At 39.0% G+C, this 123,414-nt stretch overlaps 8 protein-coding genes, 2 long non-coding RNA genes and 1 pseudogene across 16 annotated transcripts in view; 4 read left to right on the plus strand and 7 right to left on the minus strand.

Moving 5' to 3' along the window:
- The window catches only part of LOC148846929 (nucleosome assembly protein 1;2-like), a 5,620-nt gene extending 1,489 nt beyond the window's left edge, over positions 1–4,131 (plus strand). The window contains exons 4-12 of one of the 4 annotated variants that reach the window (XM_088948887.1): positions 1,285–1,377; positions 1,919–2,006; positions 2,104–2,165; positions 2,435–2,619; positions 2,711–2,888; positions 2,977–3,020; positions 3,346–3,556; positions 3,672–3,689; positions 3,799–4,131. In XM_088948887.1, the coding sequence (XP_088805013.1) occupies positions 1,285–1,377; positions 1,919–2,006; positions 2,104–2,165; positions 2,435–2,619; positions 2,711–2,888; positions 2,977–3,020; positions 3,346–3,556; positions 3,672–3,689; positions 3,799–3,867 (948 nt within the window). In that variant the 3' untranslated portion in view covers positions 3,868–4,131. The remainder of the gene's footprint in view (positions 1–1,284; positions 1,378–1,918; positions 2,007–2,103; positions 2,166–2,434; positions 2,620–2,710; positions 2,889–2,976; positions 3,021–3,345; positions 3,557–3,671; positions 3,690–3,798) is intronic. The other 3 variants (XM_088948889.1, XM_088948890.1, XM_088948891.1) reach the window with 3 other exon arrangements.
- Positions 4,132–5,245: 1,114 nt separating this feature from the next.
- Positions 5,246–7,496, minus strand: LOC148846930 (ADP/ATP translocase At5g56450-like). The gene is made up of 2 exons (XM_088951604.1): positions 6,825–7,496; positions 5,246–6,348 (listed from the first exon to the last, which is right to left on the minus strand). Exons 1-2 carry the CDS (start codon positions 7,149–7,151, stop codon positions 5,710–5,712), a joined length of 966 nt encoding a protein of 321 aa, XP_088807730.1. The 5' UTR covers positions 7,152–7,496; the 3' UTR covers positions 5,246–5,709.
- Positions 7,497–30,050: 22,554 nt separating this feature from the next.
- On the plus strand, positions 30,051–33,192 carry LOC148846931 (protein indeterminate-domain 11-like). 2 transcript variants are annotated; one of them, XM_088949928.1, is made up of 4 exons: positions 30,051–30,913; positions 31,050–31,446; positions 31,881–32,401; positions 32,561–33,192. In XM_088949928.1, exons 1-4 carry the CDS (start codon positions 30,718–30,720, stop codon positions 32,911–32,913), a joined length of 1,467 nt encoding a protein of 488 aa, XP_088806054.1. In that variant the 5' UTR covers positions 30,051–30,717; the 3' UTR covers positions 32,914–33,192. The 2 variants fall into 2 exon arrangements, with proteins under 2 accessions (XP_088806054.1, XP_088806053.1); XM_088949927.1 differs by having other exon boundaries at positions 31,881–33,192.
- A 2,490-nt stretch (positions 33,193–35,682) lies between these two features.
- Positions 35,683–48,200, plus strand: LOC148846932 (uncharacterized). 2 transcript variants are annotated; one of them, XR_016100792.1, is made up of 5 exons: positions 35,683–35,930; positions 38,328–38,408; positions 46,493–47,010; positions 47,144–47,195; positions 47,297–48,200. It is a non-coding gene; the product is annotated as an uncharacterized LOC148846932 (long non-coding RNA). The 2 variants fall into 2 exon arrangements; XR_016100793.1 differs by having other exon boundaries at positions 47,306–48,200.
- Positions 41,301–45,297, minus strand: LOC148846933 (uncharacterized). The gene is made up of 2 exons (XR_016100794.1): positions 44,778–45,297; positions 41,301–41,738 (listed from the first exon to the last, which is right to left on the minus strand). It is a non-coding gene; the product is annotated as an uncharacterized LOC148846933 (long non-coding RNA).
- LOC148846934 (ATP-dependent zinc metalloprotease FTSH 4, mitochondrial pseudogene) lies at positions 42,918–44,262 on the plus strand (annotated as a pseudogene).
- Positions 48,201–49,130: 930 nt separating the features above from the next.
- On the minus strand, positions 49,131–52,378 carry LOC148846935 (putative transcription factor bHLH041). Its single transcript, XM_088949465.1, has 8 exons — positions 52,263–52,378; positions 52,065–52,187; positions 51,863–51,968; positions 51,716–51,730; positions 51,554–51,616; positions 50,782–51,471; positions 50,297–50,677; positions 49,131–49,199 (listed from the first exon to the last, which is right to left on the minus strand). Exons 1-8 carry the CDS (start codon positions 52,376–52,378, stop codon positions 49,131–49,133), a joined length of 1,563 nt encoding a protein of 520 aa, XP_088805591.1.
- A 3,377-nt stretch (positions 52,379–55,755) lies between these two features.
- On the minus strand, positions 55,756–71,984 carry LOC148846936 (CRS1 / YhbY (CRM) domain-containing protein). Of its 2 annotated transcripts, XR_016100814.1 has the most exons (10): positions 70,657–71,984; positions 69,804–70,281; positions 69,596–69,726; positions 68,302–68,652; positions 68,022–68,178; positions 67,613–67,905; positions 67,440–67,499; positions 67,210–67,296; positions 65,727–66,061; positions 55,756–55,938 (listed from the first exon to the last, which is right to left on the minus strand). XR_016100814.1 is itself a non-coding variant. In XM_088950026.1 (9 exons), the coding sequence occupies exons 1-9, from the start codon at positions 71,857–71,859 to the stop codon at positions 65,987–65,989; spliced, it is 2,835 nt and encodes a 944-aa protein (XP_088806152.1). In that variant the 5' UTR covers positions 71,860–71,984; the 3' UTR covers positions 65,677–65,986. The 2 variants fall into 2 exon arrangements, 1 of the variants encoding a protein (XP_088806152.1); XM_088950026.1 differs by lacking the exon at positions 55,756–55,938 and having other exon boundaries at positions 65,677–66,061.
- Positions 71,985–75,079: 3,095 nt separating this feature from the next.
- LOC148846937 (cytokinin dehydrogenase 3-like) lies at positions 75,080–77,709 on the minus strand. The gene is made up of 5 exons (XM_088951756.1): positions 76,942–77,709; positions 76,647–76,774; positions 76,274–76,540; positions 75,879–76,147; positions 75,080–75,770 (listed from the first exon to the last, which is right to left on the minus strand). The coding sequence occupies exons 1-5, from the start codon at positions 77,570–77,572 to the stop codon at positions 75,476–75,478; spliced, it is 1,590 nt and encodes a 529-aa protein (XP_088807882.1). The 5' UTR covers positions 77,573–77,709; the 3' UTR covers positions 75,080–75,475.
- Positions 77,710–84,160: 6,451 nt separating this feature from the next.
- Positions 84,161–105,330, minus strand: LOC148846938 (translation machinery-associated protein 22-like). Its single transcript, XM_088952381.1, has 7 exons — positions 104,885–105,330; positions 104,687–104,785; positions 89,661–89,725; positions 85,535–85,616; positions 85,342–85,409; positions 85,167–85,250; positions 84,161–84,425 (listed from the first exon to the last, which is right to left on the minus strand). Exons 1-7 carry the CDS (start codon positions 105,030–105,032, stop codon positions 84,369–84,371), a joined length of 603 nt encoding a protein of 200 aa, XP_088808507.1. The 5' UTR covers positions 105,033–105,330; the 3' UTR covers positions 84,161–84,368.
- Positions 105,331–107,065: 1,735 nt separating this feature from the next.
- On the minus strand, positions 107,066–112,995 carry LOC148846939 (UDP-rhamnose/UDP-galactose transporter 6). The gene is made up of 6 exons (XM_088952382.1): positions 112,638–112,995; positions 112,184–112,435; positions 109,375–109,559; positions 109,080–109,280; positions 108,459–108,620; positions 107,066–107,607 (listed from the first exon to the last, which is right to left on the minus strand). The coding sequence occupies exons 2-6, from the start codon at positions 112,311–112,313 to the stop codon at positions 107,278–107,280; spliced, it is 1,008 nt and encodes a 335-aa protein (XP_088808508.1). The 5' UTR covers positions 112,314–112,435; positions 112,638–112,995; the 3' UTR covers positions 107,066–107,277.
- Positions 112,996–123,414: the final 10,419 nt, after the last annotated feature.

The raw sequence follows: 123,414 nt of genomic DNA on the forward strand, positions 1-123,414 counted from the left end.
CCCCTGGCTGAGACCTTGACTAGTCTATGCGGGGACACGTCCTATTAGACCAGTAATGTTCTGAAGCTCATGGATATGTTCAATCCCAACAAAGACAACAAGTATGCAATGAAACACATGGTACTGGATATGAAGTTCAAGGATATGTTCACTAGCCATTTCTGCTCCCTGGTTGAGACCTTGATGTCTGTGCAGGGACATGTCCTAGTAGACCAGTAATGATCTGAAGCTCAAGGATATGTTCAATCCTAACAAAGACAACAAGTATGCAATGAAACGCATGGTACTGGATATGAAACTTTACTACAACCACGGTAGCATAGGTTTTCCATGCCAAACTGATAATTAGCCTCAAGGATCAAAACTTTGCAACATGTCGGCCCATATGTATTGTATTGGTGATCCACTGATACACCGTTATATGGATTCTTTCGGGGTTTGACCTGTTACAGGTTGTAGACAAGCCTTATACCGCCCTCCCCCTGAACAGGATTGAATATTGATCTGTATCAACATTTAGAACCTTGATTAGCCTTTAGGATTCAGTAACTAGTTGATCTGTTTTTTTAACACTTTCACTTTTCTGCATCTAGATAGAATATCTATTTGAATAAGGTTCACTGTCTCTTGCCCCTTTCTGTTAGTGATTGCAAGCTCCCAGCTTGTAAAATCTAGTTGTTCTCCAAAAATTTCCAACCAGGTTGTTTTGGAGCCAAACTTAAAGCTACTACATTTCCTCTTTTTGTAATTTATTTCTTTCTTTTTCAACATAGGGATAATTCTCTTTTGCAGTTGGCAAGAGTGGGGAATAGTGAAGTTCAATGTGTGTTCTCCATCCTTATTCTATTTGTGTTTTTGCCCTGCATTGATACATCAAATTTCCTTGGTATCCTTCATATGAAAGTTATTGTGTTGTTTGCAAATATGATTTCATGAATATATGTTTATGCCTTATGTACTTCTGTTCTTAGTGGTTCTCAATTATCATTCGGATTTTGTTTCTTTTCATGATCCAATGTAGTGAAAGATTCCTTTTGGTTTCCATCCATTCACATTATATTTTTTATTATTGGTTTCATTAGGTTGAATAATGTGAATCACTGTTGATATTTCAAAAGGCTTTAATGTCAAGAACATTTTTTGTTCTCTACCCTCTTGCTTGGCTGTTGGCTTGTTCTTGCATGACCTTTTGCAGTCAAGCAATACAATGAAGCAAGTGGCCTTTTTTTCCCCTGCAGTTAAGTTTTTAGTTGTGCATCCTTCAAATGCCTTCCCTAATTGCAGGGTCAACATGATGAAATGGAGGCAAAATTCTTCGAGGAGAGAGCAGCACTTGAAGCTAAATATCAGAAACTATATGAGCCACTTTACAACAAGGTAGAGTTCCCAGTTTTTCTTTTCTGTTTTAATAAATTCAAGAGGAAGAAGAGTATACAGATATTGCGTATGTCAGACAACTATTGGCATGGCTCTGATACATCCAATCTTGTATAAAGATACATTCTACCATAGAAAGCTAGCATGTGTTATCCATGCATTTTCTGTATAATGGGTCAGAAATGGATTACACTAAAACTTGTCTATGTTACCCGGATACAGCAATGACATGGCTGGATATGCCATTAGATACAAAATTTGCAGTAGTAACCTACATGATATGACACCTTTGTACAAATATCCAGGTATCTTAGTTTGGAGCTTTTGACATGGACATGATATCTATTTTGAAGTATGTAAAGGGTAATAAAGGTGTTAGCAGAACATCACAGCTTGTTCTTGTAGGAGGGCACTACCACCCCTTTCTTGAGATGATTTGCGATAAATCTTCTGTTTTCATCTATAATATGCTCAGGGTTAGTACCATTGGGCTGCTTGTGTCGATGGTAACATTGACTTTCTATTTTTTGTCACATTACAGCGATATGACATTGTCAATGGTGTGGTTGAAGTAGAAGGTGTTACAAATGAAGCTGCAGCAGATCAAGAAGAGGACAAAGGTGCAGAAGGTGCCTGATGAGAGCAAATCTGGTTGCTTTTATTAGTTTTTAAATTTGTTTGATTTTTGTCTGCCATGTCTGATCATTCACTTGTGCACTCGAGCAGAGAAGGGAGTTCCTAATTTCTGGCTCACTGCCATGAAGACCAATGAAATTCTGGCAGAGGAGGTAAGGGAACATTGTTTACAAATTTTCCTTGGTGATGGGATCTTCTCCTCACAAATGGGCACCTCACAGGCACATCCATCATACATTGGGAACATCTCCCGTGAATGATAACCAATAAGTATGGGAGATGTTCCCAATGCATGATAGGATGTACGTGTGAGGCGCCTGTGAGGCGCCAGGTGTGAGGAGCAGATCCGGTCTGTTTTCCTTGTTGGTTGTTTCTGAAGTGATTGACTTTTTTTTTTTTTTTGCATTTTTTGGGAGTTCAGATTTCAGAGCGTGATGAAGGGGCACTCAAGTATCTCAAAGACATCAAGTGGTGTAGGATTGATAATCCAAAGGGGTTCAAGCTGGAATTCTTTTTTGATACTAATCCTTATTTCAAAAACTCTGTTTTGACAAAAACTTATCATATGATTGAGGAGGATGAGCCTATCCTAGAGAAAGCAATTGGGTAAAATTGCCTTTTACTGTACCTTTTTTTGGTGGTTATTGTGTCAGTTCTTTAATTGCAGCTCTTGCCAACATATATAACTTTTTTGTAGCACGGAGATTGAATGGTATCCAGGGAAAAGCTTGACCCAAAAGCTCTTGAAGAAGAAGCCAAAAAAGGGATCAAAGAACGCAAAGCCTATCACAAAGACTGAAAAGTGTGAAAGTTTCTTCAATTTCTTTGATCCACCACAAGTTCCTGAGAATGATGATGATATAGATGAAGATACTGTAAGTTCAACTACATTACATCTTATGAGCATTGTAGATGTGTTATCTGAACTGTTATTCTTTGTTTTTTTTTTTAATGTTTTGGCAGGCTGAAGAACTTCAGAGTCAAATGGAACAAGATTATGATATTGGGTAGGTTAATGTAATATTTTCTTGCATTAAATTATAGGAACAGCTTCACTTTTTCCAACTTGAATTTTTCCTGATTTAGTTATGCAGAGGGATCTGAGAATCAAATGTCATATACTTTCCTTGTTAAAGTAAAATTAGGCCTAATAGAATGTTACTTGATAGGCACTTCTATGAACTTTTATCGTGATAGTTGTGCATCTTGTGTACCTTATTGGTTCTGGTTGATTAGACATCTCAGCCAGAGAAGGGGGATGTTCCATCAAAATTCCATAAAGATCCTGTACATTTACTTGAAAAAATGAGCTGAAGCTTGGATCCTTTTTAGATCTACAATTCGAGATAAAATTATCCCACATGCTGTTTCGTGGTTTACGGGAGAGGCTGTTCAGGGGGATGAGTTTGAAGATGACATAGAAGGAGATGATGAGTATGAGGATGAAGATGGTGAAGAAGATGAAGACGAAGATGATGATGAGGATGATGAAGATGATGACGAGGATGACGATGATGAAGATGAAGGGAAGGGCAGGAAGAAGGTATGGACAGGACAAACCTTGTGTTACTAGTTTCTATTGTGCTTTTTTCCCTGCATTTTCAGATTGTTAATCTTACAAAATTCTGATCCCTTTCCATTTTGAACTGTTGCTTTAGGCGTCTGCTGGATCCAAGGTAAGATGGTGTTTTGGATGCATACAACTATATAAATATTTGATTTGTCCAATTTGCTAGTTAGGTTTTGGCTATATCTTATCGTCCACTTCAATGCTCTGAACTGCAGAAAAGCGGAAGGGCCCAAACTGGGGAAGGGCAGCAGGGTGAACGGCCTCCAGAGTGTAAGCAGCAATAGGTGTTTGATTGCCAGACAAGAGCACATGTAAACTGTCTCTGGGTCGTTTAAACGAGTGAGAGTGGGGAAGGAAAGTTTTGGGGTGTTGATTTTCTGTTTTTTTTTTTTTTTTTTACAATTATTATTTTTAGCGTCCTTTTTTTTTAAGTAGGGTTGGGGATGTGGTCGTGGTTATAATTTGTTTATGCCTTGCGGGTTTCTTCTGGTTGCCCTGCCTTGTGGACTTTACATGAACTAATTTTAGTAGATTTATGTTTTGATCAAGTGCTTTGACATAATATCTTCCCCAAGCTTTCTTTCATATTCTTTTTGTTCGTCGGAAAGTTGTTTTGTTTTTCCAATGAGAACTAACTTGACTGAGGGTTTTGGTGGTTCTACAAATCTGAGTAGTTGACCCTGATATATGGACGGCTAATTAGATAACAGGAAAAATGAAGAAGGGCTTAATCATGTTGGTAGTTATTGAAGAGCTTCACTTTCATTAATGCGTTTTGACATACGCATTCAAGTACTTTGTAAAAGATTTCTGTCATTCCAAAGTGCTAGTTGTGGGCATTTTTTAAGTTGGCAAGTATCAAGTTTGCTATTGTGGAAAGCTTTGGATGCGCCAGTTTTTTATCATACATCTCAAAAAATTAATCACTAAACTAGATTACGCGTCTTATGGATGCTGGTGGTCGCACTTTTAATGGTTACAACTAAAAGTGTTAAGCTAAACCTTACTAAAAAAAGACTTGTGAGTTGGGAGACACGGGGGTTTATGAAAATGTACGAGTACAAAAGACCTTGCAACCAGAAAAAAAGAAATAAAAAATCGTTAATTAGAATAGCCAGGATCAGGTGTAGATAAAGGGCAGTCATAAATCATAACTCAGATCCTGATTTCATTGGTAACTTTGGAAACAATATAAAATTGCCAAGTCCCAACAATGCAGACACAGACTAGACGCTATTTTGCACCAGAAGTCTCAAGGTTAGGTACCGATGTTTGTGCATCCAATTGAAAATGTCCATTTTTATGACCCCAAAAGAAAGCATGTTGTCGGTATATTCTTCGCACAGCATACTCGAGATCAATCACCCGAACGGAATCATTGTTATTTGGCAGGGGAAAAACTCCACGCACAATTTAACATGGCAGGCATTCGAATTTCATATATAAATGAGTCCTCTTTAGTCTAAAATTACAGGAAAAATAGCTTATTGGATGCATCCAGCCTGTGTTCTGTGTGAACTCAGAAGCTGTAAGAGTGGGTCGTGGGGTGGTAGTATACAGACTGTTCATCTGTCATTCTGAGAATGTTTATGGACTTGACAGACTATTTCACTAGATCCACATCCACCATTTACCTAATGTTTATTTTGCGTACCAGGCAACATGGAATTCAAGTAGAAAAGAGCACTACAAATCCAACATTTTTGGTCCCTTTTCTGGACCTGAAAAAACTGTTTCCCTAAAACTTCTGAATAATGAATATCTAACATACAGTGCTGAAATTGCTATAAGAAGTTATCTGCTATCGACTTCGTACATGCTTTACATTCTTCAATGATGATTATGGAAAACAAATTTCACATGGACCAACTCCTCAAACAACTATCCTGCTCTTTCATTTCATTTGGTTCAAAAGGGCATTATGAAGAAATCGCCATGGAGCTTGAAAACGAAACCTTCTCAATCTCAACTATTTTGCATCCCCTCTCTTATATCTAATTTAGTTTAGCAAACCTTTTGGAATGTGGAATGGGCCGTGTCTATATTTATTTTATGGATAGTCATAGTGCTGCTAGCTTCGAAGATATACATAATACAATCAAGGATCTTCTTCTTCTTCTTCTTCTTCATGTGTTATATAACCTGCCGTAATTCATGAATTTCTTGATCTCATCGTATAAAACCAGGACTGCAGCAGCACCAGTGCTCCTAAACATGTTTGAGAGTGCACCGCGGTAGAAGGAAGCTAACCCTTCTGCCCTGTAAATCTTTCTCCAGCAGTCCAGGGTACTATGGTACGTTGGCTGCTCCAAACCAGACTGGATCATCATCCGCCTCCGTACAGTATCAAATGGGTAAGACACTAAGCCTGCCGAGGTTGTAACCGCTTGTGCTACCAACCACCGTTTCCACAGTGCGACTTGTTTTGATTCTTCTGACATGATCTCCTTCAATGTATCAAACCCCCCAAAGTAAAGGCCACGGTGGACAATCATCCCATGTAGAGAAGCAGGGAGGCCTCTGTAGATTCCCCTGATACCATTTTTCCTGCGAATGGTACCCAGTAAGTCGATGATGCCCCTGAATTGACGAGCCTCTGTTGTCCCAATATCTGCTGCCAGGCGTGTGTGAGCGATTTCAAGTGGGTAGATGATAACCAATGTTGTACAACCAGCTGCAGCTCCTGCTATGAAGTTGTCAAGGGCACCGGAAATGAATGGGCTTTCTTGAGATCTGCGGCACCTCAACATGTTTCTGTACAGATCCTGAACAGGACGATGCTTGGTTAAGATTTAAGAATGTTTCTTATGTTAACATACAATGTTTTTCTTTTCATGAATTGCCTTCATCACCAGGCATCTCAGTTTCCTGGCAATGGCACATCATTCTTTTTTGTTATCAGAAGTATGGAAACTTAAATATCAATAGCATTAATTCCTTGACAGAAGAATAAACCCATATAAAAGCTGGGATCCAGCTAGCAGAACAAAAGGATACCACAATTCTCAATTCAATCATGGCGAATGTGCAGCAAGAGAACAGATATGAACGTCTTATTAAAACTACAATGCAGTGCAGGAGCAGGAGGTTCTCCATATTGGGGTATGCATGAAATGAATACAGAGACGATGGCCATTGATTTAACATATATACGAAGAAAAACAGGACCCAGTACGTGCGACGGTGAAATAATCCATAGAGAAGGCAAATAATAAAGGAGAAAGAAGAAATGAGAGTGAACCTTGAGGGAGAAATTGAGAGCAAGAGAAGGGTAGTGGCGGAGGACACTAGTGGCATTTCCCCTCCAGAGAGAAAGAACACCCTCCTCTCGGATGGTACGAAGGATAAAATCCAACATTCCATTGAACCTGCGGCGGCCGCCACCACCGACGATAGCTAAGTTGCTTTCCTGAGTCTGTAGCAACAGCTTGGCTCTCTCGATGGGGGCCACAATTGTGTGGGCAACTCCCCCAATCACTGCTCCCGCCATCAGATCCCTGTGGAAGTTAACCAGCCATATCCACGATCTTGGTCGTGTTCTATTCTCTTCATCATATTCTCCCCACATTCTTTCTGTTGCCCCCGCGCCCCACCAGTTGCAGAATTGCTCTCTCTCTCTCTCTCCCTCCCTCCCTCCCTCTGATTGTCTGGTGACGGATTAATCGGTTAATTATGAGCTACAAATTCATTATTTGTTTTTTCCCTTTCAATTCATGCACGGTTTCGTAATTGGGAGAAAGAAAGAAGCAAAGAAGGAAAGAGAAATGAACGCCATTTCATCTGTTTGATTTGTTTATCTTCCATTTTTATTCGTTGTCTTCTTTCTTCTTTCTGCTCTCCTTTTCTTGCTCCCTGGCGCCTTCATTTCGTCTTTCGTTTTTTAATGAGAAGCGCTTCATTTCATCATTGTATGCATGGAAAAAGGAATATTATTAATAAACAACTCCTTTAACGCAACTCTTGTTTTCTGCGCCCCACGAACTACGGAAAGACATTATTCAACCTTTTAAAGGATTTGACCATGTGAACAGAGAACTCAAGAATTCTATTGACGTTGTATTCCGCAAATGATTGACGTTTGACAAAGAAAATGTAATCGCCATATGCTCCCTGAAAATTAGATTTCTCTAAATTCCAATATTTTATTCTACCATTAAAAGTAATGGCCATATTTCTCTAAATATCCCTCTTTTTAATTTTAATTTGCTCCCTCTCTCATCATAATATAATTTAAAGTTTTAAACCATTAATTTTCTCTCATTAATTCTTTTATAATTAAGATATTAATTCCCATCATTTTTCATTGAATTTTATCATTGATTACAGATTTAAAATATTCTTAATTTTGAATTTGGCCCTAAGAGTAAAAAATGTAATATTAACTATTACTTTTCAACTCATTAAGTTTTATATTTAAGGTATTTAATCCCATTTCTCTCTCATTGAATCTTATATTCAAGTTATTTTTAAATTCTATCAATTAGATCTTATCCAATACTTTTAACAATATAAAACTCATGTCTTTTAATTGATCCAAAAACAAAATCATTCTTCCATCTTGGTGGCAGACTGGCCTACAAGCAATTCAACCTTCCATATCAAATGGTATTGACCTTTTATATCATATTTAAATAACAAAATTTTTAAAATAGAAATAAATATAAAAAATTATAAAATTTAAATAATTAAAGTAAAATTGGCATATTTCCAATATTTTATACTAATCATATTAAAGAAAAAACAAGTACACTAAATAATGATTGTTTTTATTGATGTTAGAAATGAAATACAAAATTTAAAACCAGCCCAAAAATGAAATTATTTTCCTATTTCATGGTGAGTCAAGTCAATAGTTCAACCTTTTTGGGCCAAACATGTCAACCATTGATGTTAGATAATAATAGAATTTAAAAAATAAAAACAAAAAAAAATGACAAGATATAGAAATTAACTAATATTTTTATATTAATCGTATTAAAGAAAAACAAGTATGATAAAAAAATGTTTTTCATTGATAATGTAAATGAAATGCAAAATTGAAAACTAATTAACCCAAAAGTGAAATTGTATTCCTATGGTGGTAGGTCAATAGTTCAACATTTTATCTTAAATGTGTTAATTTTGGACGTCATAGTTAAATAAGTGTAATAAATAAGAATTGTTTTTATAGTTGATAGAAATAAAATATAAAAATTAAAATCAACCCAAAAATGAAATTGTTTTCCTATTTGGTGGTGTGTCAATAGTTCATCCTTTTATGTTAATTGTGTCAACCCTTGATGTCATAATTAAATAATAAAAATAAAAAAGAAAAAACATAAAAAATATAATAAAATATAGAAAACATTTGATCACATATCTAATATCATATATTTATCATATCGAACAAAAATAAATATAATAAATAAAAATTATTTTTATATACATGAAAATATAAAAAATGCAAAAAATTTTGAAAACATATTATTATTATTATTTTATTTATTTATTTATTTTTTACTGTATGCTATAATCTAAAACTATCTTGTGTGAAGCACACACATTGAGTTAGTAGTTTCGACTATGAGATGCGAGTAATCCCATGCTGTTTGGCCAACTGTAAAGCATGCTTGGTGGTACAAAACTCAACTGAAGCTATGCCTTTATGCCAATGGACTTCCGTATCTGCCTCTCCTAGCCTACCAATGCATGTTCTTCTTGTATTATTTTATATACTAATGTAAAGGCATATATAAATAAAAGGTAAAGATATAAGTTATGATTATATTATCAAATTTAATTTTTTATGAGTTGTACTAAAATCAAGACAAGTATCTGCTTTATAAAGTATATATACTTATAAATTCCTAATGTGTCCCTTTACTTTAGGGTGAATGACGATTCAGTACAGGATCAGAATTTTTAGGCTCAAAGTATAATTGGGGTGGGTGGCAGATCAGAATTGATGCCAATTCACAGGCGGCATTGCTGTATAGAGTAGGTGTTTTTGACATTTTAAATGTTTGTAGCTCTACAGTGAAAATCAGAAATCTGTATTGGGCCTGTCCATACTTATCCATTAGTTTGATCTATCCATACATAGTGGATTCTATACGAAAAGTGAAAAGTGAGATGATAGGGTTGTTTGTCACTGTCATGTCACGATGTGATTACTCCCACTTGGTGGACCAAATTGGCTCAAAGCATTCATTCAAAGATTTTCACAAAACCGTTTGTTTGATAAGTTCTTCTATTTCTTCAATTCGAAAATATAAATTAATTGGGTAGATTTTTAATAGTACCTTAAGTACTTCTCTGGAGTTTCAGTGAAATATTAAGATTTAAGATTTAAGACCTGTCCTTCCCTTCTAGTTGAGTGTAAATCTGCTGCAACCCTCCAATGAAGCTTGAATATGCAGGTAGTGGAGATAAATTCAAAAGATATGTAGATTTTTTCTTCACAAAATTGGTTCTCACACTGAAATACTTGCGGTTTTGGATTGGGAATGTCTCTGTATTTATATATTTTCATTCATAGCAGCTTCAAGTAGTTTATTTGGAGGGGATTGCAACTCACAAGTAGTGATGCAAGTTGGGCTCGAATAGGTTCAGGTTAATCATAACTCAAGCCAAACTATTGAACTCAGGTTGGCCCAATTTCTGCCAAATGTTTCCTAGACTCAAGAAGATTGAGGTGAATTCACTTTTTAAACAAACATTATTATGTTTTAAAAAATTACTTTAATGTATATACATACATAACTATATACATAAATACATAAAAACATGCATTTATTATTACAGAAAAGTACAGATAGGCCTAATGCAGATATCTGAATTCCATTGCAGAACCATAAACATTCAAAATGTCAAAAATTCATATTCTATACACTAATGCCCGCCCGTAAATTAACATCAATTCCGAGCTGACACCCACCCCAGACCCTGGGCTGAACCGTAATTCTCCCTTATATTTATTCATACATTTAATGTATGTGAAGTGGGACCTATGATATTAGTATGGATTGGCTGTTGGTTGTTTTTTGTTGGATTTCCTTGTGCCTCGATGGTCTCTTTGTGTCATTATGTTGTTTTTTAATATCTGTCTCAAACATAAATTAATAAATAGATGTTTATATAATATTCTGTATGCATTCATACAATGTAAGTTACATCAAGTATGGATTGGGCGGTTGGGTTGGGTTGCCCCCGGTCTCATCCGTAATCCAACCTTAAATTAAGTCAAATTGGTACTTTCAATCCTAATCCTAAGCTGAACTTCAATCATATGGTACGGTTCGACCCAAATCAGCCTGTGAACTTTGGTTGTTGGGGACCAATAGTTGGTGAGAGTGTTTTAGGCTGGAATTCACGTTCATGTCTATGTTTATGGTTAAAAAGAAGGGTAAGTTTTTTAAATTACCATTATGGTTTAGCTAATTGATTAAGTGTATTCTTATTGTTTGAAAATTGACTAACACTACCCCTACTGTTTATGACAATTGACTAATTCTACCCTTACTGTTATTATCCGTTACACGTTACATGTGATATCATGCAAGTAATATATTTATGAAAAATTCCAAAAATACCCTTTCCACCTCCATTCTTAAAAATACCACATATGTTCCTAAAATACTATCCCTAAAACCTCTCCGTCACAAACGGTAGAGATAGTGGTTTGTGACAGTGGTCGTAGTGTGAGTTTCGCCCAAAACCAAGACAACAATGGAGAGATACCCCACGTCCTTGGTTTTGAGAATCAACATCCCATGTTTTCCCATCCCATCTCATCCCAACCAACAATGACGTGAAAATGGGAATTTAATGGAAATATTCTCATTTTTCCATCTCAATCGCAGCAACCAAACGTACCATTTTAGAAAAGAATAGACCTGACAAAAAATTGACTCAACTCGCCAACTCGACCCAACCCAATCCGAAAGAACAAGGTTATGGTCTCATATTTAGTTATCTGAATGTGAAAATGACTTGACCCGACCCAACCCAAAAAAACTGGGTTGGGTTGGGTTGGGTTGGGTCATGGGTCAATCCATTGATCTGATTGTCAAGTCTAATTGAGATTATTTATGCATTATTAGAAGTTTTTACTCTTTAAATTTTTTTATTTAGTCTTTTTATTGTTTACTCTTTAAATTGTTAAATGCTTAATTTTTTTATTTTATATTTGGAATTTTAAAGTTAGTTCTTTTAATTTTGATAGTTTTCATGTAATTTTTCTTTATTTTTTTTAAATTTTAATTACTTTTTGGGATGACCCGAATTGACCCATGGGTCAACCTAACCCAAACATTTAAGGTTAGGGTCTAGCATTTGACAACCCAATCCGAAATTGAACTCGACCCAAAATCAACCCGAAGTAGGTTGACCCAACCCAGGTCTAGAAAAGAAGTTATTTATCGTATGAGCCTTACAGTGAGCCTAATGTATAATATCAATTCGCGGTTGGAAAATTCCAGTCCAACAGTGGTGATCCTCTAATGACCACAATGGCTGTCCTCCGGCACCATCTCATCACTGCTCAAGGTGGCCTGACTTACCATTCACCCGCAACCTTCCGCCGCGAGCGCCCAGCGGTTGTACTCTCGGAGAGAAAAAGGTTCACGTTTTTCGACTCAATGGTTGTTGTATTTCTGTGGGCCGCTCACCGCTGCCCCTCGTTACCCATTTTCCCGTTCCAAACTCGAAGCTTCTCTCTGTAACACTGCAATCTCATTTTCGAGGCGCTGGTCCTGTCAATTTCAACTACTCCTCCAAGCTTTCCTCCAATGCCCTCGCTACACAGTCTTCATGTTTTCTTTTATCTGTCTTTCTCTCATTTGGGTTCTTCATTTTGGACCTTTTTTTCATGGATGTCACGTTGGTATATTCGATTTTAGGCCTGTTGGTTGTTGTTGTGTAGTAACAAGTTATATATGCATATTTGGGTTTGAAGATATTCCATGCATCGCCAAGACCCGTATCCTATATACTCAGAATTCAAAACCTTATTAACGTTATTAGTTCCCTGAAAGATAATGTAAGAGCGACTAATTCTGCTAATTAGTTCTACAACATATGCTACACAATACAATCGCGCAACTTACAACACATACATTGCATGGTATTATGGAAATGCATCTCATAAATTGGATGATTTTGATTTTCCTTTGATGAGTTGTACATGCAATAAGCTATACACAAAGTGTAGATTAGTTTTCTTTTCCCGGTTGTTGTTGGTGATTAAGACATCATCCTCTATAGGTTTAGATGCAGTTGGATAAGTGGCAGCCTGCACAAGCAACAGAACATAAGAAAATATGAAATTGAAAAGAAAACTTATAGAGGAGCATGGAAGGGATAAAATGAAAGGAAGGGACTCGACGGGAATGTTTTATTTGTTACCAATAGGAAAATCAAGTTGTAAGAAGAAAGAGGAAATAGGAACAGAAAAGCTTCTCAAAAGGCCAAACTCCAAGGTTCCATACTTTTTCAGTTGCAACTGTTTAATTCAACCCCAGGAGGATGAAATTTTGCATCCTTCAGGGGTGACTTCATGACTCTGCTCATATAAATATAGTAAACGATTAAGGGGAAAGAAGAAGCTGCTGCTGGTTCCTGTTGTTCATTGCAGACAACAGCATGGTGGACTGGCAACACAGAAAAGAGTAGCCTTAGACATTGTGGCCACTTCACCAATGATTGGGGGAAAAATCCACAAGAGAGCAAAAGGAAAGCATGCATCTCTTTTCTCATGTGCTGCTGCTGTTCTTCATAGCCAGCATTATAGTTACAACACCAGCACATGTAGAAGATGACATGCTTACCTGTTAACCTTGGTTGATTCTTTTTAGTTGCTTTCAACATATATTCCTGATGCCCCTCTTGCCTGATGCATATCCAGGCTCATTTTTTTTTTTAATTGCACTGGTCTTTCCTTATTATTAGCATCATAACAAGAGCCAATCTGGATTCTGGAAGAGCATTGTTGTCTTTTTACAAAGGAAGTGCCCTGTTTATGAGAATAAGGTCTGCACTGTATCACTACCATGCTATAATGCTCAGATACCGATGTGGGAATTGATACAGATATGTAAATGGGAACATGATTCTCTGTTTTCTAAAATCCTGGAGGACCTGGACATGGATACAGGTACAGGTATCCCATTTACTATGATTATATCATGCATCTATGATCTATATCTACTTATTGAAGCTAAATGTCATTTATTGACATTGTCTTGCCAAATTTAATTAAATTTCTAACGTGTGATGATATTTTTGTAGTATAATTTGTTAAAGTATACCACTTTACATATTTCGAAAGTGTTAATGCATAGTGTACATCTAGAAGTATGCGAGGCATGTACAGGTATCTGGATATCATAGCTACCGTGTTTATAAGTAGTTAATTGTAAATGCTTTCTTCAGGATGCACTATGGCCAGATTGTTCATCTTCCATATAAAAGAATTGAGTTATTCTTTGGCAAAAGATTATCCAATTGATTTTTGAACTTACATTTCATGACAATATTTCTTGTCAGGCTTTGGAGGAAGCTACAAAGTTCCAACCAAAGAGAACACTTTTCACTGGTATATTCTACATGTTATTTTAGATTGCTGGCTTGGATGTTAAATATGTAGCATATGTTTTCAATTTTGAATCCTAATTACACCTAGATGATGGATCATGTCACTGTCTATACTAACTAACCCTAAAGAAGGAAGTTCAACATATGGTTTTCAATATCAACCAATGATCATTTTATAGTTAGTACAAGTCCATAGCATCAGGCTCTGGACTGTAGCTTGAGAGGGTTCTATATTATTCTTTCTTTTACCAAAAACATTATCTTTTCTAAGAACCAAAGCTTATAGTAAACCAAAGCTGATAATAAAATTACATCCTATTGATAAAAAAATAATAAAATTACATCCTATTGATAAAAAAAATAATAAAATAACATCCATCCTCATATGATATGAGAAAGAGATAAGCTATGGAAACAAAATAAAAGAGAAAAACTGAGAAATAAAATAAATGCTATCTTGGAATGTCTCACCATCCCTTAGTCAGCCTATTTTGTCAATGAACTAATGGGCCTTGGTATCCATCTGAACGATATATCTGTTCTGGAAGCCAAGTCTCTCATCTCCTTGATCAGATGATTCATAATGCAAGGGTTGTCAGACCTGTTTCACATCTCTCAAAATCACAACTTGGAAACTGCCCTCCTCAACTCATTCAAACAATATAAGCCATTGAAGCAATGTTATATTCTTTTCTGTAATGTAATCCCCTTTTTCAATTGGACTTGAATATGCTATAAGGATTCACTTGGCACCACTAAAGGGACTCCTTACACTTAATGGCTCTGTATTCCTAAGCAAACAATCACCAATGTGGAGCTTAATAGGTCTCAAAGCTTTCTTTGTTGGAGAGGGGGTGGAGGGACCACTTCTAAAGCATAGTTTGCATCCTAGTAGATGAAGACATTACTCCTAATTAAGAAGCACATAGTTCAATTCCCAAATTCATCTCTCATCAATATCCATAAGCCATTTTGTAGTACTAGATCAATGATTTTCTGCTCAGGAGTCTAGAAATGAAACCATCCAGAACAAGCTTGGGGTGTCAACTGAGGGATTCCAACTAGTGCTGAATGGAGGGAAGACTTGCTTTGTGGTGTATGTGAGTTGTCTAAATCAACTGCCCATTCACCTTGCAAATTATGCGGACATGAGGACATAGTTTAGAAATCCTGTCTGCATTGAAGCATCTCACAAGTATTAGCCTTCATATGAACCGCTTCAGAATAAGTCTCTGGTTTTTTATGTGGTAACCAAACAACTTTTTTGATCACAAATACCTATGGATTAGGTGCATTCTCATTGATGAGCGCAAAGAATCAAGAGCAAGACAGGTTTTTTTTTTTTTTTTTAATTATTCAGGCTCCACAAACAGGAATGGAATCCAAACTTTCATGTTCTTGTGGTTCTCTTCCAAATTTGAAATCCAATGATAGAACAGGCTGGAACAGAAAAAAAAAAACTGTGAAAAAGAGACGAAAGTTCCAGATCCTTACACTTGAGGCAGAGAGAAATCTAGGAAATCTATTTTGACAAAGAGTTCTCCACACCATATGTCATCCTAAAGTTTGATACCAATCCTCTTAGGTAAAGTAGGGATTCTCCATTTATCCCTTTCACTAAAAGGGTGGAAGTTCCTTGCCAAGGGAACAGGGTGGATTAGGGGGAGTTCTTTGTTCTGATGAACTAGTGCTACCAGCCAGAGAGGACAAGGGGTTCAAGAGGGTTCCTTTCCCCTCAGACACCAAAAGGAAAAAAAAATCACATCATACCTCAGAGAATGAGAGAAAATTGGTACCAAGGAAATAAAATATGATTCTTATCTCCAGGACCAGTATCCATTCATTTTCTTAAGGACCACACCGGAATTAATGACCCAATTAAATATGCTGTTTTTCTCCCTAAAAGATGTTTGCAATCACTGGTGTAGGAGAGGGAGGTCCTACAATTTCTGTGAGCACTTCATGAGCATGAAATAAAGGGATAGATGTTAAAACTAAAAGTAAGAGAAAATCGTAGAAAACAAAGTTGTCAAGTAAAGAACTGGTTAAGTAAATTAATATTGGATGGAGGGAATTGGTTTAGGGAGAGTTTCAAAAAGGTTAGTTCCACAGCTGCAATTTGAATAGAAGATGGTTTTAAGGGTAAAATTCCTGAAAGTTACAGGACTCAGAAATCTCCAGGGCTTATTAGGGAGACTTGTGATATCTTGGAGAATATGAGTAATTAACCAAAGCAAGTCAAGGGCACTAGAATAGATAGATCAAAAGAAAAAGGGGGACCTGTATACTGGGAAAATTAGGGTCAGAAAGAGGGGAAACTAACAAAAATACAGTTGGACCTTAAAGTAGTTTTATTCAATATTCTCTCACCCCAAAGACCTGTATACTGGGAATGTACAAACTATAAACCCCATATTAGACAAAAAGATTGCTTCTAACCCCAAAAAAATCGCATGGCTTCCCTTTGAAAATGCTATGTACACCAACCCGAGAAAGAATTCTTTTTTTGGTAATCCCAAGAAAGAATTCTAGCCATAAGATTAGATACCAGCCTGCCTATCTTCAGACTCAGATTTCTGAAAAAAAAAATTCTCTGCCCAAGTCTTTGCCCACAATAGCATGTTTGCTAGTTGGTTCATATAGTGGGCTTCCCTAAACAACGAAGGGTTTCTTAGACCTGTGACAAATCAGTTAGGAGCTGAAAAATAGTCTGAGTTCCTCTCCTCACCCTCTCCGTTCATGGGAAAAAAACAGACCACTTTGCCACATGTGCAAAACAAGCCTACTTTTATATGCAAGTTTTATATTAGAAAAATTAAAATTTGAACAGCTAATATTAGTTCTGGAAATCATCAATATTAGCTGGGTTAAATGCATGTTCTGGATTGTGAAACTGAACATATGGCTAATTTAGTGGGTCTCTATCTGATGGATGTTCTGGATTGGCCATAAATCCCCCAGTGTTACAGATATCAAATATGTGGGTTCTTATAGGGAACCTCCCTACTTGACCTAACTAGTAAACCTTTTGCATTAAGACAGAAAATTAATGGGGGTAATGATGGTTTCTGTCTGTTCTGCTATACTTGGATGGAATTGCCTGCTTTGTTCTTGCAGTTTGTTCATAATTGATTACCTCTTTTTCCTCTGACCATAAGTAGTTCAATCAAAAGAGATTCTGAGTCAGTGTCAAACAGAAAGAACACTCCAAAAATTTTTAGTGAACTGAAACTGTTCTTTTTCTAGCCTGTTTTACTTAGTTGGCTGTGTTCTTGGCTAAATCTCAGCATCCATTAAACAGCACCATACTCTGGCACCAGTCTTTTCTATCCTTTTCATTTCGTGAAAATGGAAGTCCTTCCAGTACCAGAGCTACACTACCTAGAAGGACAATCATAGCTAAAGGAGGAATGCTAATCATACTTGGTCAGGTAGGATTAGAGATCTGCCCTCATTTCCTCACCTATTGCTTTTTCCCTGTCCATTAAGGTGTTTGTGCCTTATCACATGGGGGCATGTTGTCAATTAAACCACGTCTCTCTCTCTCTCTCTCAAACACACACCAATTGAAGGAAAACCACTCTTCATTTTGTTCTTTCATCTAGTTTTCTGTTATTATTTAGGCCATGGTAATGTCCTATGTTTTGGGAATTGGAGGATACATATGACCCATGTTAGGGGTTTTGACATGCTTCATATTGTATGTGTATGCCAATGGAACATGGTAAGGTGGTGGTGGTGGTCTGACTCCAAACGTCTGGAGGATATTGGCATTGGAGAGGTTGGTAGTTCTAGTATTGGTGACTTTCAGATAATCAGAGAGGGAAAGAGAGAAGGGAGAGAGAAGATGTGGGTTTCTCCTCTCCTCATAATGGGTTTAATGGGTGGATTGCTAATTGGGGCCCTATTTATACTATTTTTGACATCAATTTTCTAGAATCTTCTTATATTTTCCTTTTGCCTATTTTCCCTTTAATTAATGTACATGCCTTTAATTGCTATTCTAAGATGTTCTTAAATGTTATTATTTTATAAAGTTATTGTAAATAATTTTGCTTAAGTGGATAATCGGCTTTAACTGGTCTGGTCTGGTTCAGATTTATGTTGGGTTGGCTGGGTTAATGTACTTATAAAAATCCACTGTCTTACAATATGAACGCGAATTGATTATTTATCAAGGTTTATGCGACTACAAAGCAAAATCCCACAACTATGCTTAGTCATCGTAGTTGTGTGGGCTGCTTCACTTGGCCAATCCACTGGTAAATATTATACAGTGGTGATTCATGTATACACTAACATTGACTTAGGTGGAGAAAGCATCCGGCAGCTGTCCTTGGTAGTAATTCTTTATCAAACAGATGAAAGAGAGGAAAGAATGAATGGGTAAAGGAAAAGCATAGGGGCTCCAGGCTCGGTTGTGCTGCAACTTCATGAATTCAAGAGCTATCATCCACGGGAAGAAAGGAAAGCAAGGTAACATCGTTGAGCAATGAGATAGATCTAAAAGTAGTTCACCCAAGGCTTTTGCTCAGCAAGCAAAACTCTCATTGAATCCTATATTATATGGTCCACCTCATCGAAATTGCAGTATTGGGCCAATCAGTGCCTGCCATACAAGTAAAACTCTGTCGTGAAGATGGAAGGGAACTGACACAACCGCTAGCCTTCACCTCATATAACACTGTCATAGTGGTAGTGTATTGTGATTGGTTTAGACTTTAGTGCTGTGAGTGGAAACTGAAGGCGATTCAGATTCTCATTGATATGACTCAAGTGAGAGCCTATATATTATGCATTCCTTAGTGAGTGAGCATTGGTCTGTGTCTGTGATGGTGACAAAGGCTAAAGTTTTATGGTGAGAGAATTATCAAAAGGGTGGTTGGTTGGTTTAGTCACTAGTGAGCTCAAGAATGAAGACAACTGTGATGCTTCAACCCAAAAAGGTGGTAGGGCTTTTCGGGTTTTTATCTTTTTACCGTCCCAGTTGAATGATTTAGCAGTGCAGGTTGGTTAGCATTTTAGCAGAAACAGGCAAGAATCATGTTTGTTGATGCCCGTTTGTCCAAAAAACGGCAACACAATGCATGTGGCTAGAATTTTCGTGCAGGGTAATTATTATTCAATTACTATTTTGGCGTTTTTAACTCTCTTATATAATGAGGGTCTGAATGATGATATGGTGTTTGGCACATTAAAATGTGAACAACATTTTTTTTTTTTTGTTTGAATCTTATATATACTTAATACACGTGTGGAGTTTGGGGCATGTGAAACCAGTATCTTATTTACCATTAAAAGTTGCCTTTGAATAAAACAAAAAAGCAATTTCTCATTTTCCTCTTTCATATTTGATGCTAAACATTTAACTATTTACATTTATGTCACTAAACTTCTACATCTTTCATATTTACTAAGAATTGCCTTTTCCTCTCATTTTATTTCTTCGGGTTTGATTGAACCTAGTCAGTTGAACCGTTCGAATCGTCACCCATTCAAGATTTTGGGCCTAGTTTGAGTAAAACCCAGAGGAAGATAAAAATCGTTGATTTGGTCAAAATTGTCCAACCTAGATGATTGGATCGTTGACTTGTTCGACCCAATAGTCTTTTTATCTCATTTTATTTCTTTGTATTCTGATGTCCGATTGAGGTGTTCTGTTTTTATTTATTTATTTTATTTTGGGTAGCTTTTTGAGATCTATGCATCCCATGGAGCCATAAGTGACTTGCCTTGTTATTTTTGCCAAAAAATCCATTTTTTTGCCTTAAATTTCAATTTTTAACATTTTTACAAATAAAAAATTTAAAACTAAACTAAATAAATGTTTAGGATTGTCAACGGGTTGGGTTTGGTTGAACTCGACCAGTTGAACCACTTGAACCATCGCCTAGTCAAGAATTTGAGTTTGGTTTGAGTAACTCGAAGGGAGGTAAAAAATTGTTGACTTAGTAAAAAACTATCCGACTTAGATGATTTGATCATTGACCCGTTTGACCCAATGTGCATGCAAATTTTAAATTTTTAATATTTTTTTACAAATGAAAATTTAAAACTGAATTAAAAATATTTAGGGTTATCAACAGGTTAGGTTTGGTCCAATCAATTAAACCGCTCGAACCATCACTTAGTCAAGCTTTTGGGTCCGGTTTAAGTAAAACCCAATGGGAGGTAAAAATCGTTGACTTTGTCAAAAATCGTCCGACTCGAACGGTTGGAGCATTGCCCCCTTTGACCTAGTGGCCAGGTCACGGGTTGCACAATAAATGTGTATGCAAACTTTGGAAGGCCATAATTTTGTACTTAAATGTTTGATTGAGTTTTTTTTTTCAATTTTGGGTAATTATTTTTGCCAAAACCCATTTTTGCCTTCAAATTCTAGTTTTTAATATTTTTTACAAATAAAAAACTTAAAACTAAATTTAAAAATATTTAGGGTTTCCAATGGGTTTGGTTGAACCCAACCGGTTGCATTACTCGAACTATCGCCTAGTCAAGATTTTATGTTTGGTTTGAGTAAAACCTGAAGGGAGACAAAAAATCATTGACTTCGTCAAAAAATGTCTAACCTGAATGGTTGGAATGGTGATCGGGTTATGGGTTACACACTAAATGGTATGCAAACTTTAGGAGGCCATAACTTTGCACTCCAATGTTCGATTGGGGTGATTTTTTTTTTTTTGATAACTTTTTGAGATCTATGCATCCCAAGGAGCCATAGGCGTCTTGACTCTCTATTTTCTCAAAAAAACCTTTTCTTGGCCTCAAATTGTAGTTCTTAATATTGTTTTACAAAAAAAAAAAATTGATATAAAATAATACATATATTACATGTAAAACATAATTATATATTATTTATTAAAAAATACATGTTTATACATACCCCCCCCCCACACACACACATATATATATACATATATATATATATATATATATATATTTGAATTTTCATATGTTTGAGGTGGCATGACCTAACCTGTTTGACTTGGGTGGTTGAACTGGTGACTCATGACCTAGAGGAAAAACGGTTTGGCCTCTGATTTGGTTTTTATAACATTGGCTTGGACCAATTCCTATAAAGTTGGACTTGGTGTTTTGGGCCCGAGTTTGAGCCTAGAGGCCTAAAATCTTATCTAAGCTCAACAATTCGTTGACAGCTCAAGCTCGGAAAAAAGTCGAGCTTGGTGTTTTGGGTTTAAGCCCGAGCCCAGAGGCCTAAATTCTTATCCATGGCCGACCAAGATTGGGTCGGGTAGCCCGATAGCTTGTTGACAATTCTGGCTTGAAAAAAAGTTGGGCTTGAGCTTGCAAAGCCTAAATTCTAGTCCAAGCCCAATCAAGAGCGGGCCGAATAACCCAAATACTCGGTCTAGCCCATTGGCAACCTTTAATTAATTAATTAATTAATTAATTTAATAAAATAAGTAAATAAATAAATAAAAGTTTATTTATTATTGGGATGAGATTGGTGTAGGCTATCTCAAACCATACTCAACTTGTTGACGGTCCTACATATTGGGCTTAGGAGAGAAAGAGAGAGAAATAATTTGTTAGTAAATAAATTATTATTTAATTTAATAAATTAGTAAATTCAATAAATAAAAATTGATGAATAATAATTTACTTAATTTATTAAAATAAATAAATGAATGATTTAATTTGTTAAAAGAAATAAGTACAAGCTATACCAACTAGACTTTTCATGGGCTAGGTAGTCGGATAGTTCAACCTGACCCATTAATAGTGTTAAATTAATTAATTAAATAGTTCGGGACAGCCTTTACCAATCTTGTGTTGATAATATATAAAATTTTATTTATTTATTTACTTATTTTACTAAATTATTTAATTAGTTAATAATTTCATAATCTAATAAATTATTATTACTAGCAAAGTAAGACCTAGAACTGTGTATATATTTATAATATATTTACTCTCTCCTCTCTCGCTTGATTGTTTATCTATCTCATTTATTTTACTAAATTTGTTTATTATGTCACTATATAATTATTTAACTATTTACAATTATGCCACTATATAAAACAAAAATAGAGTGACAAAAGTCATCTCTCCCTCTTTCACTTTATTGCCTGATGAGCCTAATCATTTATTTATTGTTTTATTTTAGTAAATTAAATATATTATTATTTATTTTAAATAGATATTTTTTTCAACAAACTTTTAATTAAAAATTTACCTTTCACACATTATTTTCTATACAATAATTTACCTTTGACAAGTCACTTACCAGGGCCCTTGTAAAAGGAGACAGAATTGACTTATACTTTTAAAAGCTTAAATGCCGCCACATCACATCAGTATTGTGTCCACCAAACACATTTATAGTACAAAAGCTGAGACACTGCCTTATTTCCATATCATATGTAGTGTAGATGGAGGGAAAGGGATGAGGATTCAACGTGTGTAAACTGTAGTGAGTGAGTTACGATGGCATATTTTATTGGGTTTTCTGCTCGCTATGTTTAATGTTTAGGTTTAGTTTTGAAAGAGTACAAAAACAATTGTGTACAGAGTGAATGAATATATACAAAATAATACAAAATCTTGTATTCTACATATTTACAATATTTGTATTCTTTCCAAATTGAGTTATTATTTCAATTTCAATTGGCGGAGCTGCGGCTGCCTCAGTCCTCCACTCCGGATCTCTTGTTTATGAGAGCTCTGTTCACATACACTACTCCGGTGAATGGAAACATCTCCTTCTCCATGTGTGATTGTGATAAACGTGGGCAGGAGATCCCGATTCTCAATCCAGTCCTCACCCCCGCCATTCTGCATATTGGCATTTGGCTCTGGCAGGTGCTGCCTCCAGGTTCCGTCATAGGAGGCCGCGGTGAAGTCCGATCTGCTGTGCTGACCACAATCAATACATTGCTGGTTAAGCTCATTCAGCCGCACAGATAGAAATCGATTGTATTATTATCATGATATTCTAAACGTTGGGTTGGATGAGCGTGGCCAGCAATACATATTACGATCAACAGATCCGATTTTGGCCACAGTGGGCCCATCAGATTCACCGCCTCCCATGAGGTATGATGGTGCTTGGGGAACACCGGCCCACACAGAATTTCGATCAATTGATCTTACGGCACGAGAGGTGGTGGGGGCGCCCTCCCTTGACTCTCTCTTCTCAGTTGTCTTCTCTAGGCTCTCTTTAGTCTCTATACACTACACACGATACAGTGGCGGGTGGGGGGCGTCAATCGTCATTCGTCAATGTCGCGTGGGTCCACATGAAGTGCTTTATTAAGATGAGAAGACAGGTGTCAAAAGGAATTTTGGCACTTCTTTCTGACAATAAACTCAAGAGAGACGGAGAGACAGAGCGCGCTGCCTGCCCGCACCCAGTTCATGCACTGGCTGTTCTGGATGGAATAGGAACTCTAACCAATAATGGAACAACACGTGTATATTTTTTTGGAGGAAACAGAGTCTCGGACTAGTCTTTTTCGTGGGGTTGGAGGCTTGGAGCTTTGCAAGTCGACAAAAGAAACGGCCCGGAACCAGAAGGGAAGCCAAACAGCAAACTCTCTCCTTAGTCCTCTTTCTCGTTTCCTCTCAACTCTCAACTCTCAATTTTATCCAGCATGCAAAAGAAAGGGAAGGACGGAGAGTAACCGAGTCTTCTTGCTTCTTGTTAAAGTTATCATTGTTAATAGTGGGTTTTGATTGGTCAAAATTCTTCCTTTTTTTTTTTTTAATTTCCCATTTTCAAAATCTTTAAAAGAAGTCTATATAAGTATTTAGATATTTTAAATGATCAAAATACCCCTGAATGGTCAATTGAGCTTATTAAAATATATATTTTAAATATACGGGTTGGGCCTAAATTAAAGGTAATTTTTAATAAGGATAACTGACCATTCAAAATGCTCACACGAATAACATTTTTTAATGATCGCACCATGCATAATCTAATAGAAATCGTTAATTTTGCTTCTTCTTTTTTTTCATCCAATGCTTATCATCAAAATGCCCACTTCTTATACAACATTATTGGCCTCCCATGCTATGCAATGAAATAATGGTCCCACCATCCCAGGATAAAAGGGAAGGTAAGATACAGCTTTCAAGGTTTATGGTCTTATGGATGTAACTTACCATTCACCAATGTAGGAAAAAATAAAAGCACTAAGGGTCTGTTTGGTTTTGTATTTAGAATCAGAATCAATTTTTTTTTGGAATGGGAATCAGAATAGTTCATTCCCATAATCTCTTTGATTTAGACAAGAATAGAAATGGGAATTAAAATCAGTAAGAGTGGGATTTCATTCCCATTCCCTCAAATGAGAAAAGATCATTCCAGCAGGCATGAAAATAAGCTTCCAAACTTCTGATTTTATTCAACCAAACAATTGAAATTGAAATAATCCATTCTAATTCCGATTTCAGACCCCTGTTACTACGGACCAAACAAGCCCTAAGAAGGGAAAAGGGGTGTAGAGATGTTTGAATTCGTGGGTATTCTGATAAAACAATCGTTTAGATTTAGTGTGGGACCTACGTGAGTTTCCCTATACCTGCTCGTGAACTCTCAGTGCCCCATACACGACAAAGGATTATTCTCTCTTCCTCTTTCCTCTTTCCTCTTTCCTAGCAAATTGCATCTCGTCCCGTCCCAAAATCCCATCTCTCTCTGTCAGTATCCAGTAAAACTGTTTTTGAGTCTTTTGACCTTACTACCACTGCTACTACCGTGACAGCTTTTTGTATTGTTTTCCTAAGTTTTTCTTGCCACGTGGTGCTGCTTTGTCCATATAGAAAGGTTATCTGGTATGGGGATGATCTGGATTGGCCATGTAGACTCTTCTCTCCTCCACCTCAGCCTCATAAATTCCTTTCTTTCTCCTTCTCGGGGCCCCAACTTTACTTCATTTGCTGGAGTTTTCCAATGCGAGCAACAGCAGCCATTGGACCTTTCCCTTTCCCTTTCCCTTTCCCCTCTCTCCCTTCTGACAGAACACAGAAGCAAAGTGAATACATACGAAACATAATTTTAAGTTTTTAACCTTTTGTCGAGTAAACAAAATTTCCATTAACTATGGTGACTGCAAAATTTGTATGACCTAACCAAAGCCTTACTTGACTTTGTGGTTTGGCCGTTTGGGGATGGACTACCCCCTTGTGTAGCAAAATTTATTCAAAAATAAAAGAAGACTTCCTTTAGCATATTCTTTTCTTTGCTTTGAAGTGTGGAAAAAATAAAATCTACGGAAGTCCGAATTTTTATGTTTTTAGGTTTATATGAAATCATTTCAACACTCTTTCAACATGGTTATCCCATCATAAAAATGGGACCCACCATATATGGGGACGGGATCTATTCCTCACACTTGGGCACCTCACATGCACATCCACCGTGCATTGGTAACATGTGAGAAGCCCTCTATGAGGAGCAGATCCGGTCTCCCATATATGAGATATTTTCTCCAATGATGCTACTAGGTGGGGTCAACCTGTCCAATCATCCAGGCTGTTGATTCATTCAAATTTCAAAGAAAAACAATGTGAAAAAATAATGGGACAAAAGTATTATTTTAAAAAATTTAATTTCAATTTGGGACAAGAATGTTATGCATTCCTTAAATAGCATAAATCTGATCCACTGCAACTTTTTTCCTCCACTTTTGTTCAGTTTGACAAATGTGCAATTATGTACAATTATTTACACACGTGTAATGAGACGCCTTGGCACCCCTTTTCTATATATTCTTTTGAAATCTTACTGCAGAAATAATTGGAATTTAAAAGTTGGTAATTTTATTGCATATTTAGTGGAATTAGATTAAAAGAGAGTAAATTTTATGCCCAATATTGTATATCTAACTATCTACGTTACGCTGATAGAAGTAGTAAAAATGATTTAAATATTTATAATTAGCCAGAAAAGCATGGCTTTTGATAAATATAAAACATAACGATGGGATAGGGTTCATACAGTCAATCCCCAATAGTTGAGATTTAAAGCTGAGATAAGTTGAGATGAGAAGCTAGATCAATACAAATCTAAATAAATATTATTGAATTAAGTTTTCTGATTGCTTGTTTAGTGAGCTTCTCTAACCAACTCGAGAATCTACATGACAAAGTAATTTGGGCTTAAAAGGTGTTTCCAAAGGCCTCTACCGACCCTCTTTCAAGGGGAACTTTTTTTTACCTAAAAGACCTTTCCATGTTTGCATAATAAGCCCTAATTTATAGGGCATGCTTTATATTAAAATATATATATAAGGCTAATATTAGTACAAGGTGGGGCATATGACTGATATGGACTTTGTGGTTGAACACATAACCAACCCAATGGGTCTCTATGTGGATTGTGGGCAATCTGGATAGGCCACAGGATCAGTTCTTTGTGGCAGAAACAGGTGAAGGAAGCCACTAGTGTGGTTATTAATGCAGAGAGAAACAGTGATTCTAAAACCCAGTATTGGGACTCATTGTGGGTTGAGTACTGATCAATCCTGGTCTATGTGCAGAGTATGAGCAATAATTTTAATGTTTTATCATAAAAGAGGCAGAAAATATACCAGCCATTTTATAGACAAAACTTTGTTTTGAACCCATTTACATGAACATAAATGCAGCTAGATTTGGATATCTCCAAAAAATCTGTAAAACAAACTTGAGAATGACAATGGGGTCATAATCTTAATAGTAAAACCCATTATCTCATCCAACACTCCAAGTAAAATGATTTACTTTCAAAAACAAAAAGGGCAGAAGTCACTTAATTAACCGCCTTTTAAGTTTTAACTTGACTTTTGGATAGTGTTTTTCTTCCATTACTAACAATTTCATACTAGAAAATTGATATATATTTTTTTTCCTAATAACAGAACCATTTTGAAACATATTTTATTTTATTTTTTTCCATTGTTGTATTAAAATAACACCACTAATCCCTCTTTTCCCTCAATTTTCTGTTCTGAAAACATTTTAGCATCAGCAATATATTTAAAACTCAAACCAGCTATATATTTCAATCTCTTTTCCTTCCAGTTCTAGGGTCACCTTTTACCAACTAACAGTTGTTGGAGAGGAGGCTGAAAGCTTCTAACTTCACCCTAGGCTGCAGGGCAATTATCGGGAATTGGCATGGCATCAGCGTCAACAATTAATTTCAACACTTAAGGCTATGTTTGGAAGGAGTATAAACATAAATTTGTAGAGTACAAAACCTTGCATTTTGTATTATTTTGTATAAATTTCCACTGTACATATTTCTATTTCTACTCTTTCCAAACTGAGCCTAAAGAGTCACAGCTTGGGAACGTCCCCCTAGGACTAGGGTATATAACATAGCCTCCAGATAGCAAATGGCACTCTGAAGATCAGATTGTAAGCGATGGTAGGACTCACTTGTCCAATGCTTAAGATCAATGTTGACTCACGTCAGATTACCCCATTGAATCATTCCCTCTTTCCATAAATAAATGAAAGAATGGATAGAATAGTGAAGAGGAATTTTTCTGCTCAAGAATCAAGATGAATACAATTAATGGTCCTATTTGAATGACTGAATACCAAGGTCAAGGTATGCATAGAATTAACATTTGACAGTATTAGAGGTAGAGGACAATTATCAGAATATCGAGAATGATTTGTCCCTTCTCTAATTGCTGAAATGTGAAATCTCTTTCCCACAACGAACCGGAAAGAAAGAACATAGGTCAAGACTAAGTAAAAATTTTGGGGGGCTAAACGAAAAATAATAGGATCTATAAAAGGTACAAGGAGGAATATTGCGTGGGGTACCTTTTGTTTGAATAAATTAACAATATGTAATCTACACCTTTTCTTATTTTATTTATTTTATCAACATACTATTAATTAATGATAATCAAACATGTTGTGATGAGCTGGGAACGCATATTGGTAGACCTAGAAACCATTTGAAAAATAAATTTTGGAAGAATAAAACAAGAAAATGACAAAAACAATTGATTTTTTATTTTGATTTTTTACTCTTTAATTGTTCCGTGAGGGGAACACAAACTAATCGAAAACATAAATACCGGGAAGACAGTGTAGCTCCACACCAACTCAGATTTGTTTATTTATTTCATAACTTCGTTTGTTCTGTGATCCTTCCTTTCTTTGTTAATTTGGACAAAAAAAAAAAAAGTCTTAGATGTTATGTAATAAATAGGAATTATAAGAGTAACCCATTTGACTACATCCATGCAACTTGTGAATTCGGATCTCATTGAGCCATTTAAATGTCTAAACTGATTTTTTTTTTTTTTAAATTTGTGGGTGGGGACTGGGGAGGCTTATAATAATATTAGTAAATCACAGTATATGACCATGCGGATTAAGATGAATTGTACCAATTCTGTTAAAAGGGCTGTTTTAACTGCTCAAAAATGTTGATGACAATTGCAGCCAAAAAAAAATGTTGATGACAATGTGATAAATTAAGGTTGTGTTTGGTACTATTTCCGTTTCTTCTTGAAATGTCTGGGGTTGATCAATAGAAATTAGTGAAAATGTGAGTTAATACATCACATAAGGGAGTCATTTCAACTTAAATAATTGATGCATAGGGGGCTGACCATTGCCCTTTAGAGTTGAAACATCAAATTTGACAACTCAAATGGTAATGGTACCAAATACAACCTAAAACTTATGCCTTTCAAGCATAAAAACTTTGCTTCTTGTCTAATTAAAATAATGAATGTTCTTTGGAGGGAGAATCCCCTAAAAAATCAGGTTTTCTGGGGATAAATTTGGATTTTGACATCATCTATTTGGTTCCGGACAAGGTCCATGTTTAGGGTTGGTTTTGGATTGGACCCTAACCCGACCGAACCCATCTAATTTATACTTAACCAAAAGCGGTTATTCAAAGGAGTTTATGAATCGATATTGATTTATGAATAATTTTATCATAAAGAATAATGATATATTTTAACAGTGAAAATTAAGACATAAAAGGGTTTTATCAGAAAGAATAATCACAGGTATGCAAGAGAAATGATAGGAGTTCATCAGTGTGAGCGTTAAGGTGAGAGGATTCTTGGCTATGGAACTCAGTGCATAGCTGATGATGAACTATATGGGTCATCACTTTTTTTTTCTCAAATTTATATCATTACAAGATCTGGACAAGGGATATAAGAAGGTTGAAGAGGCCGAGAAACTGAGCTTGAGAGGCTGGCTGGGTTCAGATTTTGGTGGACGTCGTACATGAAATGGTCCTCTTATGTTCAACCTGCTGAGGTGATTTAACGTCGGCGGAGCGGACAATATGTATATGCAGATCACCCCTACTATACAAGTTGGGCTTGTTTCAATGTCTTCCTATTCTAGCTCGTCCAGGCGATCAGTTCAGTTGGCAACCTTCCCTTCCAATTGTAAACTGTTTTTCTAGTTTATATGGCCGTATTAATTTGACCCGTTATCTAGCTAATTACAAGAAGAGATAGATCAGCTTGCAAGGTGTAAAAACTTGGTGGGCTGGCCTTAACTTTGGATCATAGAAATCGGGCTGAATTGATGATGAGTTGAGTTCTACGAAATAATCCGGTGAGGGTGGTTTTAACTTTTAACTAGTTTTATGAATGGTCATGGTTATAATCTTGTAACAGTAATACAAGGAGCTATAAAATGAAGAAAAGAAAGAACGAAATTGAAAGATGATAACTGTTTTCTATGAGGATGTCTTCCGGGTTCAATAAAAAAACCAATCATGTTGGTGTAAATGCAGAAAGTTGAGAAGGATTGCTTTAACTCTACTGCCCATAATGTGAAAATGTATACATATATATATATATATATATATAAATTAGCCAGACTTCTCTCTCCCCTCTTTATGCAAATCATACCATCTTTTTAGTTGATTGCTTTTATTCTACTTTTGAAGAGAAGGGAAAGGCGGTGTGATTATTAAAGAAAAAATGATTAAAAAATATACTGAGAAAAGTGGAATATAAGATAAAAAAAAGGGAGATTATTCAAGGTTTGAGAAGGAAACAAAAGAAAAGACAGAAAGTGGGACGTCAGTATAAGCCTATTGGTTTGTGTTGGGTTGTGGTTTTGGGTGTGAGGGGGGTATGGTGTTTGAGAGGGTGGAGGATTGCAGAGGGTTCCCTTCTCATCCACATCCTCTCTCTCTCTCTTGTTGGTATTGACAAGGAAGGTCGCTGTTAAGACATGGAGAAGATGAGCTGCCTGAAGGTCTGGTGCAGTTTTACTTAGCTCCCTACAACTGTTTTCTTCACATCTTCTTCTTCTTCTTGGAAAAGAATTATTGTCTCTTGCTTGTCAAGAAAAGTATACAAGGAAGCATCAACAAGCGACGGAAGATAGATGGGTTTTAAAGGAGAATATCTGAAATTTTAAAACCATCCTTTACCTACTTTTATCTTTCATTTTATTGGTTAGCTTTTTCAAAGATCAGGCTTGCTTTTAGATCTAAGAAAATGCTACATATTTGTGATTCAAGAAAGATCTGTGGATCATAAAGAAACCTTAGAGTTACAGTCATCGTTACCCACGAAACCCTCGAATTAATTACATACAGGGAGAAGATGATGAAGGGCTTGATAACCCAGCAACATCCAGCTGTGGAGGAGAACATGTCTAATTTGACTTCTGCATCTGGTGAAGCAAGTGTTTCTTCAGGCAACAGAGCAGAAACAGGCACCCTATACCCTCAACAATCCTTTGCTTCACCAAATCAAACTCAAGTGGTGAAGAAAAAGAGAAACCTTCCAGGCAATCCAGGTCCTAATTTAACGACTATTAATTCTTTGTGATCATTTATGTTTTTGCACTATTTTCAGTTAACTGATTAACTCCATATTCATATTTTTGCTTATTCCTTCTATTGTTTTTCCATTTTTCTTTGGTCTGGGACCAGACCCGGATGCAGAAGTAATAGCTTTATCTCCTAGGACTCTCATGGCAACAAATAGATTCATCTGTGAGATTTGCAACAAAGGATTTCAGAGAGACCAGAACCTACAGCTTCACAGGAGAGGGCATAATCTACCATGGAAGCTCAAGCAAAGAACAAGCAAAGAGGTAAGAAAGAAAGTTTATGTGTGCCCAGAACCTACATGTGTGCACCACGACCCATCAAGGGCTCTTGGGGACCTCACAGGGATCAAGAAGCACTTTTGCAGAAAGCATGGGGAGAAGAAGTGGAAATGTGACAAGTGTTCAAAGCGTTACGCAGTTCAATCGGATTGGAAAGCTCACTCCAAGACTTGTGGCACAAGAGAGTATAGATGTGACTGTGGAACCCTTTTCTCAAGGTAAGAATGGAAACAAGGAAACCAACACAGATCATCATTATTAATTAAGACTAAAAAGTTGAAGAACTATACCTGAGTTTTGTTAATCTTCATTATGATCATAAGAGAGAAAGAGGAACAAAAAAAGGAATGATATTCCAAATTTAAGAACACACAGTCGATTAAGTTACCCATATCAAGCTATCAGTTCTGTGCGCGCACGCGTGAGAGAGAGAGAGAGAGAGAGAGAGAGAGAGAGAGAGAGAGAGAGACAGAGAGAGCTCTAATGGTAAAATCTGCTATGGCGGTTTTTTGTGTTTAATCCATTGACAAGAAAAAAAGCATGGGAATAGAAAGAGATAGGAACAAAACATAGATAGAATGCTTTTACACTGTTTTAGTCATTTGTGACGGTTCGCTCTTTTTGGTATTTTGTGTTTGTTGTTTGGTTGCAGGAGGGATAGTTTCATCACTCACAGAGCTTTCTGTGATGCATTAGCAGAAGAGAGTGCAAGAGCAGCGAACACACTGCTCTCGACTCAGCCTGGCCCTTCAACATCACATATAAACTTACAACCCCAATTTAACAGCCATGATCTTCAGGCACTTTCCCTAAAAAGAGAGCAGCAGCAACAACAACTGCATTTCAATCAAAGGTCAGAAGTACCACCTTGGTTAGCTTGTTCATCAGTCGTCCTAGGAGCTGGGCCGGGTCCACCACCTATTGATCTCTCTTCATCAATCTTTTCTACGAGGTTGGATCAAGAATTCTCACGGACACAACCTTCAACACACCAAGAAAACTTTAATCCTAGTCCTACTCCTTCCCTTCCGCCTTACCATCCTTCGGCATCCCCACATATGTCTGCAACTGCATTACTGCAAAAGGCAGCTCAAATGGGTGCAACGATGAGCAAACCTTCATCGTCAGCAACGCTCAGACCCCACCAAGCTCACATGCTTGGAGCTAATACTGGTAACGCTACTAAATCTGTTCCTACAACTACAACTGGTTTTGGTCTTGGTTTGTCTTCACGTGAAGAGATGGAAAGCGGATTTGTTCATGTCATGGATGCTTTTGCCAATAAAGCTGGTTTTGCTTCTAGCCTTATTGACAGCGTATGTGCGACTGCAGGATCTGGAGGTCCTTCTCTACTTCAGGATATGATGAATTCTTTTTCTTCTACAACCGGATTTGATGGATCTTCCTTCCAAGATGCCTTTGGGATGTTGAGTTCCAAGAGAAACGGAAATCTGAATGAAGCTCTAATGAAAACAACGTCATCAACAACCCATATTGGCAGAAATGAAGGTGGTGGCAGCCATGGCGGAGGTGTAGCAGGTGGGAATGATGGCTTGACAAGAGATTTCTTGGGACTTAGAGCCTTCTCTCATAGAGATATTCTCAACATCACGGGGTTTGATCATTGCATGACTTCTTCTCCATATGATCAGACGATTCAGAATCAAAAACCTTGGCAAGGTTAGCTTTCCAGGAACGGAACTAATTACTTCAATCGTTCTTACTTTTTATCCTTTTTCTATCTGTATTAAATTATACCAAAGGTGGGTTTTCCTCCTTCTCCGGCCCACTTGTTTCTTCTCTCTTTAATTCTCCGATAGTCCGATATTCCTCCCAAAGGGAGCTAGCTCTCTTCTCATCATAAACCTAATATTTCCGTGTAGCCATGCATCTTAATATATTAATTTGTATTTCTTATCTGCGTTTCTATATACTAATAATAAACAAAAGCTTGCAAAAGAAAACTCTAGCATTTGCTTTCTTGTGTAACTCAGCAATACTTAATCCTGTGTAGAAAAAGAAAAAATAAATTTATTAAACACCTCAGCTGCAATGCTTAGCCATTTTTGCACTACCGTCAAGCCAATAATAGAGACGTACGTCGTGGGTTGTTTTTATTTTTATCTGAGTAGTGAGTGCACTTATATATAGGAAATGAGGTTCACGCGTTTAGTGGACCACCTATTTGGATTTGGAAATGGTCCAATATCCATTTTAGTCAGATCATATGGTACTATATATTCTTATGCAATGGGTCCTTAACTTACAATTAAATGCCCAGTTAAAATGGAAAATAGATCGGGGAAAAGAGAATCTAGCTAATCTATTAATTCATCAACAATTAGATTATTTGTCTTATTTATCATTGTTTTCCTCCTCCTTCTTCTCATTTGTTTGCTTCTTGGTGGACTGTCGGTGCATCAGAGCCCGCCCATTTTCTGGTTTAGGTGAACCCCAGCCCAGCTTATAAATTGGGGCCAGTTTAATTTCTAGTTATATAGTAACTGTTCAGCTAAACCGGTCCATATCTACTTCCAAAAAGGCTATAAGCACATAGACAATATTTTTGTACTCTTGCTCAAGTTCCATTTGCAAAATAGAGAGTTGGGTTGGGCACAACCCTTATTCCACTCTAGTCTCCTATCAAACTTCTGAGCTCAGATCTCTTAATCACAAATTCTGCTCACATCTCCCTACCACAAGACACTATATATCGGTGGGCATGCAATGGGAATATCTCCCTTGTCATTCATGGGACAGCGGTAGTGTGTTGTGTGGTGGGTAGGGGGATGCGGGAAAAGTTTGTGGATATGAGATCCAGCTAGAGTGCAAACTTTTCTCACATTATATTGCACCCACAAGACACTACCACGGTGTATTGGGAACATCTCCTGCCCATGAATGACAAGGGAGATATTCCCAATGCACGTGTGTAGTATATCGTACGTGGGTAGGGATGTGGGAAGAATTTGTGGTGGGAGCTCCCCCAATTTATCTATTCATTGATGCTTGTCTACTGCTAATCTTATGTTGACCAACTTAAATTAATCGGATGCCATTAACCTCACCATGTCTTCTACTGTTTCTCTCTCTCTTTTTGTTTGTCCTTGTTGGGCCCTGTGTTTCCAAGTAGAGATGGGATAAAACAGCCTTTGGTTTCCACCATAACAGTTTGGCAAAAAGTGAAAATTTAATGAGGTGTACTACCCAACGATATTAGATATATGAAATGTAAAGTTGTAAAGACTGAATACTACTCACCCGCCATTAAAGTTGTGAATATACGATGGTTGGGCATTCAAGCAAAAGGTTTATCAGATGCTGTCATGAGAGATTCTTGAATTGTCATATATATATTATATATGTGGTCACCTTTGCATGGTTCCAGCAAATGTTGTTTACTTGCAAAACCAAAAAGAAAAGAGTTGCTGTTTGATACCGTATGTGGGCTCAGATGGGGATTCAATCCCGAGGAGGGTTGATTAAGCTTATAGGGGTTTTGGTTAATTTGCTTGTTGTTGATCGAGAGAGAGAGAGAGAGAACTTGTATGATCCTTGGTTAATTTGCTTCTTCTCTAACTAGTTGGGGTGGAGTTTGGTAACAAAGGAGTTGATGCACCTGCTTCCTACTCCTCCTCCTCCTGCGAGGTGCCCAACCAACTCCAACTCTAGGTTTTGAGCTTTGACCAATCAATTCAGCTGTAGACAAAGGGCTAGAAATGAGGAGTGAAGGACGACGACAGTGACTTTTTTTTGGTTGTTTTCAAATTGAAATAACAAAACAAGAGATTCCTCTGCACTCTGAACTTATTTGATATTTTGTTTGTGTTCATCACTTTATGTAGCTAACATGAAAATCTTTATATTGTCAACATCCATCCAATTGTTGCAGGTGTGCCTCAGTGCCTGAGCTGAGAGAGAGAGAGAGTAAAAAGCAAATTAAATATGTACAAAATTACCAAAGTGACATTCTAGCCTGCTTTTCCTGCTTTCCATACTTTGATGTCCCTCCCTCTCCCTTTCTCAAGTCTCAACCGGCCCAGTGGTAGGTACGCGGTGAGTAATATACAAATAAAGCATATTATGAGTTATGAGATGGGCTTGGGACTTGGGAGGTGGAGACAGCTGCTAGCTGACTCCCAATGGCGAGGTTGGCGGGCAAAATACACGCATCCCAAACCCTAAAACCTAATGTCCCAACCCGTCCTTTTGAGCCTTTGATGCTTTTTGTCTCGTCCATTTACAAACAAAAGATGGTGACTTCTCTCTCTCTCATGACTCATGAGGGTGAAATTTAAAGGCTGAAGACCAGTTGACCTACTACGTTGATGCTTTTACTGAGCTTCTTATAATAATGCTGCCTTTATCTATCGTCTTTGACTTAGAGGTTAGAGCGCTCTCTCTCTCTCTCTGAGCAGACTGAGCTTACCGCGTTGTAATGCACATGCAGATGTTTCTCTTAATTGGGTCCCACTCCCACCTAGGCCAGGAAGATAGACAAACCAGCAGTGAAATAATCATCCACCACTGTTACCGCCGGTTGTCAAATTTTCTTTCGATGATGGATGGATTACAATGTACAAACAAAAGCCGATCGAGGTGGATGAGGTGTGAGGAGGAATTGTCTTCTCCAGCCGGTCCCTGTACGTACTAACTATGAGTACTGGAACTGGATCCGTGCTCCTTCATGGCATCATTGTTGGTATTTTCCTTCCTCTTTCGCCCATCCTTGGTTGTCCATTACTGTGTTAATTCTCAACTGTTGGGCCTCAGCCACCAGCTTAGCTCAACCCCACCATCACTCACTGGTTATCAAGATCAACAACTGTAATATTTATAAGTAGGGGTGTCAATCGGTTGGTTTTGGGTTGGATTCAATCCGGTCTAAATCTTATCGGTTTATATAATTATTGGATTGGGTCAATCTAAAATAAATTAATTCCTATTCTTATTGGTCTGAATTGAATCTAAACCAAATTTTCAATAATCTAATCATGAGATCAATCCCCTGTCCAATTTAAAATCGATCAAAATTGAAGCCGGCATAAAATCACTTTTATGAAAGTACTTTTACGAAAACACTTTTAGAAAAGTAAAATTGTGAAAAAATACATTTACGAAAGCACTTTACAAAAAATACTTTTACGAAATCACTTTTATAGAAGCAGTTTCATAAAAGCACATCTACGAAAGCAATTTGACAAAAGTACTTTTACACGAAAGCACTTTTAAAAAAGAACTTTTACGGAAGTACTTTTATAAAAACACTTTTATGGAAGTGCACTTTTATAAAAGCATTTTTATGAAAGTAATTTTACAAAAGCACTTTTATGAACGAACTTTTACGGAAGCATTTTTACAAAAGCACTTATGTAAAGGTACTTTTATAAAAGCACTTCTATAGAAGTACTTTTACGAAAGCACTTTCATGAAAGTACTTTTACAAAAGCACTTTTGAAAAAGTGCTTTTTCAATGCCAAAAGGGTTTATTTTTGTAATTTTCAAATTTCTTTATTTTAATACATTTTTGTAATTCTTATATGTTCTGTTTTTTTATATATAATTTTTTATATTTCATTCGGTTTGGATTAGATCCAATCCAGTCCATTTACATTTTAATGGATTGGATTGGATTTGATTTGGACTAGATTAGGTCCAATCAATTTGTAAGTAAAATCATATTGGATTCAATCGGGTTGGACCAAATCCAATCCAATTGACACCTTGAGTGAATGAGAGTAAGAGATCTTTTTGCTGCAACTAAGAAGCGATCTCCCTATATCAAATTCGTCGATGAGATAGATGCAAAAGAGGGAGTCGTAACCCCAACCCAAGGACCAACAGTACCTGAAGATGACTTTGAATCAGTTGCTTGTTGATAACTGGACGGGATTAAGCAAAACGAAGGGATTAATATTGTGATTGCTGCAACCAACTTCCCAGAATCACCCGACAAAGCACTAGTGAGACCTGGACTGTTTGATCGCCACATTGTTGTTCTAAATCCAGATGTAGAAGTGCAAAGGCAGATCATGGAATAATCCCACATGTACAAAGCACTAAGATGATAAAATTTTATGTATAACAAAAGATCCTGAGGACTGTGCATCAAATAGAAAACTTGTAAATATTTTTGAAAGGTGGGACCCAATATTCTATGGGTCCACATTAGGTGGTATACTGCACAAAAGCAGAATGCATGCATGTTAGGATGATGACAGCCATTTTGCTGATGCAATATTGTGTGTATTTGACTCGGTGATTTTCCCTTGTGCCCAACCTGGTTTTGTATCTTTTTGTGCTTCGATCAGTCTGCATCTTGGATCCACATATCAAATTCAACCTGATTTGTGATTTGTAACTGTTAAATATGAGCCTTTCCATTTACCGCATCGACCTGCCAGAAAAGTGGGAACAGTGCTTTTTTATTCATGGGGGCTGCATGCACCTGGTTGCCAAGTGAAACATGAAATTAGGGCAACCAAATCTGACAATTATGAATCATCCATCAGGCTATGTTTTATTCTGTGGGTTCAAGGGATGGGCCATGCAACTTTGGGATTGGTATCTATGTTGGTTAATGTGGCACCAAATTAAATTTCCCTTCTGAGTGGATTTCCAGAGAGGGCTATTCCTAGGGTTGTGGTTTAAATTTCACTTTTGAGGGCTTGTATATATGTTGTATTGAAGGTATAACATGATTTTCTAGCTCTGTGCTCATTGTCTTGGGATTTTCAAGATTTACTCTTTCTTCTTTTTCTTTTTCTTTTTTTATTTTTTTACACCTACCAATTTTCTTACTCCAATAAAATCTCTTATTTGTTACTGAGTAAAAGGAAGAAATGTGGCACCAGATGGTGTCATGGAAAAGGAATACTCTCGCCATGTTAATGATGATCATTTAATCAGGTCGATGTCTGTCATCCCTACTGCATGTTCAACAAGTTGAAAGATTTCATCCCTCTGCATTTTGAATGTTTTTTTCCACCTTTTAGGATCTATAATGTAATATATTATACTCCAGCTTTTCATTTCTTACCTGAATTACAAAGAAAATAGAGTTGAGGTTGACTTCTAAGTATCACTGGAAATTTTGCAGGTTCTTAAGGAAGATGATGTCGATTTGATGATCATTGCTAGAGGAACACCTGGGTTTTCAGGTGCTGATCTTGCAAACCTGGTAAGTATTGCTGCTCTCAAAGCAGCAATGGATGGGGCGAAAGCCGATCTAGAGTATGCAAAGGACAAAATCATGATGGGAAGTGAGCGCAAATCAGCTGTGATATATCTGACGAGTCACGAAGGTTCACAGCATTCCATGAGGGTGGTAGTTAAAGTAAAGAGAAGAGTATTCTTCAAATAATGGGTCGAATTTCACTTAATTGAATTATTGTATAAGACTGAATATATATACAAAAATAATAAAGAATTAATTGAAAACAATTACAAGAATAGAAACATAGAAACAAGAAAAAGAGCTTCAGTAACAAATTTCTTAAGATGAGAGTTTCCTTTTTGTTTTGATTGATCTCTCTATAGTAGGAATCCTTTGTATGGTAGTTGGTCCTTCTTTAGCAAAAAGATTAGAGCCTTCTTTGGTAGGAGATCTAGATTTCTCTTTGGTAAGAGTTTTAGAGCTCTCTTTAACAAGAAGGCTAGAGCTCTCTTTGGTAAAAGGGGAAGAGATAAGGTTGGTCGACCTAGGGTTGGTCAACTCCTCAATACACCCCCTCAAGCGAAAGTGGGCTACAAGCACACGAAGATTGGACCGAACCCACTCGACCCAGTGAGCGGATAGTGGCTTAGTGAAAATATCAACAAGTTGATCCAGTGTGGGAAGGAACCGCACGATCAAAGATTTCTTAACAATAAGATCTCAAAGGTAATGAAAATTGACCAGTGGAGACAGGATTTTGACCCCCATATCGGAGAGAAGAGAATTGAGCCATAAGAGCTCTGTGGTTGCATTAGATAGAGCTCAAAATTCAGCCTTAATACTAGATCGAGCAATAGTTGGTTGTTTCTTAGCACTCCACAAGATCAAGTGAGAGCCAAGAAATATGCCATATCCGTCAGTAGATCGTCTGCCATCAGGGCAGCTGACCCAAGCAACATCTAAGTAAGTAGTCAATGTCTCCGATGTGCAAGCCGAGAAAAAAAGCCACTGTCGGTGGTGCATTTTAGATACCGCAGAATACGTTTAACTATACCCTGGTACTCAATAGTAGGAGCATGTAAAAATTGACTGACTTTATTAAAATGCACCAACAATGCTCTAGTACTGAGTGGGATCAGAGAGTAATTCGCCATCAAACTGAGAGAGACGAGAAGAGGTAGCCAATGGGCTGGAAACCGGTTAGCTACAACAAGATTAGTCTTTAGTAAGAGATCCAATATGTACTTGCGCTGAGAGAGAAACAACCCTGTGGCATCACGGTGAGACTCAACACCAAGAAAGTAGTGCAACGACCCCAAATCTTTCATGGCAAAAGTTTGAGACAAACTACTAATAAGCTAAGAAACATGAAGAGAAGAAGAACCAGTAATGATAATATCACCAACATAAACAAGGATATAAGTGATGATTTGATCTTGACTGTAGATAAACGAAGAAGGGTCACATTGGGAGCCATGAAAACCAAGATCATATAATCTATTACTTAAACGAAAAAACCAAGCCTGGGGGGCCTATTTGAGGCCAAAGAGGGCTTTATGGAGTTTGCAAATATGATGGGGATAATTGCTATCCTCAAACCCTTTGGCTGACGCATATAGATAGTTTTAGTAATAAACCCATTAAGAAAGGCATTATGTACGTCCAATTGGCGGACGTACCATCCACAAGAAATTGCTAGTGAAAGAATAGTGCGCACAGTTGCTGGTTTGACCACAGGACTGAAAGTCTTAGTGAAGTCAACTCCTGGAACTTGAGTGAAACCTTGAGCGACAAGACGAGCCTTGTAACGGTCAATGGAGTCATCAGGGTGTCGTTTGATCTTGAAAACCCACTTGGACCCAACTACGTTCATAGAGATATTATAAGGAACCAATTCCCAAGTACCATTCTAAAGTAATGCATGGAATTTGGTAGCCATAGCAGAACGCCAATGAGGGGACTTAGAAGCCTGTCCGTAGGAAGAGGGCTTGTCTTCATGAGTAGTAACATCATGAAGTAGAGCAGCTGGAAGAGGATAACGAGTAGCTAATAAAGCTTGAGCCGATTTAAATTCCATTGATCTTGTTGTCATAGAATGAGTGCGAGTAGGGGGCCCCACAACAAGGGTTGTATCAAGTAGTTCCTGAACAGGTCTGGTGCGCCGATGGTAAGGGATTATCAGTGATGGAAGCTTCCTATTCTGGTTCAAAGGAAGAAGTAGCAGATTCCTCATTAGTAACAGACATAGATGGCAAGGAAGCAGGAGATACCTCAGGAACAGGAGCAGTAGGAGCTGGACGCGTGTCAACTTTAATGATACCTAGAGAAGGAAGAGTAACACCAGCGGGAGCAACAGGGATGGAAGGGGGTGACGACTACACAAGTCTAGGAAAGGAATGTACATAAAAAACAACATGTCAAGCAATGATCTCCTTGCCGGTATCCTTTATGACTATTGTTGTAGCCAATAAAGATACAAGGAGCAGATCAAAAATCCATCTTGTGCAAATTATAAGGTCGAAGAAGAGGAAAACATTTGCAGCCAAATACTTTTAACATAGAGTAATCAGGAGGTTTGCCAAATAACTTCTCATAAGGAGAGAAATTACCAAGACCCAGAGTCGGTAATCGATAAGACAACAATTTCAACAGCATCCGCCCGGAAGGACTAAGGGAAAGAAGAGGACGTTAGTAGAGATAACGTGGACTCAATAATGTGCCGATTTGTGTTCAATATTGCCATTCTTTTCATGCATATGAGGACAACTGAGATGGTGAGTAATACCGGCATTGTCAAGATAGCGAGAAAGAGCGTGAAATTCTCCACCCAAATTACTCTAAAACATCTTGATTTTTGTCGAAAACATATTCTCAACATGATTCTTGAATATAAGAAACATATTAAACACATATGACTTTCTCTCAAGAGGAAAAATCTATGAAACTTTTGATTATGCATCTATAAATAAAACATAATATCGGAACTCTTTATTAGATAAAATTGGGGTAGGTCCCCATACATCAGAAAATACTAATTCAAGAAGAGAAGAAAAAATGTATTTGAAGATGATAAACTCAAACGATGGGCTTTTCCCATCTGACAAGCTTCACACAGAAAATGATGACTAAAAGATCTAGAATAAGGTAAACCAGATATAAAAATAATGTTTTTCACAACTCTTAAGGAGGCATGACCAAGTCGTTGATGCCATTCCGCCAAGGAGGTTTTCTTGCCAATAAAAGCTTCCAAGTTTTCTGTCATGTGCTTAACTGCTCCAGGAAACTGATAGAGTCCATCTCTATTGGGTCCTCTGAGTAAAATTCTCCCCGTATAGTCTTTCAAGACAAAGAAATCTGGATGAAATTCAAAAATTAGATTGTTGTCATTCGTAAATTTACTTACAGAGAATAAATTCTTAGCAAGAGAAGGAACATGGGCAAACTGATTATCATTGCAAACTAATGAAGTTGACCCTGTATTATTTATAGTCAAACCTATGCCTTTACCAATCTTGACTTGATCAAAACCTTGGTATTCGGATCAAACTTGTAGGTTGTCAGCATCCAGTGTCATATGATGAGTGGTGCTACTGTCCGTTTACCAGATTGGATCAAATCCAAATCCAAACGTAGAGCCATTGTGAGGTACACCACTATGAAAAGCTGCAGGATCTATTGGATGCGAGCTGCTTTCTCCTTGATATGACAAATTAAACTATTTGTAACACTTTAGTGCACCATGGCCTAGTTTGTTACACACTTGACAGATAATACTATTTCCTTTTCTAGGGCCTAAGGGATGGCCTCCACGCCCCCTGCATCTACCACGATTGTTGCCACCCTTGTTTTGATTATTTGAGAGGTCTGAAAATTGGTAGTAACTTTTTTATTATTAATGGCAACATTTGCATTAGGATTTTCACTGGAAAAATTATGTTGCAAAAGCCAGGATTCATGACTCAAAAGTAACCCAAGGACATCACTAATATTGAGCTGATCTGCATCAATTCGATTTGTGATGGTTGTAATAAGAGATTCATACACACTTCCCAAACCAGATAAAATGTATAGAACCAGATCCTCTTTTGCTACTAGTTCAAAACTGCAAAAAGGTTATCTGCGATGGTTTTGGCTTTTTTGACATAATCACTGATGGAGAGATTTCCTTTCTTCAGGTTTTGAAATTGGCACCTAAGTTGTAGCACCCTAGATCGAGAATGAGAGGATAATGATCTTTGCAAAGCACTCCAGACTTCGATAGCTGTAGAAAGACCAACAACTTGTGCCAAGACTCCCTTAGTTAGAGAGGCAACAAGCCAGCTAAGGACCAGCTGATCTAACTGAGCCCAAGTAGTGAAGTCTGGATTCAAAATCCATCCACTGTTGTCAATGGGATCTGGAATTTGTTATGGAGGAGGCTTGGCTGATCCATCGATCAGCCCCATTAGCTTATGAGCTTGAAGTAGTAGAAGCAACTGAGCTTTCCAGAGAAGAAAATTATCACCATTAAGTTTGATGGTCAGATAATGAGAAATGTTGGAAATTGAGTTGATGCTCGTGGGTAGAGAAGTGGTTTGGGAAAAGGTTGAGTTCGAGCTCATTGCTTTAGAAGCAATGGAGGTATTGTAGGCCATAGGCTATGATACCAAGTTAAAGTAAAAAGTAGAGTAGTCTTCAAAGAATGGGTCAAATTTCACTTAATTGAATGATTGTACAAGATTGAATATATATACAAAAATAATAAAGAATAGATTGGAAACAATTACAAGAATAGAAACAGAGAAATAAGGAAAAGAGCTTCAATAGGAAACTTCCTAAGAGGAGAGTTTCCTTTTTGCTTTGATTGATATCTCTATAGTAGGAATCCTTTGTATGGTAGTTGGTTCTTCTTTTGCAATAAGATTAGAGCCTTCTTTGGTAGGAGATCTAAAGCTCTCTTTGGTAAGAATTCTAGAGCTCTCTTTAGCAGGAAGGCTAGAGCTCTCTTTGGTCATGCCCTTGTGGCCATCCATACTGATGGGTCTCTTCCTGTTCACAAGGCTACAATTGTTCCATGAGGGGTATCTCTTGGAATGGTTGTTCAGTTACCAAACAAGGATGAGACAAGCATATCTCACAAGCAGATGCTTACTTGGTTGGATGTGTGCATGGAAGGGTGGGTTGCAAAGGAGCTCATCTTTGGAGAAAATTAAGTTATACGTCTGGTGCATCTTCAGATATTCAGCAGGCAACATCTCTGGCAAGAGCAATGGTTGCAAAATATGGGATGAGCATGGAGGTTGGGCTGGTTTCTCATGACTATGATATAATAGTAAGAGCATGAGCAATGAGGCAAGACTTCTCATTGGGAAGGAGGTCAAGCAATTTGTGGAAAGGGCCTACAATAATGCAAAATCTATTTTGACAACCCATAGCAAGGAGCTCCATGTACTGGCCAATGCCCTACTTGAGCAAGGACACTCACGGGGAGTCAGATCAAGGCTCTGCTTGACCAGGTAAACTCTCAACAACAGTAGCAACTGCAACAGCAACCTGTATCCCAGGGTAGCTCACAGTCTGCACCTGTCCTGCACCCAATACAGCAGCTTCAGCAGCTGCTACTGCTGCTGCTGCAAAGGCCAAAGGCCTTGCTCCTGTGGGATCCTAGTATAAGTGGGTAAGACTTTGGTTAACACATTGCTATATATTGGGTTAAATGTGCATATGGCAATTTAACATACAGGTTTCTTTGAGGGAGACTAATGCAAATCAATGGCAGTAACAGACTTTATAACATGTTGAATGTAACATTTTTTAGTGACTTGCCGAAAGATTTGCTGCAAGTCTTAGGGGAAGCCCATTGTCATCTAGCTAATCCAGCCAAACCCATTGTAATTCTAACCTCTTAAGCCCACAACCAGAGCCAGAGCAAGATGGGGTTCTATATGGTGGCCGACTGTTGTATTGGTTTTGATAAAACCAGAGCCAGATGTTTTAATTTTTTGATCAAAGGACGAAAGCCTATCGGTATCTTCAAAATAGGCTCCCCCTCCCTCTTCTTTTTGTTTTGTCATTGTTGTATATTTGTTCTCTCTGAAAAGATTCGGCACAAGATTCATGTAACTGAAGAAGTATATTGATGTTATGAGGCTATTGATGATTATGGTGGTGGTGACCGGTGATATTAATTGTAGAAGGTAGATATGTTGAGACTTGAGAGGGGGCTTGGGTGTTGTTCAATTCCTTGTAAATATGATGGAATACTTGAAATCCCATAGGCAAATTCATTCAACTATCAATCTGATCAGTTACGTTACATCTTTGATCAGAAGAGAAGAGATAAAATCTGGCGCTAAAGATCAGGTTTCTACCGAGTTACAAGAAACGACAAATTTAGCTAGATGATGTGCTTACCTGATTGCCTGATCTAGGAGTGAATGCAACTGAGGAACCATCCAGGTGAGTTAGAAGACTCTTGCAGCTGGCTATTAGAGTATATAAAGATACTCCAATGCGGATTAGAGTTTTCCTCCAACAAGGTCTTGACAATAACTTCATTGTCACCTTCAAAGATGGTGTGGGAGATTCCCAAAGAGAAGGCAAATTTGATACTCCCCAAAAGTGCAGTGGCTTCAAATACTAGCATGGAATAACTCGAGCATAGACGAAAGAGCCCTCATGATCTCTGACTATAAAGCCCACACCAGATTTGTGAGGAGAATTTGCCCCATCAAAATTGATTTTCAGATAACCGTTTGGAGGTTTTGCATGTCCATCTGATAGAGATAGATGAACTAACAATTAATTAATGCACTATCCAACTTTCTGGTCTGGCCATGCATTAATTATTATTGGATAACCAAATTTGTAGCACTCTGAATAATTGAATGAGGATTCCAAGGACAGTTCTTGAAAACATCATTTCTTGCAAGCCATGTATGCCATAGCACTGAAAAGATGTTTAATTAGTAGATCAAAATTATGGATGGCACTTGATTTATATTGAGTCAGCCAAAAGGTGAGCCACTCAGAAATACAGTTCTGTGAGATTATTAATTTCAGCGCGGATGGCAATGTCTAAACCAAACCAGACCTGTTTTACTAAGGGGCAAGAAGTGACTAGATGCTCCAGGGATTCTTCGGCAAGATCATAGACCACTTCGAGTCTTTTCTTCACAGGGAGGACATCATGCATAATTCTCCGGATACAAGTCTGAATTTTAGGAGGAATAAAATTTAAACTCCACAAGTAATGCATGACATTCCATCACCAAAAAATTGAGCAGAGGAATTTAGGGGTTTGTCTGCCAATAGGATTTTGTACCTCGAAGCTGTTGTGTAATTTCCATGTGGTGTGGGGGTCCAAACTAAAGTGTCCTCCATCCCTGAATTTGGAGTTGGGAGGGTTGGATTATAGTTTTTTGGTAGCAGTGGCTGTGTCAAATAAGTGATTCACCACCCTCTTGGCACCAAGTCGTTGTAGTATGTATGATCAATTAGATTTGCAACCTTTGTAGGCATCTTTAAGAGAAGGGTAGGATTTGCTTGAATTTCAGTTGGCAACCACGGGTCCATGGTAACATTGACATTCCATCCATTTTCCACTAACCACCAACAACCCTTTTGTAAAATTGATCTGCTTTTTAAGGATTCCTCTCCAAATATACGAGGAGTTGTTATTATTCTTGGCTCTCAAGAAATTGAAGTTTTTAATGTATTTAGCATTTGAGAATTTTGAGCCACAAGGAGTTAGGGGTTCAAAAACGCCAGTCCAACTTAGCAACTGAAGCTTCATTTTGGAGCTTGGAATTGAAAAGTTTAGATAAAATTTCCATACAAAGGATGAAGAGATAAGGAGATAATGGGCAACCCTGTCTTAGCCCTCTGCTTGGGTGAAAAGTACATCTTGGTTTACCATTTACAAGCACAGAAAAATGTCTAGTGGAAACACATTGATGAATGAGGTTACAAGTCGCTTTAGAGAAACCAAACTGATGGAGAACAAATTTCATGCTTTCGAAAGATCAAGCTTAAGTAGAAAGCTTCCAAATCTACATTTTTTGCTTTTTCATGCTATGAAGAATCTCCTGTGTGATTGATTATAGTATTATCTGATATGATTTTGCCAGGGGTAAAAGCACTTTGGAATGGTGAAATCAGCTTTGGGAGAATGGACTTTAATCTGTTGGTGATGACCTTGGCTACAGTTTTATATGGCACATAGCTTGAGTCAATAGGTTTGAAATCCTTAATTAGCTCCTTCTGCTTTCTCAACTTTTGGGATCAAACAGAGGTATGCATAATTGACAAATTTAATATCTTCTGGATTCCTGAAAATATGTTGCACCCATGAAGTTATGTCTGCACCCACAGTGGTCCATTGATTCTGAAGAATTCCAGCATGCATATGCATTCCATCTGGACCCGGTGATTTCCAAGGTCCCAAACTAAATAGAGCCTCCTTCACTTCTTGAATGGTGGGACTGTGACAAAGTTCATTTTCTGTAGGAGAAATATAACCACATAAGTTGGGACCTGAATACTTGATAAATCTGGACTAGTGGAGATGAATAGATTTTTAAAATAGGACACAAGAGTGTGAGAAATTTCTTCTTCATTGCTGGTCCACTTTCCTTCAGAATTTAAGGTAATAAATCCCTGGTTTCTTATTCTATTGGTAGCAGCATCATCTATCTCCCTGCAATGTCCAATCAACATTTGCACGTTGTTTCTAGTAAAGTTCTTCCCGATTGAGCCAAGTTTCGGTATCCTTTTTGCAGCTTTGAGATGTTCTGTAATCTTTCTGGCTGGAGTAGCTGGGAGGGATTGAAGGTACAACAGCTCATCCTCAAAACCTTTGATATTTTGTCTCATATTGCCATGCAAACGATTACTCCACCTTTTTAAATCAGTAAGGACTGACTGAAATTTAGATTGAACAGGATTTGGATTGGGAGTTGGCAGATGTTTGTGAAAACATCACTAAAGTCTTGTTCATGGATCCATATCTGTTCAGATCGTGAATTGGAATGTTGGGTCCTCCAAGATTTTTTAGTATGCAAAAGGATTGGGTGATAGTCGCTAAAAATCGATCCAGACGTTGGCATATGAGCTCACCATGATCCCTTTTATTTGACTACTACATAAAACGAGGTCCTGAAAAGCCAAGATGGATCAATAAGATTACATTAATCAATAGCCACAGAAGGAAAATAATTATTTTCATTAGGTAACACAGCATGGCCGTCAACTTTTTCATTTGGTGAATTAATTAGATTTAAATCTCCACACAAGAGCCATGGGCGAGAAGTAGAAGCATGAAAAGCTCTTAGATCATCCAAAAAATTCTTTCGAGCATTGAAATGAGGTATGTTCTTAATGGTGCAATAGATTGCTGTGTTAGTGATTTTCATCAGATAAACAATGAGATTTGAATTCCAACCGAGCCATATTAATCCTCCTCATCTTCCAATAGAAGGAAAAATCTCAATTTGATAGCCAACAGAGTAATGTTTTAATAGCCTATTGGATTTTGCCAAGCCACTCTTTTGTTTGTGAAATGAAGAAAATATCCGGCTTATGTAGAGCAAGGAGCATTGTGAGACGGGACACTGTCAGTGTTTCCTACATGATATCTTCATGGCGACAGGTGTGGCAGATTAGTTTCTTTTTTAAAAGTTAAAACAAAAATAACTGCTGCATTAGCCAAACAAAAAATGCTCTTGAAATAATTTGATATTGGAGAGAGAAAGATGAAGAAAATGTAAAATTTCAACTATACATTGAATTAATTCATTAATTACAATTGTATCGTAATGGGGCATCCAATGGAGTTGGGTAGCCAAAGCCTAAGCAGTTGACTATCTATCTTTTAGCTGTCGATGTCGATGATTTCTTCTTCTTTCTTTGGGCAAATGCACCAACCACCCATGGATATCTGGATGGATACATAGAACGTGCCATATAGAGAATGCATGTCTCCAAGTTTGGAAGGAGTATAAATACAAATATATACATATAAAATACAAAATTTTGCATTCTACATATTTATATTTATACCCCTCCCGTCCAAACTGAGCATATTTCTATTTGTATTTATACTCTGTGGATTGTGGTGTAAGATGGATACTCAAGGCCTAAAAATATGGTTGGTATTATTCATTTTCATAAAGCTTAAAGAATTTGATCTATGTAGGTACAGATGATCTAGTATCGGAAACATGCATAAATTTCAATGGAGGAAAACTGCCTCTGGCCTCTGGGTTACTTTTCCAAAAAGGAATGGAGGAAAAAAGAAATGACAGCTCCATCAAGATGACTGGGCCGCCAATCAGATCCAATATTTTTAAGTAATCAAATTAAGCCCTTTTCGAGAGAGGGTCAATTGGTCACCACACCAGTCATGGTCTGTGATCTGGGTAGGTATGTAATAACCAATCCCTAAATTAAATATAGAAATACAGAATTTGGACGTTTATGAATTGATGACCTTCTCTTTTTCTCCTTTTCGAAGCGTCGGTGTCATTGAATACTAGAATTCTTTTAAAAGTCGAGAAATATGGACACCCCCTCCCTCTCCCTCTGTGTCTCTGTCCCTACCCAACCCTTCCAAACAAGTCCAGTCAATAGTCAAAATGGGCGACATATTTGTATATTATCAATAAGACGATAAATGATTCATCGCTAGTTGTTCTATTATATGCAAGCTGAAGATTGGTACTTCAGAAGACTCCAAAGGAAAAAGCAGACCAAAGACAGTTCCATTTTTCATGTTGGCAGGTTAGCAACAACCCTGGCTATGCTTTCCCGGAAGGTAGCCTCGTCCCATTCACTCCCCTGCAATTAACAACATGACAATTACTAAATTGATCAACGTCACATTGTTATCTCCAACATAATTTCTAAGAATAAATCATTTATCAATTATTATCAGGGGGGAGGGTGAATATGGATCGGTACAGTTTGGTTTCAATGTAGAACCTGAAACCGATTCCTATCATGTCAATATCAGTTCAAGGGTTGGTTCTAGTCTTTACAGTTCTAGGGTTTATCTGTGAAATTCAAAACTTTGTATTTTGTATGTATTTGTATTATATATATTTGTATAATAATAATAATAATAATAATTTCAAAACTTAAGGCTTTGATCTTTGTATCTCTGAGTGATTGGGTTCAAATATTCACATCTTCAAGTCGGGTAAACCCCTATAGGAACCAGACTAGGGGTGATCATGGGTCAGGCCTAGGCATTGCCTTCATAACAATGGGCTTAGGCTAAGCCCAGGCCTGACCCTACATGGCTCTAGGTCAGGCCAGGCCAAGATTCCAGGCTTAATTATTATATTGCAGTTCCAAAATTTAACAATTATACTTTTTTTTTTCACTTATTGTCGTGGAGACTATAATAACCTGTAAGAAACTTTAAACTTAATATCAAGATAAAAGCTTCTAACATAAAAGAAATTAAATAATTATACATTGTAATTTATAAGTTTCAATTGGTGGTTCTGTGAAATTGGTGAGAGAGAGAGAGCCAAGAACAGGAAGATTAGGGTTTAGTAATTTCTATATTTCATTAAATACTAAATTAAAATTTGGTAAGACTTTGGACCCTAGGATTAAAATCTTTAATTTCCTACAAATCTCTATTTAATATATATAACATTAATTATCAAATATTTTTAAATAATATATATATATATAAAGATATATATTATTTATAAATATCCGGGCTGGGCCTAAAAAATTAGGCCCAAGCCGGAATTTTCCGGGCTGGGCAGAAATGATCACCCCTAAAACAGACCCTACCTCATAACCAATTGGGTAGGGTGGTTCAAGGCCAGTAATGTTCGAGGTCGATTACAATGGTTCCGGGTAGAACCTATCCAATCCATATGCTCACCCCCCTAGAGTTTATATCTTAACATCCTTACCTTAATATTTAATTTCAAGGTTAGTCGTTTAAATGAGCCCATTTGCTGCATCTGGGTGTTGGCTTCCATTGAAACTAAGCTAGCGACCCTAGTTTGTTTAATAAATTCGAGTAGGCGGATACCCAGCTCCAACAAATCACAGTCTTGAATAACAGTCACTCGCACTTCAACTTGGCGCTCTTCCGATGTTGATTCTGCGGCATGGACAACTCGTATATCTATTCTTTCATTTGGAGAAGCGTTATCTTCTTCACTAGCTTCTCTTGCTGCAGACACAAGTCGCCCCTCCGGTAATCTGTTCTGTTGCTGGAGCTGAAGAACTTGAGCCTTCAAAGCGATCAAGTATTCCCTAGTGCTGGAAAGCACCGACAAATTGTTTTTCTATCAAAGCAAAAATCAAATGAAATAAGGTCAGCCTTGGACACAGATTTTTTTTTTTTTCTTTTTCCCAAGAGAACCATATATATTTTGAATTCGATACAGACCTTGGACCCTGGAGGAAGTAGTGAACTCAATGCACGAAAGCTTTCGTTAAGCTTCGCTCGACGCTTACGCTCTGATATGATATGATATGACAGATTGCTTGTTTGGCGGGTTGCTTGCATTTCTTCTTCGTTCCTCTTTAAATACAAGCTTTTAATGAAGGCAATTGCGCGCTTCTGCATATTATTTCTGCGTATATTGGCTGTTATTGGAACGTTAACGATGGGTGCAAGAGCGGAGATGTAATCCTTGAAAGCGCTCTTATGTTGGCTCAGTTTGTAACCGTGGGACTGCAACTGGTGATGATGAGATGATGAGGACGTCGAAGGAGAAGAAATAACCGCGAGCATGGCTCTTGTCATTGCCGCATCGTCGCTCTCCCAACTTGGAAAACGAATGCTACTAAGACGTTGGAAAGGTTGCGTGGTTTGCTGCTGGACTACTGGCATAGTTTCGGTCGGCGCTGGAAGGATTGCTTTCTTAATGGGTGCTTCCTTCAGGGTTTTAGGCATGCTACAAGTACTCGGGATACTGAATACAAGCGATGAGTACTCCGGGCTACTCACGGACATTGAACTCGGTGATGATGAAGAACGGTTCTGATCCTGTTGGTGATGAAGTTGTTCTCTAAATTGAAGCTGTTGATTCAAGTCTTCGGGAAAGAACTTCCTGATCTCCATTTCCATGTTGATCTGTTCAACAAAGGCCAATATAATTCTGAGAGAAGTTCATGAAAAACATATCAGTACACACTATAGAATGTGGGTTCGATACCTGAGTTGGATTCATCGTTCCTATCTCAATCTCTCCACTTTTGCAGCCCATGAATGCTGCAGCCTGTTGGAAATTAAATTAACAAAAAAAAATTGATGATAATATTGTTCAACATATCTTCAATCTGGAGAAGCAAAGAGAAGTTGTGTTCGTCGGACGAACCTTGATCCTAGCTTCCTGTTACAATCACAAAAAAAGGAAAAAAACACACACACACACACACAACACGATCATCAAAACTGTTTATTCATTCTCAACTTAACAAAAGGCACTCTGTCCCTCCATGTGATGTCGTCCTTCATTTCTTACCCGATAGAATCGACGTTGGGTTTCAGTTGAAGCTCGACTTTGAAGCTCCAATTCATTAAGCTCCATATAGGGAATACCTTCCTTGAAAGCTAATCCTGGTACACAGCTGAAGCAGTGAAAATTAAATATTGAATACATTACCAAAACATAACCGATAAAAAATGGAGCTAGTAACCATATACGGCGACAGTACCCAGCTTACCTATTATCGATGTTGCAGAGTGATAACCTGTAATCTTCAAAGAGCCTTCGGGCAAGACTTCCAGAGGAGGAGCTGGGCTGGTTGCTTTCATCATGGTACCAACAGTCCCAAGAGATTAAACAGCTGGTGATCAAAATTAATTACGCACGATATAAACCAGAGAGAGAGAGAGAGAGAGAGAGATGGATTGTTTCTTACTTAAATGGATGGGGATAATAAAACCACAAACAACAATAAGAGCAGCCAACAGATTGAGCTATGGTCCGAAGAAAGCTGGTACGGTCCTCTTGTCCAAGGAAGAAGACAGAGTCCATGGAGGCGCACAGACTCCTACTCCTGCCTTCCTGAAAATCCTTGATTAGTTGTTGGGACTTGGGGTATTTAATTTTATGTTATTTTGTTCCTACTCTCCTTGTCTCTTTTATATATATGGAAAGAGTAAGCATTGACAACCATGGCATGCAGAAAATAGCAATAGAAAATTAGAAAGCAAGTGGATAATAGCAATGGGAGATTTTTCTTTCTTTTTTTTTTTCTCTTTTGGTAAGAAAAAGGAGAATGGGTGGGTGAATAAATAATTAAGCAACCCACAAAAGTTTGGGAAGAAAGTAATGGGTCAAAGCGTCAAAGGTTTGAGTTTTGAAAGACGTCAAAGGAGCCAGCCAAATGGAATTTGTCAAATTAATTATGGAATGCCTCAATCCCATTCTCTCCTCTTCTTATGGTTTTATTCAATTTTTATTGACTTTCTAAATGCATTGTTGCAAACCCCCATATATGTTAAAATATCTTACTTGTGCTGTGATAAATACTTTCTTCCATATTAATATTTATGAGATGAAAGAATCTATAAAAATCCACTCTGTTATATCTTAAGGTCCGTCTGGTTCATGGGAAAACTGTAATGCTCCATTTAATTATAAACCATTTGGTTGGACAGAATGGGATTCGGATTCTCATTTTTGGCAAAATGGTATTCCCTTATTTGAGGAAAAGGTCAGTCTGCCTTTCTTCTTGGAAATGAGAATCTAATTTCGGCCAAAAATATAAATAAAAAGACAAATGACTTAAAACCCCCTAAATCTTATCTCTTTACCTGATGTCAATCCCCTTATAAATCGTACATATCATAAGGAATTTAATTCCAATTCTTGTTCTGACCGTCAGCCAAACAAACCCTAAATATTCCATTTGTTCTGGGCCCTGTTTTTTTTTTTTTCTTTTCCTTTTTTCCGAAATGTATCTACCACCACCGCCAAAGACCATTCTTCGGACCGTTGGAAGTATGAAGACCGAAGACATTGTCAATTTGTGATGGATTAGTCCCATCCTCGTGTCGTGTGAACGTCCAAACCAACTATTATAACTTGAAAAATTCAAGTATTTGTGTGTATGCCTTTCATCTAATTATTTGACCCAATTCAGGGCTTACATCATATGCACATGCCACATGGTAATGGTAGCATTCCTGTGAATTAATTAATTTGACTTTCAATCAAAGAAAGGTCTACCCATTCAATTGTCAAGATCATCTCATATATCGGGTCAGCTTGTTCTCACTTTGGGTTCTAGAAGATTATACATTAATTTTCAGACCACAAGTCCCAGTAGTCCCTGTCTATTATATTAAAAAAAGAAAAATTCCGTTTCGAGAGGCAACAACAAAACAATTGGCCATGCATATTCAGCCTTTGATACTGTGGGTTCTGATGCATCTGGAAAACAATTTAGGTACAACGGTGATACTTGTGCGGGTCCAACCCCAGCCCAGACAGATCCAGCCTGCATTTCTATATGGGCTGGTTCAGACTATAATATTCAACTGGTGGCCAATCCAAAGCATCCTCTACCAAATGGGCATCTAGGGTTGGCCATATCATCATGCAATAGGGTAGAAATAGAAGTGATCTCATTGGCTCCTGACTCAACGCCCCACGAGGCCACAATACATTCCAACCGTGCATTGAGAATATCTCTCCATGGCAAGTATAGGAGACACTGTTCTCAAAACTAGACTGGACCGGACAGTCGAACCGTTCAAACCGTTCTGAACGTTTTCCAAATTTTTAAAATTTTTTATTTTTTTTGTCAGAGTGGGCCAGCCATTCGGGTTGGACGGTCAGACTGTTCAAACCGATAACTGAACCCCTGACCGGTTCGGTCACCGGTTCGTTTTTAAAATCCATGATAGGAGATGTTCCCAATGTAAGTTGAGATGGGCAGTGGGGCGTGTGTAGGGTGAAAACTGGGGAGCCAATGCAGACTCAGAAATAGGATGTTTCCTGTAGTTGGTTTGACCTCCTGACTAGGGAACTATGAATTCCTCCTGATCATATCTTCTGGTACCAGTGGAAAAATAGAAACGAAAAAATTTTCAATAACAGAAATCTATCCCTCAGAAGCCTGGTCTTATGCTAAAGAGTTTATGGAGGCAAACAAAGACTTAACAAGGACAAGATAAAAGGAGGAGAAATTTTGGCTGCCTAATGAGAAACTATAGAGGAGAAATTTTACGTGCAAAAATGGGTAAAATTGGCTGCACAAACATTGCAGTAGCAGAAACATGAGCCGCTCTTGAGGCCATAAACTAGCTTTGTAGGTAAGAGCAGGGTCATCCATCATTATAAAAGGCGATTCTCTGCTGGCCATCACTCATCAAGATGCTTCAAGGCTGCTCAAAGATCCCCAACCACTGATAGAAGATTGCTGTCAGATTGCCAACCAGATTTAAGCAAGATTAGTCTACAGCCACACGAGAAGGGCAAGGGAATTGCGGGCAGACTGAGTACTAGCTAATGAAGGTCAAGAAAGGAGTGATTTCTGCAGGATATTTTTAGATGCTGCTGGTAGTACTCGCCCTCGCTGGTGTTGATTTGTCTTTCAATCTATCAAATAAAAAAAATCGTTTTACTGTCAGCTAACATCGTCTTTTCTTAAGGGAAGACAACCCCAGCCAGCCCAGGCAACTTTGGACAATAAATGCTACACAATCAATTATATATATATATGCAAATAATGTGAAATGTATAGGAAAATTGTCTGTAAGCAATTTATTTGATTTTGCCTCCTCAACATCGTCCAAAGAGCAGTTGCACAACTATTTATGTAATGTAGATAGAAACCTAAAAACAAACCAAAAAAGCTACTTGCAAAATGTAAACAGAAAAGATTAATGCCTTAAAGCAGGGACTTAATTTTTTTCCCCGCACAGGGCTTTTATGGTTTATGCGGACCTCTTCTTTCAAGAGATAGGAGTTAAGAAAGAAGTTGGATTTGGTCCCCAGAAGAGAGAGAGAGAGAGAGAGAGAGAGAGAGAGAGGTGGATCTCCATTAGAGAAATGCAACAAGGTGGGGAATAATTCATGAAAGTATAAAACCAAACCTGGATGGGTGGGAGCTCATCACTGACGTGGTCTTAGTGGCGATTTTATCTGCCACTGTAGCATAGAAAATGCATATCCTGCTGCAATAACAACTTTTTAACAACAAATATTTAATAAATAGCTTTATAGCAGGGGTTATATCCGCCGGAAATTACAACTGCTAAAGGTTTATAACTGCCACTCAATGTCATTTTAACAGAAATATTAATAGCAATCAATTATTAAAACGCATCCACAAGGTTTTTAATTTGTATAACCTGTAATGCTTAAGCAAAAGACCATCTATTGTATTTTTACATCAAAATTATGAGTAACTATTCAATAATGACACAATATATATTTCCAAATTGAGTTTTCATACATCCATTGTGATGTATTACAAGTGGCTGTCTTGTTACATATTTAAACAAAAAAAGACATGTAAAAAAATGAGAATTGGACTTCCAATCATCCATCCACATGTCTATTAATGTCCCTAATATATGTTCAACCTGAAAAAAAAATAAAAAAAGTTAAATTTTATTGTCACATAGACAAGTTATATATGAAAGGTTATTTAAAAGTCATTTAAATAAAATAGCACTTGCACAAATTGATGAAGCGATACTTCAACTGCATCTTCAATTGTTTTATAAGGGCATCATTATTGGAGATGGATTGGTGCTATCCTTATACTGGGTAAGATATTCCTACATTGCTGATTTTATATGTTGTACACTTAATTTTGAAATAGGAACCTGTAATGTCAAATAATTAGTTGATATTCCATCTTTTGGGTGGGTGGGGGTTATTCTTGTAGATTGATAGAAACGGGAACTTGATTTATTTAATTTCAGCCGTTAATAAGGCACCTTGTCATGTTTTAGCTTTCTATGGACAGGTCTTTTTAGTTTTGCATAGACGCTTTTGTTGTGTTATGGAATCTGTTAAGTGTACCATAAGGTCCTTTGGTGTATTTTGAGACAGGATAGATCTTCTCTTGAATGGTCAGAAAAACTAGTCATTTATGCAAACTTCAAAAGAAAAGGGAAAACTTTTCATATCTAAAACTTACATTCATCAGGTGACTGTTAGTAACTTAACAGAACTTGCCAGAGATCTTTTTTTTCTTTTTTTGATAAATGAAAATAATTTATTAAAACAGAATACAAGGCAATACAGGAAACCCATGAAGAGGCACGAGCTGTTACCTCTTCTAACAAAGTAATACATCAGTTAAGAACCGGATAAACAGAAATAAAATTCCATAGCAGCCCAAAATAAATGATCCCTTGAAACCCCTTGCTTAGCTAGTCCATCTGCTAAGGAATTTGCTGATCTTTCTACCCAAAGAGAGGTAACTGTCATATTTCTTGTGAGCCAATCGACTTTCCTCAATAAATCTCTATAATGTCACATAGCTGAAGCTGGCTTTGTCAGCCATCCCATGACAATTTTAGAGTCTCCTTCAACTATCAAGTGTTGAACTCCTAACTGTTCAGCAATCTGGATGCCTTGTACAGCCGCTAAGATCTCTGCTCTATTTGAGTCTCCTATTCCCACAGGGCCTGAAAACAAAGCTAGGATGTTGCTCTCTTTATCTCTCAGCACCCCTCCAATCCCCAAAGGGCCTGGGTTTCCTTGGCTACTACCATCAAAATCCAGCTTTGCCCAACCTTCAGGCGGAGGCTTCCACACTGCAGCTGCCTTGTCCTTCCTTGTATGACTAGTGGCTACCGCCTTCCAGTTACCCCAGATGTCATAAAAGGAAAACGTATGAAAGAAGTCCAAAGTTCTTAGCCAATGAATGGCTCTGGTCAATATACAATCCTCAACAGTTTGTAAGCTTCTTTCCTTTTCTTTGAACACCCTGCCATTCCTTTCTTCCCAAATTGTCGACAAGGCTGCTGCTCTAATACATCTCCACATCGTTTTTCCTTTTTTTGTAGGCCACACAAAACAAGAAGGATCGAACAGCTGACTTAATTCTGAGGACAGATTCCACCTGCATCCAAACAAAGAAAAGATCTAACTCCAAATAGCACTAGAAAAAGAACAAGATACAAATAAGTGGGAGCAATCCTCACCACTAGCCCTGCAAAGTACACACCAGTTAGGGGGCAAGCCCATGAAAGGTCTTTTCTTCTACAAGCAATCTAGAGTATTGATCTTTCTACAAAACACCTCACAGCAGAATATTATAATTTTAGGAGGAACAGGTCTGAACCAAATCTCCTTAGCAGGGAAAGCCAACTGTCCCATGGAAGGGCAAAGGGACTTAAAAAAGGAAGCACAAGTGAAAAAACCTTTTGGATGAGGGGACCAAAGCCTCACATCTGAGCGAAGAGGGTCTAGAAAGACATTGCCAAGAAGAGACAACAATTCTGAAGCACTACTAAGTTCAACATCCCTCAAACCTCTCCTAAAACCAAAGTCCCAGCTTTAAGGAAGAGGGTGAAATAATAGAAGGAAGAAAATGAGAAACAATTTTTTCCTTGTAAAGGGAAAGAGAATAGAGAGCCAGGAATTTGTCCTTAAGGACAACGGTACCCACCCAAGTATCTTCCCAAAATAAAATAGAGTCACCAGAGTTGACATCATACCTGACCAAGTTGAGAAACTGAGGGAGGACACTCTGAATTGCTTTCCAAGGAGATGCCAACGTAGCTTGACATGATACACCCGCATCCCAACCATTTTCCTACAAACTATTTCCCAATTGATTAGATGATCTTTCTTTTCCTCCCCAGGCTCCCACAGAAAATATCTCATTATCCTCTCCAACTTCTTAGCTTCCCTAATAGGAGTCCTAAAGATAGAGAGAAAATAAACCGGTAAATTTGCTAGGGTAGCTCTCAATAAAGTCACTCGACCCCCTATGGAAATGTAGTTCTTTTTCCAAGAAGCTAATCTCCTCTCAAACTTTTCCAAAATTGGGGTCCAAAATCTACTCTCCTTTGGGTTAGCCCCTAGAGGGAGATACTGCAAGGGCCAAGAAGAAATGGGGCAACCTAAACAATCCGCCAGAGACTGCAAAGTCCTCTCATTCAGATTAACCCCTACCACACAACTCTTATCCAGGTTTATCTTCAAATTGGAGACATTCTCAAAGTGTTGTAACAATGCTTTGAGATTTCTCACTTCCCGCCTGTCACCCCCTTCACAAAAAATCATTTGTTCCTTCCTCCAGCCTCTAACTTCCTCTTCCCTATCTGCTTTAGAGATTAATCTACTAAAGAATCTGCAACTAGGGTAAAAAGAAAAGGAGAGAGAGGGTCACATTGTCTAAGGCCTCTACAAGCTGGGAAAAAGTCTTTCACCACCCCATTAACCAAAACGGAGTAATGGAAAGAACTAATACAGCCCTTTACCCAATTGCACCATCTAGCTCCAAACCCACAGCACCCTAGGACCTCTAGTAAAAAACTCCAATCCACAAGATCATAGGCCTTCTCCAAATCTAGTTTACAAACGAAACCTTGGGTTCCTGACTTTCTCATGTCCTCCACGCACTCATTTGCTATTAGGGTCTGATCCGTTATTTGCCTTCCCTACATGAAAGCACCTTGTTCTTGACTGATGATGGAAGGTAGTACTACTCGAATTCGCAATGACAATACTTTAGCCAAGATTTTGTAGATTCTTGTCACTAGACTGATTGTCCTATAGTCCTTAGGAAGGTAGCATTGACTCCAGAACTCACCATTTTTTTTATCTACAAATTCCTGAAACACCCCAACAAGGTCTTCTTTGAACACATCCCAACAATACTGATATAAAGCCATTGTAAAGCCATCTGGACTAGGTGCTTTGGATCTATCCATTGAAAACACCACCTGTCTGATCTCTTCACTAAAGTCCCTTTTTAACCAGTTTGCTTGTTCTTCAAGCAATCTAGTCCACTCCAAGTCTTCCAAGGTTGGCCTATTATTCAACGGTTTCCTATAGATTGATTTGAGATGATCCACAAAACATCTAGCTATCTCATCTTGATTTGTAAGTTCCTCCCTATTCACCTCTAACTTAGCCACAATTTTTTTTCTCCTCCCATTAACCAATGCATGGAAAAATTTAGTGTTTCCATCCCCTTCCTTAATCCATTTATGTCGCAACTTTTGCCTCCACGAGATTTCCTCTCTGAAAAGGACCTCTTCCAGGTCCTTCTTTAGATTTCCTCTCAAAACCCGTTCTTGCTCACTCATCATCCTTTGAGCTTCCTTGGAATCAAGTTCCTCAATCCTAGACATCAAGTCAATTTTTTGCTCCTCTATCCTTCCAAAGTGTTCCCTACTCCACTCATTAATTTTGGATCTCAACCTTTTCAACTTTTTTGTGGAATCTTACTCCCTTCCAATTCACTCCTCTTAATTCTTCTCTCCACCATTCCCCAATCAAGTGCACAAAATATGGATGAGTTAACCACATACTCTCAAATCTAAAAGGTCGAGGACCAGAAGTTAAGGTTTCAGGACTTAGCTGGATAGGGCAGTGATCAGAGGTGACTCTGGGTAAGGCTCTAGCCATCAAGTTCGTCCAATGGTTCTCCCACTCTTCAATAAAGAGGAATTTGTCTAATTTTAAGCAAAGGGGGTTTTCTTGGAAATTCGACCATGTAAAATTGGCTTGTAAGAGGGGTAACTCCTTTACACCACAGTTAATGAAATCATTGAACTTCCTCATGCTGGTTGTAATTGTCCTTTGGGGGTTATTAGATTCGGTACAAAACCTAATTACATTAAAGTCCCCCCCAAGACACCAAGGACCCTCCCACAGACCTCGTATGGCATACAACTCTTCCCACATCTCATTCCTCTCTCTATACAAGTTTGGCCAATAGACATTGGTTAAAACCCAAGTGAAGCCATCCCCCACATTCCTAACATTTAAGGACACAGAAAATCTTCCTATTAGCTCCTCCACTGATTCTACAACATCCTCCCTCCATAAGGTTACTAGACCTCTAGATGCTCCATAGGACGGCACCGAACTCCAACAAACTCCTCTTGATCTCCATACACTTCTGATCCATCTTCTATCCAATTCTGTCAGCTTGATCTCCATATTTTATCTTCACTCAAAAAAACAAAGAAAAAGAAAAAGAAAAACTTAACAGAAGTTGTCCACCTAAGTCATTTATTGTCTTTAAATGACTCTAATTATGTTTACTTGATTGGGTTAACTTACAATAGTCGTAGAGACTTGAGAGTTAATAAAAAAAAGGACAAGATTTCAATACACATATGTTAGTCAAGCCACACGTGCATGTCAATGATAAAAGACTGCTGTAATAAGCACACAAGGCAAGGAGACGCATGCTTGCACAAATTTCTCATCAAGTAAATATTCACATCTACCAAAAAGAAAAAGAAAAATGTCATTCTATTTGTAACTCTTAATAATCCCATGCTGAAGGCATGCCTTTTCTTATCAAGATCAATACGTGCATGTCAATGTTAAAAGACTGCTGTAATAAGCACACGAGGCAAGGAGAAGCATGCTTGCACAAATTTCTTATCAAGTGAATATTCACATCTACCAAAAAGAAAGAGAAGAATCATTCTATTTGTAACTCTTAATAATCCCATGCTGAAGGCATGCTTTTTGAATGCTGAGTTTTTTTTTTGAGAAAAGTTAATATATATTCATTGATAAAAAAACAACATACATGAGGAGGTGTACAAAGCAGGGGGAGAACCCCTACAATTTACAAAGGAGGAAGTTTGTCACTGTGTAGATGCTTTAAGAGCGCACCACATTTAGCTAAGCCATCTGCTGTATGGTTGTATTCCCTAGGAATCCAAACTAACTTTACATTTAGGCATTCCAAAGATTCCCTGGCCTCCTCTAAATAGTGACTTAATCTCCATGGCCCCCCTTCTTTGTCTCTTAACCATTTTATTGTATTTGCTGATGAATGCTGAAATTTAACCAGCTAAACAGTCAACAAGTGATTACATGGTCGTGGTATAGACTTGCACTTTAGTGGAAGTGGATAAGTGGCATCACTGGCAGTATTTGTGAATATCAAGAGTAGGCTGCACCAGGTACAGAATGTATGGGAGGTACAACCATGTTATTTTATTGAAGCCATGGTTTAAAATGTCCCTAATTTCCCTAATATTTTCACAACATATTTCCATTTCCATGGGTAGCGACACGAAATTTTACTGGAATCAACATTTCCCCAATGAACACTACCAGACCTATGTGGAGCACAAGAAATAATATCCACAACATATTTCCATTTTCACTTCCATGTTACAAGAGATAGTATTATAACATAAGTTGGTGACGATATTGTAGATATGTGAAGTAACAAGTTATTGTCCACCTAACTTACAAGATTACAACTTTGAGCTAGCTCAATATTGATTTCAAACATGGAGTTAAATAATAGTTTTTGTTTCTATGGTAGATTATTTGGTTGATCTATTGCAACCATTTACATTTTCTATGAGTTTAAATTCTGCTTTAACTAATTCTATCATGAAGTTCTAAATTTTAAGGTTTACAGGGAAACTTCAAAACATATTCTTTTGTCTATAACCTTAGTTTCTTAGTTTTGTTTTATAATTTGGAACAAGATAATAATTTAAAAAGGTGTGCCTATGCTTCTTTTGTCATTTCATAAAATATCATTCTATATTTTGCATATTTTACAATGTTTCCACCATGTCTATAATTTTTACAATATTTCCATACAATATTTCCGACATATTTCTTATACTTGGATGACCGACATTTCCACCAACATAGACATTTTAAACCTTGATTGAAGCAAATCCCAGACAGATTGTGCAATCCTTCCCTATCTTGTTTCTTTGTAACTGCTTTGAGCATTGGCACTAGCAGGTTAATTTAATTGATCTTGGGTTGTTGTCAGTAAACTGGTTTCCTGGGTTGCTGTCAATCCAGCTTTCAATCATATGAATGTATTCCGGTATCTAAGGACTCAGCCTTTTTGGCGTCTGTTGTTGAGTTCTGGTCTATCCATTTTTTGACAGACTTCTGTTGTATCTTCTTTCAATTTTCAATAAAATTACCTTACCTTTTCAAAAATATAAAATAAATTGATCTTAATATAGTTCTACTTTATTGAATTTTTCAAGGGTCATTGAGGTTCTACTTTATTTGAGTTCTCTTTTGTAGTACTGGCTTCTTGTTTTTTTTTTTTTTTTTTTGATAGTTGAAATTGAGTTCATTAATCAATCAGAATAAAACTTTACAAGCATCCCTTGGGGAGGCACGAGATGCAGCCTCCCCAACTGAGTCTGGATTTCACAACCAGCCCACAATCACCTTAGAATCCCCTTTAATTAATAGGTTCTCCACTCCTAGTTGATTCACAATCTGAATTCCTTATACTGCAGCCAACAACTCAGCTCCTGTGGAATCCCCTATTCCCACCGGACCTGAGAATAAGGATATAATATTGCCATTCTCATTCCTCAGGATTCCTATGCCAGATGGTACAAAGCATTCAAATTGTTGTTGTGGTTGTTGCTACTGCTATTGTTGTTGTTTCTAGGGTGCATCGTGTGGAAAGTGGTGAAGAAAGCTCAGAGATGGAATCGGTATATTCATTTGAATGCCGCATTTTGCAGAAGGTCAACCATTTACATGAGGATCTAAAGAATGTAAGAATTAATTTTTTCCTCTACTCAAAATGCTTTCTATTTAGAACTAGTCAAGAAGACAAACCTTTCTTACCATTCAATAATTTGCAATGCAATGAATATGAAAATTGCTTACCTTTTCTTTTCCTGCACTTTTGTCATGGCTGGGCTCACTACCTAAGGAAAGAAAGAGCAAGTTTGAAGGAGAATATATAATGTAATATGTGGGTGGAAAATAGAAAAAAGAAAAATGCGATGGTTGCATAAAAATAAGGATGTTGCAAGTCTGGGAGAACTAAAAACACCCGACACCAGAACCAGTAAGTAGAAAGGGCCATCGCCCAAAGTGGCAGCTCACAAGATGCAAACCCGTGCTCGCAGTCACACTTGTCAGCCTAATAATTTAAGGTTTTACCACTGCAACAAGCAAGCCCCTAAGATTGCCAAAGGAGATCAGAATTTCAAATTTTCATCTTTATGTGCTTTCATTTTCTTCAGGAAATCCTGCCAATGCAAGCATTAGCAGTGTGAGAATCATGAAGAAATGGCACCAATCTGAGGACTCGAACCCTCCTTCGTGAACTTGCAGATGTCATCTAAAAAAATCCTGAGCAGAGATCTTCAGCCAAGAAGGGGAAATCCTCTTCTATGACAGAGCCGATGAAGAGGTACCCTTACTGCAACTAAGAATACAACCCATGGTGGCAGTGTAGGCGTTACAGCTGTCTCTTTTCCCCCTTACCCATTTTGCTTTAACTTCTGCGATGAGCCAGAAACCTTGCTGTTTGAGGCCTTGAGTTGTGCTTTCATGAGTAGGGTTAAATGTGTCTGTGAGAGATGCCAATGTTCCTTCTTTTTTGTTTTCATTCAAGTTAAATTTGAATTGTTGATTATGGCTCAATCTGAACTCTTAAAATAAAATATTTCTATTTTAATCTGACTGCCAATTGTCTACAGTGAAAGTTATGATAAAGCAATGCTAAAAGAGGTATACAGTGGCAGTTTCATAACCACCGTTATATCATTTGCTGCTATATTATACCTATAGCAGAGGAATGCATGGTGAAGTCTCATTGCAGCTAAGTATGGTGTGGAATGGGGTGATTGGAGATCTAAGGAGCCTAATCTTAATGGGGGAAGATCCTTCTGGGCAGGTATCTTGAAGAACACTCCTCTCTTCCTGGACGGGATCAGATTTAAAGCTAGTAAGGGGGATAGAATCAAATTTTGGAAGGACCCCTGGTGTTTAGTGGGTCCACTGGCTGATGTTTTTCCCCTTCTTTTCCAAATTTCTGTGAATCAAGATTCTTCTGTTCCTGAAAATTTTAGCATTTCTGGTGATTCTATCATTTGGACTCCTCTTTGTAGGAGAAATTTGTTTGACTGGGAGGTGGAAGAGTATCGGGAGTTGTTGGGGCTGCTCCAAAATCAGATGATTGATTCAAATTCAGAGGATGAACGGGTTTGGAAGTGAAATGCAGATGGTAGTTTTTCAGTCAAATCCCTATTTCTGAAGTTGTGTGGTTCAGGTCATGAGAATTTCCCTGTTAGACAGGTTTGGAATCCAACTAGTCCCTCAAAGATCAATTTTCTGGTCTGGACTATGGCCCTTGATAAATGTCTGACCAAGACTAATGTGGAGAGACGAGGTTTTCAGATCCTGGATCTCTCTTGTGGTTTGTGTGGAAAGAGTGCAGAAACTACAGAGCACTTGTGCATCCACTGTCCAGTTTCGTCTGTGATCTGGGGGCATTTTCTTAAGGTTTTGGAGATTAGCTGGACCATGCCAAAATCTGTGAAGGAGCTGCTGATGCGATGGAGAGTTGAGGTCTCGTCAAGAAAGGAAAGATTGTTTGGAGTTCCATCCCAGAAGCTGTGTTTTGGTCCATTTGGACTGAAAGGAATAGCAGAATTTTCTGTGGTAAATTTAAAAGCCCGGATGAAATTGTGCAGAGAGCCGTGGGGAAGCTATGCTCCTGGGTGTCGGTGAATGAGGAATTTTAAAACCAGAGGTCGAGAATGTACCCCTGTTGTTTTGCTCTAAGTCTTGTATGAGCTTGTAATGTGTATTGTGCCCAGGCAGATTTAGTAGTCTGGGTCTTGTATCTCTCTTCAATATGATGAATAAAGTACTTTACCTTTTTCCAAAAAAAAATATTATACCTATAGCGGTGCTTTTGTATAACCACTGCAAAAAAAACGGATCTATACTGGCGGTTATATTTACTCAACTATAAAATTCACTGTTATAGTCCAATATATTGTACTGACTCATACCTCTTTAGGAAAAGGCCCATATTGGATTCACAGGCAAAAACCAAAGTAGGTATGACTGCTTTACAAGGAGAACCAACTTGGGTTGTTAAAACCAACTAATGTTATACTTGCCCATGAACCTAAATACATACTCTAAAACCTGAAAACAGGTGAACTGGAGCTCAAACAAGATTCTCCTAAAGCTGAGGATAGGAACATGATGCGCCAGGGAGCGGGGGTGTCCCATAACTAGAACATAGTGAGGGTGTAAAATATGTTTAATATTGCAATATAGCATCTATTATACTCCTCCAGATCATTAACCACTTGTCCAGAAACCAACCATTATAAATTTGGAATGAAATATAAGATCTTACCTTCTAGAAGAATATGAGCATCATAAAATTATAAATAACAAAGATCCACACCTCACTGTTGCACTCATACAGTCTCCATGTACAGTTGTCGAATGTAAGAAAGAAGCTGACTATAAGAGCTCAAGTTGTGTAGGTTAATCTATTACAATTCTCTTCTTATCCCTCTTGCAGGTACTTGTAAAACTTTGAGGAACCACATTGGAAGCTTAAAATACAGTTCTAAATGCATTTCTCCTTTGGAATATCCTTTTACCGATGAAGTCAAAAGAAGTCTCCAGTTAGTCTACTTAGTCATGAAATTGATTATTCTCCTAATTAGAGGAGTTACTATCATCATTGTCATCACCATCGTCATATGTTTCGAGATATGCCTCTTCACCTTCATCCTGGTAGAAGAAATGCAATGTCGGTTGATGAAACTAACAAAAAATAATAAATAAGGTGGAAATACACGTGTAAAACAAAAGGAAACTCCTCATAGATGTTTTGTCTCATTACAAGGGGTAAAGATGGCGTTTTGATCCCACAAATATTGAATGAGAAAGCAGTAAGTAGACATTTATGTTGCACAATACATAAAAGGCATAATTTGAAAAATATCTTTCTTCTTTTCTGAAAGCTATAATTAGAAAATTCAATTGAACAACTCAGGAATCCCTTAATATAGGAAATTCAATTGAAGGAAAGCCGTGGAGGTGGTTGTAAGTTTAAGCATCAATTTCCATAAATTTACTATTCTTAATAAAATTTGAATTACTTTAATTCCCATAATCTACATTTATAGTAAAATTACAAATTGCTTAATAATTTCTGGTTTCTTCAGATCAAGTTGGTTCCTAATTTCTTTAAAGAGGGGTTAGAATTTATTGGTCATCTAACATTTGAGTTTTTCAAGGCAGCCTAGGATTAGCCTACCTAGAGCTTACAAATATATTGCAAGTTTTCACTTAGGCTATGTTTGGTTTAAAGGAAAAGGTAGGGAAAGGAAGGGAAAGACAGGGAAACCGATACAAGGTTTGTAAAGGTTTCCCTACCTTTCTCTTCCTTTCCCTACATTTTCCTTCAAACCAAACATAGCCTTAAGGAATAGAATAAATATGAAATGACTTGAAGCTGTGTTTGTTTGTTGTGCCTTTTGAGGTATTTTATCTCCCACCCCTTTCTCTTCTTGTTTGTTGTGACCACAAGTACATTGTGCCTCTCATTGATGTATCTCATAGATTATAAAGCTATTATTCTAGGCTGAACATTGTGCTGTTAAAGGTTGTGCCTATAACTATTTTTTCTCCCTTACACAAATATCTTCAAAACTCTGTTTTTTAGTCATCCTAAACCCACCAATATCTTCTCTAAACACATTATATCTACCTAATTCGCTTACATGTTTACCACAGTAGGCCTTTTCTCCTTTTCATTCTACACTAACCTTCATATAAAACCATTGTTTCACAATATCCATTTAATAAAGCCGCTACTTAGACACAATTTAAAATGAAACCATCAGTAATTTAGACAAGACTACTGATTTGCTTACCTCCATGTCATCATCAGAAGAATAAGCACCATCCAGCCTTAAGTACAGAGATTCATCTCCTGTCTCCTGAACAGCCTCCAATTGATTCTGTGAAAAAGAGAAATAAGGGAGAAGGGAAATGTCCATTAGAATATAGGAATAATTCATGGAAACTTGTCAGAAATCAGTGACAATAGGTGTCATTAGATATTACATAAACACATCATTTGTGAAATTGAAGGTAACCATACTAGTTCAGATTTGAGATTCTCAATTCTTTGGCGCAGTCTTGAGATGTGATGGTTCAGAGCCTGAAAATATTTTAATGGGGTGTAACCAAAAGTGTACCCTCAAAAAAGAATTCATTACAAATTTACAATATCAGCTCAAGACAAACAACAATAAATGCAACTCATGTTCATACCTCACGTCTCTGAAGCTCGATTGATCGCATCAATGCTTGTTTCCTTGTTAACAGATTCTGCGGCCTCAATGCATGTGGGCGCTGATAATTCTTTCCACGATAGATGATTATGGCAAAGCCTTTGGTTGTTTTATCTACTGAAATTAGCAATCCACCACTCTCCGCCTCAAGGGAAATTGCAATATGCTTAATTTGTGCAAAACTTTTCCTCTTGACAATTATCTTGACTAGTTCCCTATATTTCCAATGTAAATGCATGTTTTCCACAGTACCATCAAAAACACCTCGCCTCCCTAAAACGAAAATCAAAAATATATTTTGTGTTTCATTAACTAGTTATTAGGTACTGAACCCATTAAGAGCATAATTGGAATGGAATTCTTTGGAGGTGCTTGGAGGACAAAATTACCTAAAAGCAAAAAGGGTTTCATGCTAAGACCCATTTTACGAAACAAATATCTTTCCTCATCAGTTAGGGTCTCTAAATCAGTTGGGAGCTCTGTTGGCTTCAGAAACTCTTGCACTTTTCTTAAAGTCTTCTCCGCCTTTTTGACCTTCTCTTGTGCCTATACAATGCAGAAACCAAACCCAAAAAAAAAAAATGAAAAACAAGAAATAGGAGGTGGGGAGTGGCAAGGATGAGTAGGTTAAATGGTTGGGTGGGTATTTAGTGCAGTCACAACACTTACTTGAGTTAGCTTCTTCTCAAGGTATCTGACTAGGGAAGCATGTCTAGATAAAGCTGCATCTTTCATCATTTTCTGCATATCTTTACTGCTTGGTTGCTTTGCCCAACGAGAGTTTGCTGCAACAGTTTCAGCAAGAGTACCAGCAACCAATGGACCTTTAGTAGCTTTGGCATTTGAAATAATTAAAGCCAAAGCCCTCTGACGTGCTTGTTCTTCCTCATCCTGTCGCAACTCTGCTAATTTCTTCCTTTCTACTAGTGCTTCCGTCATAACAGGTGACAAGAAGTCATTACCCCTGTAAAAAACGATATAATCCTTGTTTCTAGAGAGAAGTGTCCCCCCTGTTAATCTCTGCACCAACAAACTAGTTTTAGGTAAAAAGAAACTATGAAGCTCAAACATATGATATTGGACTTTAAGATGTTACTAAAAATGGATGTGCAGCCCCAAACATTCAAATATGCATATTGAATCATCAAGAAGTACAGATGAATATATTTTCTTGTTTATATCCTATGTATTTCCTTGTGACTAGATAGTTTAAAATGTATCACCATCCTATTTCCCAATGCTATGTGTGTATGTGCATGCATGTGTTTTGTTCCTTTGGTAGACTTTGCAGACCTGTCAAGCGATTAAATCATTTTTACCCATACACAGCAGAATAACAGAAGTTAACATGATTTGAATCCACAAAATAATACCATCTTAATGTATTGGATTATCCTCTACTAACATCCCTAACACATGATAAAAATTGAAAAGGTCCCCAGTGAAAGAGTACAGCTTTCAACTTGGATGAAAACTCAGTGGACAAGCAATAGAAAAGCACATGGCTTTACCTATGAAGGAGAATACTTGATCTTAATTTTGTACACAAATTATAAGATCACATATTACCATGTAGACCATGCATATTAACATTTCACATGATATTCTGAGATTACAAGTTGTAGCATCAAAGCCAGGGTTACCATGAGAATTATCAAACCCCACTACACATTGGAGAAATGTCCCATTTACAGAGGATCATATCCTACCAGTGAAAGTATCCCCACATCAAAAATCACATAAGCCAAGAATCATGTTTGACATTGCATTGTGATTTTTTGGCACATGGAGTCTCCTTGATGGAATACATTTAATGGGAGGTCCAAATCCAATTCTCCAAAATTGGACATATCTGTGTTTCACCACTGTGCAAACCCTTTTGGCATTCTTACAATAAGTATAGTCCATAGTTGAACACAGAAAATTTTGTAAATTCCATACTCAAGAAGCTATGATATCTCACCTTGAGTTCTTCTGCCATTCTCTCATTACAGGTATTTTGCACACCACGTTTGATGGCTATCTTAGCAATTTCACTTCTTTCCCACAACTTCACCATAGCCCTAGCAAGGCCTTGTAGTTGTCTGTTTCTTCCTACAACAATTAAGTCCTATCAAAATCATAGTACAGATGCAAATGTGATAATTTGGCAGATGTCATCACTGACATACCCAATGCAAAATGAGGGAGCATTGATCTTGCAAGCCTACGGAAAGATGTCATCTCCTTATTTTTCAGGCAATGTCTTATCCCATAAGGCAGAAGTCTAAACGGAGGTTTGTAGCCAGGAACCACACAAGGAAGTAAGTCTGCATCAACAGGCTTTGGTTCACAGCCTGACCAATCTCTGAATCGCGGACCCAACTCATCCAACAAATTGTTGAGATCAGTCATATCCATGAGTTCTCTGGACAGATCCTTATCATATGTCATAGTCCCAGTACTAGATGACTCCGTAGTCTGAATTGCATCAGTTACGCAAATATTCCCACTAAAATCAATCTTTGACTCTTTCGAATGAGACGCAATATCTGGATTAGCTTGATTGACTTTTATATATGATTCCACACAAGGAAATTTGTACGACATTCCCCTGTACAGCACAACTGAACTGCCAGACCTCCAGATAACCAAGCCTCTAGTTTTACTCTGATAGAAACAGAACATAAAAAAGTAAAAATATTAAAACCAATCTACATTAATGACCAATTCTGAACTGTCCGTTCAACATACAAAGAAAAAGAAAAAGAAAACGAGTTCAAAGAAAAAAGGATGCATTTGCAAGAAATAGAAAACGAGTTCAAGAACTCCACAATTACACATTGTAAAAAATTTGTATTACGTGACCAATTTCAGTTAATGGAAGCTCCAACAACACCAAATTGATATCTCTTACTAAGTTGGCATTTGATTGGAAGCATATATACTGAAAATGACTTCAAGGAGACTGGAAAGAATCAGAAGATGTTTTCATATGGGATTGGAGCCGTGGGGGAACTAGGAATAATACGTAAACATACTAACCTCTAAGGCTTCATGGGTCCTCTTCATGTTAAGGGCAGGTGGCCCTTCAAATTTTAATTTCACCACTTCATCTTCCTTCCACTTTTCAATAATGGAGTCCACCAAATCCTGTGTAATGCCTGCAGCTCCAACTTTTATCCTTTCCTTCATTCTCAAAGCAACATTTCTAAGCCTCCGCAACTCAGGTTCAGGAACTTTCTTCGCCGCCAGCTCCGTGGTGCTCCTCCTCCACCTACCTCGATCCACAGACTCCAAAAATTTCTCCTTTTCCCAAGGTAATCTAACCGAATCACCATTACCAGTTGACTGCTCTCCAGAAAACCCAGTTAGGGGGGGTCCAATCTTAATACTGTCATCCCGAATATAATCACTTCCTTGTTCTTCTTTCAAGTTTCCACTATGATTAACTACACTATCTTCACTAATCTTAGGAATGCTACTCTTTTCAGAAAAGTAATGAACTTCAGCAAATTTTCCGCCGTTGTTTAAACTATTTTGGACAATTTCGGTTGTAGAGTCGAAATGGGGTTTTCTGGGTTTGTCGCCGTGACTCCAAGGAGCCGAAACTGAGCGATTTCCTAGAGCGAAACTCGCCAAGTCATCGAATGACGGGTTCCCGCCATCTCCCTCTGAGGAATTAGGAGCAGAAGAAGATTGATCATTTCCTGTCTCTTCTTGCCCTTGTGATTCTTGCTCTTGCCATGGCAGTCTTTCTCTTGGAGAGCCAAGCTTGAGAGACCATCGATCACGAATTTGGTCGTAGAAACTTGGTTTGAGCTTTCTCTTCTTTTTGGTCTTGCGAGCAACTTCTGTATGGGGTCCCTTAGTTTCAATTTCGACAGAGGAACAAAACCTTTCGAGTTTGAGAGTTCTGAGGCCGGCTGAAGACGGCCTATTGCGTTGGAAAATGAGATTGGAAAGAGGAGGAGAAGCAGGTATGGAAAAAGAAAATGGAAAGATGTTGAATGAACACGACAGGGAGAACGCCATGGAGGATGAGAGGGTCGGGACCTGGTGGAACTTCTCTAACTTGTCCAGCACCTCAGGGCTCAGGTTCTGGACTGAGATCGAATCAGCCCCTACAAGATTGCCCCCACAACGTCCACAGCACATTTCTGCCGTATATTGAAACATCTTCCAATGATATATCATCCATCCATCATCATAAAAAATTAAGACCGGCTTCACTAAGGGCAAATTCATGCCTAGAGATATTCTTAAAGGCTGTCCAAACAGAATTTGCTGCGACTAAAGCCAAACTCCAAAAGATTTAGGGATTTGCAACTCAGAAGGTAACGGCATTTGTTGCCAGCGAAAGGCGTCTCCGTTAACATGCTGACATCTACCATAGAGCGCTTCACATATATATCCTAGCATGTATTGGGAACATCTACCATGTTTTTAAGTTATTATTCACTGGATATGTTCCCAATGTGCATATGAGGCACCCAAGTGTGAGGAACAGATCCCTTTTTTCCCATATCACGTCATCGTTCTACATGCACATTTCAGTATGAATTTGAATTCCGAACCAACTATCATATTTGACATTGGGAGATGTTCCCCATACATGGTTGAGATATTCTGTGAGGTGTGCCTTGCGAGGCGATGTAAACTCCAAACATTTATCCAATAATGCATCAAAACAAATAGAAAAATAATTAACTCTTACTCTCTACCAGCTCACACGGCACCTCTTAACTTGAAATTGAGACCCACTTGGGACCTGCTATATATGCGGTGTGAGATGAAATTGGTAGAGGTTTGAAACATATATTTGTTAGTAGGTGATCCGATCTCCCGTTGGAAAACAACCTTCTACCAAAGTCATTTTATATAATAAATTTAGGGTTAGAGATTTAGGCTTTACAATTTAAGGGTTTAGAATTTAAATTTTGAGGTTAGGGTTTAAGGATTTAAATTTTCGATCATAGGATTAAGGTTTAAATCTGAAAATGGTAGGATGCATGTCCTCCAACGGCTATGAGAACTAACATGTCGTATGTTGGTAGAGCCCTATTAACATTTCAATTTGTCAGATACTTTCCCTCCATATAGCTAATTAGATAACTTTTTGCCTTTGTTTCATACTACTAATCCCGATCGAGCCTGGATGGAGGAGGGTTATTTCAACTCTCGGATTTGTGTCTCGTGGGTAGCTTAGTGATTTGTGCAATTCCAAATCAATCCTAACCTAATCCAATCTATACTTTTCCACAGGTTGAATTTGAGTTTTAGGCTACAAGTTGGACCTGGGCCAATACATTTGGGTTGGGCTTGGGCAGTCTAGTGTGCCATGCCAAACTCGTAACAGTCGTGGAAAAGACCATCTACAACACCAATGAGAAGTAATTTGTTATAAGTTAAGAGGGGTATAAGAGTGGGGCAAGGTTTAGGGGTTGTTTGATAATGGTTGAAGTGGCTGAGTTGAATGACTTATTGCTTTATCTTTTAGTTTATTATTGAATAAATTAATCAGATAATATCCAATGAAATATTAAAGTGTTTAGTAATCAATCCAACTTTTCCTAAGGTTGCATTTGGAAACAGTGCAAATAGAGTGTAAATGATGGTTTAATGTAAATATGCACTCTGATTTAATTTTGCTAATGTTTGACAATAATGCATTTATGCATTGACAATAACAGAAAATACAATTTCCAAGCCATGCGATGTAATTTTTCATTAAAATTTTGAAATAAATTTGAATTCAAAATGGACTTTTGTTAAAGAAGGTACATTACTTTATTGGATTCATGTTTGCATCTATAACTAAAAGTTGTTTGATAAAAAAATAAATTTATCAATGTAAAATTGGAACTGACCCAACTTTGAGCCAATTCAACTGTTATCAAACATACGAGCTATACTATTCAAATATTCAAAGTGGGCAAGAAAAGCATCTGAAATTACTCCTTTAATTCTTTAAACATATTTACATTTAGTCCAAACCTAGGTAACTGAAATAATACGCCCTGTTTTTACTGACATGCAAAGTAGGCTAACATACGAGCGATACTATTATGCTCTCTACTATTTACATTGAGAAACAAAAACTTCTGAAAAAAACTTTAGGGGTTGCTCTAACCACGAGCCAGCAGCATGTCTCCTTGTTAGCATCTATACAAGGTTTTTACTTTTTAGCATCAGAATATACTGTCGGTTCTTTGATTTCTGTCACTTGAGCTGCTTCTGAACCTCTGAGAAGTGCCCACCATTCCTCATCTGCTGCATTCCGAGCTTTACATTGTTGCTCTCTCTCTCTCTCTCTCTCTCTCTCTCTCTCTCTCTCTCTCTCAGCCGTAATGACTGTATTAGCACCTGAGAAGATAATAAAACTTGTTGCTGCCAACCCACCCATCAACAAATAACTGAAATTTTGTCTGAGCAATTGCCAGTATGAGGATTTGTTTCTGCTGTACTCTTTTCATATTTAAGTCCTGAATGGTGTAGCTCTATACCAACTGCAAGGTCCTCATGTTTGGACCAATCTTTCAATTTGTGTTCTTGTCATTCATCAACTACTTCATGGAAGAGTTTTTGACCCACATCATTAGTGCTAATGCCAATCCGCAACCCCATCCATATAGCTCTTGCAAAATGGCACTGAAATTGTATATTATTTACAGATTCTTTTTCTTGTCCACATAGTACACAAAGAACATCCTTAGAGAGAGCCTTTCCATTCATTCTTTGTTGATATACCCCTTCCCCCCCCCCCCCCCCAACTAACAGGCCTTTCATAGGAAAATTTGAAATCTGTAAGGAATTTGTAACTTCCAGATTCTATTCGAACGCACTCTTCTCAGTGATGGTGAAGGGTTGTAAATAGCAGCAAATGTCCGATAAGTAAATTGTACAGAAAACTGGGAGGATCTTGTTCCCTTCCAAAGCACCTTTGTTTGCTAGTAATGTTGAGATTGGGACAATCTGAAGTATGAGAGGTACATCCTTTATTAAAGTAGAATCACATCTCCCACCTCCATGTAACAAGTCTTGTACTTTCAGAGTTTTTATTTGAGCAATATGGAACCTGGGTCCACCAAACAGATTATTGTTTTTTTAGCAGAAAAGGAAGAGCTTTGGGGTAAATATTTGGATTTTATCACTCTTTCCCACATAGCTTCAGATTGTGAGAAAGTCTCTAAATTTTCTTGCAGAAAACTGCTTTTTTCATTTCTAGTACTCTTCTAGCTCGATAGCTTGGGCAGTCAACATGGCCCTTAGTTGTGTGACATGTCGGTTCACCAAACAATGCATCCAGGCTCCAGCCATCCAGACATGCATCCAGTAAAATCCTATCGAAGCCCAGGCTGTAGAACATAAGCAACCATTTTTTTTCCTGTGCTGCTGGATCCTGGATGCATGGCTGCAGTTGAGCTAACTTGCGTTGCACAGAGAGAGCCCTGTTGGCAGCCCAAGCTGCCAAACGTGGAGAACCAAAGTTTTCACCATTAATTATATTCTTTATCAATTTATTCATTCCTAGAAGACACAAAAAAAGTAGGCCATGCATCAAGAAAAGTCTCGCAGACACTAGTGTATCCTCAGTCAATATTATATTCTATCATATTTGAATGTTTGATTTGGCCACAATTTTTCTCTCAAGCAGAAATCCCCACAAAGTTCTCTGTTTTTTTGCAGTATACATAAGTTTTTTACTGCGGTCGGATGATTGGGCACATCCCATTTTTGATAAACCAGCAGCTAGAAAATCTCAAAATCCCATATTAAGGAGGAAAAACAGACGGGTTTCTTGTAGTTGTGTTCTTCAAAACTGTTTAAGGAGTGTTTAATTTCGTCGAACAGATTGCCTTTTCTAGGAAGTGAAAACTCCTTGCCCCGGTGAGAGTATTGCTTTTGGGTCAAACTTGGTCTTCCTTTGTTTGAAGGTGTCCCATTTCGGTCCGAAATGATTGACCCACTCTGCCTTGGTTTGGTAACGAGGGAGATATTGCTTAATCCTGATTCCAGCCTTCTCACAGAATCTTAATATTTCCGTATTTTGCTCTTCCAAATGCTCCCAGTCATGCGTCCCACTTGATTGCAGTAGTAGTCCTATCGAATAGAAGATATCTTCCTCAGGAATCACTGCAGACATCCTATCATCCCACCTGCAATTCAATATAAACATGCAATCATGCACCCTCTCTGTAGAATGTATATACATATATATATATATATATGAATATATCAATTATCAGTGCAGCAATGCAGTATACTTGTTTCGATTCATGGGATAGACGAGGATAGGCCCAGAGATCTTATTATTTTGTCTAAGAATGCCTTTGAAGACACCTGAATCGAAGTCGAGGATTCGAGATTTGGGCACAAACAGATTAAGCCATGGATGAGGAACATCCCACAGTCCTTGCGATTGAAGCTCCAGTTCTCCGCTTCGAACTCTATTCAAGAAATCTATGTAGGAAACATCTTTAGCAAAGATCAAATCAGGAATAAAACTCAACCCTTTGAGCAAGGCTTCTAATTCCTGCATGCATGCAGACGAGATTATCGATCGAATAGCTACAACATAATTAAATAATTAGAAGATCGATTCCATTTTTCACCATGGTAGAAGCAGAGAACGAGAAGGCGTGCGTAACGTAGTACGTACCCCGTCAACCTCATCGTCGTAGTACTTGGCTACTTCCAAGCTATAAAGGATGCCGTGCTCGTTTGCCAGAGAAATGATCCTTGAATGGTCGTCAGGTGAGAAAAACGAAGACCTCCAATTGTTAGCAGGACTCTGGTTCATAACTAGAGAACCTTCCACATAATCCAGTCCCTTGATCCCTTCACTTCCATTATTGAATGAGATGAGATGTTCTTGATCTCTTGTAAAAGCAATGAAGTCATGATAGAGAAGACGTACCCACCTCACCTACCACCAAGAATTTGCTACCAAATTAATTAAACAAATTAAGCAATGAACAACTTTGGTGGATATATAAGTTGATGAATAGTGTAACTGTGTACGTTGCAAGTACCTTAGTTGGGGCCGGCTCCAAGGCTATCCTTGCTCTAGTGATGATTCCAAACTGGCCAAGACCTCCCAGTACTGCATAAAACAGCTCTGAGTTTGTCTGTGGGGAACAGGTCACCATCTCTCCTCTTCCTGGATTAAAACAAGGGACAACCACACTTGAGCTCCATGGTTCGGGGGAGACAAAGGTTAAGTCGGTCAAACCCAACTCAAACCGGGATAATTGGCAGGTTGGACCATGGATTGGCAATATACCACAAATAGACGAGAAGACAACAGACAATATGTATGTAACTTACCAGTAACGACGTCCATCTCATACACGTTGCTGATCTGAGGACCATGGCGAAAGGATTGGCCACTTATCCCAGCATTAGAGAGAGTGCCTCCCACGGTGAGATACAAATAATCAGTCCACGACCTTGGCGCAAGACCATGCTCCAGGGTGGCATGCAATACATCAACCCATAGCTGCTCACAGCCAACATCGGCGTACCAGTTATTAGCCGACGGCGAGCTCCGATCAACTATAATTCGACTGCCGTTGTTATGATCATTATCTAGAGATCTCATGTCCACAACAACGCCTTTATGTGCCGTTGCTTGTCCACGGACAGAGTGACCCCTACCCCTGGCAGCTATACCAAAAGGAACAGAAGAACTGAAGGAGAATCTTATCAGTGCCACAATGTCGTCCAGAGACAATGGGTAGAGAACGGCAGCTGGAATTACTCGGACAAGTTTACCAAAGTCAGTAGAGGCCAAACTAGTGATCTCAGGGTCAATGTGAAGCCGGGTGGCAAGGTCGAGTGACAGAAGCTCTGGTGGCAATAAACTAGTCCATGGCCTTAGCTTCCCTATGATGGACATCAAACAGCTTATGAAAAGTAAAAGAACGATAGACAATGGAAGTGGAGTCGTCTTCCCCATGAGAGATCGATCACAGAGAAGATCAGTAAGTGGTCTGTGAGTGTTTGCTTTGGCTTTGCATACGAGGGACAGAGACTCAGAGAGGGGAGGGGGAGGCAGGCTTAATATAAGGGTGGTTGAAGTAGGACCGTAGGAAATGGGTGGTGGCTGGTGGGAGGGAATGGAGGCGTACTCTATTAATCACGAGGGAAGTTGCATGAAAACGAGGATGAGATCTTGGGTTGCAGAGAGGAAATCTGGGCATCTGGTTCACAGACGACGTCGCGGCCTAACATATTTTGTTTTTTCGAAGATACGAAAGGACGAGACTCGGGATCATATCCATCCAACGTCTAGACTCATGACACATGGCTTCAATGACATCCGAGGCAGTAGGCTATCGTGGCAAAGATTCGGAACAACCCACAGATTTCTCCACTGCGTCAACCTTTCCATTTTCACTTGTTTAATTCGTACCAGCAAGTTTGAACCAACACCGTCCATATTGCCAAAAGGACGGTGAAGATGGACCAGATTACTCTGCCACCAGTGAAAGTGGTTTGCTTGGGGAACTAGAAATAAATGTAACTTTTGAGAATTGAGATTGAAGATTGGAGGTGGGTATGACTGTCATGAGTCAAAGTTTGGTATTCAATTTCAAGGGTGAGGGGTCTTACAAGATTTTTCAGAGATTTTCTTTCTCATGGTCTATTCGCTGTAAGCATCGATCAAGACTACTTGGTCGTTCCTTTGTGAGATTCATACATTGGATTGTTTGGACAGAGGAGACAATTGATGTCTGGTTTTTCTTGGTGCTAAGATTTTATTTGTAAGTGTTTTGCCCTACATGTCAATCTCAAACGTCAGATTCATGAAAAAGTCAGGACCCATGTTGTCTCTGTAAAAATTAATCTGTTTGAATGCAAACCCATTCCATGGTTTTCTACAAAAAAAAAAAAAAAAGAATGGTCCTTGAAGATTGTACAAGTTCTGGAAATGAATTGACTTCTCCAAATTACTGCTACTGAGGATTCTCATAGTTCCCAGCAAAAGGTTTATCTTTTTCTGTAATATAAAAAAAAATATATGGATAGGCTGTTACCTAGGAATTATTTCAAGTAAAAAGGTTGCTTATTAATTTAACAGGAGAATGAAACTTAATGGTGGTAATTACTACCATGAATCAACCAGGACAGTTAATCTGCCTCTGTTTTCTTCCATTTTATCAACCTAATTAAGTGCAGAGATGTGGTTAGGATTACTTAAATTAATACATCGATCTCTTATAAGCCAAGATTCGAGCCTGGCTGGACTTCTGACCACCACCTTCTTATTAAACTTCATCTCGCCATATCCAGGGCCTTGGGAGAGCTGGCCTGGTTACTGAGTAGAAAGATGGATATGAAGTAGTTCCAGCTAGCTAGGCCAACTCAAGTTCAAACTATAAAATAAGCTTTTTCCAGTAGTAGAGAAAATGGGGTCTTACCAATTCACTTTGCGTAGCAAATTTTGATGAACCAACCAAAAGCTCATATCTAGATTATGTACGTAAGGCTACTGTAAGATACGTGAGATCTTAATGGGTATTCGAGTCACTAGCCCAACTAGATTATGTACAGTACGATATCTAAGCTCCACCGGCCAATGTCAATTAATTGTCAACCACTTGATGGCCCTCATCACACAATCGCATCCGTCCAAACATGCATGTGAAAGTAAAGCTAACGAAGAAGAAGAACCAACCATCCACCATGCATGTGCGATTCTGATTATACTCGTATGGTTCCTGTTTGGTTATTGAATCCTAAGTTCATCAAAGCTCGTACTCTGATCCTGTCGGCCCAACAGAGTTCTCCTTTACAGACACGGGTACAACAGATGGGATGGGATGGAGTATTCTTCGTCATTCTTAGAATCGTGATCTCACAAAGATTAATCAATCTCTCCGTTGAACGGTAGGCACCGCCTCACTGTCTCAGGCAGGTCCCACCCCACAAGATAAGTTCAGTCGGTGCAGAGGTCCAGTCTGAAGATAGTGCTGGACATTGCACCCTTAGAATCTAAATCTCCACCACAACCATGCATGAAGCCATGACACGAACCCACCTCGGCTTTTCCCTGGTTCCTTACGTAGCACAACTTCTTGTTAGATTTTCAGCATTTTTTATAACAGATGGTACACTTCTTAGATGCTCTGGAGCTTGTGCCCATACAGATTCCAGAGCCGTTCTGTTCAAGTCTGCTCCCCAAGTCTACTCTTGTCTTGCTGCCAAATGTCAATCACCTCCTCTTTTTCTTCATGTGCTTAGATATTCTCTCTCTCGTGTCCATCGTCGATCGTCGACAGTCTAATTGTCAAGACTCAAGACCTAGCAGATGGAGTTGCGGGGGGGGAACATATGGTTATTAAACTTGGCTGCGATGGACCCATATGCCAGATAAGATGTCTTCATGTGCTGGGTTTTGCCAGCCAGCCGACCTAGTTTTGTTCCATCACGGACTAAAAATGATTTAATCAAGCCTAAGACCAGTGATAATGCTGTTGCTGGGCCTTCAAATAATTGTAGATCTGGTCCCTGCTCATTTGTCTTCTAAATCATGGGAGGTCCCGGCTCTTGGATTTGGTCTTCTTGGGCCAGCCATAGAATAGGGATCCACTTGGATGGAAATTTTGGAGCCACATGAGAACTTCTAAAATAGGGCCCCTTTTGCCGTCTCCAGCAAGGTTCTTGATTACTTCCCTCCCCTCTCTAAAGTCTAAATGATTGGGCATTGCAAGAGTTTTTGAACTTATTTGCATGCCAAGTTGATAACCAGCAAATGTTCAATCCATCTCATTCACTGTGGGTCCCTAGCCTAGTTGTTCAATTAATCCAGGCAGCCAATCAATCCTTCCAGTGATCTTATTGCTACAATGAAGATCATAAATGCATTTAGCAACTTCCTCCCCCCAAGCAGCCAAGCTTTTAGTAGGAATGGAAATGGGTGGGTTCAGGGCGTGGCACCCTCTCTCAGTTCCTGCCCTGTAGCTAAGATACTGTGTATCCCGTTTTCGGTGGTAGATCGAATTTGAAGTTCTGTCAAGGATGGAGAATCCCTAAATCCCTGAATTTTTTCCATCTTGAGACAATCATCTAAAAATACATCTAATTTGGGAGTATTTTAAGAACTAGATTATTGCAAATTGAGGGCATTTTAGAAATAGAATTATAAAATTCTATATCCTAGGATTTTAGTAATTTGAGGAAAACTTAGAGATATTCTAAAAATCGGCATTAAACCTAGGAATATTTTACTAATTTACCATTGGGTAAATTGTCATCCTTACTTCTACTACTTAGGCAAGGTTCAAAGTATCACTATGTATTGTACCATACCATATATGATACATATATTATCATATGATGTATGATACATCGATTTTTGGGTCATTGGTGCTGATACTCGATATATAGTTAGTTGACTTTATTTGTTCTAAATGTTATGACTTATGACTTGATGTAATATATCTACTAACTAAATATCAGAAAAAAAAAAAGAAAGAAAATAAGACTTCAGTTGAATGAAACTCTCTTATCAAGAGTATCAATACTTTGAACCATGCTATTAGATTGCATTTGGCAGTTCTGAGTTGATCTTTGAATTCTGAGAATTTTGCTTTTCAAATGTCAAATGGTCCTTCATTTAAGTTAAGCATCTGGATATACCATTGAACTCTAGTTCTCTTAAATTTTCCAAAGGCCAGTTCCCTCTGAATAAGTTCAGCACCAAATTAAACGGTCATTTGAGTCTTTTGGCAATTTTGTCATTGGCCATAGAAGTATATATATATCCTACTTGCATAGTATAATGTATGAAATGTGTAATATTTTAGAATATGATAACATAATATTCCATATGAATATGTGATATATACATACATTATTTAATATATATACTTATATGATATGACATACAATGCTTCACTACACCCAGAGCTAAGAAAAGCAGGAAATTGTTTTTGACAATTCAAAATTCAAAAGAAGAAAACACTATTGCTTTTTAGAGGTCAAAGTTCATATTTATTGAATGCCATCTTGGTACTACTTATGGAAGCAATCAATCTCTATGTGTTGAAAATTGAAGTGTATACACATGCGAAAAAGGACTTTAGCTTGGTTGTCATTTGGCGAAGTCAATAGTCAATTTCTCAAGGGATATCTTGATTTAGGCCCACGGCTAACAGGTCAATTGTTCAACTTATCTAGTCTTTCTCTTTCTGTGAATCATCCTCCATCTTCTCAATTAGCTTCAAAGGCATTTACCTTTTTCATATCTATCCATTAATTGAATTAGATACAGATGTGTGATGTGTGTGTGTGAGAAAGAGAGAGAGGTAGGTTGTAGTATAATGAAAGTCATCATTTATTTAATTTTTAAAACTTTACAACATTTCACTTCAACAGAAGCCAATCTAAAACCTGACTATTTATTAATAGACATACCTTTGAGTGATGAACTGGGGAGAACAACCCACTTAATAATTAGTTGAGTGTTGAATCATATGCGGTCCACAAATAGACGAGGTGGATTTGAAATCCTTATGGAGTAGACAATTAGGAATCCTCTCCTGGTTGGAACCCGAAACCCTTAGCCCTAAGGTAATTATTTTCAGATCCCCAAACCTAGAAGCTTCAAATTTGTGATTTTCTGCTGCTTCAAGTTATTTACTATGATTTAAGGAAATTCATTTAGGGGCCATTACTTGGTGTAATGCTGGGACCAACTACCTTGAAACAAAACACATTATTTGTCAAGTTAGGAGTTGCTCAGTAGTCAACATTGGGTTTGGGTAATGACCTTTGTTATGTTTGGTTTCCCATTCATAAAATGAATTGGATGAATGGAAAAGTAAAAGAAACTAAATACCCATTTGTTTTGAAGTATTCAATCCAAAGCTTTTGTCTTTATTGATCAATAATATGTATGTGCAAGGGACCTATCTGTTTCCACTTTCCAGTCTACCCGATGCATTAGTTTCTATTTTCTCTATTCTACATGGCAACGAATGAGGTTAGACCCATTTAAGAGAAAAACTAACAGCGGCACAATAAGATCATGGAAGCAAACCATAATGGATTGTAGAGCCTTGCAAATACGAGCAATGGAATCCCGTTTAGTTGAGTGGTTCTAGACTGATTCATGTCTTCAAAAGTGTCAGCCATGCAATGATGGGAGAAAATTTACCCGAGTATCTAGACATCAATAAGGACATTTTAAAATAAGTGGGCAAGCATCAGGCCTGCGGATAACAGGGAATCAGCGTTTTATCATGGATATCTTCAGATACCATCATGGGCCATGGCAAAGAATTTGAGACTCTAGGAGTAGGAGGTTTTCAACCAGAACCGGTATCTTGGTTGTTAATGGCATATCTTGTTTTTTGTCACCCAGCAACTTGGCATCAATTCTCGAATGATGAATTTAGAAAATATCAGTAATGCATTATGAAATTGGAGCGAACTTTGGAAAAGACAGAAATCAGAGGATGGCCATACCTATTACCTCCCAAGTAGGGGAAGGGGAAATACAGCTGCAGAAGAGTCCTGTCTTTTGCCCAGGCAATCATTCAAATTTCTTACCTTGGCGGGATTTAGAAATCAGAATTGTTCCAGTACAAGTAGTGGTCTAAAGGACATAATCAATGCCAGAAATAAGCCAAACTCATTGAATGACTCCAGCTACTTTGTAGAATTCTTTTGGACTCTTAACTACTGAATTTGCTGTACTCACCAGTTGATATGCGTCGAACTTGAGTTCCCAGGAGTACAGGGCACAGGGCAGCACCAATATTACTTCTGGGTTCTGGGCCTTCTGGCCCCCGCACCATAAAAGTGAATAAAGAAAAGAAATGAAGCCGTTTGGATGTACATTGGCACCTGCTATACTAAAGCAAACGAAGTTAATGGTTAGTAAGCAATGCCATCACGGTCCTTTACGGTGCCCATAAATCAGAAGAGGGCAAACCACAATGATGTATTTTTGTGTTAAAGTTAAAGAGTGTATTATCTTCTTGCCTAGATTAATTCTTACCATACCATTGCAAAACTCAACCGCACTGCAAATTTGCCTCGATTCTACGTTTAACCCTTACCAAACGCAGCTTCAAGGGTTCCATGATCATGAAGGCAAAAGCCTGACCCTAGCATTAGCCAAGAAATTTCTGATTTCACTCGTAGATACCGTCTGTCTGTAGCTTATCTTCTGACGCTAATCAAATCAGAATCGTGCAAAAATTATGAAGTCCGAACAATGAGACTGGTCATGTCCACTGAAGTCTAATCTAATGATCCATGGACCACCTTCAACCATCGATTTAGAGACAGTGCCCAACTAAAAATGAAACCTAGGATTTCTTTGAATCAGAACAGGGGAAGGTCATGGATGAAATAGGTCTATACCTATTCTTTATATTATAAATTTACAGTTTTCAGGTATCATCCACAAACTACATTTAGGGAGAAATCAAGCTCTTGGTTTGACTGCGGTTACTGGGGAGCACAAACAAATGATATTTCACAGAAGAATTTACATAGATATCACATCCATGGAGGTTGAGTTCTGACCGCATTTTTCTTGAACTGATAAAACGAGTTCTATTCCATAGAAAAGAAAATGTTTTAACTTACGCCAAATCTCATTCTCATCTCTTGGAACTCAAGTGACCTTTTTCAGTTAAAAGCACAGTACATTGGATGAGAAACGCAGGAATGACTCCTGGCATGGTACAAGATTAGATTCATTCAAAACTAAAGATGGCACCAACTTTGCCATCAATTCAAGCAGCAGCTACCTTCCTACCATCTTCAATGAAATAAATTGCAGTTTCCGGCACCTGCAAATAACTCAAAATAGAGGTACCTGGTTAGCTTGTGTAACACTGCAACATCCAGATAGGTCTAAGGATCATTTCAACAGAAAAGGCAAAGCCTCTTTGGGCAGACAGCAAATGTGACTAGACAATTAAAAGCCTTTTAATTGTAATTCATATTTATTAGCAAAATAACCTGGTAACTTAGAACATGATTTTAAATTTCAGCAAGATTCTGGTTTTGGATATGCAAAACCAAATGAAATATCAATACAATTCATTTGAATTTACGTTAACTGAAAAATCCAATTTCCATATCAAAATTAATAAAAAAAAGTAAATAATACACAGACATGCAATATATATATATATATAATTTTAGAGGTTGGACGACCATCTATTTTGAATAGATTAAATTGGGCTAAAGGTCCTCCAGGTGGGAATTTAGTTGAGCAGTGCGTGAGATGTTGCATCTTGAGTGAACATACCATTCATTTGCATCAAGTGGTCAACCACTGAGTTCAGTCATAACTTAGCAAGATGTAAAGGTGAGAAGACAGTTATTTTGGATTAGTCTTTTGTGAAGACTGCAGTTAGTACTACTCGCTAGGCCAGGTATTGTAATTTTAAAACTGAGTCACAAATTCACTTTGTGATTAATAAAAGGGGTTTTGCTACCGATCAAGAAAAAAAAATTGATAACTAAAGTAGCATTCCAAAAGTACTTGACACAAATTAGAACGATATGGTGCTTAGGAAAATTACATCAGGCCAGGTCTCTGTAATGAACTCCACGATATCATAGGCTATGTCTCCTTGGACATCGATCTGCTCCTTCTCAGTTGGTCCCTGAAAAGGATTTATCCAGATCATATACATTAGAAATGGAATAAGATAAATGGATAAACATATCATGTTATGTGGTAAAATTCTTCTGCACCTTAACAACAGATGCCCCTGTTGCAAACTTTTTCCCAAGCTTCTTTGAAGCATCACTGAGTTTAATACCTAAAAACATCATCCACTAAAAGGTGAGTTCAAACGTGGTGCCAAAAGGCTTTTAAAACCATTGCAGTATCCTAGTGAATTTTGGGATCACAAAAGCACAAGAATCCATGCGGCTCATTGCTCACCAAAGAGGTCTAACCCTTTCACAACAGTGACACATTTCCTCTTGTTGCGTACAATCTTCTCAATAACAATTTCTTGTTTCTCCTACAAAAGGCACCCATCCACAATGTCATTTTCCTATAATTGATACCAAGATAAAGCATAAGAAGATGAACAGCACAAGGATTTATTACATCTGCACAATAAGAAAATGTGCAACATTCAGGAAACAACAATTCTGACAACACAAAATCCTATACTATTATAAAGGAGTTTGTCAAACTTGGATCACAATCCAAACCGTTTGTTCATACCCAAATACATGTGTTAAAAGATGTAACAACTTACAACCTCTAATATTTATTGTATTGTATTTTTTATTTGAGCAAGTGAAATAATCCAACCAAATGGTTTAACTGTTCAACCCATGATTCAGTGCATCTGGTCCAAGTTTGACAACATTGTCATAAAGAGATTACTGGGGATAGAATGTCATCGATTGCATGATTAGTTGGAACTCGAAAGCCAATTGAACATTATCAATTATATCTCGTAAAATTTGTCTCCCTCTCTCCTAAAATATCTCTTCCTAATAACCTCCCCAAAAATCCTATCTCCCCCCCCCCAACTTTCCCTTGAAATCCTTTTCTCTGATAGCCCTCCCTTCCTCCCTGTCTACCCCATTCTTTTAAGCTGTTTTTGGTTTGAAGGAAAAGGAAAGGGAATGAGCATTGAATAATGCATGCATTTTACATGCCAGCCACTAGTAAAAATAACAACGACTGGACGACTCTAAGCACTTGTATTATGTACTGGTCCACCAAAATATTGGCATTCAATCTCAAATAGAACATAGTAGGAATGGAAAAAATTAATACAAGACAAATAGACAACAAATTTTTCAACTTAAAAAATTTCCAACAGACCCCACCCCCCCGCTAGTGCTGTTCTTTTACCCTGACAATATAATGAAATGCAGCTAAAATCATAAAACCAATCTCTTAATATATTTTAGGAACTTCATATGAACTTGTTTGGGTTTCCCATTGGTATGGCCGATCTTGCACAAACAAGAATATAAGATGTTTAACATCACATTAAACACATGAAGTAATGCAGTTGGGAGAGAAATAAACAGATTGAAAGTTTAACATGCTTGAATCGTTGAGTGCTCAAACATTTTTACATGTCATGTTTATGTATTTTAATTTGAACCAATAAGCTTTTTAAAATATTTAGTTTCTTTTAAAATTTAAGTTTGCATATTTTGAATTAACATTACTTTTAAATTTATTTTGATTTTTTTAATGTTTTTAAATTTTGTGCCTTGCTTTGCACCATGCGCCTCAGGTGCAAAAAGCCCCTTGTGCTTTCTTTATGCCTCACAATTTCAAAACACTGAGAAAGGCCTAAAATAATATAAACTTACGTAGCAAGGCCAAATTCAATACTTAAATAGTTGTCCATACATAAGAAAAATGGCATGATAGGTACAGTTGCTACTAATGTACGTAGCTAGAATCAAAGTACAATTTATAGTAATCAAGTGCACCAGAATGAACTTCCATTACTTCCACATTTGAGGGTGTCCATTAGAATTTTTAAACACCTTTGGTCATCCACCCTAATGAGAGGGTTTCTATGGGAGCTAGGAGAGGAGAAGGACCATAGGGTTAGGTGGGAGATAGTGTGTAGGAGTAAGGAGGAGGGACGTCTGGGAATTGGGAATATAAGGAGTAGAAATCTAGCACTACTAGGGAAATAGTTGTGGAGATTCTCATTGGAGAGAGAAAGACTTTGGGTTAAGATACTGGTTGGTATTCATGGGATGGCAGATAATGGATGGGATTCTGGGATTCTTGCAAGGACTACAAGAGCATCTCCCTAGAAAGCTATTCAAGCTATTTTGCCCTTGTTCTCTTCCTGGATAAGGTATGATGTGCACTCAGCTAACCTCACTAAATTTTGGGAACATATTTGGGTTGGGGACTCCGCTTTGAAAGATCAATTTCCAAGCCTTTTTGCTATCTCTACCATGAAAAATGAACCAGTTTCCTCCTTCCTTGTACCTTCTAATTCACCTTCTGGTTTTGGTTGGAACTTGGGTTTTAGAAAAGCTATCAGGGACACAGTTAGATTGTCTTTCAGCCTTATTATCCATTCTGGATGGGGTTTTCCTTGCTCCAACAAAGGCAGATAATAGAATCTGGACTCTCACTCCTTTGGGGTCCTACACTTGTGCCACCTTCTTTAAGGCCCTATTACCCCCCTCTCCTATTGGTTTGTCCTTCCCGGTTAAAGAGGTGTGGTGTCAACCTATTCCTCCTAAGGTTGGGAGTTTTTGTTGGGAAGCCTTCTTGGAAAGCGTTAATACAGGGGATTTACTTTAAAGAAAAAGACCCAATACATGTTTCTCTCCTAACTGGTGTGTCCTTTGTAAATCTGATGGTGAGTCTGGATACCACTTACTAATTTCTTGTCAATTTGTTAAAGGTATTTGGGAATGGTTTACTTCTTTGTTTGGGTGCAGGTGGACCCCTCTTTTGAATGTGCAAAGTTTATTCGCATCCATGCCTCACTGGACAACAAAAAGGGCCAAGATCATGTGGAGATTGTGTTAGGGCTGCAGTATGTTGGATTGTTTGGGAGGAGAGAAATTCACAGATTTTCTCAGATAAGGAGAGAAGCTTGGAAGCAATCTTGGAGAGTATCCATGTTAGGGTGATACATTGGTTGAAAACTTTAGAACTGTTTACAAACTTCTCAGTTGATCAAATGATAAGAAATTGGAAGGAGATTGCAGATTCAGCTCCGGTGAAGAAGACCTCAAGTTCTTGTTGGACACCTCCACCTCAAGGGTTTACCAAACTGAATTTTGGTGGCAGCAGCATGGATAATCCAGGGCCTTCTGGAACAGGGGGAGTGATAAGAGATGAAAAAGGGAACTTGTTAGCTATGTATTCCGGTCCAATTGGGGTGGGCGATTCTCTAAAGGCTGAGATTCTAGGAGCTCTTGAAGGGATCCAAAGGGCTAAGGACATGCATATTAAAAAACTGATCATAGAAGGTGATTCTGAAATTGTGGTGAATTGGCTAAAAGAGGATAGCTCTAAGCTCTGGATTTACAACAATGAAAAGAGGAAGTTTAAGTGGCTGACTAAGGACATTGAAGTTCATTGCACATGGATAAAAAGAAATGCAAATTCCTTGGCAGATGGGCTAGCTAGACAAGGGGTGAACAAAAACTCTCTTTTGGGCTGTGTTGTAAGTTTTTCATGGTTTGGGTGTACATTGGTATAGTAGGGAGTTAAGATTCTTTAGCTCCTTTTCTATGTGACTTCCTAAGTTCTCAATTATTAATAAAATTTACTGTTATTGATCAAAATATATATATATATATATATAAATTACTGTAATGCTTAAGCCTTAACCATGTTTAAGCACATTGGGTTGGTTCTGGAATCAAGCTCATAAACAATGAGTTGAAGCTGAATGCTATGGCCAACATAACATTTTTTTTATAAATGGAAAAAGGTTTTGTATTACTGTACAGAGGGTGAAACTTGGACAGACCCTCAGAATTTACAAAAATTCTCAACACTATGACAAGTACATAACATCAAAAAATCATTTGATTAACCAAGACTATAATATTTGCATAGAACTCAAGACAATTTAACAGTACAATTTTTTGAGACATCAATAAACTCACAGCATGTCAATTTCACAAAAGGAGAAATTTTATGGACTGTGAACTGTCAAAAAAGGGGAAATTTTATGGACAACATTTTCATCAGGGTATGAATGCAGAACCAAAAAACAAATCATCACCAAACCAGGCAAATAACATGGTGAAGAAAGCCTGAAGATTTATCATCACAAAGACTAAGACTAAAATACAATCTTGGTACCAACTGCCAATAAGATATACGGCAACTGGTACAGGTAGATGAGAATTGAGAACAGAAACCTCAAGCATGAGAGATGGCACACAAAAAATAACTTGAAACTGTACCGATAGAGTATAAATGCAAATTGAAGCCAGATATGAGTCAAAATAAAGCTTACAAAAGACTAATAGTCTATAATGTTCAAAAGCTAAAAATGGTTCACTGTGGTGATTACTTGACAATGAAATGCAACACTTACTTTCTTCTTTATCTTCCCACCAGGAAGTCGTTTTACTTCTTCTTGCTTAGATGTTGAGGTACCTCCTATAGCAACAGAAACAGATGTTCTTACACTCACAAATATTTATAGAAAAGAAACCCAAATATTCTCCAGAATATGACTTCCCATTTCCCTATCCTCCACGTACTCCTGAAACCTCAAATTAGTTGCCAGTCCATATGTTTGTATATGAGAACTTGACATGGACATGGACTGACTCAAAGGGATTCTTCTTCTTTTCCAGGTCTACAGTAAGCAACTACAAACTACAAAGTCTTGGATTCTTAATCCAAATAAGGAATGAATTGTAAATTTCTGATGCTTAGAAAAATAATGCAATCAGTTATGAATAGTTTTAATTATTTAGTGTTGCTTGCATTGAATTCATCATCATCATCAACATCTAATACTTATCCCAACTATATGGGTTCAGTTACATAAATCTTGTTTTGCCATTTGGTTCTGTTTAGTGCCAGGGAATGCCCTAGCATGAGCATAAACCCTGTTGCTTGCATTGAATTATGTTTCTAAATTTAAAGTATTCTCCTTTACATCAATTATTGCCTTACATGTGCTTCCTGTCCTTTTTAATGAACTTTGGTTACTGTAGAGAACACTGATGTGGACCCCACTGCTGTGGTCCCCACTGTGTTCGTATGGCAGCACAGCATCTATTTTTTGTTTGTTATGTCAGTGTTAGTTAGTAGTTATTTCAGTTTGTTGTTACAGCTTGTTATTTCAGCTTTATTATTAGTTTATTTGCCATGTAAGCAATAAGGGCAATTCAGCCCTTTTACAATTAGTCAACATATAAATATTAAAAGTGGGTCGGCAGATCTGAATAATTCGACCCTCTCTCTCTTTTCTAAAAAAACCCTTCATGTGTTTCTGCTTTTCTCCCTCTCTTCTTCTTTTCTTCTTCTGAAATTCTTTTCTTTTACTTTCGAATTCAAGACTGATTGTAGTCTTGTTCAACTACTGTTACTTTCTCTCAAAAAAAAAATATTGCCTTACATGAAATAGAAAAAGTAAACTCACCAAATCTCTGAAACATATTTTGTAAGGCTCAACAGATTGAGTCCAACACATCATGCCTGTATATCACATTGCAACATTTGTGCCCACATTTATGTGCAGTAGCAATACATACAGGATATTATGAAGCAAATCATGATAACAAGATAGAAGACACATTGAGTTTAAAATATCATCATCATAACCATCTAAGCCTCGTCCCAATTTATGGGGATTGAGATTAAATATAATTTCATAAAATTGATTTATGTCCATCCAGTGTCTTAAAAGGTGTGCCAAGGATCACATGCAAGACTCATGTTGTGTGGTGCCCTTTCTGACTTGTTGCTATATTTTGATGGATTAACCTTCACTTTGATGTTCTAATAGGTAGCATACCATATTATACATTGTAATATTATTTTACGAGTATAAACAATTTGGCCCATGTAAGACTTGAACCTACAACTTTACAATCTCCATGTTAACAACACAACACTCTATAGCCAATTGAGCTAAAGAGATTTTGTTTCATTGAGAATTTAGATTTTCATACTGTTATATAATTCATAGGTGATACTTCACCTTCTTAGGCACACACTTCAGGCACACACTTTGCCTTAAATAATTCATAGGTGATAATTCCAGTGATTCTAGTCCTACCCCCGTCCTACCAGGTATGGGTGTCAATTCTTTTTTAGGTACTGACATGTTTGCTATGCCTGTAACAGATATTCCAGCTTCCTATTCAGGAGGTTCTGATGCAAGAGAGAGGGTGAAAGGGGAAGGAGAGAGGGTGTTGGAAGGAAGTAGTAAAGGGGAGGCGGACAGAATTTGGGAGTTGATCTGTACAATGATGGAGGAACTAAAAAAAAATGAAGGATTCTTAGAAAGATGCTATAGCCAAAATAAGTGTGAGCAGGGTAAAATTCTTCCTCAGACATTGGCTGAAAAGGATGGAGAAAAGAAAAAGGATGATTGTTGTATTAGGAGGGGGGGAAGGAACAAAGAAGAAAAAAAGATCTGAAGTGGAAAGGCTAATTTCAGACATTGAGGAGGATTTAAAATTCAGTAGTAGAGGGGATAGGAGGAAAGGCCTACTCCGAAGGGTGATCAAAGACCTACTCCGAAGGGAAAAACCCGATATTGTGCTATTACAAGAATCCAAAATGATGGAATTAGATGGGAGATGGGTGAGGAGTTTTTGGAGGTCTAGAGGTTTAGGTTGGAGCTCGTCTCCTTCTTGGGGAGCCTCGGGGGGGATCGTAACACTGTAGAGGGAGGATGTGGTAGAAGTAGTGGAAGAAATGATAGGCAGATTCTCAGTTTCCATTAAGTGTAAGAATGTAGAGAATGGGTGTGTATGGGTCTTAACCAATGTTTATGGCCCTAATTCCTATAGAGAGAAGAATGAGATGTGGGAGGAACTATATGCAATCAAGGGGCTATGGGATGGCCCTTGGTGCCTGGGCGAGGATTTTAATGTCATTAGATTCTCTGATGAAACCAGTAATCCCCAACAGGTAATTACAACAAGCATGAGGAAATTTAATGGTTTTATTGAAGAATGTGAACTGAAGGAAATATCTCTGCTGCAATCCAGTTACACTTGGTCCAACCTTCAGAAAACCCCTTTGTGTTCGAAGTTGGACAGGTTCTTATTTAACTTTGCCTGGAAGAAGAGTTTGGAAAACTTGGTTGCTAGAGCGTTACCCAGAGTCGCCTCCGATCACTGTCCTATCCAGATAGGTATTAAGTTTTTTCCTATACGACCCAAACCTTTTAGATTCGAAAATATGTGGCTTACCCATCCAGATTTTGTGAAAAAACTGAAGGAATGGTGGGGTGAGGAGGAGAGGGGGGTAAGATGGAAGGGGATCAAGTTTCATAAGAAATTAAAAAGGTTGAGAGCCAAAATAAAAGAGTGGAATAGAGATCATTTTGGTAGAATTGAGGAGCAAAAATTGTGTCTAATCTCTCGAATAGAGAACTTGGATGTAAAGGAATCTCAAAATGGGCTAACCGAGGAGGACAGAGTGTTAAGGAGACAATTGAAAAAGGATTTGGAAGAGGTGTTACTGAGGGAAGAAATCAGTTGGAGACAAAAATTTAGACACAAGTGGATTACGGAAGGCGATGGGAACACTAGATTCTTCCATGATTTAGCAAATGGGAGACGAAGAAAGAATCTTGTGACCAAGCTAGAGATAAGAGGGGAATGATTACCAACCGGGATGACATAGCCAGAAAATTTGTGGACCACTTCAAATCGGTTTATAGAAGACCTTTGAGTGAGAGAGCAGTCGTGGAAGGGGTGGATTGGCCAAGAACTGATGACGGAGTGGCAAGATGGCTGGAAAGGGATTTCGAGGAAGAAGAGATTAATAAAGCTGTCTTTCTAATGGATAGATCCAAAGCTCCAGGTCTAGATGGCTTTACAAGGGGTTTTTATCAAGACTGTTGGGATGTGTTGAAAGAGGATTTAGTTGAAGCCTTTAAGGAATTTGCAGACAATCACACTATAAGCCCTGGAATTAATGTCAGGGGCCTTTCATTCTATCATTAGTGAAACCCAGGGGGCTTTCATTCAAGGGCGACAAATAACATATCAGATCTTAATTGCGAATGAGTGTGTGGAGGAAATGAAAAGGTCTAGTAAGAGAGGTTTCATTTGTAAATTGGATCTTGAAAAGGCCTATGATTTGGTGAACTGGAAGTTTCTATTAGAGGTTATAAAAAACTGTGGATTTGGGAACAAGTGGTGTAGTTGGATTTTTGGGTGTATCAGTACTTGTCACTACTCTATTCTGATAAATGGTATGGTGAGGGACTTTTTTCCAGCTTGAAGGGGTGTCAGGCAAGGGGATCAACTCTCACCCTTCCTTTTTACCTTAGTAGCTGATGTGATTAGTAGGATCATTACTAAGGCTGACAGTGAAGATGCCATTAGGGGTGAGAATAGAGAGACACCAAGTCCCCGTCACCCACCTTCAGTTTGCAGATGACCTAATGATTTTTTGTGAATGAAGTTTTAGCGAAAAGGTAGCAAACCTAAAGGAGCTAATCAAAGGATTTGAAGTATTTCTAATTTGAGTATAAATTTGGAAAAGAGTTGCATAGTGGGTAAAAATTTGGAGGTAGGGGAGGTCAAGGCTAATGCGGAGTGTCTTGAGTGTTCCACCTCTGCTTGGCCTATGTCTTATTTAGGGCTTCCTTTAGGGGCAAATCCTAGGGAGAGTAGATTTTGGACCCCAGTGGTAGAAAAGTTTGAGAAGAGATTAGCCTCATGGAAGAGGAATTATATCTCTTTAGGAGGGAGAATTACCCTAATAAGAGCTACCTTGGCTAACTTACCTACCTATTTTTTGTCTGTTTTTAGGATACCAATTAGGGAAGCTAGGAAACTGGAGAAGTTGATGAGAGATTTCTTATGGGAGCCGGGACAAGAACAAAAGGATCACTTGGCTAATTGGGAAATTGTGTGCAGAAGTAAAGAAGAGGGGGGTTTGGGACTTGGGAGGGTAACTAGAAAAAATCAAGCTCTGTTAGGGAAATGGTTGTGGCGATGATCATTGGAAAGAGAGAGATTGTGGCATGAGGTGGTGGGAAGCATTCATGGGAGGTCAGAGAATGGATGGGATGCTGGTGTATCAAGGCAAGCTAACCTAGCAACACCTTGGAAGGCTATTCACAACACCCTTATTCCTCAATTTTATCAGGTATGAAGTTTGTTCTGGCAACTCTGTCCTTTTTTGGGAGGATATTTGTGTAGGAGACACACCTTTAAAGGATTTGTTTCCTTCGCTATTTTCTGTTTCTTTGTACAAAAAAGAGGTGATCTCAAATTTTGTCTCACCTTTTGGAACACCCTTAGATCCTACTTGGGATTTTGGGTTTCGCAGAGGACTTAGGGATGATGAAATTGATTCTCTTTCTGTTTTGCTTGGTTGTCTTAATCAAGTTTGTTTGGATCCCTCCAAGCCCGATAAGATGGTTTGAACTCCTAGACCCAATGGAACCTTCACTTGTGCTTCTTTCTTCAAGTCCATCTCGCAACCTTCTACTCACCAACCCTTTCCGTCAAAAGAAATTTGGTGCAGGCCAGTTCCCCCAAAAATTATGGCGTTTTGTTGGGAAGTATTCCATGGGAAAGTAAACACTCTAGATAACCTACAAAAGAGAAGACCTTTCCTTTGTATTTCTCCTAATTGGTGTATCCTCTGTAGAGCTCACGGTGAGGATTGTTACCACCTATTAATATATTGTCCCTTTTCTACAGACCTTTGGGCTTGGCTACTTTCGTTGTTTGGAGGTAGTTGGAGTCTACCAACAGAAGTTCACATGCTCTTCAACCATTCTACCTTTTATTGGCCTACAACAATAGGGAGAATTATGTGGAGATGTGCTCGTGCTGCTTTGATTTGGACTCTTTGGGAAGAAAGGAATATTAAAATTTTTCAAGAAAAGGAAAGGAGCAGTCAGGATTTGAAAGACTGTGTGTTAAATAGGGCAATACCTTGGCTGAAGACCTTGGAAATTTTTCATCAATTCTCCTTTAATGACCTTTGGAGAAATTGGTCAGCAGTAGCGAGGTGTTCATCTCTAAAGGACAAATCAACTACAAGCTGGTCTCCTCCAGCCGAAGGCTCACTAAAGTTGAACTTTGATGGAAGTAGCATGGGTAATCCAGGATTATCTGGAATGGGGGTGCTTTGAGAAATGAGAAGGGAGAGATTTTGTTGCTCTGCTCAGGTCCCTTGGGAATTGGGGACTCCATCAGGGCAGAACTTTTAGCTGTTGTACAAGGGGTGCAATTTGCAAACCAGTTGGGGGTACAACACCTAATAATCGAGGGGGGATTCCAAAGTGGTGGTGGGTTGGTTGAAAATTCCTGAAGAGGCTATGTGGCGTTACAAGAATGAAATGAAGAAATTTAGTTGGTTGACAAGGAATATGTTGGTCACTGTACAGTGGGTGGGGAGATCAGCAAATACTTTGTCAGATGTGTTAGCCAAGCAAGGGGTAAATAGAGAAGAATTATTTTGGGCTCAATTGTGATTCTTGCTTTTCTTTCCTAGTTTACTTGTAAGGTTCAAGGAGGGGCTGCAGCTCACGCCTCTCGCTGGGATGTTGTATGAACTCACTCTAAATTTGCTTCTGATTTAATAAATTTATTTTCATCAAAAAACATTGTAGTTGTTGTAGTGGACCTCATAGAAAAAAAGGGCAAAAACAGAAACAAAAGCTATGACTTCAGAACTCTTATTCAAGACTAGAGCATTAACACCATTTTGGACATCACACTAAAGGAGCTGGAGAAACTTCAAATGAGTTTGTCCCAGCCAATGTTATTAAAGACATTTGAGGTGTATGCCTGGAGGTGTGCCTCCAGGGGAGGTGCACTCAAAACGTTCTGAGGCATATGTTGAAGGAAAGGAAAAGAAAAAGTACAAAAAGAAAGGACTCCTCTTCCTCCTCCTCTTGAGGAGGCTTAGACCTTGAGCTTTTGCACTCTGAACTACACTTCATTTCATGGATCCGCATTTTAGAACATTGGTCCCAGCTTGTAGATTTTAATAGTGAATACCAGCCAATAACTATGTAATTATCCTTTAAAATGCAGTCTGCCAAATATTTTAGGGCGGAAATGTGTTTCAGACTAAAATAAACACTAAATTGGTGGCATAGGCAAATACCAATCGGAAATTTTCTAGAAATATGTAATGGAAATAAAACATTCTTTCTCGTCCATAGTTGTCAAAATCATACAATTTATAATTCCCAAGGGTTTCAATTTGAATCTTATATATGAATCCTTTTCTTAGAAAATCTTATGGTTACTCTTTGAATCTTATAATTTGGTTCATGAATCTTAAAATTTATATGATTCATGTGGCTTCATTCTCTACTTTAATGTTACTTTTCTTTTAGTATTTTTTTCAAGAGGCGCTGATTTTAAAACTCTTACTAGAACAAGATTTATTTAGGTTATTTAACTATTTAGAAACATTGTTTTGTTTTCAATAATATGTATGTTAAATTAAAGAGACATTAATATAAGTAGATTAATTGACTTTGAAGTCAAACTTAATTATGTTTGCTTTTTTTAATATTTTTGATAGATTTTCAAAAATAAAAATAATCTTACAATTTACAATATAATTATGATTTTCAGAACATTTAGCACACATCATGATTACGGATGCTCTTAAAACATCTGTGGCTAAAGGAAGGACAAAGCACGTATTATTACTTCTCTAATACAGTTAATATTTGCGCCTGAGTCTATTAAGGCTACTACTGAAAATTTGTAATCTTTGATTCTGATTGTAATTTTAGAATACCACTTTTGATATTTAACTTCTTCTAAAGAGTATATAAACTCTTCATCGTTTCCGATAAATTCAGCGGAAACCTGTTCTAATGATTTCTCTGATTGGTTTTCCTAGAATTTTTCGGTTTCTAATTGGTCGACCCTTAGTTTGAGGGTTTTTAGCTCTCTTTTTAGTTGATTGACTTCTTCCCGTAGATCTTGTATTGTAGGAGGTCGGGAAGTCTTTGCTTGAGACCTTTTAATTAGTTATCTCTAAGAAATTATATTCTTTTCATCCAGCAGCTGTTTAGGTATCTCTTTCTTGGTTCTTTCAGCTTTATTTTGTAAGGTTGTGAGCAAATATCATTCTTCTGAGGAGGTAGAGGATTCTCTTGTTAAGACCTCTGGTTCACTTTCTTCTTCTAATTCATTGAGTTTCTTGGTGGTGTTTTTATTTTTAAAACACTTGTTAGCATAATGTCCCTTTTGCCCGCCTTTAAAACAAGTTGGAGCTGCAGCTTTTCTGGTTTTAGAAAACTTCTTATGGTTCTTGTAAGGCTTCCTTTCCGTTTTGTAAAAGTTTATCTTCTTTTTCTTTTGAACCATTCGGAAGTGGAGGGTTCAGGAGCCATTCCAAACTGATAGCAAAAGTCTCCTAATTCTCTTTTAGAATTAAGTTTTTCATTTTTAACTTGTCTTTTTAGTTTCAGATCATTACATACTTCTAATCCTATTTGATTTACTACTTGGATTAGATATCCATAGGAGTAATTGGAGTACAAGATTCTACCACCTCCTTTTCGCCTAAGGTAATTCCTAACCTTTTCAACAAATACTGGCGGAAGTTCGGCAATAAATTGTTTTTTCCAGAAATCTTGTCTGGAGTTGGTCAATCTATGTACTTTGGATAAAAACACATCTTTATATCATCTAAAATCAGATAAGGTTTTGCATTTAAGATTTATTAATTGTTCTCTAATCCTTTCACTCATATCATATGAATTTCCTATGAACTGGCTTAGGATGTTAAGGATTAAAGTCATCACTGCATCAGATATTGGTTGTCCTTAACTAAGGATCCTATCTCCATCTTCATCTCTTTTCACTGCATTAAGGATGTAATTTCTTTCTCCTTCGGTGAGGTAATTGTTCCACCATCCTTTTAATTGTCCTGTAAAGGATTCAGTGATAACAGTGGCTATCACCTTTTCATCATTACCAGCCAATTTGCTGGCACAAGCATACATAGTCATGTGTGCTATCGTATCATGAATCTAATATTCAGATTTGCCGTCTAAATTCCATGCATAGAATGTATTCCAATTATATCCTACTTGAGGTTTCATTGGTTCTTCAAAGAGAAGATCAACTGGGGTATTCCTCTTATAATAAGGCTTTCTACTATGGTAGGAGAGTTTATTTATCTCCGGATTTTTAATGGGTTCATCCTCGGCTACAGACTCATTATTTGAATCTTCTCCCATGAAATTCACTGATCGGGAGTCTGATAAACCATCCTCTATTTTGCTTTTAAAAGATCTAGAAGTTTCTCCCTTTTCCCAGTTTGAGGAAGATATCAATCTTGATGATAATTCTTGATAGCTTATTTTTGACAGATCTGATGGGGTTGTTTTGATTTTCATATTTTCAGCGAAACTTGGCATGATTGCCATGGGTTTTTCTTTTTTAACTATTGTTCTGGATTTAGAAATTTCTAATGAGCTCAACAAAGATTCTATCTTGTTGGTTTGTTTTCCTAGAACATTTAAGCATATATTTGTATAATTATTTTGCTTTATTATTTGAGAACAATGTTCGGGTTTGACCTTTTCAGATTCTTTTATTATCATTGAATTTTTTATTGGGCTAGCTATAAGCTCATCCTTTCTAATCTTTACTGCTTCCAAGGGTGGATGTATTGATTCCACAATTTATCCTGTTGTTGCGGTCTTCCAGGCTTTAGACAATTTTTCTGTAACACATAACTCTAGTTCTTCAAAGGGAGGTTGCAAGAGTTGGTTTTATTTTGCAAACCAATCCCAGAAAGGGATATTTTCTTTCACCTTCATCATGTCATCGTACCATATTTCTCTGATACGATCTCTTTCTTCCTTAGTAAATTTTTTAAAGAACCATTTTTTCTTTAAAGGTTGTACGTTGAAGTCTAACCTAATAAGGTCTTTATCTATTTGGAACTCGTCTTCTATTTCCAACATGTTAATTTCAAAATCCGCCTCTATAGGCTCATAGGATTTTACTGATGGATTTTCTCTTCGGGTTGTCTGATAGTCCAACGGTGAATTATTTGTTATTGGAGTTTCATAGGTAGCATAAATAATTCCTGAAGGAGGACATGCCAGGTCTACCGATCTCCTGGACCTTGTGTCCATTGATTTGGCATACGTAGCCGCGACGACGTCGAGGCTCTTCTTAAACCTGAGTTCTATAGACCCATCTTGTTCACTGAATATGGATGCTAATTCAGTGGATTCGATAGGACTAGGAGGCTCTACTTTAGAGAATGACCAACTTTCCGGAATTTTCACTTCATTCCAATTGATCTGCCTAAGAATTGTAACATTATTCTTAGCATTGGTCAGGAATAGGGTAGCCACTCCCCTATTCTCTATGATCCTGGTATTATGACAGATAGTATTCATGGTCTTGAAGTAGACTCTATACACTAACGCTATATTTTCTGATCCTGGTTTCATGTCGAAACCTTGGGTCTGAATCCTAAGAGTTAAGGCTTCATGGATTCCCAGATCTATTAGTGATACAGAAAAATTTGGGAAGAAATTGAAATAGATTGGCCCTTGACGAAGGCTTCCTTCTATTACCCCTAATAAGGAGTCACTGAATCTGTTATGTCTAGAATCGGTAAGACAGGCTAAAGCAGTTGTTTGTAATCCCATCCTGGTTAATGGTTTGATGGTAACTTGTATTAAGCCAAAATGTATAAAATTACAGTTAGACTTTCTCTTATAAGTCTCTATTACCTTCTTATCTACGAGAGAAAAACTCTCTGCTTCGTTTCCTAGGGCGATTGTTCTTTTCACAATCCTAATATTTAGGTATGTTTTTAGGCTGAATATTCCCTTTTTGTATATTTTAGATGGTGCAATCTTTGGGATAGTCCAGCTATGTAAAGATTTTTCTATATTATCGCAGCTTACTTCTTCCATAATTTTTTAGGGACATGGATTTCGCTAAGGATGTCCTACTACTACTTTCTCCAAAGTTTTTGGGGGAACTAGAGGCGGTCCTAAATAACTTTATCTTATCCTTTTACTTCATCAAATATGGTAAGTCAACTTTCACGTCCCTCACTCTTCGGCCTACAACGCGACTACGACCTTGGCTCAAGGGTTCTAACCTTGGTAAAACTGGCAAGTGTCTAGGTTGTCTAACTGGGGTTCTAGCCTAGTGATATCTCCGAAGAAGCTACAATCTTTGGGTTCTAGCCAAGGCATAAGGTTAATATGGAAGATAGAACATAAAGGGATCAAGAGCTTTGGAAATTATAGCTAAAAAATGAGAGATTTAGGGATCAAAGGCTTTGATAGCAAATGGGGTGTGAACAATATATAATAATAATAATAGTAGTAGTAGTAGTAGTAGTATGTAAGACCTTTGCAATTGAACTGAAAATGAATTGCAAAGGTTGGTTCATAACTATGTTTTAGTTTTTTGGTAGAAATGGAAAACAAATGATCTGTGTACCGGAAGGGAAAAGGAAGAGTGGGTGGATGGCCTTTGTGGAGAAGTTACAAGAGTTCTTTGTTGCCTCGGCTAGAAAGAAGGCAGAGGATGTGAAGATATCTGGTCTGAAGTCCAAGGGTCATGGCAGTAAGAGCCAGGAGGAGGGAGGTATGGTAGAGACTACTGGGAGTGTTAACACAAGGCTCTGGGTCTCCAGGTTTGGTAGTTGCTTGCACCTCAAATCACTAGAGAATATGGGTAGGAGCAAGGACGGATGAAATGGAAAAAAAGAATGATCTTAGTGGCTGATAAGGGAGTCAAAGACTGGAAGGAAGTATTGAATGCAGTTGTAGGGAAGTTAGGTTTGGGCAATGAAGCAATGTTAATCCCGTTTACAGAAAATAAGGCCATTCTTGATGTAGACGGCCAAGAGTTAAGCTTAAAAGCAATGGCTGTGGGCAGTGGCATTATACAAGTCCAGAATTGGAGACCAAGCTGTAATGAAGTGGAAGTTCAAAATGGGGGCACCCGGCTGAAGCTTGTTGGCCTTCCTTTCAACCTCTAGCAGGACTCTGCTCTTTTTTTTTTATCAATAAGCAGAACTCTGCTCTTGAACAAATTGCTCATAGCTTCAGAGGAGTGCAGTTGCAGGCTAATAAAAATCATCTGGATGCCGTTGAGATGAAGGTTCCTGGAATCAAGCATGAAAAACTGCCTAGGGTCTTCAAGATATGCTCAGATGGGGTGTGGTATAAGGTGTGGGTGGCTTCAAAAGTTGAGCAGGCGTGGTGGGGAAGAACTCCCAAGGTTGAAGACAAAGGTGAGGTGGTAGGGTGGTGGACACATGGAAGAATGAGATTGGGGTGTGAAAAAGATTTGTAGGGGGAAATTAAATTGGCACATATTTAGTCGTCTGGGGTAAACCAAACGACACGCATGCCAGTAAAGGAATTTAATTCAAATTTAATAAACTTGAATTTAGTCAAAGCGGGCCACCTCTCTTATGCTGATGTGGCGAAGGGATTAGATGGATGTTGCAGTCAAAACGCTTGGTCTAAACCGGTGTTGGGCGGGCCAAATAATAAATCGAGTTTTAATTTTAAGTACTTAAAGGATCACGTGGGTCGAGACAAGGGGTTGGAAATTGTTTCAAAGCTCGATACGACATTCTTCAGAAAAACCGAATCCAAGGTACGCAAGAAAGAGAAATGAAGAGAGGGAAGAACTGGGCAAAGGCTGCGTGCACTTAGCGCAGATGAGGAAGATCTGGGAGAGAGTTTAAAGGGTGGAACCAGCATGGGAAGTGTGAATGACGAAGGTGGATGCGATGTGGGTGAGATGGGCCTGCTGAATGCTGAAAGTCTTTTTTCAAGAAGGCTTGGAGGAAAAATAGATCTCTACTCCAGACGGCCAAGAAGGTATGACAAGGAATGGAAGCAGACTTGGGACTCATGAAGTAAATGGGACTAAGGACAACAGCCGAAATAACCCACTCTCAAAACTTCAGATCGGGCAAGGTGTAAAAGAAGTGGTAAACCGGGGGAACTTGCGGCAAAGCAAAAATGTACTAATATGGGCTGAACCAAGGGCTGAGAGGAGAGATTGCCATGGTGCCCAAAGGACAGAAGGGCTTTCCAACCAACCTCAGGAGACAGTATTTTACCAATCCTCTAAACATGAAAGGGGGGCTGGGAACAATGCCACGTGTACCTCTCCCACTTGTTGATCAAACCCAGGTATGATTTGAACTCAAGCAACTCCATAAAATTTTGGGAACAAATGTGGGTGGGGAATGCACCTCTTAAGGACCAGTTTCCTTCTTTGTATGCTCTTTTGATTTTAAATATGAGCCAGTTTCCTCTTTTTTGAACCCATCCTCTTCCATTTCTGGGTTTGGTTGGAATTTGGGTCCGAGAAGGGCTGTGAAGGACTCAAACCTAGACAATATCTCATGTCTCCTCTCTATTCATGATAATGTTTTCTTGGACCCTTTTAAGGATGACTCCAGAATCTGGACCCCCACCCCTACTGGTTCTTTCTCCTATGCCTCTTTCTTTAAAGTACTAAACTAGCCCACCAATCCTATAACCCCCCCCCCTTTCCCTGTTAATGAGGTTTGTTGGAGAGGCTTTCTGGAAAGAATCAACACTAGTGATCTGCTCCAAAAGAAGAGACCCAATACTTGTTTGTCCCCTCATTGGTGTGTTCTTTGTAAAGCTGATGGGGAGACCGGTTTTCATCTTCTGGTGTCTTGCCATTTTGCAAAGTCTATTTGGGAGTGGGCTTGCTCTCTTTTTGGGTGTACCTAGATTCCTCCTTCGAATTTGCAAGGCCTTTTTTATCCTTCTTTTTTCAGGTGGCATATGAAAAGGGGAAGGACTATGTAGAGAGGACTGAGGGCAGTAGTATGTTGGTCTTTGTGGGAAGAAAGAAATTCCGGAATCTTCTTTGATGTAGAGACTAGAGAGAGGTGTTGAAGAGTTGAGGACCCTGATCCACATAAGGGTTATTCAGTGGATGAAGTCCCTAGAGATCTCCACAGAATATACAGTGGATGATATGCTGAGGAAGTGGGGTGAGATTGCTAGTTGTACCCTGACTAAAGCTAAGATTGGGGGTGTCTTGGACTCCCCCACCTGCGGGCTTCATAAAACTAAACTTTGATGGAAGTAGCATAGGCAACCCCGAACAATCAGGGATTGGGGGTGTCTTCAGGGATGAGAATGGGGTCGTTTCTGCCATGTTCTCAGGCCCAATTGGAGTGGGTGACTCTCTCAGAGCTGAAATCCACGCAGTTATGGAAGGTGTCCAGAAAGCTAGGGAGATGAATATCAAAAAACTTATAATTGAAAGAGACTCGGAGGTGATGGTTGGGTGGCTGAACAAAGAAGAGAGTAGTTTATGGAGTTATAGTAACTTGAAGAGGAAATTCAGATGGCTGGTTCGAGAAATGGAAGTTAAAATCAGTTGGGTAAAAAGATCAGCTAATTCTTTTGCTGATGGGTTAGCTAAACAAGGGGTGGACAGGGATGTCATGTTTTGGGCACAGATGTAATTTAATTTTTCTCTTCTTATGTTCTCTCTTTCTCTCTTGTTTCTTCTCTTGGAGCTCATAATGTAGTTGGAAGATTAGAAAGTCTGTCTTCCTCTTTATAATTATTGTGATAATTAATGAATTGTGTTATTGATAAAAAAAAACTATACTCTGAAAAGGGGTTCTTTTCAGAGCTTAAGAAAAACAAGAAAAAAAATGAAACAAGGTTTATTCTAGAAGGCTATTGCTCTTTCATATTGTTACAGCATTTGCAAAAGACTCTTGCAAATTAAATCGAGGTTTTGGCTTCTGGTGACATAAGGCAACTGTATCAGTAAATGTTGATGATTGATCGGGAACGAGATACTGAAGACAGGAGGTAGAAGGCTTTGAGTTAGAGCTCAGAAGACGAGACTTGAAATGAGCATTCTAACATTTTCGCAACGAAAACTCAAATTGGGCAAATGATATCACAGGTAGAAAAGAGGAAGTCATTTTCCAGCAAAGAGAGGCAAGTGAGAAAACGGATGTGCTGGAGAAACTTTGTTGCCTGAACGCCAAACACAAGGGCTCTGTTTGATTAAGCAGAAAACCAAATTCTGAAGTAATCAAACGAATGAGAAGCACGAAACACCTATATCGACTCAGCTGAAGCTTTTATCTTTCATATAGGAAAATTAACACAAATGTTATAAGAAATGTTATCTTATTATTCGAACTTTCAAGTTTGATTCGTAAAGATCCAGACTTCAAAAGTATTCAATCCTTCTCTCAGATTTCCCATGCCTATGTTATAAATTGCAAATGAGAAGGCAAAAGAACAGAGAAAAGGACAGAGGGGATCGACGATCGGTACAAAATCATCAGACGGTGCCAGGAAACAAGAACGCATAGATGAGCAAATAAAAGAAGCTTTAAAAGCAAGAAGGAAATTTGGAGTACCCGAACGAGTTACAGTAGCAGCAACGTCACCGCCACCGGAAGAAATTCCAACGGATTGGAGCTGCTCGGAAACCTTATCGACCTGCTTGTTATTGCGGTCTGCATGTTAAGTGTTAACAATCATAAGATTAACAGTGATTGGGGGGTTCATCTATCCACGAAGAGATTAAGAAAAGAAAAAGAATAGAAAGGAAGTACCTTTAAGAAGATCGGGGTAAAGTTCAGGAGCATTTTCGATCAACCAGGGCTTGCATTTCTCAAAGTCAGGTCCAAATTCGCAATACTCAGCAGGGAGACTGCAAACAGGACAGTACAGAACGCGAACCGGCTGGGGTTTCTCCGCCATTAAAACTCTCACTTGCTTTTGAAACTGTCTGTCTCGGCCTCTGTCTATATGTATTTATGGCTTGACGGAGTGCTTTCCATCCTTCTCCTAAACGCTAAAACACAGGGAATGGAAATGCAAATCTAACAAGGTTGAGAGTTGAGACGAGTTCGATCGAACTATTTGAACACTAGAACAGTTCAGAGATCAGAGCCTCTAACCGTGGGCCGTGGCTTCTTGGGCGGGCTACACGTCCAGAGAATCATGGCCGAGAGTCCGAGACCCACAACTTTATTAAGTCCTAAGTCCAAACCAAGAGAACCCTCTGGGCCTCTGGCAAATGTATATATCTAAACGATGAGCTATAACCCGCCTAATGAGAATCACTTTTTAATCAATTGTCTTATCTTAACCTAAAACTATAAACTAGTTTTCACCTATATCATATGGAATCATGGAAACAGATAAGCATTCCGTAGGTGGGGCTGTAAACTAAAACCATTGACCGCTCTTTAACCTAAAAATCTAAAATCATTAAAGAAGTCACAAAAGGCAGATCCACAGATGGAAACCTGGTTCTGTTGGGCTTGGGTTGAGCCGTTGAGGCCTTGGCTAACGCAAGATTAGCCCAACCCAATCGGTCTTTGGGGTTTCTCCCAATCCTACATTCCTACTATTACATTTTTATGCCACTAGGTATTTGTGAAAAGTGATTATATGCTGTATATGATTTTCGATTTTCGTAGCCAGGCTAGACCAGACCTATCCTGGCTCACCCTGTATTAGGTAGGAAGAAAAAGAAAAAGAATAAAAGATGTTGTTTTAAGTTTGTCTTAGGGTGCTGAATTCAATGACTTATTGACTTGCCTTTTAGCAGATGAAATAATCAAGGATACAGTAAGTAAACAACCCAACGAGTTCATAATCTCCCTGATAACTTATTCACTGAATGAAAAGGCAATAAGTAATTCGCTTCAACCACTTCAGTCTTCAGGTAAATTCAAGTGGCCCCTAAAGCTATGTTTGTTTTGAAGGAAAAAGTAGGAAAAGGTAGGGAAACCTTTACATATCTTGTATACATTTCTTTACCTTTCCCTACATTTTCCTTCAAACCAAACATAGCCTAATGGAGAGTACGGGTCATAATTTTTTATTGACATGGCTGCAACAAAATTTCCATTATCCGTCCTCACAAGTCACACCACCCCAAAATACGAAACTATAGGACTGATAGAACTAACCGCCCACCATCACATTTGCTTTAAAGTTCAAACCATTGAGGCTCTGGCAATTCCCAAAATATCTTTCTATTGACTGCAATTTGTTTAATCTTGGAAATAAACTTAAGAGGCAAATGTCTTGCCTACATCAGTACATGCACCCCTGTTCCATCTGTATCCAATCTCCTACTCGACAGTAACCTTAAACAAGTAAACGATTCTAATCCCATGAGTTCACTTTCAATAGAGAGAATGTGTGTAAAAAGATGGTTCGATGGAATTTTCTTTTTGATGAATAACGATAAGTACTGATATCAGACGAAACAAAAAGGGCTGAAGCTCATTTACGAAAGGTTAGATGACGTACAAATATGGCATATTTACATGGAAATAAAATCATTTGTAGATTTCCTTGAGTATTTGTTATTAATGTAGTCTTGTATATTAACATAATAATCTTATTGCTTACATACGTTCATTCATTTTCTCGGATGGACCAGGACGGCCTCAATTGCCAAGGGTTAATGATCAACTCATCTTGAACTCACTGCTGCCATTGTGAATCATTCGTGTTACACCAAACATAGAGTGGCTCTTAGAGTATCCTGTAGTGTAAACCTAATTCAGTTGAGAGTTGAGACCAGAACAACAAAGCTGTTGAATAATCCAGATTGAAAGATTCAAAGGTATGTAAAGTAAATTAAGCTTTAGGGTTCTGTCCTAAAAGATCTGAAAATGGGGATTTACGTGTTTCCCTACCATTATCAGAACTCTACCCACGAGTTAATTCAGGATGAAGATAACAAAGGGAAGAAAAAGTTAGAGAAGAATAAATAGTTTGCAAACATGAGGAAAACAAATTACTATAAATGATGATTATGACAAGATAAATATATTAGGGAACCTGCATCCTATTCCAATAGTATTTGTTCCCTTGAAAAAATTCACGGTCAAGGAGAGAAAATTGGGGGAAAAATAGAAGAAAAACGTCGCTCTACCCTTTAATGTAAGAAGTTATGGTATCAGACAACCACCTTGTGTTAATTCTAGACCTTCTCATCAAGTTCACTAGAATCAGACAGTCCGCCATGCTTTTGCTGTCTATTTGTTGGCAATGAATGGCTCTTACGCTCTTTCCCTCCTGGTTTAGATGAAGCATTACCATACCAAATCATTCCAACCACTGCTATGATCATGCCAAGCACCACTTGTAGATTCAAACCTTCTTTTCCAAAGAAAATGAATCCCAATATCAAGACAAGGATAGTCTTCATGTGGCCAAGGACCTGGAAAGACACAGCTGTAAATCTGCCAATGCAAATGAATTGGCTGAGGTTGGTCCCTACTGCAATGGTGCATGATAGAATAATGAACAGCTGCAGGGAATAATGAAGCAAAATCAATACCCTCGAGCAACATGTCAATGCAAATGCATCTCTAAAGTATATGCATATGCCTAAGTAGGAACAAACAATATATTCAAAATGTTGTTTACCCAGAATGTCAAACCCCTGATCTGGTGACCCATAAGGCTGACCAGGTCTCTGGTTTTGACGGTTTTGAAATTACATCAGGTAAAGCACCCAGTTCAACTGTTCAATCTACAACCAGATAGCTTTCCAGTTCGACATTCAGGTCAATTTTTAAAACATTGGGAATAATATCAAATAGACATGCTTATATGAATGGAGCATACAACATTCTAAAATAACAAGTATCAGATCTTGAAATCATCTATCAGGAACAGAAACTAGTGGACCACTTTGAATGGGATAACAAAACACCAATAGAAAAAAGTTTTTTGTCAAAACATGGACCTAAAAAAATTGAATAGTATGCAAGAAATAAAGTTGTCAAGAATCCCAGCACCAGTCACATCCATCAACATCCCTATGCTCATATAGACACCTAGAAGTTCAATAAAATGTTGATCAATACAAAATACTAGCAAGCTCTTGGACATATATTCATATATGTTCACATAGCTTAGAAGCTAACACAGGTACTGTGTTAGTACATGCATTTTTTTACAGGTTATGTATAGTATATGCATCCACATGTAAACGTATAAATCAGACAGTTTGAACAGATAACCATCTTAGATACCCTGAGTAGACACATTCCTACCTAAATATCCAGGAACCAAACAAATTTTAAAACTATGAGCACCAAATAAATGTGTTGTTTCTTTTGTCTTTTGGAAGCCATGTACAAATGCAATACCTACCACGGCCATTAAGTTGTAGTCAAAAGCGTCCACTCTTTTGTTTGTCAACCAGTAATCCAGGAAAGGTCCTAACAACAGCAGTGATGCAGCCTGAGCTGGTGCTGTATGGCCCAACAGGTTGAAGGATCCAAGTGAGTACTTCCTTTGGAGGAAGTGTACATACTGCATAGACAGACAAAATTAACAGAATCAATAGATCTAACACAGACACCTCAGCTTAAATTCATATCAAGTCTGAAGATATGTAATATAGATGACATTATGTAGAAAATAGAAATATAATTTTGAAAAACTGATAAAAGCATTGTATCAAAGAGAAAGGTCATCACCCCTGTTTAACAAGGGACTGTATAGTGGGGAATATACAAAAAGAGTTTATGTATATCAGGAACTCTAATTACAGAAACAGAAAATCAGCATAAAAATTAAAAAAAAAAAAAAAAGAGTTGAAGGATCTTCCTTTGAACAAGAAATGCATAGCCAACCAAGATAATAACATTCCTTTTATCTTCTTGGCGATACTATGTAAAAATATAAATTATAAAGAAAAACACAAAAATATAGATCCACTGGCCAGAAGAATCCATGAGAGACGGCTGATTTTAGCAATGAATGACTTACATACTGTTGCAGAGAAGTGCTCCAGACTGCCACAAAAGCAGCAATAAAACCTCTAGCATTGACACTCACATCAGTGACAGTGCAGACTGCAACACCCAGTAGAACAACTGCTATACTAAGTTTCGTGTCTCTAGAATATCGAATCTTGTCAAAGACAACCTCAAGAAGACAGGATACGGGGATCATACTCAACTTCGCAATCTGACAAATCATAGTACAAAATATACTTTAATCTGGAATTACCGACACTTGTAAGTCAAATGAAGAATAAAACCTAGCAGATACCAGAACTGACCTGGTAGAATCCAACTGAGTTCCACATTAGGCTTACATTCATCCCAACAATGGAAAAGTTTGCAAAAATGACAAACTTCAGAAGCTCAGGTAGTGGCAGATGGGAGGCCTGGACATATCCCAGCCACCGAAGAATAAGGGTCATAAGTGTTGTGGTGGCAAAATGCAGACCTGTTAATGTTGTTGCTGCAAGAGATCATAAATATTGGCCCCATTTTCAGGAGCCAAACAGGCATATTGCCATTTAGTACAAGATACATACAGAAAAGGAAAATGCACTATCAACTAATAAGATGAACAAAATTAGTTAAAAACGCTTGATCACTTTACAGAAAGAAATTTCCAATTGCCAGTTACAGCAAATAGTCTCATCGAAAAAAGCAAGGTGGATAACAGGAGTAAAAGTGACAGAAGATGTCATTAAATGCATGAGAAACTAAAACATTCAGGTATTAAGAAAGGGGAGTAAACATCCACGATTAGAATTGAGAATGACAACCACAGATAGTAGCTTCATAAGTATCAGTTTTAATAGGTAATAAGATTCAATTCAAGTAGAGAACATTACCATAAAAGCCCCCCCCCCTGGTGGGTTAAACTTTTCTGCATTTGGTACCGCTAAGACCATCAATGAGAGCAGAAATTTAAATGTTAATATTGGCTTGGCAACTTCATTTTTTTTAATTTTTTTATCAGCAACTTAAATATTAACATCAGCTTAAAAACTTTACAAAGTAAGCATGGTGAAATGATCAAAATTTTGGGCTTGGGGGAGAGAACCTCTTTATAACAAGGTAAACAATTCGAAGGTGTGTAGTTTAGTTTGGAATAAAAAACCTGGCATTCAAGATTCCATGCAACTTACCAAACTCAGACAGTTTTTTTTTTCCTGAAAGGTAAAAATACTGATATTTTAGATATCTAAATTCCAAAACAAAAGAATGTTCTGAAACCAAGAAAAGAATTTATTGTTCCAATATTTTGAGAGGTACGTTATACACAAACATGGAGCATTATACCATGAATTATATTAGGTGAAAGTTGAAAACAAAATAAGCATAATTACAACAAAGGGTAGGGGAAGCAATGCAACTCTTGAGGACAAGTAAGACCAGAAATACTCTTTTTACGGGCACCTAAAAACCACAGTTGACCTTCTAAGACTTCATTAAAGACCTTGAGAGCCACATAATTGAGAGGAAGGATCAAGATAGCAACCTAAACTTATGTGGATAGTAATATCACAAGCTAAACTTATGTAGATAGGAACATCAAAGCTATGTCACACAATTGAATTTAGTTAATGACCTTTAGGGCATTTGGAATTAATGAAATTCAAGGATCTTCAACAACAACAAGCAAGAGGCAAATACAATTATTGATCTATCCCAGTGAGAGTAACCCATTCAACACCTATAAGAAAGGAGTTCAAAAGGCACACCCATGAAGTCCATTTTCAGGGGATGGCAAACAGTAGCCGGTCATCCATAACAAAATCTGACATTCAAGACCAGGTTGCATTGGGCAGTGAGTAATGAAACTTAACTTTGATAAATCTGCTAGTTTTTTGGGTGGCTTCTCTGTATAGTTGCTGGCTGTACATGGAGCACACTGGACAGATATATGTTTTTTGCTCTTTACAGTATAATTTCAAAACAATACCTTACCTCTTTCTCAAAAGAAACTTTGATAAATTTGCTATAGCAACCCTGGCTCCCCCAATATTACTGAGGTCCTTTTGGATCATGCAGACAATATGCTTAGAGTTTAGATGTTTGCAAAGGCTTACAATTGACCTTCTCATCAGGTTGGAGTGCTCTATTGGTTGAAAGTGACTACCAAGTAGTGATTGAATGGATGTCTTTGGCAATGGATGGTCCATGGGCTTTAAGATTCTTATCAAAGAGGAAAAGGCTTTTACTAATTGCTTGAATAACTTGCTCAGGCGGATTTCCAGATTGCATAATGCCTTAGATGAATTTGCAAGGGTTGTAAGGGTGGAGCTGCAACAGGAACATCAGGACCACGGATACATCTATAGGTCTGGATTCAGCTGCTTTTTTCTGACTCTCATACGTTCTTTTATCTTAAGTTCTTTGTCATGCTGGTTTGTATTACTTGTACTGTTCCCGGCTCTTAGCTCCTTATAACAGGATTAATCTTTCCTCTCTTTACAATAACTAAGATCATCTTTGATCACAATTAAATCCATCACCATTTCTTTCTAAAAGGAAAAGCAACATGACATGCTCAAGGAAATGTTTAAAAAAACAATAGACAATTAAATTTGCAATGGAGCCACCAACCAAGGGTTAACAGAGTAAGTATAGATGCTCTCCACAACTTCACAGAAGGTAAAGGGTGTTCACCTCTCAAGAGTGAATCATGTTCAGGAGTTGGCAATATCTTAACCACCTTAAGCTCCAAAGAATCAACAAAATAAAAGGCAGGCATCAATTATATACATCATCGGCAAGAAAAAATACAGAGAAGTAACATTGAATTCAAGAAGATTACAGAAAAAGCTAAATCATAGTGTCATATAAAATGAACATTCAAGGATTATATGCAACTTGGTTAGGTTACAGTTGAGGAGACACAATAACTGAACAGAGTCGCAATTACACTCCAAAGTCTAAACAGCGACTTCAGTCAAAGCCTACGCACCATTATCTAATGCAAAAAAATTGCAACAAGCAAGTTACCTTTTCAGTTGCATAGAGAAAATATCTTATAAACTATATATAATAGACCGACCTTTTCCCAGGCAACCAAAAGTATGCAAGAGAGAATCGAAGGAGGAAATTTACCGAAGCTGAAACCGTACGTGGCCATCAAAGCTTTGTTAACAATGATGATTCCGACCGAAGTGACGACGTTGAACATCCATGAGGCAGCATCTACTGCCGCCTTCTTTTCAGACTTGCTAGCTGGGGCCATTTTCACCTACGACTCTGAAGCTCTATATTACCTTTGAATCTCCATGAAAGCAAAATCAAGAGCTTCTTATATGAAATAATCAACTGTTTCTTATAGCTGTTCTAGTAATCCAACCAATCTATCTGTTAAAATGCATATTTAGAGCAAATCAGAAACAGAATTTCGCATCCATGATTCCTTTGATCTACATTTCAAATAACTACCCAATGACTGAAAAAGCAGCCCTAGATCCCCTCCAAATCCATTAAATTTGTTTGCTAGACATCGAGAAATTCCATGACAAAATAACAAGAATAAACAAAGAAAACGCGGGATAAATCTGACCTGAAACCAATCCCTGGAAAATGAGTAAACGTGTGGAGATTATGAACCCGATCTGAGATCGGAAGAGAAAATTAGGGTTAGCTTTCTCTACTGGGAGTGGGACATCTGAGATGAGAAGAGATCTAACAGGCAAGGGTCGAAGGGTCGCCGTTGGTAAAGAAACACGCGCCCGGGACGTCGACCACTCTCCCCCGTTAGCAGTTAGCACCCCTCTTCTTCAGTGAAGGAAAAGGAAAAGGAATTATGTCAATAATCCTTCTGAAGAAATAGTCCTCCCTAGGCTTTTGCCCGTTCGATTTTTCTCGTGATGCGGGCTACCAGGATCATCCAACGGTTAGGACTAGAGACGTGAATGATTGGTCCATCCTAGGACCACTAAATTTCACTTATTAAAGTGAACAATTAATTCGTTAAAATTAAACGGTGATGATCTCATGTGTCGCACTCTACGAGCATGGAGTAATGTGGAGACTTTGATGAGTCTTTTTTATTAAGTGGAGTTCAATTTCGCTCCTCCCAGCAACTCACTGATGGACACGTAATCAATTTGAAAATTAATCCGAATAAAATATTTCAAATCTTAATATAATATTAGTTAAGTGTCGATCAACGAGTTGCTCGGCATCATGAAGGAGCGAAAATGAACTGGTAGTCGTAGACTTCAGTTTTGAATGCTTCGTCCTGAATTCTTTCACAAAAGTCTCGGACTCGACCTACAAATCACGGTAAGCTTCCATCTACGTTATAAAAGTTGTCTGTTTGTTTTTTTTTTTTTTTTTTTTCCCTTGTATACAATAATACCTCACACACATCGTTGAAATTATGAGTGGCGACCTATCTGTAGTCTGTACTATTATCATCTGTGGGGCCCTTCTGAAATGGCAAATCGTTACAGACAAACGGTGTTGGATGGTTGCATGATTTATGTATGCTTTGGCTTTTTGTTGCTATTCCTATAAAATAAATAAATAAATACAGATCGAGCAATTAAAATAATTATAGTGTAACCTGTAACGAATTTCCATAGACCATAGTATTGTATGTTTTCTCCAATTAAGTTGCCACGTGGAAGATCTAAGTCGTTTAAGGGAGCACAGTATACCATTCAACTTCAAGGCAGCAGCATGAGCCAATTAGTTCCAAGGACGTCCAATTTTCTCCTAAATTTGTTTTATAGATTTTTCATAAAGCAAATAACGTATTAAATGCTATTATTTATGTTGGATAACAGTTTTATTAAAAAAAAAAAACATAAGGCACTCAGGCAGGCTCTGTGTTTGTGGTAATAAGATCAGATATGATTGATTGAACGTAATAATAATGTTAAATGTGAAACATAAATGAATGAAAAATAAGTAAATTTAACCGTTGGTTGAGATCTGAATTTAATATGAAGTCAATATAATTGAATGCCATGTAGTTGATATCTTAATTGCATCTTAATTTCTGATGTGCAATTTATTAGTGTGTAGGAATTGATTCTGCTCCATTTTTGTCCTCTCAATAGTCTGGAACTCACCTCAATGCTCGCTAATCTTGTTTGTTTAATTCCTTTCTTCTATATCATGTTCGCCTAATTAGGTCTACTTGTTGGTTTCCTTCCCTATGAAATGTGTGAGGTTTTTCGTAAGGTGGTATTTGTTTGGAGTGGAAAATTTAACTGGGGTAAATTTTACATTCCGGTTCATTTTACATATGTTTGGTAAGCATGTAATTCTCCACTTACGATTTTCTTTACACCGATAATCGATGTAAATTATACATCGAAATTATCGATGTAAAACTCATCGGTTCTATCGTCGAGGTAAACTCCTCACTCTACCCTGCCTGTCTCGCATGTCTCTCTCCTTCGTTCCTCATCTACTCCGTTAGCTCTCTCGTCGGTGCTGCTGCTTCTTTGTTGAACATCCGGTATTCTCACTCACTCGCTCTATCTCTCTTTCACCCCCTCTTAGTTCTCCCTCTGACTCACACTCTCTCGCTCTCTCACCCCCTCTCGGATCTCCCCGTCATTGATCTGCTCTTTGTATTGCAGATCCCAGTCTATATTCAAGGGAAATCAATCCCAACTCTTGCACTGCAGGTATTGTCTTCATCGGAAGAATCGGAAAGATATTAATATTAATATTATTTTCTTTTCTTTTCCCTCCCTATTGATTTCTATGTTCTATCATTCCTAGGGTGGTCTGGTGCTCGATCCGCGTGTGGTTTTTGTTGGATTTGTAGTGTTTTATCATTGTTGTTGTTGTATTATTTTTATCATTGTTGTTATTTGATGGAGGGCGATCCAGCTGGTCTTAGCTGTCCGCTGCCTTGCTTCCGAACGGGGTAGCAGGGAACCTGAAACGGAGGAGATGGGAAAGCTTCGGGGGGAACCCGGTATAGAGGCTCCAAAGCTCAAGTTAGAATCCTTCAAAAGCAAGGTAGTACCAGATAGCGCAAAGTTTGCATACCTCCGTTGTCGGGGGGCAGGGGTCTCTTATAGTCACTTCGTGTACTCGTCCCGAGGCCCTTGTCAGATCGGGTATGATTACCCTTGTGCTTGTCAATTCGGCCGTCGTCCTTTCTACTGAGACAGAACCGTCACTGCCTAACCGTCTAACTGGAGATGGCGGTGTCAGTGGCGGTGGCAGGTGGCCGTTTAGAGCGCTGCTGCCAAACGTCAGATCCCAAGTCAGTCAGGCGTGGCGCCCTCGGGCACGGACTTCCCTAGTGCCAGGCATGGTACGACTTGTTTAGTTTTGGTGCCCATAAGGTGATGCGAAGTGCTGAGCGAGGCGGTCTTGAGCACGGAGGTATCTATAGGGCAGGCCAGTTTCGGCGAGGTGTATCCCGAACGGTTACAAGGTGGGTCAGTTCGGCGAAGTGTATCCCGAGCTGTTACAAGGTGGCAGTTTCGGCGAAGTGTATCCCGAGCTGTTACAAGGTGGGTCAGTTCGGCGAAGTGTATCCCGAGTTGTTACAAGGTGGGTCATTTCGGCGAAGTGTATCCCGAGCTGTTACAAAGGTCAGTTCGGCGAAGTGTGTCCCCTTGTTCCCGCCTAGGCTTGGCCCCTTTTGCCGAGCTATTGTTTCTGCCACATGTCACATAATAGAGAGGTCGGGCCAAATCTTCCTTCATCAATTGCCCCCCACTCCTTGCGCCGGGGGTCTTGCCATGGTGCGGGGAGTTTTCGCGAGGTAGCTGGTGGATTTGTCCCGTCCTTCGAACCTTCACTGTACGAGACGCTTTTGCTAGGGTTCTTTCGGTTTCCGAGAAGGCTGGAAACGTGCTTACTCAAGAACGCTGGTGGTGGTGACCGCGCGTTTTAAATTTCAAACCAATTCGCGCCGCTGGGACGTGACAGCGGGTCATTTCAAAAAGGCATGCCACTGCTGTACGTGCGCGGTCGACTGTCAGGGAGACGTGCGGCGCGTCAGTTTCGAAAAGACACGTGTCGAAGTGGCATCGATTTCAAAAAGACGCGCTGACGTTTCACTTTTTTCGGAAAGACGTGCGCCAATCACGTCTCGATCTTAAGGGTTGTGCGGTCGGTAAGAACGTGGGCCGTCGGATCGTCTTCGGTCTGCACGGTCGATTCTTGGTTACTGTAGATATAAATAGTGGGGGACCCCAGTTGTTGTCACTTTTGCGGTTTGTCTACTGAGTTCGCGTCCAACCCTTCAGCTCGCGTCCAAGTCTTTTCCAGCTCGCGTCAAGGCTGGTTATACAGTTCACGGTTCTTTGGTATTTCTTCAAACCTTCCGGTGAGTACTTTCTTGAATTCGTCTTTTCCCCAATGTCTAGCTTTGATAGCTCAGATGATTCTTCGAGTAGGGCCGATGTAGGTTCCACCAACCGAGCCGTGTCCCCCGACTGCCTCAGTGATCATGAGGTGGAGTTTGAGGACTACGAACCAGTAGGTCGAGTCGCTTCGGGCAGTTTGGCGTCTACCTCCCGCCGAGGTCGGATGCTAGACCGGTTTGGCCCTTCGACCATGACGCCTGAGGGGCTTCAATCCATACTTCTGTCTTACAATCTTCCTGGGGGGTACACATATTTTATTCCTTCGGGTAGCTTTCCTTGGGAACACGGTCCCGACGAGATCGTGATTTTTCGAGAGCAGCTTGCTGCAGGGTTGCGACTTCCTTTCCATCCCCTTCACGTCGAAGTCATAAACCACTTCGGTGTCACCATTGGCCAGCTTCATCTGAACTCTATTCGGAACCTGGTGGGGACAATTTCCCTTTTTTGCGAGTAGAACTTTCCCTTAGACTTAGAGATATTCTCCTCTATCTTGATGCTCAAGAGACAGGCGGGTTCTCTTCCTGGGGGGAGACGGGCGTATTACCTTTCTCCTCGCCAGGGTTTCAAGCTTCTGCATGATCTTCCTAATAAGGTCCCGGCTTGGAAGCGGGACTACTTTGGCGTGCGAAGTGCACAAGGATGGCCCTTTCAGACCGGGTGGGGTGAGGCCGCTCCCGATTTGGGCGTAACTCTTGATAAAGAGACGGTGAAGGGTCTCCGGCAATGGGCACGGCAAGGCTTAAAGTGCCACCACTACTTAACGGAGGCCAAGCTTATTGCAGCCGGCCTGAATTCGGGTAGGTTTCTGGCTATGCGGCTTCTTGCTTGCTTTTTTTTTTTTTGATGTCAAACTCGTTTCTGTAGGTGTGATGGATGCGGAGAGAACTCGTGGGGGGCATTTGTTCCAAGGTATGAAGAGGAGGAAGCGGGTCGCCAAGCGAACTCGTACCGAGCTGCCCCTAGATGAGGAGCCCCAAGCCCCAGACCATACGCCAGAGGATCTGCCCAGGGAGCCCGAAGTGACTCCACCGGTGCACGAGACTGCCGGGGTGCCTTACACTGAAACCACTCATACGGGCGCTCCTGCGTACTCAAGTGCTCCTGCTCACTCCGGGTCTGCTCATACGTGGGCTGGGCCCTTAGGCTCGAAAGCTCAAGGGGAGTTTAGGAGCGTGTTGACGCCGAACTACGCTCTTCAGAAGAGTAGGGACGCTACTTTCCCCGAGGAGGTCGTGGCGTGGACCGATCTTCCCTTGAATCAGGTCGCTTGCCGCGTCGTAACACATGCCATGGTGGTAAGTTAGATTCTGTCTTCCTTTTTTATTCTGTTGCTTCTGCTATCATTTGCTCACTTGTTTCTTTTGGTAGGTGAATTCTTCGATTCATGCCTTGGCGGCCCAAGTGGAGAGGAGCTCGCGACAGGCGCGAGCTGCTGAGGCTGCCGCTCATGCTGCTGAAGAAGCTTTCCGTGCTACAGAGGCAAATACCCGGGCTGCTGAGGCGGCTACTTATGCTGCTAAAGAGGCTGCTCGCGTCACGATGGCGAGACAGGCGAGGTCTCAGCGTGACACCGAGGCCATGGGGGTAGTTGTCAAGCATATGGCGGACTTGAAGTTGGATTTGCAGCATCAAGTTGAGTATCTTCAGGAGGACATCAGGGAGAGAACACAAATTTTTTCCCAAGGCATTGAAGACGCCAAGAAGAAGGCAGTTGAAGACTACATTGCCTCCCCGCGTTTTGACGATCTGATGGTGGACTCTTACAGGAGGGGGTTCAAGTTGAGCCGGTGGATGATCTGGAATACATACCCCGACCTCGATGTAAGTGCCATAACCACTTTGCGTATAACTCAGGAGATGGCCAATGCTGCCGATGGAGAGCCAGACTCTGAAGGAGAGGCAGGGCCTTCAGGTGTTGTTGAAGTGCCTTCCGATGGCGAAGAAGTGGCTCTGGGCATGTAATTTTTTTTTTTTTGCCAATGTACTGTTTCTTGCAATGGAGTGTCTTTTTCCCCTTGCTCATCTTCCCCGAGCTGTTTCTTTGCCGATTTTTTAAATTTCCGTGGTCTTTTATGCCGCGAACCGATTTTTTAATGTGTTGTCTACGCCGAAGTTCCTCGGCTTGCCTTGTGGCACATAGGGCCTGATTTCGTCCACTTCGCTAGGTGGTTTATAGGTAGTATTGCCTCAAGTTCACGATGTTCCACGTTCGGGGTACTCGTTTGCATTCCAAGGTTTCGAGTTCGTATGCGCCCCCGAGCGCTGTTTTTACTTTATAGGGCCCTTCCCAATTAGGTCCAAGCTTTCCGATGCCGGGTTCGGGCACCATAATCTTACGGAGGACCAGGTCGCCGACTCGGAAGCTTCGTTGCTTTACTCTACTATTGTAGTAGCGAGCTACCTGCTGCTGGTATGCCGCTTCTCGGATGTGCGCGAGGTCCCTTACCTCGTCCAGTAGGTCGATGTTGGTGCGTAACTCGTCTCCGTTCGTCCTATCGTCGTATGTTTCTAATCGCAACGTTGGTATTTCGATTTCCGCCGGGATCACTGCTTCAGTGCCGTAGGTGAGGTTGAAGGGGGTTTCTCCCGTGGCTGCTTTTTTGGTCGTTTAGTGAGCCCATAAGACACTTGGTAGCTCTTCGGCCCACAATCCCTTAGCTCGATCCAGACGTGCTTTCAGTCCGCGCAGGATGGCTCTGTTCATTACTTCCGTCTGACCGTTTGCCTGCGGGTGCGCGACTGACGTGAAATTTTTCTGAATCCCCATGTTCTGGCACCACTCTTGGAACTTGATATCCTCGAACTGTTTGCCGTTGTCGGAGATTAGAACCCGAGGTAACCCGAACCGACATACTATGTTCTTCCAAAAGAAGTTCTGTATGTTTCGAGCCATGATAGTTGCCAGAGGTTCGGCTTCTATCCACTTCGTAAAATAATCTACCGCAACAACTAAGAATTTTCTTCCGCCTGTTGCTGGTGGGAATGGCCCTAGGAGGTCGATGCCCCATTGTGCAAAGGGCCACGGGCTGGCGAGGTATTTGAGTTTGGAGGCAGGTTGATGGTGGATGTTAGCGTGCTTTTGACACTTGTCGTATTTTCTGACGAGCTCGACAGCTTCTGCCTTCATCGTTGGCCAGTAGTATCCTTGTCGAAGTGCCTTTTGGGCGAGTGCTCTGCCCCCCAAGTGTCCGCCGCACAGGCCTTCATGAGTGTCGCGGAGTACGAACTCGGCTTCGGTAGGTCGCAGGCACCGCAAATAGGGGAGCGTGTACGACCGCCGGTATAACCGTTCGTCTATTATGACGTATTTGGCCGCCCGGCGCTGCACCCTCTTGGCCGCATTGCGTTCTACAGGGAGGGTTCCGTCTATCAGGAAGCTCGCGAGTGGATCGATCCAGCTCAGCTCTGCTTCTAAGATGGGAGCGACCTCCTCTGTCCCCCCGAGAATACTAGGCCGAGGTAAGTCCTCTACGTACACAGTTCTCATATTGTTGTGACTCGTACTGGCTAACCGGGACAGGGCGTCGGCCTCAGTGCTTTCTGACCTCGGGATTTGCCTGATGATGTGTGACCGGAAGTTGAGCAGGGCTTCTTTTACTTTGGCCAAATATGCGATCATGGAGAGATCGCGTGCTTCGTATTCTCCGGTAACTTGGTTTACCACGAGCTGAGAATCGTTGCAGATGACCAAGTGTTTTGCCTTAACCTTTCGCGCTAGGTCCAGCCCGGCGATCAGTGCTTCGTACTCTGCCTCGTTGTTGGATGCCGCGAACTCAAAGCGTAGTGCGTATTCTACTTTTGTGCCGCTCGGGCCGCACAAGACTATTCCAGCTCCGCTGCCTTGCCGGTTCGAGGAACCATCCACGTGAAGGATCCATGGCTCCTCATCCCAATTCGCTCTTCGCCTGACCAGGAGATATGCCACACTGGCTGCTACTTCACGGGGTTCGGACTCTATGGGCTCAGGAGCTCCGAGTTCGCCGCAACTGGGGACCTCGGGCTCGACCTGTGGGGCTTCGTGGCAGAAAGTGCACTCGGCGATAAAATCTGCCAAAGCTTGGGCCTTGATAGCGGTTCTCGGTTTGTACTGGAGGTCGTACTCGCTGAGTTCGATGGCCCATTTCGTCAGTCGACCGGAGACTTCGGGTTTGAGTAAAACTTGTCTAAGAGGTTTGTCAGTTAGGACGATGACGGTGTGAGCCTGGAAGTACGGGCGGAGTTTACGAGCTGCTATTACTAGGGCGTATGCTAGTTTTTCTATCTCCAGGTACCTTGCCTCTGCTCCCTGCAAAATTTAACTAACATAATATATGGGTTGTTGGACCCGGTCTGTTTCCTTTATTAGTACCGAACTGACCGCCTCGTCGCTCGCCAAGAGGTACAGTTCTAAGACCTCGCCCACCTCGGGCCGGGCTAAGGTTGGCACACTAGCGAGGTAACCTTTTAGTTCATCGAACGCGAACTGGCAGTCTTGGGTCTACTCAAACCCTTTGCCTTTGACTGCCTTGAAGAAGGGTAGGCAGCGGTCTGTTGACTTGGACAAGAAGCGGCTTAGAGCGGCTATGCGGCCGTTTAGCCTCTGAACCTCTTTTACTTTCCGAGGTGGTTTCATATCTAGAATGGCTTTTATTTTGTTCGGGTTGGCCTCAATACCGCGTCGATTGGCAATGTAGCCTAGGAACTTGCCCGAGGTGACGCCGAAGACACACTTGTTGGGATTCAACTTCTTGCTAAACTGACGCAGGATTTGGAAAACAGAATCTAAGTCTTGTATTAACTCTTGTGAAAACTGAGTCTTGACGACCATGTCGTCTACATAGCACTCTATCTTCGTACCAATCAGGGGCCGAAATAGCTTATTTACAAGTCTTTGGAAAGTTGCCCCAACATTTTTTAGTCCGAAGGGCATGACTTTGTAGCAATACAGGCCGAACTCGGTTATGAAGCTGGTTTTTTCCTCATCGGATGGGTCCATCCTAACTTGGTTGTAGCCCAAGTAGGCGTCGAGGAAGCTTAGCAACTCATTTCCCGAGGTCGCGTCCACTAGGCGGTCAATTCTGGGGAGGGGGAAGCAATCTTTCGGGCAAGCTCGGTTCAGGTCGGTATAGTCGACGCACATGCGCCACTTGCCGCTTGCCTTTTTTACCAACATCGGGTTGGCCACCCAGCTCGGGTAGTGGACTTCCCTTATGAAGTTTGCTGCGAGGAGCTTCTCGACCTCCTCGTCGACCGCTCTCCAGCGTTCTGGGGCTAAGTTGCGTTTCTTCTGTCTAACGGGTCTGACTACAGGGACAGTATTAAGTTTGTGAGTTATCAGTCCGGGGCTAATGCCGGGCATGTCGGCCGTGGACCAGGCAAAAATATCTAAATTTTGAAGTAAAAAACTCACCAGTTCGGCTCGTAGGGGGTCTTCGATGGAAGCTCTGATGCTTAGTGTGCAAGCTGGGTCCGTAGCTGAAGTCGGAATTGCGACTGTTTCCTCCGTGGGCGAAGCTCGCTCCTCACCTTGCTCCGCCGGCCGCTCCAGTTCGAGGTCGTCGGCCGCCTTGGTTTTTCCCTTCAGGGCGGCAACGTAGCACTTGCGGGACTCGAGCCGGTCGCCCCGCGCTACCCCTATACCGAAGTCCGTAGGGAACTTCATGGCCAAATAGTAGGTGGAGACCGCCGCCCGTAGGATATGCGTGATCGGCCGCCCTATTATGGCATTGTATGGGGAGGGGGTCGCGACTACCAGAAAATCATGGTTGAGTCTGACTGCACAAGGCCATGTGCCGACTTCCACAGGGACAATTACTTTTCCGAGGGGCCTGACTTCCTCTCCGCTGAAACCTACCAGGGGAGTGTTCGCGGGCTTCAGCTCGCTCCTCTGTAACTGCAGCTGGTCAAATGCTGATTTGAAGAGGATGTCCGCTGAGCTGCCCGAATCTACGAGTACGCGCCTGACCTCGAAGTCGCTGATCCTTATCTTAATGACAAGCGCGTCATCATGGGGGTAGTGGACTCCTCGCGCGTCTTCCTCCGTGAAAAAGATTGGTTCTTCGGTCTTTGGTCTCTTTGGGGGGTTCCGTTCTTTGAGGGCCGCTTCGCGAACTGAAGTCCGGGCTGCTACCGAGGTACACCCCGCTACCACCGAACCTCCCACTATTACATGGATGGTTCCCCGAACTGGCCTCTCTTCCGGAGGTTGCTTCTGCAACGGTTCAGCAGGTTTGTTGTAGACTCGGGGGCATCCTTTTCGTGCTCCCTTTGCCGACATGCTTTATTGTTATTGCTGTGCTGTACAAAGTTTCTCAAGTATCCGCGACGGATGAGTCCCTTTATCTCGTCCCGGAGGTTATTACACTGTTCGGTGCTATGACCATGGTCTCTATGGAAACTACAATACAAATTCTTGTTTCTCTCGTTCGGATTTCCTTTTAGGCGAGGTGACCACTTAACGTACGAAGCGTCTTTGATCGTCATTAAGATCTTTGTCCGCCTCGTGTTTAACGGCGTGTAGTCCGTCCGAACTGCTAGGGAGGGCCGGAAGGACTGGTTCGGCTTCGGCTCCCGGGTCGGGTTTTTTCTATTCACCGGGTTGGAGAGCTCGCCTTCTCTCTTTCTTTTCTCGTTCCCGCCTTCGGTTCGTTGGTTGATTTCTTCCTCTGTCCTCATGAACTTATCCGCGAGTTTGAGGAATTCGGCCACGGTCGCGGGCTGGTTGGCTACCATGTGCCATTTGAACTCTTTGTGCGTCACCCCTCTTTTGGCCGCTGCGAGCTGCACTGCGGGGTCCAACCACGGTATTTGCAAGCATGCTTCGTTGAACCGCTTGATGTAGCCCCGAATAGATTCTCCTTCTCTTTGGACCACTCCGAAGATGCTTTCCTCTGTTCTGGGGCACCGTCGGCTGGTGACGAAGTGTGTGGTGAAGACTTGCACGAACTGGGCCCAGTACTTTATCGACCCGGGGGCCAGGTTCCTGTACCAAGTGCGGGCTACCCCCCTGAG

This window comes from Nelumbo lutea, chromosome 6 (assembly GCF_056320005.1).
Source record: "Nelumbo lutea isolate HS-2025 chromosome 6, American lotus-T2T, whole genome shotgun sequence".
In the NCBI taxonomy this organism is placed as follows: Eukaryota; Viridiplantae; Streptophyta; class Magnoliopsida; order Proteales; family Nelumbonaceae; genus Nelumbo; species Nelumbo lutea.

Excerpts from the sequence above, each read along its gene's own strand:
- LOC148846931 (XM_088949927.1), top strand. The coding sequence starts at position 30,718 with ATGATGAAGGGCTTGATAACCCAGCAACATCCAGCTGTGGAGGAGAAC. Across the intron at positions 30,914-31,049 it reads AAACCTTCCAGGCAATCCAG|ACCCGGATGCAGAAGTAATA; the intron begins GTCCTAATTTAA and ends GTCTGGGACCAG. Across the intron at positions 31,447-31,880 it reads TGTGGAACCCTTTTCTCAAG|GAGGGATAGTTTCATCACTC; the intron begins GTAAGAATGGAA and ends GTTTGGTTGCAG.
- LOC148846930 (XM_088951604.1), bottom strand. The coding sequence starts at position 7,151 with ATGTGGGGAGAATATGATGAAGAGAATAGAACACGACCAAGATCGTGG. Across the intron at positions 6,349-6,824 it reads CTCTCAATTTCTCCCTCAAG|GATCTGTACAGAAACATGTT; the intron begins GTTCACTCTCAT and ends CGTCCTGTTCAG.
- LOC148846936 (XM_088950026.1), bottom strand. The coding sequence starts at position 71,859 with ATGAATTTGCCCTTAGTGAAGCCGGTCTTAATTTTTTATGATGATGGA. Across the intron at positions 70,282-70,656 it reads GGACCCATGAAGCCTTAGAG|AGTAAAACTAGAGGCTTGGT; the intron begins GTTAGTATGTTT and ends TGTTTCTATCAG. Across the intron at positions 68,179-68,301 it reads TTGAGAAGAAGCTAACTCAA|GCACAAGAGAAGGTCAAAAA; the intron begins GTAAGTGTTGTG and ends TGCATTGTATAG.
- LOC148846938 (XM_088952381.1), bottom strand. The coding sequence starts at position 105,032 with ATGGCGGAGAAACCCCAGCCGGTTCGCGTTCTGTACTGTCCTGTTTGC. Across the intron at positions 104,786-104,884 it reads TTACCCCGATCTTCTTAAAG|ACCGCAATAACAAGCAGGTC; the intron begins GTACTTCCTTTC and ends CTTAACATGCAG. Across the intron at positions 84,426-85,166 it reads TTACAGAGACCTGGCCTGAT|GTGCCGGAAACTGCAATTTA; the intron begins GTAATTTTCCTA and ends AGTTATTTGCAG.
- LOC148846935 (XM_088949465.1), bottom strand. The coding sequence starts at position 52,378 with ATGGACTCTGTCTTCTTCCTTGGACAAGAGGACCGTACCAGCTTTCTT. Across the intron at positions 52,188-52,262 it reads TATTATCCCCATCCATTTAA|CTGTTTAATCTCTTGGGACT; the intron begins GTAAGAAACAAT and ends TTTGATCACCAG. Across the intron at positions 50,678-50,781 it reads TACTTCCTCCAGGGTCCAAG|AAAAACAATTTGTCGGTGCT; the intron begins GTCTGTATCGAA and ends TTGCTTTGATAG.
- LOC148846937 (XM_088951756.1), bottom strand. The coding sequence starts at position 77,572 with ATGGGGAAGACGACTCCACTTCCATTGTCTATCGTTCTTTTACTTTTC. Across the intron at positions 76,775-76,941 it reads TGAGATGGACGTCGTTACTG|GAAGAGGAGAGATGGTGACC; the intron begins GTAAGTTACATA and ends GTTTTAATCCAG. Across the intron at positions 76,148-76,273 it reads ACGACGATGAGGTTGACGGG|GAATTAGAAGCCTTGCTCAA; the intron begins GTACGTACTACG and ends GCATGCATGCAG.
- LOC148846939 (XM_088952382.1), bottom strand. The coding sequence starts at position 112,313 with ATGGCCCCAGCTAGCAAGTCTGAAAAGAAGGCGGCAGTAGATGCTGCC. Across the intron at positions 109,281-109,374 it reads ACTCAGTTGGATTCTACCAG|ATTGCGAAGTTGAGTATGAT; the intron begins GTCAGTTCTGGT and ends ATGATTTGTCAG. Across the intron at positions 107,608-108,458 it reads ACTACAACTTAATGGCCGTG|CTGTTCATTATTCTATCATG; the intron begins GTAGGTATTGCA and ends TATTCCCTGCAG.